The sequence below is a fragment of the Numida meleagris genome, chromosome 1, assembly GCF_002078875.1.
Source record: "Numida meleagris isolate 19003 breed g44 Domestic line chromosome 1, NumMel1.0, whole genome shotgun sequence".
Taxonomy (NCBI): Eukaryota; Metazoa; Chordata; class Aves; order Galliformes; family Numididae; genus Numida; species Numida meleagris.
This window is the reverse complement of record NC_034409.1, coordinates 25,083,688-25,217,438: the sequence shown is the minus strand read 5'-3', so window position 1 is coordinate 25,217,438 and position 133,751 is coordinate 25,083,688. Positions and strand designations below refer to the sequence as shown.

Below are 133,751 nucleotides of genomic sequence, written 5' to 3'. Positions count from 1 at the left end.
GCCTAGCCAGGGCTATAGTTCTTCAGCAGAACTTCTCTACATATGAACTCATGGCAAATGTAGATTTTATTCATGCTTACCAGAGGATAGACAAGCCAGGTAGCCTTTTTTCATCTCCCTTCAAGTGGATATCAATCACCTGTGCTTAAAATTGATTAGTTTTAATCTTTCAAGCATGACTATCTTGTGGCTCTATGGTAATCCTATCAATCATAGGCTTTTTGCCTTCTTAAAGAGTTTTTTTCCCCCAAGTAATTAATAAAGGATACATCACTCAGCAACCGAGATGTGCTTTCTGCCAAAAAATATGCTCTGCTACCTTGCTGGTCATCCTTCCTGCTACAGAAACTGATGACAGAGTGTTGAGGGAAATCCTTAGTGAAATGTTTCATTTACAGCGTTTGCAGGCTGTCTTTCCTAGACACCTGGTCAGAGGGACAAAGCTTTCACCAGGGGACGGCACCCTGCACTTCTTCCTAAATACTCTTTGTGCATTACCAGCATGCAGCAAATCTGCTTCAAAAAAGTCCTCTTAAGAATGAGAATTTCAAAGTCAAATAGCCTCAAGAATCATTAGCAGGATTCAGCATTCCAATAACTGTTGTATATTTTCCATCAGAAAGAGAGTTTCAGATACACCAAAATATTCTGCAGGAACTTTTTAATTTCATTGGAATTGTAAATTAAAAACCCAGCCACAAATTAATTTCTGCAGTGTTGAAACAAGTCAGTTATCATTTCAGATTTTCTGCTTCATATAACATGCATTTTCAAATGTTTTTCTATGATCCGTTGCCTAAAATTATGAAAATTCCTACAGAGCTGGAGTTCCCTTTCTCTGCCTGCCTTAGAGTTGGCTATACGATGTGTAATGTAGAGAAATATTTGCATGGATATCTCTCTCAAGAAGGCATTTTTCTGCAGAACTTTTGTAAGCAAAGGTAACAACTATTAGGCAGGCCTAGGACTGAAAAAAAAAAAAAAAAAAAAAAAACAGGATAAAAATATTTAGATTACAGAATAACAGAACCACAGAATGGCTGAGGTTGGAAAGGCCCTCTAGAGACCATGTGGTCCAATGCCTGCTCAAACAAGGCTACCAGAGCAGGTTGCCCAGGACTGTGATCATTTTAAGATCTCCAAAGTGAAGAATCCACAGCCCCTCTGGGCAACATGTGCTGCTGCTCCATCACCTGCACAGCACAGAAATGCTTTCTGGTGTTCAGAGAGAACCTCTCGTATTCCAATTTCTTCCTATTGCCTTTTGTCCTGGCACTGGGTACCACTGAAAAGAGCCTGGCTCCATCCTCCTTGCATCCTCTCTTCAGATAATTGTATACAACCCTCTCACATCCCAGTGCTAACCGCTTCTGGTCAACAACTGACCCATACAGATGCATCTGGCCCATTTTGAGAGTCATTAGAAATAGGTAATAACCTTCTTAATTAAGGCTGAGGAGAGAAGAAAATTCAAGCTTTACTGATAGGAAAGACTTATATCATGGGGAGGTGGGGAAGCAGTCAGAGCTGGGGTGTGTCATAAGAATTTAATTGCAAGAGCTCTGGCTATTAGTGTCAGAATTTTGAATGATTTTTCTATGGAAAAAAAAATGAATGTCATTGCTGTAGAATTAATGCTGTTTTAATTAGAAATAATACTTTCATTATTTCATTAAATTAAATCATTAAAAAATGATTAATTGCTCATTGTAAAAATGCCATCATTGTTAATACTCTAACAAAATATTTGTGCTTGGAAGTGAATAATACTACAGTCATAGTTGTTTGTTACAAGGTACCTTGTAGGTCTCAGTAGTGTGACCCACCATGAATAGGATGATCTTACAAAAGCACTTGAAAATGTTTATTAAACATTAATGAGTTCTGTCTACAGCCCTTGGGGGGGGGGGGGGGGGGCTGAAATGTGCTCTTTAACAATTTGCCTGTTGGATAAAGTAAGGCAGGTGATTTATGCAAATTATTAGAAGTCAACACAGAAAAATAGCACCTCTCGCATCTTAGGAATGCACTTGTCCTCAACAAACAGCTTCCACACCCTTTGCATTTGTACTTTATTTAATTGAAGTTACAAAGACTCTTCTTACACACTGCTGCCACAGCTGCAAGCAAGGCAGCATCTGGGAAAATATGCAATAATACCCTGATTAAATATGAATACACTCAAAAGGGCAGAATACAAGGCAGGCATCATGGTTCTGGAAGTCCATTTTCAGAACCATTGGAGGTTGGACATAGGTTATAAAGCGAAAAGAGGAATTAGCTGCTGCTAAGAGAAACTTCACATCTACCTTCTTATTTCATCCCATATTCCTCCTTTTGTTGTTCATATACAAAAAAAGAATGGAAAAGAATAGTCTGCCATCCAAGCTTAAATTGGAGCAGGTCAGTGACAATCTGCTGCGCAATCTCTTATATCCGGAATTTCTATATAAATCAGAACCACGGGTGGCTATCCCATTTTGTTGCTCTACAACAATGCGGGTAGAAAGGCTTTTCAGACTTATTTTTATAATAAACAGGAAGAGGCAGAGTGCCTGGATGCCTACATACGTGTCAAGCAAGAAGCGCTCCCTGAGGAGCAGCTCCTACTGACTGTGGGGGTTGCAGCAGTGCCGTGGCACAGGGCCCCCACGGGGCTGTTTGTGACGCCTGTGGCCCCATTGATTCCTCTGCCCACAGCCCGACAGCCTGGCAGATTGCTTTAAAGGCTCTTCTGACCTGTAAATGAAGTTATGCTTTTCATTTAGGTGGAGCTAACAGGCCTCGTTGCTACCAGGCAGTCTGCAAGGTGTTGAAGCGCTGCTTGACAGGCAGGAGTGGTGACATTGCTGAAAGACTGTCACAACATTATTTATTTAGTATTGTACAGAACTCAAAGAGGCTTCCCTGTACAGGGATAAGTTTCTCTCACAGATTCAGCATGCTAAGTACTGAATACCAACTGGATTATTAGCAGCTTGAAGTAAGAATTAATTTACATTATGTACACTACAATAGGAGTCTAGTAAGAAAACCTTGCTTATCTTTTGTTGAATATTCAGTTACGGATGCTAAGCCTAGAATATAAGCAGCAAGCAATTAAAAAGGTCAATGCTATTCAATTATAATCTCAGTAGTTATATTTTCTGGTTATTTTTAAATCTAGCTAAGCAGTAAAGATTCATGTCATGATTTTTAAAACACGGTCCAATTAAACATAATTTGATTAATTTTAATCTTCAAGAAGTTTTTAGCAATTGTTTGGAGACAATGAAATAAACATGAAAAATGCCCAGAGGTTTGCTGTCACTGCAACCCTTTGGACAGTAAAAATCAGCATTCTTGTCTATGTTGGGCAGAACAGACTAATAAAAGAGCGCTATCCAAAAGGTTCATCTGTTCTCCAAATTATGGCTGTACAGCAAATACATAGTTTTTTTTGTTATTCGGAAAATGCCATGCTCCATTTAGTAGATGGATACCTGCTTATTTTCTCATCCCAATATTTTACTGCAGAACCACCAAGGCACCTTCAGGGACATATAACTGCATCTGCTCGCAGCAATGCATCAGCAGCACGGCTGTCCAACAGGCTGCAAGTGCAGAATACATGCAGGATTCAGGAGAAAGCAAACCTGGCTTGTCCATGCAGATGGAAAAGATCTAGGTCTTTAAAGCAATTAGCATCTTTGAACGTGGGATTTGATCACATGTGTAGAGAGAGAAAAAGTGGGGACTAACACTGCAGTTCCTATGCTCATATTTCCAAGTAGGGATGCCAGTTTGCTTACCTTCCACCAGCCAATTCTAGCTCCTTAAATCAAAGGTAGATCTTACACGATGTAGTCATGTATAACAAAGGAAGCCAGACTGACTGTGTGATAGATAAACCAATGGGTTTACCTATCTGAAAAGCAATCAAAATGAATATTGTAAAGCAGCAGCCTCCTGAAATATCCTGAAGGCATGAGAGGGCTATTTTTCCTGGGCAGAATATAATTACACAATACCACTATGAGAAAGACAGTTCCTGTATTTAAATTATCCTGGCAGATGTAGATTTGCTACAGTAGCTTTATTAAGGCAATCAGAAACTAATACTCTAAGTCATCTTGAGAGCCCAATTCAGCAAGGGCTTTCATCCCGTTGACATCAAAGGAGTCAGTCAGTGAGTGTTGTCTGCTCCATCAGTCTCACAGGAGCAGGAGGGAGAGACAAAAAGCTTACGAGATATCATGGAAGGAATGATGGCTTGTTTTTAGGATAAACACAACTAACATGCTTAAACTCCATCAGTCAGTCCTTGGTTGACCTGAAACTTTGAAAATTTTACTCTTGGCTTCCACTAACCAAAGAACACTTCTGCTGCTGGGGTATTAGAAAGGAGGGGCAGAAAGAAGTGAGAGCAGGAAAGTTAGGACAGAATGAAATTTCTCCCCAGTTTTTCTCTTCTCAGCACTGTAAAACTCATCTTAAGTAGCTAATTCAAAAAAAGATGATGAGGAAAATCCTCAGAGTTTAACTCAGGCAAATTAGAGTCTTGTAATAAAGAGCCTGAATGCTGGGGAATGTCACGTTTGTGCAAACAGCAGCATAAGCAATCTGAAGAGCAGAGTGATCCTCGGAGAGGAAGGCAACTGTCAGTGCAACACCAGAATCTGTTGCTGCTAGCTGAAGGGTGGCTGAAGCAACACTGCAGGCTATGAGCTGAAAATAACAATATATTTCTTTTAACAAATTCTAATAGCATATCACACCAATGAGAACAAATGCAGAAAAACAGATGGTATTCAAGAGGTAGTCATGTCAAGTCCTGTAAAATTGTACCCAAGGAATTTTTTTTTTTAAAAAAAAAAACATTCCATGCAATATCTTTGGGTCCAAACACCTTGAAAAAATTGGTCTGAAATTGTCTGAAAGGAATTGTGGACAGTGTATGATGCTCAGTATTACTAAGCAGTAAAGTGGTTAACCTGCAGGTTCATTGCACAACAGAAGAGTCTGAGCACTCAAAAGCAGGCGGTCAGTTCATCTCTTCTAATTTCCATTGTGTTTGGCACTTTGTTTACATTTATTTCAAGTGCAGCCATTTATAATGTCGTAAGTCTTACAGACATTCTTCTGGTGCAACATGGACGAGCTCTCTGACAGAACTAGCATGGCTTCCTGAAAAGGAAAAGCAATTGTTGACATACAATCTCTTTTTATCACAGTTTTCTTACAGTCAAAATTAATTTCTTTTGTGTGAGAACTGGCCATTTACCAGACAAAATTTCATGTTTTTCAAAAAACATATTACCAGAAATCTAATTACTTTTTTTTTTCCTTCAACGTAGATTACCAGAAATCTAAATCATCTTTCTTTTTTTTTTTTTTTTCCCTTAAAACCCGAAACATCTCAGGATTGTCCCTGTGGTGGTTCATGAGAACTGTAGCTGTCTCCAGGCCCCTCTGTTTCCCAGGTTTCCTATCTGGGCAAGATATAATATAATGAGTCCCGCAGCAGGTCAGTAAAAGGGAAAAGCAGACCAAGGGAGGAGCGGCTTGCTTAAGAAGCCCACACAATTGAAGAGTTTGGAGCATGAGGCATGCGGACTACTGGTCTCATGAGACACTTGAGGTAACAAAACAAAACCATTTTCAATTGAAAACATGAGCTTCATTTTTCATCATAAGGCAGAATTTTCATTAAGAAAAATAATTTCCGAGCAGCTCCAATAACAACAGTCCAGTGGCAAACACAGTTCAATAGCTTATTAAAACTGAAGTGAGGAATTTGCATGTTATGAAATTGAGGCATGGCCAGGATGTTCTCGGAAGAAAAGAGCCTTTGCTAATCATTAACAGCCACAAATGCCAGTGATAACACTTTGGCCAAAACCTGTTACCTCCAAAGCACTGCACCTCCTAAGACACTGTGAAGTAGGAAATCAGGAAGGTTTCATGGAAAACTCAGCAACAAATCAACCTGAATTTTGCCAAAGCTGAATAAAACTCCTTTCCTTTGCCCAGAAGCAAATGGTTCAACATGCGTGCCTCGTTCTCCATCTGCATGATGATGGAGCAGTCCTTCCCATATTTAATTGCTGGTGTTATTAGTAAGTACTGAATCAACAGGCAAGGTGCATGTTAGCAAGAAAGGCATCAGACTTTTTCAGCACAAACTAAAGCAAATTCCCAAAGCACAGGTTTGAAAACCCAAATGCGTGAGGTGCAGCCATCTGAAGTACTTTAAGATTATTAAAGTGCCCTTATTCCTGAGCACTGGGCAGCTGTAGTTGTTTACTGCCATCAGTTTATTGGCAGCTGTGAACTTGTGAAAGCTGTCAGAAAATGGGCACTAGCTTACGGTCATGTTACAGCATCTTAGTGAAGGTTTTCCAGCAAAATATTTGCTACCCAATTGGTCTAACATTGAGAACCATTCTCTTCAGCACTCTTAGAGAGTCTGTGAGGGGTATGATGACAGGAAACAGCGCAGCCCTGAGCAGCGCTACCAGAAGGTGGGAGATAGTCGTAAGAGCAGCATGCAGATCTGGATCCAGCCCCTGCAGCTGGCACCCTGCCTGAGCACCGCTGTCTGCAGTGAGCTGTGGACAGATGCAGCAGGGACAGACAGGGAGCCACAAAGCAGCTGGGAGCATGTCTGTCATTGCTACCACAAGCCCAATCCTTCATCAGCCCCGGATGCGGAAGGCCCAGCTGAGGCCCTTAAGGAAGGGTCAGATAACAGAGAGAGTGGCTTGCCAGGAGAAGAAGCCCCATCCAGAGAAGAAAGCCTCTAATAGCCAGTCAAATATATATAATAGGTCTACAATCTGCAGAAAAAATACCTCATTAAAGGATTACTGTTGCAGAGCTGTCTGACAGGAACGTTTGAGCTGTACTACATTGCCATTCACTACAAACTTCCTACTACTTTTTCTAGGCCCTTTCAATCTTTCAAGGTAGATGTTTTCAACAAAAGCTCTACACTTCCAGAACAAACAAACAAAAAAAAAAAAAAACAAAAAAAAAACAAGAAACAAATGAGAGAAGGTATGAAAAAAGAGATTAGCCCCCCAAAAAGTTTCATTTCCAAGCTCCCTGTGTTTAACTGAGTTGCATTTTTATGCAGACTTCATAAAGAGAATAATATATTTATAGTTTATAGTGCTTAACTCTTATCTTTTTGTGTTCGTTCTGCCTTGGACCTTAGAAGATCTGTTACACTCAATCGCTTTCACAGGAGACCAGGCCTGCACGAGGGTGTGCGGCCTGTGCAGTGGGTCAGGCGCCAGGATAGTGATTCTTCACAGTGCACGGCACGTCACTCGGCCATGCTCGCACCTACTGCCTCAGGCAAGAGCAGGATTCTGGAAAATTCACTTTATTTGCAAATGTACATAGATCAGATTGACCAGGCACAACACAGAAAAGTATTACTTCAACACAGACCGTCACAGTTCCTTGTGTCTACCTGAGACAACAATAAAAAATACAACAGTTAGGTGAAATTTCTGACTCCTTTGTATCTTGGTTTTAAAATATAATACCAATATTGACTTCAGATCTTGCTCGATTGACTTTAATTTGAGCCAGGCCTCTACAGAAAGCTGTTGCCTGGGTAACAAATGCCGTGCACCATAATAAGGCAAAATGCTGTTGAAATAAATAATAATTATGGCCCAGGTTTCAAGAGTATTCTCTTTCCCTTTATTTTAAGCTTGCCCTGGGCAAGGCTGTGGACACTGGCTTTGCTGGGAGGGCAGAGCATGCCCTCCTCCCTCTGCTCCCATTGCACCCCTGGTCATGCACATATGGGGATTTTCAAAACTATATTTATTTCCTCAAGGGTACATCAATACCAAGTTCAAATACCAAGAGAAAGAGCTGCTCTTATTCGGGCTCGGTGTCTCTCGTCAGATGGCTCTCAGAGAAGCACTGGCAGCCACAGCTCACTGGGACCTCGAGTCCTTCTCCTGCACCCTGCAGAGCTCTGCCCTTGTGCACCAGCTCACAGCCCTGGGCACAGGGGCTGTTCAGCACACATGGCTTTCCATCTAACAGCTCAGTGATTCACAGACAAGTATGAGCTTGAAGGAGGGCAAGGGGTGACATGCTGTCATGCCTAGCATTCATTAATTTGCACTCAGAAAGTATTTGCACTGGAAAAGCAGATATTGAAGGGAATCTGGGTAGATGTTTTCACTTTTTCCCTTGTTCCCCAGTTTTTGTTGAGTATAGCCCTCTCATTATTTAATACAACCAGACACTATCTGTCTACACTGTGGTCGAAATATGAGTGGGACAGCACCGGCCACAGGAAGCATACCTTCACCCACAGCCCTGCCGCAGCCCCACATCCCATCTTGCTTTTCCGTCACCAGGGATCAGAGCAAGGAAGTCAACTGCCAAGCGTATGTATGAGGAGTAAGATGCCATGAGACTGCACAAGAGACAATGTCTCCTCGTCACAGGTGGTAACCATCAGCAAACACCTCCACTGGAAAGAAGCACACAGCCTCCTTGCTTGGACCTGGTACCCACATCGTGTAAGGACCATGCTCAGATTATCACTCTACATAGCTCCTCTACAGTCTACAAGGTTTTCTTCTGCAGAGAGTATGGCGCAGAGGACAGACCTATTGAGCTGTAAAAGGTATCTGTCCAGAAAGAGTGATGGCAAGTCCACCCCTAGATATTTTTGCTTGATTCTGTTGACATCAGTTCTACTGGTTTGTCATGAATTTTAAAAGCTAAGCTGCGGTCCTCTAAGGCTGGCAGCACTCTCAACTGATGACACTCTTTGAAGCATCCCTCAACTGAATGATATTCCTGTGATTTCCCTGGCATTTCCACCTCTGTCATATGTTTACTTTGTAGAGCTTACAGACATTCTGCCTGATAAACTACTATAGATCCCAAATTATTAACAGTGACAACAGTCAGAGAAGTGAGATGGTACAGAAAGAAACATTCAAAATGCCACTTTGCTCAAGAGGATGTTTTCTTTATGTTAGGAGCAGCTAAGTGAGGGTGGACTTGGCTTTGGGCAGAATGTTTAAGAAGCCTCTCGGCTTCTGCTCCAGCTTCGGTAGGAGCTGGGTCCATACGGAGACCCCTGCACAACTATGTCTTCACTTCATATTTTCCAACATGATTCAGATTTGGTTCAGACTCCTTTCAGATGGAGGCCAGGAGGATATTGTTTTCATCCTTACATGCCTGTTCCCAAAGAAAATTGAACACCTCTTCAGAAATTCGATGGGAGCTTTGAAAGCAGACTGAGCTGCTGCAGCAGTCACTGTGGTGTAAGCTCTGGGCCTATGCCCAGACAATGTGTGCTGCTCAGTCAGACTTTAAAAAGCCCAAGCTGGAAATAAAAGGATCAACTATGGAAAGTGAATTTTCACCTACTTTAGCTACTTTTTGAGACTACCAGAAATGCACAGAACATGGATTCACTGCCCCATTGAGAAGGAATGACATTTTCTATAGCTATCAGCCCAGCTTACTTAATGAGCCCTGAAACCGCTTAAAATGTGCGGGTGTGTGCATGCATGCATGTCCCGGAGGGCAGGGAGGCAGAGGGAACCAGAGACATCTTATCAGAAAACACAGTCTGTTTGGCACACACAATCTTATCTAATTATTCAGAACATTTAACATCACCTAACTCCAGATTAGAATCTCTTTCCTCCCCCACCACCCTCTCTTTGCTGAAACTTAATACACAGAGACTAACACAGCACAAAACCATCTCATTGAACTTGGAGATGCAAGACGACAACTCGTGACCTTTGCCATTGAGTGCCAGCCAAGTTACATATGTCTGGGAGTCTCAGCAGGCCAACATTTGTCACCACACGGACAGTGAAATATGGCTGAGCCCATTGTTTCACAGAAGTGCAGCAGCAGACTCAGCCCTGGCTGGTGGCAACAAGGGGCAGTTTGCAGGCTGTCGCACAGTGTTCCCTGGGAGACCCTGATGCGCTGTGCACCCTGGACAATCTGTTGAGTCTGGGAGAGGACACAGCCATCAGGATGATGGGAAAGCTCAGAACGTCTTTGGAAACCAGGACCTTCAGCATTGCCAGCCTTGAAAGGGTGAACAAATGTCATGCTTTGAGAAAGGCTATTACAGTTTGGAAAGAAAAAGTCCTCTCTCAGCAAAGCAGTGTATTTCTGCAGTAGGCTGCTACTTGTGAATCCTGTGTTCTCCAAGCTGGGGGTTGCTGACTCTCCTGTGCACATTTCATTTAGCCAAGGGAAAGAAACTCTGAATCAGACTGTTTACTTGGGTGTAGCTGCTCCTCCACTGTGATGGCCAAATTTGTCTTGTAGGCTTAGAAAAACAGCCGAAGGCCAAGCAGGCTGCCATATAGCTATTCTTCATCATTTGGTGGCCGCAACCAAATGGATAGAACTGCAAGGACATTTTGCACTGTGTGAAATAGGCATACACAAAGAACAAGCAGAAAGATGTTTAATCTAATTTGTGCTGTGTGGGAAAACTCTGCCTCCAATTACTATCTTCACAACAGGGACTGAATTTACCTGACTCGTGAATTAATATCCCTCAAACCATTTAATTTTGGAGATACATTTTAAAAAAAACCCTGCCTTTCCACATTTCTGCAGGTGAGCATACCAGAGCCACCTAAATTTTGGAAACATTTAACTGTTTGAGCACACATCTTTCACTTAAAGAGTGGTATTGCTCCATGCCTGGTACCAGAATATTGTGGTCCATGCCCATCATTGAGGACTGACTAGAAAATTGAAATTGCCACAGAAATCATGCTGTGATAAAGACACTGGAACACATCATTAATTGGGATGCCTTAATAATTTTCAGTTTAAATATCTATCTGCAGTTATTTGGGATGGCAACAGTCCTTTTATGTTAACTTAGGTAAAGCTGCAAGCCATATGCAATCAGATCAACACTCCGTTGCCACCAGCATTTTCCCAGGCGGTAACAATCTCTGTCCCAGCTACTCTAATAACTACATTGCTTGACCATCTAAAGAAGTGAGCTCTCTCACTTCTCCCCCATCTGAGGATACTTCAGACACAGTGAGTCCACAGGTTGCACCCTCACTCCCCTCCAAAAAAAGAGAAGGAAATCTCTCCATCTTGTTCATGAAAAATGAGATGGGGGGATCCCAGCTCTTGACATCACCCAGTTTCCAGGCTTTCAGTCACTGACTAGTACCATGAAGTTGTACCTTTCTTTCTTTTAGCATCCTAAACTGTCAGGTTTATCTCGCTTCTGATTCTGTACTTGAAAATGTACCAGCGGATACGCACTGATACAAGAATAAAAGCATTAATTCTAAGTGCAAATATTTGTATTTCTGCTTCTAAGGAAAGTAGTATTTGACACTGCTCAAATTAAAGACCCAAGTGTTCATCCAAGGCTCTTGCAGCACAGTATGAATACAGGCTTTCTTCATTTTCACAGCGACCTTAACAATTCTCTTTCTAGAAGCAAAATTTCTTATACGATTTTCTGATCGTAGGTGCCCCTATGATTTCTGGCTCACTGAATGAGTACTGCTGTGATAAATCTAGTAGGAACTCTCTTTTTATATGTAAAAGACTGACCATTCCTCTTTTTTGTGTCCAGCCATATGTCATTGTAGAGTAGAGGAAGAAAGGTGTTGTTTTCATTATTTGTTTTTTATTTTTTCTATCTTGGTCATCAGTCTTTAAAAAAAGTCTTTATGGTGGTTCATAATTATTAATCATGTTGAATTTTTTATTCATGTTTGTATTTCTAAACTCTAAAAATAGCTCAGTATATTAGTCTCCTTAAAAGAGGATTCAAATAATTTAACTGCAGAGTAGCATTCAGAATACAATACATACTTTCCTATGTAGATAGATGGGTCCACCCAGCCCAATATTCCATCTGACAACAGAGGCCGAGGAAAGGGTCTAAAATGAAGTCAGTGTGCAGAAATGCCCCCTCAGCCTCCAGCAATTTGACTTTGGTGGATTTTTCTTCATTGGGTGTTTCAGGAGGAAAAGTAATGCATAAGACTGGAAAATACACTGGGGAAATGAGACAAATATCAGAACCTTGCTAAAGTCAATAGATTTACATTTGAATAAAACTGGCAGAAGAAGAAAAATAAAGGTACATTTTAAAATAGACTGTGGATAAGCAGAAGAATTTGTCTTGACTGAAGCAACAAGAATACATCATGGTAATTTTTATCCATCTCTGAGCCAGAACTCTTATTACTCTATACATTTCCTACACACTGTTGAACAACTACACTATTCCATTTCATTTCACTTCAGTACATTTGGGACATGTTCTTTGTAGGTAGATGTTAGAGCAGGAAATTCAAACCATCTCAAAGAAGGAGGACAATTGGCTCCAACCTACCCTGTACAAGGAGATGCCCCAGTGGTGTATAACTCTCCTTGCCAGGCGGGCTGGCCACTCCTGAAGTGTGGATCTGATGGCTGTGATGTCGCCACCCATTTGGTAATGGATATCCATGAGAAACAGTGAGTGCGTACAGTGTGTAACATAGCCTTGAATGTTCTGCAGAAGTTCAGAGCGGATGGCATGAAGTCTGGGAGACAGGGATGGGACAACCTGGAAGGCAACGATGCAGGCTGGGCTTGATGGCTGGATCTCTACCAGCTCCTGTGGCAGGAGTCTCTGGAGGACCACCTATAATCTGCCTCTTTCTAATGATATAGTTGACTACTGTCTTGTCCTTTCTCTTGAGAATTATCCAAACAAGCAGAAATGTGCCAGCAAAAACAGAAGGTCTGTGTAAAAACAGAAAAAGGTTTACTTTTGGATGCAACACTGAAATATCTACTTTTACTATCACAGTGCAAAATCAGACTGTGCTGTCCTCCTAAAACTCGTTTTGTATGTGTGTGATCATGTTAAAATAATTAAACAATTCCTGAGAAGGGAGAATACACTAATTCTGAGTGTCTTGGGGATGTTATAAGCATCGGGTACATCTCCATTGTCCTCACTGGAAGTTGTTCTAGACTCAAGGGATGTTTCCTAGCTTGTTTTAACTTAATTATGCTGAATACTGACAACAGAGCTAAGGAGGATGAGCTATACCAAGTCAAAATCCTTCTGGTTCCTACTCATTTTAAAGTTCATGATGAAGCTTATTACAAGAACAGCAGTTCCTTACTGCTGAGAACACTGGTCATAGAGTTGTGTAAACATGAAAAGGTTCGGTCCTGGCTATAACCATCCATCAGCTGCTGCTTTCCAAAACTATTTCAGAAGCAAGAGCCCAGTTCCTAGGTAGTGTGTTCATACCACAGAACCAGTCACACCTTGTACGTTCTCACATCTCCCTTGAGCACTTCCAGATGGGACATCCCTTTGCTCTGAGGCATAGTTCTTCTTCCTGAGCACTGCAGGTCATCAGTGCAACAGTATTACACAGAATGTAATTATGTTCTTCAGAAAGAAAGAAAAATTCATACTTACAGTGACATTGCTTCAGGGAGTAAAATTTGAAAAAACCCTTCCTTGTTTCAAAGCTATAAATAACTCAAATCTCTAACCTTTTTAATGCTATGAATGCCTGGAAAAATGTGCTCCTCTCTTGCATTTCTCACAGTAACAAGAACAATGCTTCAGTGAAGACAGGATAACCAGCAGCAGACAAAATCTGATCTGTGAACATAGGTGCATCCTTACAACTGAAATGTAGTCAGAACATTAGTTATACAAATAGGCAATAGGTAACAATTGCAGGATTTGATTGTGTACCTATATGGCAGCTTCTCTAATCTTCATACTCAAACAAGCCCAGATTGCATAAGCAGTGATCCAGTGAAATTCATTCCATCAGAGAAACAAATATATGTTTCTAGATTTGGAGATCTAAGCATAGAGATGATTTCAAATAAACGCTGGCGTGTAAACATACTGAAGGTGCTCCCTCTGGTCTCAAGCAATGTCTTACAACATCCTCTGTGAACCTTATTACAGAATACCTATGTGCAGTTCTCTTGTTGCTATTTCAAACAAAAAGAAAAAAAAAGTTCTTGTTAAACTGAGAAGACTTGCCTGTGGTAAACAAGCAAGATGTTGTAATCTTTTTCTAATCCACTTCCAAAAAGATTTTCAGGTCTGAGAGTTCTCCAAAATAGTGTTGTTTAAAGCCTAGTTATCTCCAACATAAAAAGAAAAATAGTTATCAAACCCTGCAACAAACTAGTTCTATGGTTGTCTAATCATACAAGCCCTTACTGTTTCATCAGAAGCATTGCATCTCTTCAAATAGTCAACTACAGTTTTAAGATTCAATTCTGATTTATTTCACTTGGTTCTGGCTTTCACTTTTGCCTGCAGACATGTATTTATTTTGTTGGTTTCTTTCTGTAATTTTACCCCATGCAGTTTTTTCTGGAATTTATGTTGTCAGCCTGCCTCCAAACAGACTTTTATAGTATCTTTCCGGGCCTGAAGTAGGATGGGTGTTTCTTCAGTTTATGTGGAAAACTGCATTCACCAGCTTGAGAAACAAGCTGTCTTGCAGTGTTGCGCACTGAGAGCCAATGTCTTGAGGCAAGGTCAGCTATGCAGAGCCCTCACAAAGCTCCAGCCTGCAGCACAGCCACACAGCTCCTGAGTAGTCTGGGCCCAGCCTGCTGGCTGACAGGTAAGGTGTGCCCCAGGGGAAGGTAAGGAAGGTAAAGAGCTGGAGCTTTATGGGGATGCTTCTCATAGCACCTCACCTCATCCTGCCTCTGTATTTAGTGCCTACACCGAGACATTCACATACTATGCCTCTGGGAAGTAAGTTCTGGTTCTGAAAAATGCCGAAAGTAGGCTGAAGCTGCAGGACAGTAAGAGCCAAGGACTACGTTTGATATCTGTTCTCTGAGAATCGCTGTTGACTGACCATTTTGATTTACATCTTTCTTGCTCTGACCTTTCTTAAGACTGAGTTATGACCATCCTTCCACTCCTTAACTGTGTAGATCAGCTCAGGAGCACAGTAAAGAGCTGACTCCAGATGACTTGAGAGGAATAATGTTACTGGCAAGGTTGTCTCAGGTTTTCCCTTAGGCTTCTCCTTTGTGGAAGTAGCCCTTTCCCTTTACAAGATTGTTTTCTATCTGAGTATTATTCCACAATAGCACTCAGGATGGGATTCAACTGGCAACAACTCTAACTTTCTAAAATGTCAACTCTACAGCTGTTGTATGGGCTGCTTAGGGCATGAGGAAAGTGAAATCTAAAACGGACCGAGTGGGTGCTCTCAAGATGGATCCATCCATCTCCCTTCACTGACTACAGATACGATTTCACTAGTTTACATTACATACCAGGCTTTCACACTCTTAAAATTAGGTGAGGTGAATCTCATTTTCAGCAATTACAGGAGCTTGAGTTTTATGTTTTGAATTCTGAGGTGATGAGCTCTATGAAAAACAGCTCATCAACAAAACTGGGGGTCTATGGCAGCTTAGCAGCGCTGGTGAGTGTCAACAGAAGGAAGACCCAAGCACTTGGTTTCTTCTGAGACCCTGGCTATGTATGGAGATGCTGACCAGCACTTTCTGTCTTTACTCCATATTTTATTCCAAGTGTTCTCTGGACAACCTGCTTACTGTTACTAATTTGAAAAATGCCAAGCACCAAGTACCAAGAGTAATAATTGCAGCATTTTCAAAAAGTTTGCAAAAATCTTCACCAAAATACTCTGTGAACACACAGCAAAATAAACCAAAGCTCTTACCCAGATGTTAGCTCTGCCATACATCCACACACACAAACAACAAAAAGTTTTTTACCCTGTTCTGGTGGTACTTTGAGAGTAAATAAATTATCCCACTGCAGGCTACAGTTAGACCCATATTTTCTTCACTCTTGTATTTTGCAGTGAAGGTGCTGACTAATTCAAGCAAAAGCTGGTAGTCTGCCAGCACTTTCCCATAATTTCCCTTGAGGGATAAACAGATTCTCCCCAAATTGACTGAGAAAGCACAGGGCAAGGAATTATGCAGCCAGATCCATGCAACAAATTGTAAAAACAATGAAGAAACAATTACGCACATGTGAGAGTGCAGTTCACACCCAGCATGCATTAATTTGTGTACTGAGACCTGAGAGACCAACTCTTTCTCTAAAACTGAAACAAAAACATCCTGTAAGGGTAACCTGTATGTCCTTGAAATCTGAGATATTGTATTATTGAGGAAAGCTCACTGGTTCTGAAAACACTTGTTTTCAAGGATATCTGGGACTGTCACTAAAACACGGTAGAATAGTTTTTGTAGAAGAGGTTTTGAATACAATGACAAGGATGATGCTCAAAAAAGAGACTAAATCAACTGGGATTTACCAGCCTAGAGAAAGGACAATGAGGACAAAATAGAAGCAGCACAAATAAGTGTAAGCATAAAAAAATACAAAGAGAGTTGTTCATTATTTCTCAGAATGAAGCAATGAGAAGAGATCAAATGAAGTAAAGAGGCAGAGGGATTAAAACAGGAGAATATGGACTTCTTTCACATAGATTCTAGTTAAACAGTAGAAGTCATTGACAGAGGACACTTTGATGGCAAGAAGTGTCAAAAATACAGAATAAGGTAAGAAAAAATCATGGAAGAAGCATTTATCAGGAACAAATGCCTAAGGAATCAACAGATGGTTTGGGAAATCTGGGCAGGAAAACTAGGGAAAACATCCCTGCTTGTTTGCCTTGTCCGTATGCTTCTTCCCCAGACATACGCTCTGGATGATTGTCAGATTTTGACAGGTTTTCTGGATTTTGTCCTGATCCAATAGAGTCTTTTTTTTACATATGTAGTCAGTGTGTCCCTTTGGACCTCTCTTTCATTGCTCTGCTTATAAATACTTTCTGAGGTTTTGCAGTGTAACCTTACCTTCAAAGTGCGTTTTTGCCAAGACTGGTTTTCTAATATTTCACGTGTCCATTTTTCTCAAGTTATCTGTTGGGTCTTTGTCTCCACAAATTCACTCACTTTGCCATATTGAGGACTCTGATCTACATTTCTTGATACAAGCTTTCAGATATAATGAGACTTCCTCTTCATGTGTGTTTTTTCTTAAACCTAATCAAAACAAAATGAATATTTTTTGTGAGCAAAATAGAAAAAAATATTTAGTGATATTCTTGCCAGTATTAAACAATCAAACTGCAGTAATGAGTAAGCACGTCATGAATACCAAGTAAGGCTACAGCAATGATTAAAACAAATAAACAGAAAACTCTTTTCAGCAATTTGAGGACCATATTTGATGCAATGCATTTTTTTAACTAGCCATCAGAAGTGTGAGTATGAGTAAGATGCAAAAGCTGAAAACAAAAACAATGAGCTAGTGTTCAGACTTACAGAAGAAGGAAGTATGAGCAACTTAAAAAGCAACAGAGAAATGGTAAATAGGCAAAATAATAAATGCAAATAAATCACAGCTGCAGAGGGAATTACGGAAAGTTAAATGTTTGATGATGTGAAATCTAAGTAGTTTAATTCTATGTGTTAATTATTTCAAGTGCCTTTTGCAGCATGCTGAGTCTAGTGAAACAGTATGAATCACTGTCTAGTCTTAAATATGAACCACAATGGTTTTATGCCAGTAATAGTGTCTGTTTTCCCATTTTAGTACTAAACCAGTCTTCAGGAATCGTTTATTTAGGGGCTTTAATGCCCTTCTCTTAGTTTCTGATCTATCTTTGTGCAGAACAACAGTTCTTTTTCCACAAATGCTTCCATATCTCATTTTGAAACATGCAGAAGGGCTATTTTTTCATTCTCCTAAAGAGGCAAACTGTCTTGGTACGAATACTGATAGCACTGTCTTGGTACAGCTGATCTCAGAATGGGCTCATGCTTCACATTGCATCGCATCAATGTTCTGTGAGAAGCACTGCTTCAAACACTGGCTCCCACAGGTACAAGATTTTGGCATCCTGGTGCAGTTCTCTGTGAACTCAAAACACAAGGAGAGCACTGAAATTGCAATAATATATTCTGTGGGTTTTCCTCCTTGTGCTATGATTTATTAGTTAATTACTGATGATGTGCTGATGGAATGGTTCAGATCCTTCAGAAAAAGAAGATTCCTTTGTTCTTTTTTCCTTTTTCTTAATTCACTTGCTCCGATACAATATTGAATTTCTTGGCCCATGTTATTTGTACACCAGTATACCAGAGGAGAAAAGACTTGAAAGATGCATATATCACAGCCTTGCTTAGAGGTGAGTTATGGAATTCGGTTTAAATTACAACATACAATAACATGTGGACAAGTTCTTTCCTCCTTATATTAACATCCTTCAATGTACTTCAAATTTATTCCCCAGTACAATTTACAAGGATCACTACGTCTCAGGATAGCATTAGCTTTCAGGAATGGTATAGTGGAACTGAGAGAGTAGCACATTTAGACTAATATCGCTTTTAAAGCACTGCTAACATGAATATGCCCCCTCATTCTCAAGCAGAATGTGTTAGGAGCTGAACTTATGCACGTGCTTACATAAATCATAGTAGGATTCCGATCTATATCGTTAGTTACCTGAATGTCTTGGTTTACAAAAATCTATATTTCCGTATGCTATATTTTCTGTGGGAAAGAAATTTGCCATCATTTGACCACGACGTGCCACACGCTTTAGTGCCAATACCCAAAGTATGACGGTAAGAGATGATGTCGATATTATCTCGGAATCCACCAGGTGGCAGTGTCATAGTTTTCTTATTACCGTGTCCTGAAACATTCATTTTCTTTTAAAACATCTAAATGTCATTGGGATATTTATCACCCCAATTTTGAAAAATCTGGAGAAGTTGTTGGGACATCTGCTTTATTTCCAAAAGCTGACAATGAAAAACGATTTTCTAAAGAAAAGGCAGAAGATATTGTGTAAAGACGAGGAGCCTGGCTTCTTGTGAGGCATCTGTCGTGTTCTTGAGCTCTCAGTGCTGGGTGCCTGCACAGGCTTGTGCAGGATGCTGAATTCAGGCATGATTGTATCCTGACCAGAAATCAGAACCTTGCACCCTGAAAACCCCTGAAGACAGTCCTCAAAACCCATTTTCATTTTCAATTCTAACAGAAATATATTTAAAAAAAAAAGGAATGGCAATTTCTCTCTGTTTCTGTTTTATTTAGAAAATCTTATCACTCCTTGGCTTTGTTATTTAGCAAACCTACCAAATGTCAGGTCTATGTTAATTTATATCAGACCTCTCTAACAAAAAAAGCATCTTATGGGGAAAGCAGGACACAAAATGAGACCATGAAAACATGTCTGCACTATATTTTTCAAAATGTTAAAAACGCAGAACTACTAATACGCAAAGAAAGACATAGCCTTGTCCTCTTCTAGTCTTCCCAGAGCAATGCAACATCCCTATTGCAAATTAGGAAAAGGTCATGAGGAATTCAGCAAGTGGTTTCACTTGAATCCCCTGGCTAGCATCGCCTTTGCACTCACAGTGTGAGCAATTGCTTTCAGTGCTGGCTGTGTGCCAAGGCGAAGCAGGATGGCCCATGAAGCTTCCATCGCATGGGAAAGGTTGATGCCATTGGGTAGGTCCCATCCATCAAGTCCTGTCTTTTCTCCTAGGAGGATGGTTAACTAATGCAATCTTATTCAAACACAATATATCAGCTCCAAATTTCTGTATAACCAGCGTGAGCTTTCATCCCTTATTCCAGCAAGCCCTGCAGTATCCACCAGGGATGTGAAGCCAGGAATACACAAATTGAGTTGTTCTCAGCAAATGCTGTGTTGCACTGCTGGCTGGCTCAACCATCAGCTCCTTTCCAAGTGACAAGCTAATAAGCTCCATGGTAGTTAGAGTCTAAGGACATCTCCTCCTGGAAAGTTTCAGATTGAAAAAATGGTGTTCTGCTTCATATAGAGTAAATGTTAATCAGATGCTGGAACTGCCAGAATATAAACAGCAAAGAGAAACAGGATAGCCATGAGCCAGGCGTCCTCTAGAAACTGTCTCCAACACCACAGTGGCAGAAGTAGATCAGTAGCCCAAAAGTATCTCATTAGCCCTGCCTTTAATGAAACCTTAATGAAGCGGTTAATTATCACAGCTAGTGACATTATCTGTACAATTTTTGCTGCACCTTTATTCTGAAGAAAGAGAGAAAACTCTACAGTGAGGGGTCTAATGTTACATTTCATAAAGGGAAAAAGCATCAGAAGACTCGAGACAAGAAATATAGGAGAAAATTAGGAGCTGCATAAGGGTTGGGGCTTTGTATTTTTATTTGTGGATTTTGTCTGCTTGCTTTCTTGGAACAAAAATGAACTACTTCAAAATCTCATGGACTAAGCCACTGATAAAAAATTAAGTAACAATATTTCCACTGAGACTTGATCCAGATTAACTGGTTTGAAATCTCCTTCTCTTGCATTTGCTAGGTGTTTCCTTTACAGTAATCAGGCAAAAAAACAAAAAAAAAAAGCAGGTTCTTCTTGTCTAAATGCTAGTATTCTGCTGAGAGATCCAGAGAAGAAGCATTTGTGTCATGTATCTCACATGCAATATACCAAGAAAAACTATTTTGTGTGTTAGATGAGCTGAATTACATTTTCAGATGTTTCCCTCTGTGCTGCCATTAACTACAAAAGGAGGCCAGGCTGAGAATTCCAGCTCAGGCTTTTCCAAACATACCTGAAGTGAAGTGAGCGGAGTCTTGCCCAGGTATAGGGAGTGGAGCAAACCCACACCTAGCACAGAGGCCACCCCATGCTGGGGCGAGGGTCTGGAGACCTTCCTTTCCTTCCTAAAAAGGAGCAGCCTTTCCTTTTTATCTCCAGCTACACCTCCGCCCTGGCCATTCCCCTGACATGTTTGTGTTGGGATTAGGCCTCTTCCCTGATTAATGCCGATAGGATGTGTGTGGTGAGACACTTTGCAGTCTTCTAAGATAAATAATGTTAACAGTTATTACATCATTACTGTCATTAAAGAGCACTAGCACATACCAGCAAAATGTTGGCAATACATTTTAGCTCTGAGAAAGGCACCAATAACTAATTTGAGATGTAAAAGTTCTGCCTATCCTTACACTTTCAGAAAATGGAAACACCCAACCTGTGAAGATCCTTTCTGGGGTGACCTGGGTGCCTCCATGTGTCCAGCTGAGCTCACAAGCCAACTTGTCTGAGGTGACCAAGATGACCTGCTACATTTGGTGACCAGGTGACCAGATGATCCAAATAACTCTCATTTCTTCCCTGAATCACAAGAAACACTTACAAGCAGCTATCTGACTGGCAAGCTATGCAAACAAGCTACTGACATATAGAGTAACAAAACAAAAGAAAAGAAAGGAAATATTTTCAGAATCGGCTGCGTAACCAAATGTCCTGATTTCTAAGTTGTCCTTTTAATGGTATTTTGACATCAGGCTTCTCTTCCTGACCCATTTAGGCAGCAAAAAGATGTTTCCTTTAGGATTGTTGGACCTTCAGAAAGAGAATTCTATGTAAGACCTACTTTCCTCTCCCTGCTTCTCTAGAGGTTGCCTACCTGTCTTGTTTTAGACAAAGCAGTGGTTTTCTCTGTTCTACACTCCCTCCTTGGTAAAGAGGAGATAACAGCGCTTCCTATTTCAGCAGTAGTTTTTGAGGTAGATTAAGACAGCAGGAATTTGAGATGTTCTTCAGTGTATTAACATGGGAGACAGATATTGGTGAAAGAGCTTATGTAACAAAGAAGAAGAGAGGGTAAAATCTCGTCTCTTACTTGGGAGTCAAACTTTGGGAGCTAACGTGGGAGTCAATCAGAGCTGGATTTGTCCTGATGGTAATTGCAGCTTTTATGGGATCATTTAAATTGTCTGTCAAATGAAAATATTTCTGTATAATGAGCATGCTATTAAAAACATCCCTGGCAGACCGAGGGCAGACACAGCCACCATACCTATGAGGGGCTGGCACAGGCACGCAGCTCCAACCAAGTCGTGTGGGACAGCTGTGTTCAGTGCCTGGGTCACTGCCACAGCCATGCTTGATCCTCCACAAGCATTTTTGGTTCTTATTAGAGGTAAAATGAAGCCTAAAGAAGTGACCAAATTCAGAATGCTTGCTCATTTTAACCTCAAAGTTTGCCTTGAGACCACCTGCTAGAAAGACTCCACGTCATCAAGTAGAGGAAAGCAGAACATAAAACTACATTGATGGAGTAATCTCTTTTGGTTTGGCTCAGTATCACCTAGAAACTATTGATTTGATTTGATCTGAAAACACTCCTAAGCACAAAGTGAAATTTTAAACTCACCTGAGTGCTTGCTGTTGTGTTAAACGTGCCTTCTCTCTGGATGTCACACAGCACTGCTAACAGCTCCCAGTGGAATACAGCAGGTAAAGTTTAACAGCAGCGCAGGGACACTCTGATTTTGTGTGTATACGAGAAGAAACATTCCCATCAGTACAGATGTATTGTTAAATGCGCAAATATTTCCTGGCTACACTAATATGGGTGTGCTCCTGCCTAATTTTAAATAATGGGATTTTAACATTGACTTCATTCCCCATAGTATTAAATTCATAATCAGCGCATGAGTATAATTACATTATGAAGTTATTGAAAGGAATAATCTCCTATCAAGATTCTCATGAGCTGGGCTCTATCCTAAACCAGCCTTATGAAATACAGCTCTTGGCAAATATCATATGCTTACATCATGACAGAATCAACAATGTTATGCTAAAGCTCACCTAAAAAAAAGCAGATTCTTTAATGATAATGAACAAAATCTAACCCTGACTTACAATTGGCTTTGTCACAGAATACTTCTCTTGAACTTCAAAAGGGTATTAAAATAGGTATGTAAAATGTAACACCTTCTTAGCCACATCTGAGAAATAGCTCATATTTAATGACATTAAGTAAAAAGCATTTTTATAACTATGCTCTTCATGGCCAGGAGACATTTTATACAATTTGATGCAGACGTGTGCATAAAGAGCCACATTTTACAAATCAATAAGTAATTCTGCATGTAAGACCCTAGGGATGCTGAAAAGATGCTGATAACATGGATACAGCTCCCCAAAAACCGGGCACGCCAGGCGAATTCCCACTAAACTAAATCAGTTGGAGGTTTTGCCAAAGATCTCCATTTTGGTCACTGTGGACAGCTAAGATGCAAGCTCCCAGGACTGTAAATATTTATGGATGAGATTACTTTCATTCCTAAATGTTGTCTAACACTTCTCCTTTTCACTTGAAGCCTGGTGAACACTGAGCCAAGGAAACATAAGTCAATACAGGATCTATTTTTTCTGTATTCCGTGGAATTTTATGGAACTTTTATAATGATAATTTCTGTTTTAAAAGTGTTTTCCTCTCTCTCACTTGTTGAAAGAGCATAAAGAGGAAAAATCTTCCAGTTATTCTGACAATAAGCAAAGTACTATAAATGCAAGAAGTAAGTAAGCAGAAAATAAAACTATTTTTTTTCTCAAACTTTTCTGGGTTTTACTCATCTGGGATACTGCTTACAGCAGCATTACCTGAGGCAGCGGTATCCCGAAATGCTTTCAGATAAAGGAGGTATCTGAAGGTATGGTTCTCTTTAAACTTGCAGGAGCTCACTGGAGGTGCTAGGGGTGCAAACAGCACCCTGCAGAGCTGTGTGGTGAGCTGTTAGGATTGGCACAAGCACAGAAACCAGCCTGCAGATGCCCATGGCACCATCAGACCTAGGTACGTGCCTCGCTTTAGGCGTATGTGAATCTCTAGTGAAGCTCACATCCTTCCTGAATTGGCTGAACGAGGCCAGTGTTAGTTCACGCGTGCTTACGTGTTAGTGCAGGCACAGCCTCCCCTTGCCCACCAGGTGCACACATTGCTGGAGGCAGATCTTGTCCCTCTGCTTTTAAACAGGCAGATTTTCTATTTCCAGCCTGGTCAATGATCTGTCTGCTATGACCTTTGTAAACACAAACAGCAAAGCGAAGGAAAAAAACGCTGTGCTGGAGTCACAGCAGACAGGCTGTAAAGAAGGCTTACGGAAACTTTCTAGCAGTTAACACGTAGAAAATCCTGCAAAGCTGGAAATGCCACAAGTAGTGATTTTACTACAAGTCCAACATCAAAATAAGGAAGGGTATTCATTAAAAATCCACTGAAAAGTATGTCCAGAAACAGTTATCATACCCTTTTAAGACAACTGAATGTATAATAACATGAAAATATGAATCTAATAGACAGCAAATTCCTCACTGTGTAAACGTCTTGCTTTTGACTATCATAGGGTTTGTTTCCAGTTAAATAAACAAATCAGCTCCCAGAGTTGTACATGTATGATATAGGTTTGGGATTTTTGTCACTGTGCTTTGTCTGAAGCAGTTCACATGCTAGAAAAGTCTTGAAAAAGGCTTGAAAGCCTTCTCTCCTGCTGTTTGAGCTCCCCAAATGCACCGAGGGCTACTGCAGCTGAATCCATTTCAGGGATGTGAGCATAAAATCATAAAGGATATAGCTTTTCATCCATTAAATGATTTCTTGGTTTTGTACACTCAGAGATCCTCATTCCGGGATTTAATGTATTTCAACACAGCTTGGAAAGGAGGCACAGCCGAAGTGGGAGTGGGGCTGCAATCCACACCATCTCCTCCCAGCTCCCTGCTGCTTTCCAGAGGGCGAGGAGCCACCACGCTTTAAATGCATATAAATCTTGGCTGCTGCAAGCCCACCCTCCTCCATGGTCCCTGACCCCGTCCTTCTGCAAGCACCAGCACTCATGTTACTGCATAGCAGATGCATGGAAGAAGCTGATCTGCCTGTAAAATAATCTTTGTTCTTTCAAGTGATTAATTTCTCCTGGATTCCTGAACTCTGTGTACCAGCTGCTCACGTGCTCACCGAGCCCTGGGGTTGGCACAGCGGTGGGCAGACCCCTGGCAATGCAGCCTTCATGTACAGCAACCACTGCCATAATTTCATCTGTTCTCAGACAATCCAGCTAGCTGATGCCTGCACCACTTGGGGTTGGGATTCACTCAGTTGTGGTGTTCAGCAGCAATGTTAAAACCAGAAGACAAACAAAGAGAATAAACATCACCACACACACACACACACACACACACACACACACACACAAAAAAAAAAAAAAAAAAAAGTTTCCCTTTGCTCCATCAATAAATGCAGAGAAGAAACCACAGGTGGAAATATGTTCAGCTAAGATCTTAATTTCAGGCTGGTGCTTCCATACCAATCAGACCTGCCCAGCGTAACTCAGTGGCCAGAGATGAGGGTTTCCACCTAGGGACATCTGCAGCCCTCAGCTGCAGGCTGAAATTCTCCTGGTGCTGTTGTTGACTCTTTGACAAACAAACATGCAGAGTTTATTAAGCTTTCATAATCCACAGGCTTAGTTAATAAATGCCTAAATAATAAATAAATAAACACGAAGTGCAGCGATGATCAAATCTTCAGAACCTACACTTCAAAGTGTCAGTTGTGATACTTTATTTGGTCGGTGTTGTTGTGCTGCTCTGAGCTGTGGTCGTGCTTCCCCCAGTGCCCAGCCCACGTGGGGGTTTTGAGCCCAGGAAGAACTGAAGCAAAGGACAGATAATATCAGAGTGAGTTGAATGGATAAAATAAACTGAGGAAAAGCTGCCTCATGTGCACCTCCTCCCCAGAGCTGCCCCAGTGCTGCACCAGGCTGCCTTGCTGTGGGCGAGGGGCTCCAGCTATGGCAGTCCCGCATCACCCCACAGGCTGCTGTGCTGGCACTCGGCCATCAGATCACTGCTCTGTAGGGTGGCTGGGATGAGTCTGGTCACCTAAGGCTCAATTTTGCACCTTGAGGGGTGCTGCTGCAGAAGGCTCTCTGATACCCACCCCTCAGCTCAGCTCTAGAGATCTTCTCCCACGTTCTTAAGCTTTAAATTGATTCATTCCCACTGTCGTGCTCCTGGTGAAATCATTTACCCATGAACAAGCCCTGCGTAGTCAGAAGTCTCTGGAGTCTCGCAATGACATTTGCATTTTATATTTGCTTCCAGAGGTATGAGTGATGGCAGCAGAGGGCAAAGATTGAACACACTGATGGTGCTGTATAGATGTGGTGCCATATAGCGTGGTGTGGTCCTACAGAAATGCATTTAATTTTTGATACTACAGGTTTGAAAAGGGGGATAACTCCAGATTCAGAGAAACAGTCAAATATCTTGTCCTTATGTAAATTAAATAGAAATCGAGTACCAAGGTGAGTCTGGGTGTTATACTCCATCTTACCACCTGCACATAAGATAATCAAATCTTAAGCCCTGAATAAGATATTCAGTCACAGTCAGACCTGCTGGACTGAATCTGTCCCCTCAGTAGGTTCCGGGTGTACTACTGCTAATGCGTTGAAATATAAATTGTACAGTTTTCTCCTTTCTCTTTGCATTTGAAAGATCAGCTTAAGCGTAGCCTTGCAATTCATGTCTCTAACTACTCACCCCTATTGCTGGACAAGTTGTTGTGCTCCTCGGCTCCCTATCTCTAACCACGTCAGGGCTACGTGTGCCCAGACTCCCACGGGTGTGCTCTGGCTCTCTGCTGAACACATCACGTCGGCAGACGCCCCTTTACACTTTTGAATTGCCTTTTTCCAGTGCTGTCAGCTTTCTGAAACGTGCCACAAGTGCTGTTTCTGCCAGTGTTCTTAGTAGTGTGCAGATGACCGACCTCCTTAGACAGGAGACAGGCATGAGGGAAAGTTGTGGTGAAAGCACAACAATGAATAGGGAGGTAGCAGAGTGGCTGCTTCACCTGAGCCTTGAAGGTGCCTCGAGCCTCCAAGAAGCTGCTCATACATACATACATGCATGTATGCTGTGCATACATATCACTGCAGGAACAGCACAGGGAGGAGTATCAGAGCCCTGCTGCAGCGTGGTTGTCTCATTCAGCTAACCTAAAATAACATGGCATAAGCATGGTCAGAATGGAAAGGAAACATCTGTTTCTCCTTTGTACGTGAGTGACAATCCATTTGTTAGCTGCAGAATAGCACAGACTGTCCCACTGATAAGGCCCGGGCGCTGGCTGCCCAGCCCAGGCAGGTGCATCAGGACTGGGAGCAGCGGGGCCATCGTCATGGGGTGGACACCGGGCTGAGATCTGTTTCTTTATCACTTTCTTTCAAAAGCAAGACGAGAGATTCATCCAAATCTGGTGTAACTGTATGGATGCACACTAATAACCCGATCAGGAATCGAAGGCCAGTGAGCAGTACAATACAGCCATGCATTTCGCTCCAGAGGCTGACATTCTGCTCCTCAGCCTTCCTTCGCTGACTACTGTTGAGTATTAATGGAAGAAAAGGTCACCAAAGTATGGACAGGTTCCCAGTGCCTCCAAACAACAGGATCGCATCCCTAGGAACGTTGCATCACTGGTTACTTGTTAGCAATTTTGGCTCTCAGGGCACCAAAGAGACGGGCTTTGTTTTTTTTTGGTGTAGCTTTTCTGTGTTGCTTATTCACCCTGGGCAAGGAGAAGGGAAGCACATCCCTCCTGTAGGCATTGCACCACTTTTATTGCCACGCGCTCTTTCTGCTATCTGTTGTCAGTAAAAGATATTGCGGAGTAAGGATTTCACAAGTTAAACGTGCACAAGGTTACGCGCTTTCTCGGTTACATGTTTGCCTTTGCAGAGAATTAGTTTAGAGCTACGTTCGTTGTCTTTATCACCGCTGCTAAAAGCTCATAGGAAAAGGAGACAGATAAACTGCGAGTGCTGCTGCAGCAGATTGGTGGCAGGGTGGCTAGCTGCTGCTAAAAGCACCATGCTGATGTACGGCTCTGTGCGCACACACGTCACACGGACAGCCCGAGCCTACAGCAAACACATGCAATGCTTTATTTGATTTTCCTTTCAAAACGTTTTGAAGGAAGGGCTGACATTTTTCCCATGGTTAATCATGGAACTGGGCACTGCTTCGTGCAGTTCCTCTCACTTTACTCATCCAAAACATTCAACGGTCCAAACGGTGCAATTAAGGGAAGCAGAAACGGGGCCAAAAAAGGAAACATGAGGAGGGAAAATAGATGTCTCCAATAACTTCTATCGGAACATGAAGCCCTTTGCTTAAAATCTGCTTTAAATCAGGAGCCGCTGAAACCCATCAGCCTGGAGGGAGATGGTTTTTGGGTGCGGGCCCAGGCACTGGCATCACGCCGTGCCTCAGTTTCCCAGCACCTGCGGGATAACCTCGTGGGCATGGAGGGATAGCTCCAGCGCCGGGCTGGAGCCTGGGGGAGGACGCGAGGAGGCAGCTCGGTGCCGTGTGCCTGTGCGCAGTGAGGCCGTTCACACCGAGTTGCAGCTCGACAGCCGCTCAGGCGTTGACGCCACGGCGCGGTCGGTGGGGCTCAATTCTTTTGCCACCGTACGGGGCCGGGACAGGCGTGCAGGTGCCTCGGCGCTCTCTCTTGGGTGCGATTTTGCCACCGCTCGGACGCAGCCTCTGCTCCTGCCGGACGAGGAACGACAAGCGCCATCCATCCCCTGACGCGCGAGGAGCCCTCTCCCTCCTTCCCCCCGCCGACAGCCGCGCTGCGCGCTGCGGTGAGTCACCGGCAGGTCAGCCCCGCGCCTAGGGGCGGAGAGACCGAGGGGACCGCCGCTGTACCGCTGGGAGCCGCCACCAGCGCGCCGGAGGCGCCGGAGGGAAGAGCCGCCCCGCAGCTCAGGTGCCGGCCGGGAGGCCCCCGCCCGCCGCGCCGCAGCCCAGGTAGGGACGGCGGCACGGGGAGTGGGGCTGGAGAGGGGGCTCGGACGAGAGCGGAGGGAGGGGGCCGTCCCGGGGGCGCGTAGGTGTGCCGGGCTGCGCCCCGCCCCGCCCCGCTCCGCCCCACCCGGCCGGGCTGGGCCGGGCCGAGCGCCGGAGCGGTCGTCCGCCCGCCGGCCGTAGCGCTCGCCCCTCCGGCGGCGGTGCCGCTCCGCTCCGCAGCGCTGCGCCGGCCGCCGCGGTAAGCACGGGGCGAGCCGGGGGGGACTGGGAGTGGGGTGAGGTGGGGGAGGACGGGAGCCCCGCCAGGCGACTCGGCGCCCGCTGCGCTCCCCGGGGTACGGAGCTCCGCGCCGGGCGGGGGCAGGTGAGCGGGGCCGGGGCGGCTCGGCCGGTGCCGCTTCCCAGCCCGGGGGCAGGGAGTGCCGGCGGCGGGGCTGGCGGAGCTCCGCGTGCGGCGGACGCGCCGGTGCGAGCCGCTGGGGATCCCCGAGTTGTGCCGTTGTACTTTGCGGTTCTCCGGCGTTTGAGGTCTTTCTTGAGGAAGAATTGCTGGTTTTACTTATTTATTTTGAAAAGCGGAATTTGCTGAAATGGGTCAATAATTCGCGGCGTATGATAGCGTTCTACCGCTGTTTCTGTATCGGCATTGAATGAGATGATCGCTGGCTTTAGAAGCGCCGCATGCACTCCTCGGGAACTGCAAGTTGCACGCATACATCCTAAACCTGGGATTGCTAACCGAGTAGCGGTGGTGTTTTACAAGCCGCGCGTCTGTAACCTGCAGGAGGCTCCTCAGGCTGCAGCGCGTGCTCTTCCCAAAGAACCTGTGCCACGTGTGGTGCTGCTTCTGCTTTCATCCCGACAGTGCTTTTCGCATTGTCCACCAGCGAGTTCCTAGTTTATTTTATTTTTTGAAACGTGAGCGGTTTGTGCTCGTAGCCAGGCAAGAGAAAGCGTCTCCCACGTCTCGCTCAGAGCCAGCTCGATGTTTACAGATCACAGGCTGCAGAGCAAAAAGCTCTGCCTTTGGCAGGGGCTGCGTGTGGAAAACAAAGTAACTTGGAGAGTGACTGTATCGCTTGTTCTTTGTGTGCCCTGCTCCCTTCGGTGCTGCGTGCTTCCTTCTCTACCGGTCTCCTAAAGCAAACTGAATCATTAGGAGAAAGAAATGCTTTGTAGAACACTCATCTCCCTATTTACAGCATATAAAATCAGCATCTTATCCTTTCTGCTGAGGAGGGAAGGGGATTGTCTCTGTTATCCTAAAGGGCTCTTTCTCCTTTCCATTTATCCTTTCCTCAGAGGATGAGCACTGCCCGGCAGCTCCTTACCTGTAAGCCAGGTTGCACGTGCTGGAGCTGGAGGGGGGGCTCCTGGGGCGGCTGGGGGGCAGCGGTGCTACCTGCGATGGATGGAGGGTGCTGATTCGGGGTGGGCAGCCAGAGCTCAAACTCAGCTGGGGCTCAGTGAGCAGCTCACAAACACAAAATCGAGCAGCCGATGCCATCCTGCGAGAAGTGCCTTTCCCATGCTGATTTTCCTGCACCTGTAGCTCTCTGGTACCTTAGCTGATGACCTGTAGCTTCCTCCCACTGGCCCAATGCAGTGAAGAGAGCAGCCCGCTTTCTATGATCTACAGGTGACTGCTCTGTACTTCCCAGCTCCGAGGGGAAATGCAAAGCCTCGTGCCTCCCAGAGCTGGCTTGCAGGACCCCAGCAAGCAGCTCACTCCACTGGCTGTGTGCGCAGCCACCAAAGGCGCTGTCTGCTGGCGACACACAGGGCTGGGCTGGGGGAGAGCCCAAACCTCCCATGGCCGTTTGTGCCCCAGTGGTGCCTCTGTTTATGCTCTGTGGTGCTGGTGCGTCCAAACTTCATTCCCTGTGGACAGAAAGCGAGGGGAGGGGCTGCACCTCTGTGTATGGTTGTACAGTGTGTAGCAGAGGGGAAATCCTGCTCGGGCTTTCCCTGCTCTGCAAAAGCACGCATCTTTTCATGAATGGGAGGGCAGCAATGTCCTCTGAAACACCCTGGGCAGGAAGGTGAAACCTAGAAGGGAGCTACAAGGATCTGCTTGGTGTGAGGGAGAGGGCTGCTGTGTGATGCTTCAAACAAACATTTCCGAGATTATGGTTTGCAACCACACCTCAGTGGATGGTTCCTGTGAAACCCTTGTGCCCAGGCTTCCCAACCCCACCTCCCCACCACTGCCTCTGAGCCGTGCTCCCAGCAGCGGAGCCATCAACCTGTGCATCTTGTCTGCTGTGGCCACAGCCCGTGATTGCCTCCCACGTGTAGATTTGCCGCCCATCGTTAAGTCCAGACAACTCACCATCAATGGTCACACCACGGCAACTCCAGTGCAGCCCCACGCGGCGTGCCACTGCTGTGAGCAGGACCACAGCCCTGCAGGAACACCACAAGTGATGTTTCCCTGCATGGTCTGCCTGACCCCAATGGAACCGCCACACCAGGATGGTTTCTGTTGTTCCCTCCTGTAAAAATGTGTTTTTCTTGGCAGTGGTTTTAACGAATCTGTATCTCCTACATGCTGAGTGATGCCAGCGTGTTACCAGAAGCCATTTTTAAATCAGTTTCCTTACCCAGGGGAAATGCAGTATAGACAGGGCCTTCAGGAAGCGAATAATTAGGTGACCTTTTCCCCCCCAGAATATCAGGTCTGTTTTATGTAGAGCTGTTTGAAGTCACACAAATTCTCATTACTCTCCAAATCTCTAACCTTGCCTTGTTTAAGGTACCTTTTAGGAAATCAAATCAGTGTTTCAATCTAATTTCTAAAGGCATTCAAACACATGGTATGTGTGCTAACTTGTTTCCTCCAGCGTTTAAAAATCTAGCAAACTGCCAAGCTATTTGCCTTCAGGAAAACTATGATGTTGTACAAGAAGACAAAGTATTTTTTTCTCCAATTTCAAACATTTAAAAAAAAAAAAAACAAAGGGAAGGCAAGTTATCAGACTACACTGGCCTGGGATAGATGTCCTTTGACGGCAACAGCACTACCAAGTAGCTGGACACCTGGAAATGGAAGCTTTTTGATCTGTTTCAGAACTTTTTAAATTGCTCTGTAATCCTTTTCCATCACTGGATGGTGACCCCTGGCTCAGTTGGACCTTCTTTGAGTGGTCTGTGATTGAGGGCGCCGAATATCAGAGTGGGAGATGGTAGCAGAGGGGGAGGCCAGGTGGGTTTGTAGCAGGGCTGATGGCAGCAGGGACAGAATGTGAAGGAGCAGCGGCTGTGTGCATGCATGTAACCTCAGGGCGTTTCATTTTTCAAGCAGGTGTCAACAGTAGGAAATTTTCTGTAATGCTGTGGAGTTTAATAAGCTCAGAATACTCAGCCAGATGCTTTTTTTGTGCATCCCACACTTCTGCGTTACCCTTCTGCTTGTCCCAAGAAAATTAACACGATGTCGCCCTTTTGTGTGGAAGCTGGTAGAAGGGTCTTGTTGGAATTCACGATCAATTCAGTTGCAAATGGATGAGAAAGGAAAATTGCCTAATGCTTTCAGAAGATTTTCATTTTGCTCAAGTGTTCACACCATGGCCATTGCCATGGTATTTGATAGCTATCCATTTTGTTGTGTGTGGTGCGGCTATAACCTCTGTTTGAGGGGTCACATCAGCCTATCTTTTTTCCTGTAGTCACAGAGAAATACCAATCCCTATGTAAGTTGCTTTCCTCTACTGTAGCCCCTTCAATTTGACGTTTATCCAACCAAACAGTATCTGAACCTTTTTGACAGGCACTGGTATGACTTCTGAGAAGGATCAGTGACCTAGCATGACAAATATAAAAAAAAATCGGAAATGTAACTAAATAGGTGACGTTTATTGAAATTCGTTCTTTGCCATGGAGCTACTTTCTTTCAAAATTGCAGCTGCAATTTGATTAAATCTACAGTTGTTTCCATTTGCCTTCTGCAAATTGATTCCCCCCACCTGCCTTCCAGCCCGACATGCTTATTGATTAACAGCCCTGCCTGCCCTGGCCCAACATGTGATGTTTGTGTGCTTGTACCTCCCATGCAAGTTGTGACAGGCTCCGAACCCTGTGAACTGACTATGCTCATGAGCTATTGGAATTGGAAGGTTACTTAGCAATTGTTTTAAGCTATATGATGACACATCTTTGAACCCCATTGTATGAAGGAAAAATACCTTCTGACTGGAGAGAGATTTCCTGTTTATGTGTGTGTTTGCTGGAATTAAGGCTTCCCATGTGTGTTGGCAGAGTATTTTTTGTAATCCAAAATGGCAACACAGCAAGTCACCTCCAGAGTTTATTTTTTGGACAGGATACAGGTCTTTTATTTTTCAAAATAGAGTAACGATGAAGCATAGGGGCCTCTCAATTACAATTCAACAAGCAGACTCAGTTAATTGAGGCTGCACAGCTATAAAGACAGATAGATTTAGGCAACAAGTAATTAACTTTTATTGACGTTTTTATACAATGTAAGTTGTTCGCTTCCCACATGGGAAGTTTTTGACTTTAGGCAGATGTTCTTTCAGCATAAGGATATGATATTAGCCAAATATATATTCTATGGAATGGTTAGAATCATAGCTTTGATTGTGACCAAAGGGAGTCCTTTAAGATCTTCTGGTTCTCTGTATGGAGCAAAAAGTGACCCAGTTGCTGGTGTGCAGGCACAAGCCAATCTGCAGGAGGGCTGCACGCAGTACTTCAGAGGCTTCCAGCTGCATGGACATGGGGCTGACCAGAAAACAAACCCTATGTGACACTCCTGTTCCAGGTTTGTGGCATTGCAGCAGGCCTCTGCACCTTGCATGCCAAAGTCAAACCTCCTTGAGACAGGAGAGCTGCTTCCACAAGACTCAAACCAGGCAGTTTGCTTCTAACCATAACAGGACCAGACCACCCTGAACTTAGGCAGTAAAGTTATCATTATTTATTAAATACTCTTTTAAGGTTTCTGGTTTGCTTCAACTGATGCTCATTTTAAACAACTGTCTGGGACTGGGAGAAACCCGGACTAATGTGCTGATTACGCTGAGTGTTTCTTAGGGCCTAGAGCCGTGCAGACCCTAGAGTGGGACATTCTGGGCCTAGCTGTGCTGTCTGTGCCCATACCTGGGAAAACACCTTCCCTGGCAGAATTCTATCCCTTCCACCACTGCCACAGGACCTCAAACCCACAACACACGCAGGTCTCCAGCGTCTTGCTTTTTATTCCTCCGTTTGGAGTGGTGCCAGTTGCATGGTGCTGTGAGCAAGGCCCCCAGGCTGTTGGTGTGTGCTGCACTACTGACTTGTGGGTTCCAGGCTTTGCTGCGCCTTGGGTGTGTTTGCACAGTATTTGCAAAGCGGATCTCCTCTCCTTCAATTTACGTACAAGATTGAGGTATCTTTCACCCTATGGAATTCCTTTAGTTAATATTTGCACAAATTGATAATTCCTGCAGGAACTATTCATTTTAGTCTAGATTTTCTGGAAATAGGAATCTTTTCTGAGCATGTCTAGTTGAGCAGGTGAGAATACTTGCTAGCTACACTTAGAATTCCAAACATAATTATTTCTCCTTTACTTTAGGACATATTTCTTTTTTTCTTTTTCTTGTAAATGTTTTAAGCATGTTTGAACTGTATGCTGAACTTCTGCCTTATTTTACATTGTTTTTCCACATTAGAAATATTTTAACTAGCATGATTTCAACCTTACTATAGATCTATAGTACCCTGTGAATGCCTAGATGCATACATGTTTTTTACTACTCTGTATTTATCTTTATCATGAATAAGAAAGCCTTTTGGTTTGCTTGGCCAAATTAAAAAAAACTAAATTTCATGACTTCTAGAGATATTTATTAAGAGATTAGGATTTGCTTCCCCTGCCACAACCACCCTTCTTGGATGACCTTACACAGATAAAGTTAGCAGGTTTCTGAGTGACCTCAGGCTTGGAAAAAATTCCCAGATCTGTGGGTTGTCCAACAATATATGATGAGAAGACAACGTGGTTTGCTCTGCAAAACTGAAGTAACTTCACAAGCTTAATTTGTTCTCTTCAGATACATGCTTGCATGACTACGGCTTGGATTTCTGTCTATCTTTAAGATTCTTACATAGTCAATATCATATTAGGGAATTGTATATCCTTTTATGTGTTACTATCTATCCCTATATCTGCAATGGTTTTATTACATCATTTTGTGTGTCTAGATGACGTGCCTTCTCATTGAAAAATACCGGTTTCTGTTAGCAAAAGAAAAAAAGGGAGGCAGTTTTGTTGAAGACAATGAATGGTGTTGGCAGTTGAATTCATGTCAAAAGTAGATTAATTCCTCTTTCCTAATGTCATTGAAAATGTTAAATGAATTACTGGAGTTATATTCAGTTTTCCTGTTTACTTCTAGAAAGTGGATACTAATTTTAAATATTATATATTACTGTCTTGCAAAACCTTTGGTTAAAGTCTTTAGGTTTATTGCTTTTGTTCTTTAGATTATAGACCAATATTTTTCTTGGGAAAAAATTGTTTCTTGTTAGTATTCAGTATTTGATACCATTCTTAGAAATTCCTGAAGTTTCAGTTAAAAAAAAAAAAATCACCATATTAATAATGCTTTAAAAAGTAGATAGAATGCAAACAGTATTGGACTCCAGTGAAGCAGTGAGCCAATGTGGAGCTCACTGTGCAATTAAGCTCATCTGCATCAGAGAATATAATTCAAATTCCACCCTAAGAGATGTGCTTAGCGCCCATTCAAATCAGTGGAAGATGTTGTTTGTTTGAGGCTGCAATTTAGCCCACAGTAGCTGATCAAAAATTTTATCTTAATTGTTGTTTAACCCCTGTGATGAAGGGGAGCTTTGGCACACATGTTGCTGTTGCCTTTCTGTATGTGTTCAAGGACAGTGTTGCATGATAAGAGTTTTAGCCTTGTTTGTGTTTGTAGGGCTTCCAAGTGGTGAATCAGGTTGTTCCCCTAGGTTCTTTGTTAAACTCGGGCTGTCAGGATACAAATAAATAGAAGCTACATGAGTGCTGAGAACAGGTTAGAGGACCCACACTTGTTCTTGGATTTCAGTTCTATGCATTGCTTTGTTTTCACCATTTCCTAGTATTTAGAGTTTATTAAGCATATGTGCTCAGATCTGAAATTCCCCAAAGTCTGGTTTTGCTGATATTACAAACGCTGTCCTTAAAAATTCACCAGAGAACGTGGCACAGCAGCAGTGTTTCACAGGGCTCTTTTGCCTTCTCAGAGCATTAAATAGCTCCTTGCCTGGGGATGCCCTCTTCTGTGACATTCTCCAGGTCCCGCCAAGTCTGCGTCTTGGCTCATCAGACAGATTTCCACAATGCAAAAATCCCACTCATCAATAGGAACCTTACTGCAAGTTTTTGATCCATCCTATAAAATTTAGTACTGATTCTGTTCTAGCTTTAGGATTGCAAGATGTTAAAAACCTATTACTCTTTGTTCTTTTAAAACCCATAGAATTCACCTACTCATTGATATGATATTCCTTTGGATTTTGTCTTTATTGTCTTGATCTTGTGCATACAACAGAGATGGATGGCAAGGTATGTCTGTTTGTGAGAAGGGGATGTTTCTCTCCATCTTCTGGTTAAATTCAGGAAGACCTGCCCAACCATAGCTATCGTTTTCCTGGGTAACTCTGGGAGCCGCTGTGACAGGAAGAGCTCTGAATGCAGAGCATGGTAACAGAAGTGGGGAGAGCTGAGAGACAGGCAAGAGGTATGTGAGGTCAGCACACTGCGTGAAGTCACAAAATTCATAGGTGACCTTCTACTTGCAGAACTGATTCCTGTTTTTCCTGAGGGCTATAAAGGGAGAACACAGTGCGTAGTCATTATCAGTCAGAAGGACTGTTTGCCATTTCCCTGGAGTTTTATTTCATTCCGAAAACACATTTACAAAAATAAGCACATGTTTGTTCTTCTATAGATGTAAGCTGCCATGATAAAAATCAGCTTTTGGATAGCTCAGAGATGTCTTTGCTGCTTCCTGAAAATTATTGCATGTTTTTTTCATTTGTTTTCACGTTGAGAGGTTTTCATACAACATGCTTTGAAATAACTCCTTTTATGCAAATAATATCGTATTTCTCTCATAAACCAACCACAATCTTGGCCGAACTCTGCCTGCAGATAAGCATGCGTGGCTTCTAAAGTTCCCCTGACTTCAGTAGGAGTGATTCTTGCTTATCTGAGAGTATTAGCCTAAAATCCCTTCAGGGCACAAAAAAAAAAAAGGTAACAAACAGTGAATTGTTTTCACAGTACAAAAAGGCTTTCAGGAAGCAGCGCTGAGCAGTAGGAGATGGTAGAAAATAAGACAGCACCCATTTCCCTGCTAGAGTATTGGTGTATCTTCTGTGGTCTTCGGAGGTGAATCTGAACATAGGTTATTTACTGAGACCTCCATTGCATGCTATTAATAGGGGTAAAAACCCACTGTTTGACTGGGCATTGTTTATTGGGATTTTAAGGACATGTGAAAAGATAATGCCCATGTCCATTAGCTAGTTACTTGGAAATGCAGTGTAGGTTAATTCAGTTTTTCTTCAAAGCGTAATGATTTTCTTCATTAACAATATATAAGATTTTTAAAGATTTATTCTTCTGCACCTATCACCCCTGTTAAGTTATGCCTTCTGCATCTCAGTGCTTATCCTGTGTCATCTATCGCTCATTTTAAATGAGGTAATATTGAGATTCTGTCATGTCAACAGATCTTCTGCCTTTCAGGCTCCTTTAAGCACCCTGTTTTCTAGTCCTTACTCAGCTAAACCATTACAGGAATCAATGAGAACATTGTTTGCATAAAGACTATGTGGAGTCCAGTCTTGGAAAAGGTGGCAGCTTCACAGTAAAGGAATGCAATATAGCCAGACAAACCTTAGGCCTGAAACGAGGCTTTCGTGCAAAAATCCAGGTGCATTACAGCTTAGATTTGCCCCACTGCCACCCCCAGCTGCGGTATCCTGTTCAAATTTCAACTGCTTGGGTGAGTAATTATTAATCATGAGTAGTCCGGTATTTACATGGTGCTAAATAAGCATTGTAGCATAATTTGAATATTTTAACAGGAACAGGGATGTAAAAGTAAGTTCTTGTTATGGCAATGGCCTCTGTTAAGTGCCTGAAGTATTGAACTCAGTGCGTCAACTATTTAAACAAACCTCATGCTCAGGAGTGATTGTTGTATTATAAAGCCCAAAATTAAAAACATACTTTAAATGACATTTCCAATTTTACCGCTGCCTTTTTATTTTCTTTTTGGATAAGCAGATCAAGCTTAAAATTATGGGAAAGATCCATGGAGGTTACTTTGGAATCTTAAATGGGGTGTAGAGTGAGTTCAGGGCACAAGTCCAAGGAAGGCATCCAGTAACCTAATGCTCTGTGGCTACAAAGCTCTCAGGTGCTTAGATTAGCTGGTGTCTGCACTTGGTTCTGAATGTTCCCTGGATCTCACCTGAGCTTAAGCTCCACAGGAGGAATAACCATGTGGAGCAGTCAAATGCCCTCGGCCCTGGGCAGGTCGCAGCTCCTGGCTGAGTTCGCATTAGGTTCTGAGACAGGATGGGGTGCAGACAGGTCCTGCTGCTGACAGCATCCAATGCCACACAGTAGTGACTCTTCCTGCCAGCCCGCTGTGCTATGAAGCTCAAGCACTGCTTTTAAACTGCGCCCTCTGCCAAGGAGGATTCACAGCCATGCTGTCCGCTGCCTATGTCTTCATTACAGGAGGAGGGGAGCAACAGTGGCTTCCCAGTCAGCACGGGGCACCAGCACTGCCTCTCCTGGCAGAAGAACAGGAGAGCAAAGGCAGCAGGGGGAAAGCCAGGGCCTGGTCAAGGTTTAGACCTTTGGCCAGCTTATTTGTGAAAGAATGAAGGTTGTGGCTTTAAGTCAGGCCTCGTGCAGCAGGCACTGTCCTGCAACTCAGCACTACTGCCAGCTCTGCCCCAGGCTCTGTGCTGTCATCCTGCCACCAAGTCCTTCATATTTTTGAGGCATTCTGCAGGAGTGAGCTCATTTATCCTTGTGTCTGCCTTGTGAGAAAGGTAAATACTCCCTAGAGTTTGGAAACAGGCTCTTTGCTTATCTCTCAAGCTGCTGGACTCTGATTCCTGCTTTCCAGAAGAGCCACTCTGGGGTCCAAACAAGACGCCTAAGCGAGTCTGAGACCTGTGAGCAGGCCCTGTGTAAATGAGAAGCCCTGACAGCAGTGCCTGCACATGTAAGCTCTCCAGCTGTCTCCCAGATGGGAGGGAGAAGCACCAGGAAAATTCATTTAGTAAAAAAAAAAAACAAACACAACAATAAAGGACCCCATTAGCATGAAAAAAAATCAACCATCCCAGAAAACAGTCTTCAAGCCACTGAGCTTTTCAGCATCTTCTGAAAGTCAACGCAATATTTCAGGCTGAAAGCTGGGGCAGAGAAACCGTCACTGAGGGAGACCTGCCAAAAAAGAAGCCGAGGCTGCTCCAGATCAGGCACTCTGCTGATTGCAGCTGTGACTCCATTGCCTCTGGTGAGAGCCAGGGTGTCAGATAGGCTGGTCCCAGGCCATTTTGGGATTTATGAATACCAATACAGCAAAGTCCTTGGAAGCAGATCATGAATCACAGGTTCACAGCAAGGCAGCAGTATAGCCAATGAGCCATCATTAACTCAGTTTCTAAACTGAGTGAAAGTAGGGCATCAGTTAAAGTGCATTGCAATAACATAATCTTACAGTGACGAGAGCAAGGTCAGCATTAAAAAGAAAAGGTCATAACCTCCTAACCAAACACAGATGTGAAGTGAACACTATCCTTGACATTGCTGTTTGATTATCAGAAAACTGCTATGAGGCTAGGTAGACCAAATTATTAACATGAATATCGGATAAAGGATGTATTCTGCTAAGATAATAATTCATTGTTTCCACTAGTTGTCTGCAGACACACAATTCAGCTTAGTCTATAGGGTTTGCACCACACTTTTTACGCGGGCAAAGAGTATCAAACTACTGTTGGATGAGGCAGTTTGTGTTTGGCAGGGCTAGTTATCTTTGATCAGTTGAACGATTGCGGTTAACTGTGGTGGAGGAGCCAGACTGGACATGGAAGGTGTGCAGTCTGCTTTCTAGCACTACACTAAATATGGCACATGTGGGCAAACCACAGTATCAGCACAATAGGCTGTGCCAGGCCTTTTTGGCTCTGCAGCCTCTCAAAAGCTCCAAGATGCAATGAGTGGGCTTGGGGGCAAACTGAAGCTCTCTGCAGTACTCTGGAAACCATGCCTTTTCTAGGTAACCATTACCTGAATAACCAAAGCCTTAGCAAAGGAGAGCTAAATGACCCATTTCAGCCCTTGGGTGAGCTCTCTGAACCTGGGGGCTCAGCTCATCCTGAAGATGTGCTGATCTCACAGGCACCCAGAACAAACTTTGACCACAGTACCTTAGCTCGATGAGATACATATCAAGCAGAGTCAGCAACCTATTGGAAATCCTTGACCCTAGGTATTTGTCACTAATTTGCCCTGTGGCCCTCGGAGGCACATTGACAGAGCAGGGTGAAGCCATGGCACCCAGCAACATGCTTTATGTGTGCTGCAGAGCAGAAAAGCTGCTGCCTGACACTACCCTGTCAGCTCTCTCTCAGGGAAGGAAAAAAAAAAAAAAAAAAAAAAAGAACAGAGCCAGCACAATTTCTTTTGCCTGCTATAGTAGATATTCATACCATACCTTGGAGGAATTCAGGGACCTGTTGGGGTTTTGCTGCTATTATTATTATACTTAAATGTTTACTGTGACATTAAAAGGGAACTCGATGACATGGTGCACTAGTGAATCTTTTGGTACAGATTTCATGTCACATACTTTATCATCCCTATCTATTGATGCAAATAATTTTTTTTTTTTAAAGATTAATTTTTCGCTATGGAAAGTTATTGTCTCGGGGACTCATTAGAACCATTAGCACCAAATAACAATTAAACTGCAGGAAATGCACTGCATCAAGATCATTTATAATTGCCATTGGAACATTTAGATCAAATCTGTATGCTGTCTTGGTTACTCAGTGCTATCTGCCTTTTAATCTTTCTCATTTTATGACCCATGCCATTCCTTTAATTATCACAGCATAGAAGGCTGTTAGTTTTTACTACAAGACAGGAAACGCTTCCAAAATTTGTTCTGCATTTCAAAACACGAATTCAGGTAGATAGATAACCATAAAACAGAAAATCTAAGTGCTGAGAGAGTAGTCAAGGGAATGGAGCTAAAGTGTGCTTACAGCCAGATTTGCCAACTTGGCTCTTTAAGAAAGAAGGAACTACATTCCAAGAAAATTACACTGTCCCCATTCTTTGCAGGCAACCACAAAACGCTTAGACTCCTGCAAAAAGTTGATCAACAGGATCAGCTCAGAAAAACTGCTTGCTCCTACTTGAAGGTGTTATGTTTTTATACTGACCGATAAAGTACTGGCATCTTTAACTGGGGGTGTATGGTACCCTCAGTCAACCAGGGCACGTCTGTATTTCTCGCAGCTGGCTAAAGTCAGTAGAGCAGTTGTTCTGCTTATGCAGTAAAAATACACTGAGATGCGTTAGCTTGTCCAAATAAAAGAAGAAGGGAGAGTGAAAGCCAAATATCTCCACATTCACTCAAATGAAACAGGCAACCACTCTACTATGGGTTATTGGTTGTGATATTTAAAATAACAAGTATGACATGTTATTCTGCCCACCTACAAATCTTCTACTTGGACTAAACGTTTGGACGAAGATGTTCACACAAGGGTTATTAGACTGAACTATTTGCCGCAGAGGCAGAGTTTAGGTCTGTGTTAGAACTGAATTTGTGTTACTGCTGATAACAGTGGTAAAGGGCCGCAATACCATCTCAGGTTTTTTGATAATGAAGATCTGCAATTTCTGACTTGCGTTTGGATGAATGGAGTGGGTCAATAATGCTATGCTGTTCAGAGTCTAATTTCTGTTTTCCTACTATTGCTAAACAATACAATTATTTCAAAATAGTCCTTCCATCTGTATGCTTCCAGATGTGGAAAACAGTCCTTCTGTATTTAAAGATCCAAATCCATCTTGAAATATGTGTGAACAAACAACAAAAGATCTATCTTATTATAGCTATTTCTGCCCTGTTCTTTAATTATTCTTTGTATATTTTGAACTCCTTTTTTTAGTTCCTGTTACTTGTGGGTTTGATTCCTCAGCCCTTAGAATGAGTATGACTTCGTCACTTGGGAAATTTCACTGAATTAAAGCAAATGCTGTATTCCGCCTTTTGAAATAGTTTTCCTGAACAAGGTATAGCCCTTGATCTGCTCCACTCACTTGTAATGCATCAGTGAGTGTTTGCTGAGGTTCATTGTGAAAGAACCTTAGTGTCATTGCAGTTCATCGCATCAAAAGCAATTAAATAAATCCAGTTGTGCTACACACCCAAGACATATGTTGGTGTTAGGATGTTAAGATCTGCTGCAAGTTTCAAAGAAAACACTCTGTACTTTATTGTACTGCAGGATACCTACAGGTAATTAATAGTAAGTGAGTATAAGAATAACAAATAAGAATAAGAAATAAATTTGTGGGTTTTTTTTATGTTTTAATGCTAGTTAAACCTTTCAGACAACAAAAATACTTCTGTTGTAAGCTGCTGTTAAATATAATGGTATATTGGACTCAGTAATGGATCACATATGTAAGAGTATATTTTATGCAGTGAGACTTTGGATTGCTCCTTTGTATCTGGATACTGTAAGAAAGAGCTTACAGATCAGTTGAATGTGCTAATGAAAGCTATTTCTTCTGACACACACCACCACACTGGAGTTGTAAAGGGTTTATTTAATGGTAGATCCTCCAGCAAAATTGCCTAGGCTGCGCCCTGCCCACCAGTTCTTCACTCAAATCCACTTTACATGCTTGCACATGCTATGGCTACCTCCTAGCATTCCATGGGAACCTCCTAGTTTAATTATGAGTAAGTTTGTGACATATATCACTAATACAAAGTACTTTGACTCTGCAGAGGGGAGCTGAATTACATTACTGTACATATCACCCTGCAGAAAAGTTACGTTGTCATCTCAGAGTGAGCAATTTAAATGAGGAAAATGGCATGAAAATAGGACTAGGAATATGGATTTGAATTCAAATGGTTAATCTGGGTTAAACTTTGGGATCACTTGTATGTTTGATGCTGAGTTGCTCAAATTTCCTTGTTCTCTCAGTTATTTTAACTCATGGTAGCCAATTCAGATTAACAATTCTGAATTAAGAACATTTTTAGTCTGTGGACATAGAAAAGAGAAAATCGGCTTTAGTCCTTTCTACCGTTGCAATTGGTTAATTGAAAAGTCTGTTGAGGACATGCCCACTGTGAACTTTCTCTGTTAAAGCTGGTGCTAGTGTTGTGACACATTTGCTATAACAGACTGAAGTTGGATGGATGGAGCTGTTATCATCTCCCTCTCTTATTTGTCCTGTCCTTTTAAACGATGCTGCTGTCTCCATGGCAGGCCATCTGATCTGTGGGGAATCAGGTCCTGAACTGACACAGTTTTCAGTCTAGGATAGCAAAGCAAACTGAACTCTCAGGAACAGTAATCAATATGGTTATCCTACATATATTTGCCGCCACAAATCTGTCAGAGCTCATAGTAACAAGACATACTATTCCACTGGGAAAAAAAAAAAAGAAATATACTACCAAATAATTCCTAAAAAAAAATAATGGGAAAAGGCTACAATTCGTTGTACATTTGCTAACTATAGGGTTTGTGAAGTAAGTATTAATATGTTTTTGCTGTACCTAACCTGGAATAACCTGAGGAGTCAGCGTATTCTTGTGAAAACATGCCATTGTACACTGTATGTAGGATAGATAGGGGCCTTTCTTTTTCTGCAATACGATAAGAAAGGATGAGGTGCGCTAAAGGAACCTGCCAAAGCCTTTCTTTCGCATCAGTGTGCTGTCTTAACTTGTGTAATTCTGTGGAGTGCTTTATGATCAGATTTAATGGGACTTGTGTTGTTGAAATGAGGGCGAGGAAGACACCTACAGCTGTCTTTTCTGGCTTCCTTGCATAGGATAGCTTGAACATTATTTAACGAGAAGTCCAAGCCTGACTTGTTGGTGCACTGGCCAACACCAGAATGAAGGAGAGACATGATGTTCAATGTTTACAAATCATCATCCAAGCTCAAATTAGGGAAACTTGTAGGAAAAAAAAGATTGCCATTGGGAAGCTATTAATGGGACACAAACACTCAAGATCAAGCCTGATGAGAATCATCAACCATAACACTTGAAGTTGCCAGGCACACTAACATGACTCATCACTGCTAGCCATGGTTGCAATGGTTGACCAAAATCTGTTAGCTCATCAGTTACACAAGCTAGTGTCTGCTGAGAGATGGAAAAATGAGCACATCGTGACATAGGCTTTGAAAATATTTCTTAGAAAAGGCATAATCCATCCACAGCTATTGCTTGCTGATAGTTATCACAGGCCAAAGCTTACAAGTCTTCTGTAGACACATGAAAGAGTCACTGATACAGAAGTCACAGAAAGGTCACAAAAGAATGAACAGCATCCATCATTCAAATCAAGAAGAGAAACAAAGAGATTACTTGTTTTCCTTTTGCAACTGATAGACAGCAAATAATTATTTGACCTGAATTCAAAAAGTATATCTTTTAGCATAAGTATTTTCATTCAGTTCAGCAAAATGCTAAGTGCTTAAGTTCAGCAGACATTGCATTTGAGTATGTGCTTAGGAAAACTGGGACTGTTGGGCATTTGAAATAGGTGGTACTAAATTCTTAATTCTCCGGAGTTTTCTTGCTTCTTTAGGATCCATTTAAGTAAAGTATGTTTGCAGTGACCTGATTTAGAGGTTACAAAAAGCAAGTCTGTGCTAGAGGCAATGGTTCTGGAACAGAGAAAGGCTCTGGGTCAAATTCAGATAAAAAGAGGCACTGAATGTCATGGGAGTCTCACTGAGTACCAGTAGAGTTTCTGTGATGTGAGGATTATGAAAAAAAAAAAAAAAACCAAATAAACACAGGCTTTGCGCAACGTACTCCTCACTCAACTCTTACGTCCTCCCTAAACTAGACGTGTGTTACAATAGCACCTATGCCTTCTGATTTCAGAAACCTCGAGGAAAGATTTTCCTTCTACTTGGAGCTGTGCATTGTGAGGAGCATTCTTCCCTACAGCCGTTCATATATAGAATCAGAATGGCTTGGGTTAGAGGGATATTGAAAATCATTTAGTTCCAACCTCCTGCCTTGGGCAGGGTTGCCACCCACTGGATCAGGATGCCCAGGACCCCATCCAACCTGGCAATGAACACCTCCAGGGATGGGCATCCACAGCTTCTCTGGACAGCCTGTGCCAGTGCCTCACCACCCTCCAAGTAAATAATTTCCTTCTAATATCTAATCTAATTCTCCCTTTTTAGTTTAAAATAATTCCCCCTTGTCCTATTGCCATCAGATTGTGTAAAATGTCGGTCTCCTTCCTCATAAGCTCCCTTTAAGTACTCAAAGGTCACAACGAAGTCTCTCCAGAGCTTTTTCTTCTACAGGCTGAACAAACCCAGCTCAGCCTCTCTTCATAGGATAGGTGCTCCAGCCCTCAGATCATCTTCATGGCCCTCTTCTGGACTTGCTTTAGCAGCTTCAAGTCTTCCTTGTGTTGGGCACAGGCCTGGACACAGTACTCCAGGTAGGGTCTCATGAAGGCAGAGTAGGGGGGGACAATCACATCCCTCACCCTGCTGACGCTCTTCTTTTTATGCAGTGCAGGATACATACAAAGCCTGGGATTCCCATAGGTGGGAATTCCTGTATTTCTGTCTAGGAGATTTTTTGAAGCAACTCAGAAACATACAAAGGAACACACAACAGTGGAGCTCAGATATGAGAGCAAAGATGACTTATTTATCACTCATATTTTCCTTCCCTTTGTGGTGAATTGCAGTACCTATTATTCCTGGTATCTGCTGCATAGTACTGAATCCCACCCTTGTTCTTGCTACTAAATGCTTTGTTTTGTATCTCATTTGCTGGAAGAGTCAGAGGAGGAATTTTTCTGTCTCCAGAGCACAGATTCTAACCAGTGCTCTTTCAACAATTGAATATAAGTTGAGGATATTGACCTCACACCCCAAGATGTGGTTTGAGGGAAAGAACATCGGTCTGTATTTATTGCTCTGAATCCCTCTGAAGTGCATACTGAAGTTTACTGTTGGGCAGCTAGGGATCCCCTTTCCAGAGACTGGGAGAACAGGTGAAGACTGAGGGATTGTATATGGCCATACTTGTTGGGAAATTTAGGAACATAATAAAACAAGAGCATAGCACTAAGTATACTGAAACAAAGTAGGTGCTTGGTTGACAAGTAACCCTGCGTCTTTATTCCTGTAATGGTGTTAAACCATCTTCATCCTCATCTAACTCTTGTCCCACTTATTGTTTTTCTTCCTCTTTCAGAGTTATCTCTGTCACTTGGGTTAAAACTTGTTGATGTGAAGAATATATCTGTCTCTGTGTTGTGTCAGAAACAGAGCACTTTTGGAATTTTCAGCTTAATCTATTATTTGTCAGAACATGTTGAGTTGTCAGAACTGAATGCAGGAATGTATGAGTTTTAGCACAGTTTCGCAGGGTGGAAGTGCTGGCCAAAAGGAGGTAGACAGTTGGACTGGATTCCCACTCCTCCCTACTCAGCAGTGATGGTGCAGGGACGTGAACATGGTTGTTCTTGGATTGCATGAAGCTTTTGGGTGTTTCACACAAGCTTCGAAAGCTCTTGGTTTCATCCCAGTACAGAGCAGGAAAAAGTCTGTAATATCAAGAAGTTTCATGGGATGAGAGAACAGTTTCCTGCCCTATAAAATATAAAGTCAGCATTATGTGTACTGTGGCTGTTTCCTAATTACAAATTCCTGTTCTTTTTAATTATTATTATTTTGAAACTTAAACCTGTGTTTGGTTGTTTTTCAGCATTCTGTTATCACTGATTAATATAAAAATAGTTGTTGATTTAAAGGAAGATCTTCATTTCTTAATACCAAAAGTGTGAATTGTTCCTTACCAGCTAGTACTTGCAAACAGCCTGTGTTTCTGATTTTTATCCCAGCTCTCTATTATGACTCTTATCAGATAACAGGGAGGAAGAACAAGTCCTTGTTTCCAAAACCTATTATTCTGTGTAATTAATGAGGTAAGACAGAGAAAGAATTCTGTAGATGCTGAAGTAAAATGTCACAAGGAATGCAGGAAAATTATTGATGCATGGTTTTAATCAATTGCATAAAAACACTGAATTTATATATAGCTGAAACAGTTCTCTTCCATAGTCATCTTTTCATTTTCCTTAAAGTCTGAATTAAATTATAATTAATACAGCAATCTTGATTTCTACTATTAGTTTGTAATTTTCAAGGTCATCTACTTTGAATCCTTTAAGCATTTCTGTGTTAGTAACAATTGCTTAACTATAGCCAAACTATAAGTATTTTCCCAAAGCATGTGATCATATTGCTGTTAGAATACATAACTGTTTTCTCCATGAAGGAGCTAAATTTGGCTTAACAACTATGTCATGGCATTAACAGAAAATGTCTGGTGTGACGGGGCATAGTGTGGACACTGCACCAAAAACTCATAACCACAGATCATTTAATTGATCTTCCAGGGGGGTGAAATATCACACTAGTCATCTGCCTTTGGTTTTCAAAGCCACATCAAACAATTGCATGGAAAAATAAAAAAAGAAAAGTGCTAGGTTTTTTGATTTCATCAGTTAATGGCTGTAGGTCACTTGATACCCCTTTGTTTACGATACAGTGATATGCCTGTATCTTCTAAAGGTTCACCAGAGTGACTTATTGCTGTGGTACAAGGCCTAAAATAAAACTTGCACATGCCAGGCACCACATGATGCATAAAATATTCTAACAATATATTACAAAACCTTGTCAACACTAGGGAAAATTACTATTCTAAGAAGTAGAGCTGGCTGAAAAAAACATTCTTCTTCCAAAATGGGCCCTTATGAAAGATCTCGAGGGAGAGAGGAAAGGGTTTTTTCCTTTGTTCTTATGGAGAAAATTCTCTTCCGTGGTTAATTGAAAATGCAACAGAATAAAAGAGAATCCCAATCCCAGCTCAGATCTGTGTATTATTTAATCTCTTCTATTTCTTATTTTTGAGCAGCTGTGCTAAGAACAATTCCAGCCCCTTAGGGTACTTGCTAAGTATCTTATATCCACACACTGAAGTTTTATAACAGCTTTGTGTGCATTGTGAATATCCTGAGCACATTTGCTTTCAGCTACCTATGCACCATCTTGTTCTAAATCCTATCAGTCAGCTGTTTTAATGCCAGTGGAGGAGTAGTCATCTCTCTTCTACTGTTGTACGATACACTAGAAGTTCTTGCGAAATCTATCATCATAGAATAATTTTATGAATTGTTCTGAAAGCAGTGAAATGAGTACCCACAGAGCCATTAAGGACACTAAGCAAGATTATGACACTTCTTAGACTGAAATAGTTCAGCTAACATTCACAGTCTAGATACAAATTTCTGTTGACTGATAAACTCATGTTTTACTCTATGAAACATAACCACTCTTCCTTTTAAATGTATTTTGACAGATTAAACCTCTGACAATGAAGCCTGTTACTGCCTATCCTTCTGGGATTATCCTGTTCCTGTTTGCGTTGCTGCAGAGAAGTCATGGACAATGCAAAGAAGCAGCTAAAAAATCAGAGATGAACTTGAGTGTAAAATATGATCTTCCTAACTTCATCACAGAGACGCCAATTCAGAATGTAGTTTTATACAAACACCATGTTTATATTGGAGCAGTCAACAAGATTTATGTACTAAATGAGACTCTTCAAAACATTTCTGTCTACAAAACTGGGCCTATTTTGGAGAGTCCTGACTGCACACCATGTGAAGACTGCAAAGATAAAGCTAATTTATCTAACAGCGTGTGGAAGGATAACGTCAACATGGCACTGCTCTTAGAAACCTATTACGATGATCAGCTCATCAGCTGTGGTAGCGTGTCTGGAGGTGTCTGTCACCGTCACATCATTCCCCCTGACAACCCTGCTGACATAGAAAGCGAGGTGCACTGCATGTATTCACCACAGGTAGATGGAGAGGCAGATAATTGTCCTGACTGTGTTGTAAGCACTTTAGGAACCAAAGTTTTGGTGACCGAAAAGGACAGGTTTGTCAACTTCTTTGTTGGAAACACTGTGACATCTGCATTTCAACCTCCCCATGTACTGCATTCAATATCAGTTAGAAGGTTGAAAGAAACACAGGATGGGTTTGAATTTCTAACGGATCAGTCTTATATAGATATCCTCCCTCAGTTCCGCGACTCGTATCCCATTAGATATGTCCATGCCTTTGAGCATGACCACTTTGTCTATTTTCTGACTGTCCAGAGAGAATCTCTTGACTCCCAGACTTTTCACACTAGAATTATCCGCTTCTGCACTTTAGATTCAGAGATGCGTTCTTACATGGAAATGCCTCTTGAGTGTATTTTTACTGAAAAGCGGAGGAAGAGGTCCATTAGAAAAGAGGTATTCAACATTTTGCAAGCTGCGTATGTAAGCAAACCTGGTGCAGCTCTAGCCCATGAAATGGGCCTTGGATTGAATGATGATATTCTCTATGGCGTTTTTGCACAAAGCAAACCAGATTCCTCAGAACCAACAAACAGATCTGCTGTCTGCGCTGTCTCTGTGCGAACAATCAATGAGTTCTTCAACAAGATCGTCGACAAGCAGAACATGAAATGTCTGCAGCACTTTTATGGGAAAGATAGCAAATACTGCTTGAACAGGGTAAGTGACAATTTTTTTACATTTCAGAACTCTTGGTCTCTCTTTGACTATGCCGTTGTTACGTAGCTGTCCTCTCATCTTCACAAAAACTAAGACCCTGATAACTTCAGATTACCTAGCTCTGCTGATGATTCATCCTTGTGAATGAGTTTCTGTAAACTGACTGAAAATCACTGAGGTCCTTATGGTGCTAAGTATTACTGGAACTGGGGGGAAAAAAACACTTTTTTTTTGTTCTTAAGTAACTGGTTATTCAGTGTTCTCAATGTCCACGCTGCAGATAAGTGGAGTGTTTAGGGAATTATTTCTTTCACTATCTTAAAGAAGTCTTCATTAACATTCGTATCCATGTGCACTGAAGAGTCTCTGAAAATATCGCTCATATTTTAGACTCTGTTAATGCTGAATCACTGCTCTATTTAGAAAAAAAATGAAAGTGCTGGTTTGGAACATGCCACAGAGAGCCAGATTGTAATACAATTACTCATGCTTAATACATAAACGGTCCCACTGAAATCAGTTTTCTTAATGAAAGAAGTATCTATTAAAAGTGCGTCTGAGTGAGGATGCCGGTAGTCTCGGATGGGAAAAGTGGCTGCTCTGTGCACCATGTGTTCAGGTGACTGCTGAGATACTGAGGTGAAAGAAGCACAGAAATTATTTATTCCTTTCTGGTCAGTGTCTGTGCCCGTAGCAGAACTTGGAAAGGAAATACAGAATCTGAAATAGGATACTTCTAAAATTTATTTCGAAACATAAAACATTCTCACTTTGAATTATGCAGCAGGGCCTTACATGTGCTCTCTGTGGGGCTTTCTTTTTGCAAATAAAAGGAAATTGGAGCTGTGAGGCAGCATGCTGCACTCTGCCCCAGGGCAGGGCCAGAGGGGCCGTGAGGAGGCTGCGCAGCCCCATGATCCAGGGCCAGGGCTGGGTCAGCATGGCAACAGCTCAGTCTGCCTTTGGGGAAGGCTTGCGCTGAGTGTGGGCACTGCAGGTTTCTGTTACTCCAGTGAGACCAGCTCAGCCTACTGCCCAGCCCAGGATATCCAGAGGCCAGCTCCATTAGGAGCTGGGAGCATCTGAAATGAGAAGGGAAAGTTAGGAGGGGGCATCTGTGGAGAAGGAGCTATCACAGAGATGCTGTGGCTTTTACCCAGTAGTGGGAATGTGCTCAGAGGTGGGGCCCAATCCAGTCAGAGCATCATCACAACAGCCTCTGCTTTCGGGACTGCCTGCTCGTTGCTGTCCCAGATACAGGCATTGCCAGTGGATGCTAATACTGCAGCTGCAACAGATGTAGCATCTTATTTCCTTTTTGAGGACAGGAGAGTCAATTTTCAGGAACTAAAAGCAAGAGAGCAAACGTGCAGTACAGTGACTGTCAATGCATTATTGCTGTCCTAATTTTTCATTTCAGGTATTAATATCGTTTTATTTTCACATTTCAGTTCATTTTTCACAATAAACATTGTTCTTCTCTGAAAGCGCTTTTTTTCCCCTTATTCCTGGGGTATTTTATTTATAAGTAACTGTCTTATGGCCTTTAACTTATCTCATTCTGTTCTTGCCTATAGACCCGTTTCATAAGGTGATTTTTCTTAGCGAAGTATACCATTAAAATATTGACAGAATAATTTGCCACTTTTTACATGCTGAGAAGTACTTTCTTGTTTCAAAAGCTTTTCCAGAGTCTGCTGCTGCTTTGCATATCAGAACTGAATGTCTTATACTGCAGACGGTTTATTATAGTTGCCCATTTTCAAGAAATGTCATCAGAACTCTGATTTCTGCTACATTAAATTGATAAAGGCAAAAATGTTGCTATGATTTCCCGTGGTTCCTTTAAATGGCACAAAGACAGTCAGAATTTTTTGTCCTGATTGTTTGCTTAACACTGAGATATCAGATTTGTCAATCTTTGCCATTCCATTTTCTATACTTTATTCCAGAAGAATCGCTAAAGCTCCAGCAGAAAGTATAGCTTGAGCTATTTTCAGGTTTCATTTGGCCAAAAAATAGGCAAGAACTTGCCAGGCATCCTTTATACACCTGTTTTTCTGAGGTATGCAAAACAGACCTGAAAGTTTGAAGAGCAGAGGAAGGGAAGGAACAGGCAAAAGAAGGAATGCTTGTGCTTGTCAGAGCTGAACTCCCTTGATTTTGCTGGAGATCAAAACAAAACAAAATCCCAAACCTTTCAACTTGTCTTATGTCCTTTTTTGCAGATTATTAAAATGCACTTTGTAAGTCACCTTCAACTTAAAATAAAGCTTCTATAAACTATGAGAGCTTGTCACAGTTTATTTTGGCAAAATTAAAACTTGCTTTTTGTAATGCTGCCAAGATGATCTTTCTTTTTAACGCTGACAGAATGAAACCGCAGACCAGTGAAGCAAGAAAAAGGCACAGACCACTATGAGAGTTAGTCATAGGACAGTGAAAAAAAGAATTACCACTAACTTCAAGATGAAAAAGAAAAAAGCATTTAGCAGTGTTTGCAAGAGACTGCTATGTTATCTGATCATTTACAGTTGCAGTCTGATTGATGAAGACCATTTCATGTTACCAAAAAAATTCCCAGTAGAAAATTATACATAATTTGGTTGGACTTTGAGGTAGTCCATCTTTCTAAGAGGCTATTCCTCAGTACTGTTGAGACTAAGATTGCTAAAGGATGCTAGGGCTGCAAAATAAACCAGAATAAAGCATCCAAAACATTTCCTCAACACTATCTTCTCAGATTTTGATCTTTTTTAAAAAACCTTATACTAATTTTGATGTGCTTAATAAAATTTGTTAGCTTTTAGCCTTGTTTTCTAAATCAGTGTTACGATATGACTGTCTTTCTGTTAGTTCTCCTAACAAACTCAACCCTAAGAAATTTTATAGATGTGAATTCAGATGTGACTCTAGAGACAGATCCAATATATCTGTGGCTGTGGAAACTGATGGAGTGCAAGGAGTCCCTTTATTAACAGCAGAGCTGTTAATAATTCCGCCGGGACCAGAGCAGGAATTGCTCACCCATGGGAAAAGTCTCTATCAGAGCTCAGTGGGAGAGAGTGTAGTCAACCAACCACAAGAGGTAAATCCAGGCACAACTGTGCTTCACTTATTCCAGTGCTCTTGGAAATCATTTTAAAATGAAAATGAAACATTTTCACGTGTGTTTAAGTGAATTACTTCAGAAGACAAAGCCTGGACTCACTGAAGCCAGAGTTAGGAAAAGTTAATCTGATGGTGCATCTGACTGATACCAGATGTACTTCAGTGGAGCTGTGACCAGTTAGCAATTCCTGAGAATTTCCTTCAGTGAAGAGCTGGCTGTCACTTCGGTGACAGAAAGGAGGAAATTGAACTGGCTTCAAATTAAAAGTAAAATATGGAGTTGTAGTAAAGGAGTTTTCTTGCCCAAGTCAGTACAAAGATATCTGAGAGGTAGCTGCTGTGGAAGGTTTTGAATCACTGTTCAAGAATCCCCTCACCCACGAGGAGGAAACTTGTTGTTGGCTTTTAGTCACTTTCAGCCCTGGTGTTGGAGTGGAGGTGAGGAGACAAATACTACTTGTTTCATCTGTGGACGTAGCCCAGTAGTCTCAACCTCTATCATGAATTGAATGGGATTCTCCATGTGAGGAAAATGGTTTGAGTTTAGCCTTGACAGTCTAAACTATATGTATCAACTGTCAGATCGGAATCTTATGGCCTTTGTTTAGCTTTTCTGTGTCTGTTATTTACTAAACTATTGTGAGCCCATTTCTCTGCTACCCAGTTTCAGTCCCTACTGTCTTTCATGGAAAAGCACCTCTGAAAATGAAATCAACTTTACAAAGTTCCTTCTGTAGGGACAGGTGAGAGGCTAACATACTCCATTTACTTTCTGGGAAAAGAGAAACCACACACAGGCTTTTACTACTACATTTCCTACAAGTGTCCTAAAGCTAGACAAGCTGGTCGCCATTCCTGTCAAATGAAAAGCACAAAGATAAAAATCATATTGGAAGAACATGAAATGAAAACAGAAAATCACCGAAACAAGAGATAAAATGACAGTAAAATGAACACATGCTGATGCTTCTTTATTACTATTACATATCATGATAGATGAGTAAAATTGGGTTATGCTTATATTGTAATGGAAGAAAATAATTGCTGCGTTCTATCAGGAAACCACAAAGGCACTTATTGATCTGTCATCCTTAGGGTATGTCTAGGAATATTTAATAAAATAAACAGAGACAAATAACTCTTTTGAAGCCCTGCAACTCTAATATCCCACACCATTTGGCTTACAAAAAATTAGCAGACTTAAAAATAGCACCACATCTCTCTGGTTAGGAAGGGTAGATGTGGCTTATTTGGATAATCTCACAGCATAGAGAAGTTTTTTTGTATTGTGAGTAGAATGTGCCTAGTTCCTTCCCCCAAAAGTCAGGCACCAGGATCCATCTGATTGGTTCAATCATTTATTCTTTTTTAAATGATTGGTTCAATCATTTATTCTTTTTTAAATGATTGGTTCAATCATTTATTCTTTTTTAAATGATTGGTTCAGTCATTTATTCTTTTTTAAATGCTACATCAAGTAGGACACAGAGCTCTGCCTGGGCGTGAAGCCTGCTCCCAGCCATACAGTTTCTGTGCATGCTTCTCTATGAGTTCTGACATCTCAGAAGGATAAATGAAGAGCATCTTGGTGATGAGGAACACGCACTGACACCCTTTAAAACAGGCTTAAATCATGCTGGTGAAATGATGGGCTGCATCCACGTTCCTGTTCTGCACTCACTGCCTGTCTGCTGGAAGGCCAGGAAATACCCAACCGGTGTCCCTTGAGTTCTGCATGGCACAAAGTGCAAGGCAAGGTGTGCTTACCACCCCAAGCCCCTCCAGCATTATGTACAGGGCCATCTACCCACTCAGTCTTGCAAGGCATGTCTGGGGTAAATGTGATGGCTGCAGCAACAGACTGAACTGTGTGAAAGAAGAAGCTAGGCACAGGTATGGCTATGGTTATCTCAGGCTGCACCAGGTTCATCAAAGGCATAAACCATTGACGTTCTGTCCCTGGGATTGCCCAGGGGCACTAACACAAGAGTGTTCCCAAGAAAAAGATAAGGCAAGGAAAAAAGGAGGTCAAGGACCTTCTTTGGAAAGTACCACGCTGCTCTGAGTTGTAGGCATCTGCAGACTCTTCCAATCCCCAGCATATACGGGGCTTGGGGGCTGACCTGTTAAACTAAGTGTTGAAAAACTACAGTTTTCCATCTCCAGATCTCCTGTTAAGGACCTGTCTCTGGCTCCCAGTGCTGCTGCTTGGTATTTTATCATCTTCTTGTTGAAAGCTGGATTTCTCTGTGAAAAAGTGGTATCGGTTAACCTACCATTTTCTGCAAAGGGCACTGCTTTATCATCCAGAGTTACTAATAATGTTCCATTTCCAGAGTTTTAAATCAAATTCTTCCACAGAAGGCAGGGTTCCCTGTTGGCTATTAGTGTGGGAGAGTGATAGTGCTGCATTTCTCTGGAATTTCACAGAAATCATTTCAAGCAGAAAATGTTTTTAATTTTTCACATAGATGTCTGGATATTCTGGTTGTATGTTTTTTATTCCTTGGAGTTTCTGAAACCCTTTAAATTCTGAAGACTACAGCTGGGCATAGAATAATTTTCTGATCCTGTGTAGCTGACAAAATGTGAAAAACTGTACAGTCCCACAAGAAGAGGGCTCCAAAATTTAGACTAGCAGGCATGCACATTAAGTACCCTCACTGGAGATGCCGTGTTCAGATTTAAGTCAATCTTCCTGTGTGCAAAGCAAATTCTAAGGTTCCTTTGCCCCACTTTAAGTTCCCGTCTAGTCTGCAGATGGATGGTTTGGTTTGCAGTGGGACTCTGCCAGCCCCTACTGAGAGAGCTGACTGGGTTTCTTTGTATACAAATCCATGTTCCAGAGAAAAAGAAGCTGATTCTACAGTGCACCACATGCATATCTACTAAGTCTTGGATTTATCCCACCTGGCTTTGGTAGTTAGCTTAGACATCTAAGTCAGGAATGAATTTCCCTCAGTCTGCTGCCAAATGATGAAGAAGCATATCCAGAGGGCATCCATCTCAGATACCACAGCATTGTAAGAGTCTAACAAGCTTTCAGCCTTCCATTTCTGCCCATCTATGAAAGACACTTTTTATCCTGTCTGCATTTAGAACAAAAACCCTGACAAAGCAGACATCTGCCTTTCAGCTCCCTCAGCACCACCCTTACCTCAGCAATTTCTCTGCTCACAGTTTGATCTGACTCAGGACTATGTATCACTATCACCTTCACTATTGCTCATTAAAGCAACAGTAGGCAATTAGTATCCAGGAGACTGTTGTGTCACTTGGACTTTCTAGGTTAAGAACTCAGACAGCTTCTCCATCAGAGTGGAATTACTCCTGATTTCCATAGTCACAAGTAAAATCGGAGTCAAATCCCATACTAAATAAAAAAATACTGCAAAGGAAGAAAAACCATTGAATAAATGGTTCAGAAAGCAAGAGCAGGTCACAAAGAAATATTAGTTCTATTGGATATGCAGTGAGTGAATACAATGAAATGTTAGGGGAAGAATGATCCTGGGGGAAGTGATAATGAGGGCTTCATTTTCTCAAGGCATACGCAACTCTTCTTTTATACAGTGACAAGAAATTAGGGCCAATTGTATGATTTTCTCCTACTTTCTGGATTTCTTTCTATCCCACACATCTCTTGTACTTCTATTTTGGCTGCAAGTGCAGTTTTTGAGCAATATTCTCTTGGAATAAGAGTCTCCACACTCAGCATTATTTTAGAATATCTGGTCTACATGAAATTCGCAGCTTTTCTGCATCGTCACATGTTCCACATAAATAAGGATTTATATGAAAAAATGTACCTAATATACTGTATAAATGTATATCTAAACTGTTTATAACAACAGCTCCTATACCTTATTTTATTTCTTCACTATCTGTAATTAGTCAACACCTCTCATTTGATAATCTGTATACAGAGTTAAATGTTAAATTAATATAAAGGAAATAAGCAAAATGCGAAGATTACTTAGGTCCATTTTATCTCCCGAATCAATAAGATTTACTTAGCGCTAATGCACTAACCGAATTATGAGAACTAATGCAGCACTGTTCAATGACAAAAGCAAATAACTCTTTGAATGATCTTGACAATAGAACATATAATCATCTTAATTTGTATTAACTAATTACATTTAACGTGGATGTCTTTTTACGTTATTACCTTAAGTGGAGCATCACTACAGTAACCTCCTTCCTCTCCTCATTTAACGGTGAAGTAGATCAAGGCAACAAGTATAGGAGTTAGTGGGTTGATGTTGTGTAAAATTTTACTTCAGTGGAGTTCTTTAAAGAATTTCTCTTCTTCTGGGAGTCATAAACATTTGCACAATCCTTCTTTGACTTAAGTGAGTTCCAGATCAAATCCTGGAAGCTCAAAGTGTACTTAAAGATCTTCCAGTAATTACCTCTAAATGTCTCCTTATTTTGCAACAAGTACCATTTTGAAGGGTTAGTTTCCTGTGTAACTGAGACCATGTCCAGGCAATAGTAACACACAGTATTAGCTACTGCATAATTACGGTTGCTTGACAGTTTCTATTTTGCTTTTTCTTCAAGTCTCTTACTTTGCAGTTGAGATTTGAAATTTTATTCTCAGAAAGGGAACATACTTCCCCTGTATTTTATTAAAAAAAAAATCCTTGAATTATATTCAAATACACGAGGAATAATAGGAAGAAGAGGAAGGAAGAGGGAAACAATTCTTTGTTTAAAACAAAAAGAGGAAAAAGCTCTTTTTCCATGCAAAGCTAAGTTTCAGTGCCCCAGCAGAAGTTCTTAGAAGAACCCAGTCCCCTGCCCCAGGTGTGATCAGTTCTCAGGAAACACTGGGCTGAGTTCTCATCATCTACACTCTCATGGCCTTTCACTAGTCATGAAGAAACTGGGAACGCAGTATATCTGCTTCTGTAGGAACTGTTTAGTGAGATGTGCGCCCAATGGCAAAACTGGCTCATTCCATTTTTTATTGTTTTTTCTCTTCCTTAGTATTGCAAGAACAATTGTGCTTTACAAAGCTCTGTTTTAAAAGTCACACCACATTTTGAATGATGTGCTTTAAAATACATTTTTGTGATGTGAATTCTAAATGATTTCTGCTCCTGTCCCCAAGAACATGGATATTAGGTAGATGCTTAACAGAAGATTCTAGGTAGGTGCTTGAAGAAGATGAGCTTACGTATCTAGTAAGCTATCTACTACCTATCATTGCCTCATTAAAATGGACATCAGATGTCTTCCTGGGCTGTGAGAGCAGCAGGTGGGCTGTGCACAGCAGATTGTTCCAGTCTGGTTTCCATTGGGTTCCTACTGCAAATAATAGCTGACTCATCCATTTGGAATACTTCTTTCCAAGGATAAACTGAGCCTACCAATATAAATATGTGCAGTAGTTCAATCTATAAGACCCAAGCTCACCACTGATAATATTTGATAAAGGAAATGAGAGAATATGAAGGTAATGTAATCTTGGTGCCAATGAAAAACACTGTTGTATATTTAGCCTGCTTTTAAAGAGTACATACAACTAATATAGTTATATGGACATCCCTGCTTAGTTAAACATCGCTACTTCTTCTTGGAAATGCAGCTGCAAATTTTGGGAATTCACACTGCTGTTGTGATGATCCAACAGGTGACAAGTCTGTCTATAGAACTGCAGTTGATTTTGTTGGCAAAAGACAAAATGCTGCATCCAAAGAACTTCTGTTTCTCATATTCCTCCATTCTGGCTGGCTTCACCGTACAGCACTGAAGTTTGTTCACAAGAGATTCTTTTCTGCTCAGTTACATACAAAAAATAAATGTCCATAATTTTTCCTGGTATGATCATTGATTGTGCTCATAATCGAACAATTGAGACAATTGTGTACAGTGAGAAAAACAAATGTGACCATTCCCTTTTAGAACTGCTAGTAGTGAAATTGGGTCAATTTCACAAATTTTTGTTCTTGCAAATTGCAGAGGAAAAAATACTCCTCCATGGGATCAGAGTAGAATGCTACTTACATATGTCTTATTTTCTCCCTTGTGTTTTATTCAGTCTGACCAACTATGGTGTGAAACTACATGGGAAAGGAGAAGGGAGATTGTCTCTTTGTCAAGGGAATTGACAGAAAAAAGGCATGGAGTGAACTGGGCCCATAAATGTGCCGGCGGCCAGGAAGGTTGTCCTGGTTATTTTTTTCCTCACCTCATTTTGTCAAGGAGTTGTAAGAGTAAGGATCTTAGTAGTCTTCCCTAACTGAGTTTAGAATTGAAGAGACTGGTATGTGACAGTTGAGAAGATTTATGAGGTTTATGAAATCCAAGGAGTAATTCCTTTCAAAGATAACAACAATAGACAGGCCAGGTTCATAATGTACCTCACATTTTTTTTATTTGGAGATGGAACAGAGATGGTACAAATTCTAAACCTAGCCTTCTAATAGGCCTCAAGCATGATGCTGATCAAGTCACTCATCCCTTTCAGGCAATATCTTGGCTTCACTGATGTTACTGGAGCCAGGATTTTACTTCTTGTCTTTCACATGGAAGGATGCAGTGATCAGATGCATTTCTCACCTGGAGAGAGAGATTGTACACTACCCAGAAAGTTTGTGTGCATTACAGAACAGGAAAACTTTGTTGGGTAGGAACACTCAAGAAAACTGAGAGAGGAAAATCTGATGAGGTTCTTTTCTCTTCCTCGCAGTTACTGTTGCTATTCAGTCCATTATGCGTGTACGTTCTTCATATTTATGTATTTGTATATAAGAGAGTACACTCCTGAAAACTGCAATTTATTCATCTTGATTCATTGACCTCCACAGGAGAAGAGATAAACTATTCTGCTGATTTCCTAAATGTCTTCATACACTGTTTCAATTTTAAATTGGCTTGGGAATCAATTTGTTATGTAGAATCATCTATTCATTTCCTTTATAGCAGTTATTCCTTGAAAACGGATTTTGTCATTTGTGGATATCAGGCTCCAGCTCATCTGGCAGTAGCTCCTTTCTCCATGATCCATGTTAGGCCATAGAAATGCTCAAGAGATAAATGCTGTAGGCACTTCTGAGTGCCCATTTCCCTTCCCGGAGACTCCCAGGACCTATAGCATAAAACTATAGCTGATATTAGTAATTTGATTCCTGAGAGCCAAGAAGTGAAAAGTCATATAAACTAACCAGTAGGAAATGAGACTCCCACCTATTTCCAATGTACTTGAATTCTCCTTCATAACTGTAGTATTTTACAACTGACACTAGTAAATCTCATTACTTTCAGTCCATTTCTCCAATTTGTCAAATTAAATTTAAATTTTAATGATGTCCTCCAAATTGCTTGCAAGACATTATGAGATATTCTGCAGTGATTAAGTCATTAATTTCTAGTTTATTCAAGACATTAAGCATCAGATCAAGACATAATATCACTATCTAATTGAGAACTGCACTTAAATAAGAAGAGGGGTTTTGGCCAGCTCTAGAAAGACCAGCCTGGAGAAATGCTTACTGAACTGTTTCTGCAAATAACATTGCTGAAAATGTCAGAAAACCTCACAAAAAGTCCCTGATTAAACTTCTGGGTACTTTTTGTCCCTGAGTCTAGCTATTTAGACTAGATACAAGACACTGACACTGACCTACCTGGGTACTTTTTTTTAGTTTTTCTTTAGTGGCTTTAGGATTTTCTCCATGCTTTACACTTTCAGTTGCACATGTGCAGTTCTGTGTTTGTCTTCCCTGGACTGAGACCAGGGTAAATCCTGAAACATCAAAACTTCCTCTATGAACAAGTAAGATAGCATGTGTTATCTCCTACCCTTCTGGATGAGGACAAAAGACAGGACTTGCCTGCACCCTGTTGCATTCCAGTGGCACACCTACAGTATCTTCACAAAGCCCTCACTGTGAATCATGTGCAATTGGCACCTTTCATCACACAAGAGAGGCAGTATAGCCCAACCCAAGCACTTACCCATGCTCTAATCGTCCATTTCAATATTTGTGTGATTTGTCACTGGAACTTGGCATAAAATCCCGAGTGCATCATCTGACATCAGTTATTTTTCCACATTGACAGCCAAGAGGATACTTATGTGTACACTGAGAAAAAGAGAGGGAGAGGGAGAGATTCAATCTTCAAAGAGTTAATTTAAAGCAGCTTCTTTGCTGAAGCTTTCTGTGTTATCAATCTTTCTATAATTTTCTAAGTAGCCTTTTAATCTCTTGATTTCTACTCAAGGATCAAAGAATATGTATTTTCTGAACAGCTAACCTTACATTGTGGTTGATCCATAAAGCGCCAGGTTTTTTAAGAGAGCCATATGTGGAACAGTCTGAAGGTCCTTGGGCAGATACCCAAAATTACAACATCTCTGAGGAAGGCTGAAATGACTTTGTGGCTGAACTGACTTCAGGGAGGCTAGGAAAGGTGTCAAAGCAAGTAGGAAAATCTAGCCACTTGTTAAAATGAGCTTGAACAGAGCTTCAGAAGGAGCGCCAGGATGTTCAAATCCTGTTGAGATGAGCAAACGGGAGGAAATACTTTTTTAAGGCTAGCACAGAAACATCGTCCCCAAAGTTGTTTTTTGCTCATGGAAGGAAAGGAATTACAGCAAAGAGCAGAGGTCCCAAGGTGGGGGAGGGCAAACTCAGAAACCTGCATTATTTCAAAAAGCATGAAAAGTGCACATCTTTCTGCACTTGAACTATTCATACTCATTGTATGAGTAATCTTTGCACAGATGTTTCAGAAATATTTTTCAACTGGATAGGATATGAGTGCAAAAGAACAAAGCTTTTAGCTTGTTTGGTGGCCAAAACAAAGAAAAGTTAAATTTGTCTGTTGTTGATGATTTAACCATGTCAAATACTGGGTTAAAAATATGTTTTCAGTGAATGTTCAGTGTGCTTAAATGCAAAGTATTAGCTGACATCCTAACATACATTGAAGTTAATATCAAAACTAGTAGAGAAAACACTCTAGCATGTGGATAACCAAACTGTGAAGTGACTGATATATTGGATCTAAGCTGGATGCTCTCTTTCTGTGTCATTAGATTGTGTATAGAGATTTCAGTTGCGCTTGGTCTTATTCAGGGTTTTACATAAATGATACAGTAAAATGGCAGGACACCTGGAGAAAAGCTGGCTCTGCTGCTGAAAGTAACTTCCAGGGATCACAGGAAACTTCACCTGCCACTGCTACTGCTGGCCACAGTTCAGAAATACAACAATTTAACAGCAAAGGACTGAGCCATTATGTTGAGCAGTTTGCTAGGAGCATTTTCAGTGCACTGTGTTGTTTTTTTTTCCAGAATTCACCAGTGTTTAGCCAACAAGAAATTCTGGGTTAATTGTTTTCTTTTTCATAATACTTTGATTATAAGTAGTAGAAGGAAAATCATCCAAATCAAGAAAACACAAAAATAAAATTTCACTCCTACTGATTCTTAAAGTATAAGATCCAAATCTATTGAGTTTAGTGGAAAGACTCTGTCTTTAAAAGGCTTAATTCAAGCTTTTAAAAGGATTTTAAAAATATGTTTGTAACTACAAATCAATACAAAATCAGGAAAAACCTAGCTCTGTATTGATTTTGACAGAGGGAATCATCATAAGATCCTTTATAATCTTCCTACATGTTTATTCATAAAGTATGCTACAGTGGGAACACACTAGATGACTTCCAAATTTAAACTGGTTAGAGATCCTTTAGGGGGTTCCTGGTTGTTATTTGTACAAATTCACCAAAACAGATGATGTAGTATCAATAGTAATTGAATTTTCAGTTAATAGATTACTATTGAATTATCAGAACAGCAGGTTATATTCTTCTCTAGAGATGCCTTAAAGTGTATTGTTCAAGAATTTTTCCAATGAAAATTAAAAACATGTTTTCTCTATTGCCAAACTGAAAGAGAAAATCCCACAAATACAGCGACTATTACAGTTCACTCAGGACATACAGAGATTGGACAAAATAATGCATAAGCAATAGATGATCAATATAACAGCCTAAGTAATTATAAAAATCTGGCTTCAACCTTAGTTTCATTAAAATGCACAATCAGAAACATATTTTTCCTGCTTTATCTCCTTCTTTTTTCTCCATCTTTTTCTTTTCTGCCTTATTACTGAAACAAATGTGGGGAAAAATAGAACAGAAAAAGAAAAATGTTGGAAAATCTTATTTTAATGCAGAAAAAGTGGGGGGAAAAAGAAAAGTTTTTAAGAGAATCATTTTCTAGGAATCATTGTTTTAGAAACAAGTGTGTTATTGGTCAAGCTCTGCAATCAAAGAATTCTGAGAGCCTTGGTGAAGAAGCATTATGGAACTCACTAAGAGGAAGGATGCTTTGATATGTCATCTGGTTAAATAAAGACCCTATGGTCTTCTTCCTAACAGACAGAATGAAAAAGTTAAAAGAAACATTCCCATAATGTTAAGAAGTCGTTGCCTTCCTCAAGGAACATCGTAACTGATGAAGCAATTAAGTTTGAAACATTTTAAAATACTTTTGGTCAAATGCATTTGTGCTAAATGACTTCACTCTGACAAAGATCTATTCTTACTCATAAAGACAGTACTCATCTGTACTTCATTTTCGAACAGGCTTTTTCAAGAAATGCTTCGTACTGCAGAGCACAAGATGATGAATACCGCTTAGAAGTTACGACTCCTTTGCAGAGGGTTGACTTGTTCATGGGCCAGTTCAACAACATCCTGTTAACTTCGATATCTGTCTTCACCAAAGGGAACCTTACCATTGCCAACCTGGGAACTTCAGAGGGCCGTTTCATGCAGGTAAATATTACCTTCACACTAAAAAACACTCTGGAGTTTTGCAGAACAGGGAAAAGTGAGGACCAGTATTATCCAGTTTAGCAGGGTGTTAGAAAATTCAAATTGCTGAACAAAATAGAGCCTCTGGAACATAAACAAAGCATCTAATGGAGCATTCAGCATTTTAAACATTCACATGGGATTTGTGGTTTGGAGCAATGGTTCTGGAGCAAATTCCACCACAATCTCCAATTAGTCCATCTGGTTAAGTTCAGAGATCTGTTTTGGTCCATACAAACTAGATTTCTTTCAAAGGCAAATAAACTACACTTTCTGTCCTGCATACATACCAAATATGCTCCAACCCCAGCTGGGGGTAGAAAGGTCTAAAAGAATGACTGATTCTTCAAACTGTTTCAGACATGTGCTTCATATGGTCATTTGATCTAGAAGATCAGATTAAACCTAACTTGAAGTAAAATGCCTAAACAGCTTATTGTGCAGAAACAGGAGCGTTAGTTGTTTCTAGATACTGATCCACTTTTATGGCACCAAATTACTTGCTATTGTACCCATATGAGATTATGACTCACAGCTGAAGAACTGAGATTAACTTCTTCCCCTGCATGCTTACAAATATCTCTGATTGCATCTTAGATTTTACAAGTCATTCTCTTCACACTGTTCTTTTGGACAGCATTTCTTCCTGCCCTAAAACAGGTTTTCCATAATAAGTGGTAAATTACGCTCCTGATGTCTGTCTCCCTCCACTGAGTGCATAACTGATCTAGGTAGGTAGACTAGTCTGCAAGCCTTCTTTGTAGGTGAGCAAAATAAGTCTAACCCATAAGGCCAGCAGTCTTTTTGAAGTTTGTCAGTCACACATAAGAAGAAAAAATCCTTTGAAAGCAATGAGGGCTGCCTCTATCTACCCATCTTACTTCAAGCACTGTCAGCCTGCAATGACCACCTTGGAGAGACTGGCTTCTAGAACTGCCAAGGGGTCCAGCCTGGGTGTGTGTCAGCCTGGATCCCTCTTGTACCCAACTATCTGTGTCCTTTTCACTCTGACAGTGGTATTTGTCCTGAACTGTTGGCAGTCTGACTATCCTTACTCTGTGGGCTGATGAGTCATCAAAGATAGGAGTGTTATCCATCAACCATTGTTAAACTACACCAAATAAGAAGGCCATCATGAGCTGCTGTGCCCTTTCAGCTTTCACATTCTGGCAACCTTCCGTTAGAAAACACTTGGGCACTGCACCTTCTTAACAATCTTTGTAGAATGTAAGTAAGTCATCAGATAAGTCTAAATAACATGCTTTCTCTTTCTTCTCTCCCTTCCCCTCATTCTCTGTCCTTATTACACCCAGTAGGCAGGTTTGCATACTGCCTCCAGTATTTGTTAACCCACAGTTGGTACATATTTTGGTCAAAGGGCAGCCAATACCCCGACTACTGCCTTCTGCACAGACTGGATGCAGAATCTGTCCCATACTGCACAGTCTGTAGGGCTCCTGCAAATAGGGAGGTCAAAGTAATTTTCCACAAAGAACAGGTGGAAAACAGGAGAAAATCAGAGCAAATTACATTTCTCCTTTCCCTCTAACAGATAGGAATTTAACAAAATGTTCAGTGACAACCTTGCCAGTTTTGCCTGAACTTTCTTTGACAGCCTCGTTATCTGTAAGGTGCAGGAAGTCTTAAGGCAGGAAAGGCAAATGCTAAGAGCTACGTGCTAAGCACAGGAGCAACATACGCTCTGCTCTTAAACATAGATTCTGCTTCACACAGCGAACATGAGCAATTTGTTTAATCTTTCTGAAGCCATTTCCCTATCTAAAAAATACAGTTAGTAACAACCGCTATCTTACTCACTGCATTTGTTTTTGGCTGTCACAAAGCTTTTAGGGAGCTTTGGTGGAAAGCACAAGCCAGCATTATTTTTATTTGCAAGATTCCTTAAATTATTCATTCAAGTCCTGAACCACACATTTCATTCAGACATTTACCCAGTTCACGGAACAATTAAAATATTTCCAGGATACATTTCCCATTCCAGGTTCAGCTACAGATCAAAAGAAAGGCTATTGTGTAAACTGCATATTGCCATTAGCAGAAATATTCTCATCATTGAATGGGATTGGCTTGAGTTACAGAGGGAAGATATCATTGGTCTTACATTGTAATAAGAAGGAGCTCTTTCTTTGAGAGTTTGGTGTGACCAGCAGGAGAATAAACATACTAAATAGCTTTAATGACACCATCTCCAAATAAAATGCTTAGTGTTTTTTTTGTTTGTTTGTTTTTCTCTTTAAATGGTCTTGGAAGGAATAGTAAGTCACTAGGATGCAGAATGTAATGTTCACTTCCATTAAATCTTTTATTTTTTTAACACTTATAGCTATCTAAGAAGTGCTTTCAAACATGCTCATCAGCAAATGTCCAACAAAAGCAGATTGTCAGTGTTTCTATGGAAATATAGCTATTAACTGCAATGAGAAGGAAATAATTAAATACTGAGATATTAAACTAACACTACCGAAGGATTAAAAAGTCAGGATAATCTAACAGTAACTTAATTCGTCAAAACAATATCTCCAGTCACTTCCCCATATTTTTTAGCAAAGAAATTTAACTGCTCTTTTTTGTTTCATTCACAAAGCTATTGTAATGTGTTGCAAGGAATCTTCTGTTTTTGCCCTTATTGCACACCCTTATTGCACACCTACCTTTTGCACAGTGCATCATTTGCACTATTATTTTTAGCTCTTTGTACAGGAAAATGTTGGATTTTCTTGTGCAATCTACTTGTGACTTGCTGCTATTCAGAGTTGACCATGCCTGTACAGAGAGAGATTTGCTTTCAGAGAAAATGAGTTGCATGGTTCTGTCTATCAGGGAACCTGTTTTATAACAGGTTATATTTGTATTAGTATCTTCATAATATATTTTCCTAGAAACTATCTAAAAGAGAAAGAAAAAATATATATTCAAATATGGATTTCCTCTAATGAATGCAGTTCATCTTGTATTTAGATCCTCTCTGAAGTACTAAATCTCAAGTCTATGTTTGGACAATTTAGTTTGTGGCATAGACTTCAGCACTAGCAGTTATCCATGAGATTAAAAGAAATAGTTGTACAGTAGCTCTCTCTCTGGCAACTGCACCCATAGGTGGAGAAGCAAGCTGCTGATACTCAATTCAAGAAAAAATTATTTGAAAAAGTTTCTCACATTCACCTGATCCTCCTTTCCTTTCTTTAATTTTTCTTGCTCTCTTTCTATCTTCTTTTGAGCTTTCTTCTGCTCATCACTTTTTGCCCTTCTACCAACACCTCATCTCTGAGTCTGTTTCCATCTCCATTCTTTTTCTGCTGTTTACCATGTACTTAAAGCACAGCATTTCTGCAAAAGTCAGGAGAAGGTTTAATATATAGTTTCTGAGAACACAGTTTTTCCTTCTGTTGATGATGGCTAGCTGATTCTAGGTTTTTGATGTATTTAGAGCCAGGTGACATTGAATCTTTAGAAGTGATTCCACTGAAGCTTATGGCTGTGCTAATGACCCAGCATTTATCAGAGAATAGCCTGTATTTTGCTTCTTTAAAAAAATCATCAGAGGAGCCAAAAATAATGGGATTGCAAAAGCAGCTATGCTTTACCCAGTCAGCAAATAGTCACCTGTTGTTTTCTGCTTGTGCTTTTATTTAGATTAAATAGAATTATGCTCTTTAACAGCTCTGGAAAGCACTAATACACTAATACTGGAAAGGAAATGCAGCTGCCTTTACTAAACTTATATTTTTTCAGCCAAAATCTAAAACTAAAATCAAATTGATCTAGATGGTCCAAACACAGAAGATTCATGAGTTCTTTTAAGGAAGATAATTGGGGCCGGAAGGCGAATTCCAAAGCTCTCCGGTGCATAATTGCAGCCCATTGACATACAGAGCATGTTTTGGCTGCATCAGAAATGTTAAATCTTTATTTGGCCATGAATAGATTGGAGTTTGTAGTTTAGTAAATATTGTGGAGTTTCTGCTACAACACAGAGCAGTAATAATTTTTCTAAGACAGCTGACACGCATGAGACGGGTAAGAAAAATGGTTTTACTTCCTTCCTAAGCTGGAGCCTGACAACAAGCTTTTTTTCTCCCTCCTTTTTTTTTCTGTTGAGAAGTTGCAGCTGTTTCGACCTTTCTTATTGTGCTTGTTTTCAGAGTGTGACTGGGAACAGAGGCTGAAAGTACAGCTGTTGGGTGCAAAGTGAATCAGGTATTTCACAGTGGTTATTTCATTAGAAAACAGCACACAGTCACACTACCATAGCTGTGGAATCATATTTGCAGCTGATGTAAACCAGTTTTACTCCCCTTGAGTTAAAGTAATTACTCTGAGGATACTTTCATAACTGGAAAAGACACATTTATTACCAGTCAGTATTTCGGGGAAATTAGTTTGTCACAAATAAATAAGTTAATAAAATCCATGCTATATTAAGATTAAACATCTTATCGTTTTGGTCAGCTCCAAGGTGAAGCTTTTTTTTTTTTTCCTGAAATGTTGTATTACTTCAGAGAGTGAGTTCTGAGTAATGAAGAAAAGTTCTTCAGGAAGGGGAAATCTCTCTGATAGCTCTGGGAGAGTGGGATATGGGGAAGTTTTAAAAGATCCTAAAAGCTCACATTCAGTTACACTGGCCTTAACAATGTACAAGAGGCTGATACCTCTGATGAATGCAGAAGCTGGTTTTCAGCATAACACTGTTGGGAAGCAGAGCACTGCATATGCTGCACACACCTGAAGCTGACATCACTGAGGTCAAACTCAAGCAAAAGCACTGCTTGTTGGTTCCCTGCTTCAGGAAGAGGGACAGGAAAGCTTTTGCTGTAAGCTTTACAACTACTATGAGTAACCACTCTCTTTAGGTACAGTTTTGGCAGGTAGCGTCATATCACCCAGGGATCTCCTGACTATAGAAGCTAAACTCAATGCAGAGACGTGCAGCACTGGGCTATGCATGGGGTGAGGATCTCCTGCAGGTGTCCTCTCATCTCTATGGGGCAATACGGTGTCCATCCTGTTGTTCCTGGAGGGAAGAGTGTCTTCCTGTGGGTATCCATACACCCTGAGATGCAGTCAGTCCCTCATTGGTTGCAGTCCTGTGCAGTTTGGCTGGATATGAGCCAGGGCTAGCTGAGAAGCCAAGCGTTGGCAAGGCATGGTCACACACTGTCACATCTGAGCAGCTTCTAGACTGAATATGGCTTGGGGCATGAGAACCAAAACATGCTAGCATAGATAGTCCTTGTTGGCATAGAGCACATCCCTCACTACAAGCCACTCACCCTCCTCGGGGCCTCTGCATTTGTTTGACATGAGACAATAACAAATAGGAAGCTTTTTTTCTAGGTACCCATTACATCTCAGTATTTTTAGCTGGATTTTTCAGCTAAGAAAGGAAGTACAGGGTTTGAATGAAGATTTCAGGACAGAATGGGGAGATGTATGAGGCAAGTAAGAGGACAGACCAATATTTCTCCCAGTACTCTCCTGTGTCTGGTACTCAGTGGCCCAGAGATTTCCTGAGCTGGAAATTGCACCCGTGCCTGGTGTTTAATAGTCCTTAATAGTCTTTTAATAGTCCATAAAGGAATTCTTTTCCATTAATTCTGCTTATTGGTTTTTGAATTTATATGTTGCTTTGCCCTCCATAGTATCCTGTGACAATGACATTATGCTTTGAATGATGAAGAGACTCCTGTGGGATTTCCTTCATCTGCTGCCTTATCTTTTCTTTTGGTGCACCCCATTCTGTATGATGAACAGGAACTCAGCTCATGCAGATCAATGGTTTGGGAAATTTTCATGTGCAGAGCAGAAGTCTGTTGGCTTTCATATATGAGTACAGAACACTTGACAGTCACATTCATTTCCCAGGAATACTTATGATTAAAAACAAACACCACCACCAAACTATAACACACACATCTCATTTCCCTGAAAAGAGAAAAATCAGTATGTGTCATAGCTGCTTTCATAGATTACATGCCAAGCAACACAATGCATGTTAAAGAAATGAGTATAGAAAAATTAATCACATCTGCTTTTTATTTGGAACTGCACTCAGCGCTTGGAAAATTGTGTCCCAGAATTCAGCAAGAGAGCCAGGCATCCAGCGTTGCTCTCCTCTTGTAAACAGTAAAATGACAAAGCCTCACTGCTTCAGGAATTGAGGCTCAAAGCCATGGTGCCTATTAGCAAAATGGCTGGATACAGAGCAAGGGAGTACAGCGCTTTGCATCTTTTAGTACAGTTATTCAGTTCATCTATACCACGGCACAGTGCAAGCCATTTTCACCTTTGGGCTGGTCAAACTTCTTTTGACCTAGTTCCTTTCCTATTAGATAAATATTATTTTAATAAAAAAACACCAGTGCAAGTGGCAAGCGTTGGTGGAAGCAAGTGCAAGGAGGTCACAAATACATAAGCATGAATTTTAAACCGGGCAAAGCCAGGAGGAAGAAAGAGAGATGGGATATGAGCAGTCATTGCATAAGCTGTCCTACTCAGTGCCCACTCCTGTCCTGCCTTTGCAGACCAGAAATTTACCTGGCTTTTCAATATTGACAGTCTGGAGTGTTCAAGCTAAATGCAAAATATGCATGCATGTATTTATAAGAATGTGAATTGCTGGAAACCTTCTCACTTCGTCATTTTTCAACCAGAAGAAATCTGTGGCAAAATCTATGTAGGTGATGCTTTCATACCTATATCTCAATTTTTAACAGTTCTTTCTGTGGTAAAGAGAGTATCTTGATGATCCCAGAAGAAAATACCAAACAGTACATAATGTAGAATCTGCACAGTCAAATTAACATTAACTCTTGCTGACAAACAACTGTTCAAGGAACACACCTGTTTTAATATTCCATTTGAATAGAGAAGCTTACACCCTTCAGGGATGATCCATTATACTCTCCATGGATTAGGATGATATACAGCATTTAGAGAGCTACATATGTGCCCTTTGCAAGGTTTTGCCACATATCCTGAGGCATTTGAGGCATTACAGTAAAGTTAACCCTGAGCCTATCTCTGCTGGGTAATGGCCTCCACCTGCCAGACATCTAGGGAAAGAATAACAATACGATAATTAGATGTGATTCCTTTAAGAAGGTTTCTCATTTTTGTAGAAGATATTCCACCATACACACAGTAACATTTGTAATTCAACCCTGCTGACCAGCAGAACTGAGCATCAGAATGATTTTGTTTTAAAGCCATTGCATGCTGTTTTTCCTGTTTTTCAACTTAAGTGATTACAGTCTAACTGATGGTAATGAAAAAATATTTAAATGAATTACTTTGATGTTCACAGACATAAGTGATCACTGGCTTCCAGTATAAAGGATATATTAAATAATATATTATTTAATTAATTAATTAACCATTGACCATTATCGTTGTGGAAGTACTTAGAGCTGCATGCAAAGATTACATACTTTTTTGTGTTTCTCTTAAAGAGAGAGACATAAATATTGTTTTTGCTTTAAGAAGGATGTCTAGGGTTGTAGCTACTAATTAGGAGTGTGCAGCTTGGGGTGTTTTTTATAAGAGCATCAGAAGAGCCACATGGGTTCAAACTAAGGGTCAGTCTAGCTCAGTGCTCTATCTCCAGCCACAGTAACAAAGGAACACCTAGGGAGCAGGGCATGGTGTCTAATACATTCTCCTTCAAACCTCCAGCTATGTTTGCTTCTTCAGTTCTGGGTATTTTCCGAGCTGAAAAATTGGGTTTTGTCTGTTTAGCTCTTTCCATGTCCAAGTGGAATTTCCCTTTAAGTGTGCATTCCTCTTGCATTTACATCCTTTGGCAAGGAGTCCCACAGGTTTGTCACATATTGATAGGAAGTCTTACTCTTCTGTTTATTTTGAACCTGATTCTCACTTTTGCCTCTTGATGGTATTTAGTTCTTCGTTTGGAAGAGATTAAATGGTCAATCTCTATCCACTATCTCCTTGCCACTCAGGATCCTGTATGTCTTTTTCATATCCCACCTACAAAGTCAGTGCTTCCATATTTAATCTACTCAGTCATTGTTTATTTCAGCCTTTTGATCACCTTTGTTACTTTTCTCTGAACCTTTTCCCCTTTTAATATATTATTTTTGTTATGAGGCAACCAGAACTGCACAGAGAGTTCAAGGATTGGACCAGTCATTAATTCATATGAAATAAGGATCTTTCCCAATTTGTTCTCTAATCCTTTTCTAATAATGTCTAAGTTTTGTTTTTTGACTTCTATTGAGCAGAGAGATTATATTTTCCTGGAACTATCTATCATGTATCGCTTTAAATTTATCTTCTTTGTTCTATTTCACCTGCCATTTTATTGCCTTGACATGCTGTCTTGTAAAATCCTTCTGCCATCCTTCATAGTCTGTCCTCATCCTTATCACCTTGAAGGCTTTCAGTTCTTCAGCAAACTTTGTCACTGGACTGCTCACACACTTCTTGAACTCATTTATGCATACATTAAACAGCACAGACTCTTGCAGAACACCCCTGGTGACTTCTGACTATTGCAGGAACTGACCATTTATATCTAGCGTCTCTTTGTTCTCTGTTTGTCAATTATTTATCTTCGCATGTCTTCCTTCTCTCTTAACTGCTTGAGTGCAGGTGCATAGGTATGCTTTCATTTCTTGTACGCTCTGAAGAAATGCTTGATATCTCATTAAAATGTTAGAAAATAAAAATGAAGGAAAAAAGAAAGAAAAAGAAAGAAAAGAGAGAAAGAGAAAGAAAGAAAGAGAGAGAGAAAGAAAGAAAGAAAGAAAAAGGCCAGCACTTGGGCAATCAGGTTTATAGCCTCTGCAAAGAGAAATCCTTCTGTAGTACTGAACGCTTTCCATTGTAGAAGTAGCCCATATGTGGTAGTGCGGCCGCATTAAGACAACGCCAAACAGTACACATACCAGCCCAGTCCCAAGCAATAAAAATCAGAGGTATCTGAGAGTAACACTAGAGTCCTAAGTAGCCTCTTCTTCATGCTGTAGAAACTGTCTTAAAATCCCCTTTCTCTTCAGGATTATGATGCATAAGAGTAAGATAGAATTTCAAGGACTGGACTGATGTGTGCAGAAGTGGCACAGTTATATAGGGCAGAAAGAGCTTTTCTGCATCCTGAGTCTGTTACTGCAAAGCTGTAGGCTGGCAAATTAGTTCTAGGAAAACAGCAAACTTTTATTCCACAGTCCCAAATGAGTTAGGAAGTGTAATTTGAGCTCCTTCTATGTCATGAGGTCAAAGTCTACTCACTTGGGCCTTGTGCAGGTGATTTGACTATCAGCCCCAGCACAACAAATATTTAATGTTTAATGTACCAAATAATTTTCCAAGATTGTAGAGATAAGGGATCCAAATTTTCACGTATCGTTATGAAGTTGCAACACGAATGTCTATAAAGGGTTAACACTGTGGCTCAATCAGAAAGAATGCTTGGCAATAAGAGGAAGCCTGGATTAATGATAGAAAAGAATTCTTAGCATTTTATAGCAGTGGGTATTCGAGATGAGACATGGCTAATGATCAACTAAAAAGGTATTTGCAGCTGTGGTGCTACCTCTCCCCATAATGCCAACATTAATCAAGCTTTTCCATGCAGCTTTGCAGTCTGTTCTATTTTTCATTGTCCTGAATATAAAAACAGAGCTTATGCCCTAATACACTGAGTCAGAGACCATACTTCTGTGTCACCGAAAATGATCAGACCGTATCGATTTCTAAAACCTGGACTTTCTGTACTGTGAAACAAACCTATAGCAAATTCTTCAACAATGCCAGTTTCATTTTAAGGGTAAAAAAAGCTTCTTGTAACCGCAAACTGTAAGTACCTCTGGGATGAGACGCATTTATCGCCATGAATTAACTGCTCATATATTTTATTTAAGTCTTGAATTACAACAAAACATCAGCTGTAATTACAGCATCTCTAAGTCAAGTTTTGGAGTCAGCCATCTTGTTGAAAGACCTTGGCAATGTGAGAAATGCCAGTGAAATTGTGTAAGTCAATGTCCTGGCTGTTCTGATTCTGCCTTAAGAGTTAGGAGAAAAGCTTCATTATAGAAAAAATGAAACGTTTGACATACAAGTTATTTTCAGAATAGCTTCGATCTTGTCAAATAATGATCTCTACTGAATATCAACTTCTCAACAAATGCTGATTATCTAAATTCCTTAAGTAAACTACACATGATGCAGCTTTTGAAATATGAACATGATCTTCCCTTATGTAAACAATCCTCTGCCTTTGTTGTCTGATGCTATCACACTGGGTGCACATCCTTCTGGATCACCGACCCAAGCCTATAAAGTCTTGCTATCAGATATCCACCCCAATCTGCAGATGCTTTATGCCTGTGCTTAACAACCATGACTCATCCCATTAAAGTCAATAAAGTTACAGTAGTAAAGTCAAGCATGTGTTTGTAGGAATAGGCCCAAATTCTCAGAAGTATTTAGGTAACTTAAGATGAAGAGAGATGACTAGTGGGGGAATTTCATACTGGTGTGACTAATCTCTTTAAGATCTCCTGAAATTGAGAGAGAGAGGGCTCTTAGAAAAGAGCTTCCGGACAACTAAATTAGGCTCCTGTTTTGGAACATCTTCTAGAGAAGCACTCCCTGCTGTTTTAGAGGTGCTGGAGATTGTTCTAGACACCCACCTCATACAGAAATCAGCAGGAGCTAGACCTCAAGGTGCCCAGCTTCATCTTGTCATGGGCCTGTCTGCAGCAGCAACCACCTCAGCAGCTCTGGGTATCGAGCTCCGTCTGCTTGTGGCTTTGTAGCACTGCTCATGGCCAGTCTGGTCCTGCCATAGCTTTGCACTCCAACAGCACCAAGGCCAGATAGTAATGACACATGGTGTGATTTACTTTTCAAGATGAAGGACAAAGGTGAAAATAAATGAAAATATATTTGACCTTCAATGGCCTGAAGTCTCCTTTAACTAGACATTGTAGCTACAGGTCTTTTTTTCTTGAATGTACTCCTAAATCTACAAGGCTAAGTGACCCATCTTCATCTTTTATGGTTGATTTTTAAATACTTGAAATTATAGGATCTGAAAGTATGCAGTGACTTCTTCATATTTTAATAAACACGACGCATTTTGAGGATCCCTCAACAACCATGATTTTGCTGTGTTAAATAAAGTGGATTTTATAGAGGCTTAATCAGATCATGATGAAACATTATGCAAAACATTATGCAATGTAATGCAAAGTAATTAATGCAAACAGAAAAGTGGCAGCGATGTGAGAAAGCCAAGCAGGATGCATTTGTGTCACATGTTGCCTGTTGATTTTCCAAATTTCTGTCTTTCTTAGATAGTGGTTTCCCGCTCCGAGCCCACAGCTCCACACGTCAGCTTTCAGCTGGACTCCCACCCCGTCTCTCCCCAGGTTGTTGTCGAGCAGTCGGCAGCAGCAGATGGCTATACCCTGGTAGTGACTGGAAAAAAGGTGGGTGGTTCATAATCTCATCATTCTGCATCCCGCGTAAACCTGTGCCCAGAGCAGCAACTTTTGGTAAGGGCAACTATTTACACTGTGGCTTTATGTTCTGCATCCTCCCAACCTTTCCATTCCCTTGGGAACACAGAAAAAGCAAGTTTCCTCCAAGAGTTTGTTTTCCCTACTAAACAAACCAACAGGCTAAGATTGAGAAATGTTTAACTAATGTAAGAACTGTGATATAAAGTAACAAAAACCAGGAAATGCAAATTTGAGGCTGAATGTCTGTCCTTAATTCAAGTGCTTGCAAAGAAAGCTACACAATGACTTAAGAAAAGAATGTATTCAGAATTTCCCGACTGTTGTTCATTTGTGTCATAACATTATAACTTTTTAAAAAGAGGTATGTGTCCAAGTCTTACGTGGGTGTGTTCAAAATTGGAGATGCTGCTCATGGTAAGGTCTGAGGAATATTTTCACAGGCAGATTACAAGGGGTTAACAAAACATGAAGAGTTATCATAAATATGCTGTTGTCATTAGTAGGATATGCATTGTAGAGTGAGTTTAGAACATCGTTGCATTAGCAGATAATATTGCAGATAATCCTAAACCTTAATCGTAAGCAATAATTTGACTCCTTGAGTTCTATAGGAATTTAAATAAATAAATCAGCCATTACTAAAGATGGTTATTAATCATTTACTAGAAATGTATTAGATATTTATAAGAGTAATTTTCAAAGAGAATGTCCCCAAAAAGTTTAAGAACGGTACTGAAGTATAAAGTATACTTATCTAATGATGCAAATATATGCTAGTATTTATATTCTGACCAAAGGTAACATATATTTAGAAGTACTGCTATCATACCTATTGTGATATTTTGAAAAATAACATCATTTTTAATTTATGTTTCAGATATAGGGTAAGTTTTCTGATAATAGGTGTTAAATACTGTATTTGGGCCATTGTGTGCCCAGTGTGTCACGGCTGCCAGTGCAGCCTCACCAGAGCCAAAACAGCTACCATGATTGGTTTTGCAAACATGTGAACTAAGACATACTGAGACACACTGCTTTTTCCAAGAATTGCTACAGAACTGGGAGGAGCACACTGCTGTTTCCATCAGCAAAAAAATGCTATCTTGCTGTAAACACCAGATGCCAGTAGTAACTGTATATAACATTAAGATGCCTTTAGGGTTTCTCCCAAGTGAATTTAAAATCATGTCAGTTAAATTACTTAAAAGATCCTATAATTATCGAGCTAAAGAGAAGTCGAACCACAACTTGCACAGCTGAAATCTGAGTAGCACTACAACACAGCGCATAAATTGAGACTCCTTGCCAGCTAGCGCAGACGTTTGAAGGCTCTGTATGCCATCTCTTTCCATCGACAGATAACCAAGGTGCCGTTGAACGGGCCGGGCTGCCACCACTTCCAGTCCTGCAGCCAGTGCCTGCTGGCGCCCACCTTCATGCGCTGTGGCTGGTGCGGCCAGCGGTGCTTGAGGGCTCCCGAATGCGACGGAGGGACCTGGACCCAGGAGACCTGCTTGCCAAGAGTTTATGAGGTAAAACCACCTGCTCCTGGTGTTTACATACCACAGGTAGTGCACAGGGGCTGCTGGCCAGCCCACAGAGTGAAGGGCAGCCTGCCCACTGTCCTTCAGAGTGTGTCATACCCAACAGTGCCCACACGATGACCATTTGCCATCACTACTTTAATGTTGCCTCATTAGCCTAAAGGATTGGATGTGTCTTTAGGGTAGGTATATAGGAAGAGGTGCCGCCAGATGCTCAGTCAGTGAATACAAGAAGCAAAGGAGAGGAGTTTCCATGCTCATTCCAGCAACTGGGCCCCAGGAGAGGGGACAGCCAGAGGCTGCTCTCTGTGGGCTGGGGCCTATGAGGAGTGTGCAGGGACAAGGCAGAGGAGCACAGCTCCACCGCTTGTCCCTGTTTCCAGTTAGCTGTGGTCAGCGTAAGATTTGCATGGGCTGACTGAACATTTAACCAAGCTGTTTTGAGTGAGGTCTGGCACAGCTGTGAAGGCTGAGGTTTTAGGATCATCAATGGACTAGTAAGCTGAAGGAAGAGCAAGCATAAAGCTCTCCACTAGCACTTGCACCCACTAACTTTTAACACATTTAAACTATATTTTCAGCTAAAAAATACATTTTCCTCTGGGAATACAGCTTTTAAATGGAGATGAAACTTTGACACTCTAAACTCCCAGGGAGAAAGGGAGCAAGTATTGCTTTCTTTCAACCAGGCAGATGATTTCATGGACAACAACATTTTAAAGAGTATCCAGGCAAAACTACTGTAGAATTTTATATTTGCTAGTAATCTGGAAATACATTCATACAGGTAGGAACTTTTTCACATTTCAGATACAAAATTTAGAGCTAAACCAGAAAAAAGCTCAGTGAACAGACAATGAAGCATTCTAGAAATCAAACCCAAAATGGATTGAAAGATGTGTGCATGTGTGCACACATGTAAGTGTGTTTGCCTTGCCTTCAATTACCGTCTACCTTTGGATAAAGGAGATGTAAAAAACTGCTAACTCCAAAGGTGAATCATTTTCTTTCACTTTACACAAGATCACAGACATCTCAAAAAAGCTGTGGTAGATGATCAAATAGTCCTTTCTGGCCCTCACTTTTAAGAGACTATGAGTCACCAATGCAAAGACATACACTGAGAATTAGTCCTGGCCTATTTTTATATACTTGCTCAGGACCAAACCATCTTTCATAGCTTGTTTTGTCTTTCCTAGAGCTCAAGCACAAGTAGTAACCCTTAACATTTTTTCTCAGCAAAACTTTCCAGCATAACAGTGTATTTCCATTCATCCAGAAAGATTTCTAAGGCTTGGAACTGTTTTATTTCTGAATTTCAGAGGTGCTGAGCTCCTACAGTCCTCTCTGATTTCAACCTACATGTGCTCAGCAAGTTTAAGAAGCAAGTGCCCATGCAGAGATACTTAGACCAAGAAGTGTATCCCCAAAGCCACCTCTGGGGTCCCTCTGGAGCTACTGGGAGGACTCATCCAATGGAGCGTGCCTTAGATGTGGGTAGCAGGCAGGCATGGCACCAGCCGTACGCTCCCCTTCTCCATGCACTGCTCTCAGCCCTACACGCTCAGCACAAGCCCAGTCTGCCCCTGTAATGGATATGGATCCATGGCAGTGTTGGATCTTGAAGGCAATCTCGAATTACAGTGTGCCAGCATTGGTGTTTCTTCTAGTTTCTTCTAGAAGGCCTGTAAGGAAAAAAAATACAGCTGAGTACTCAAATCCCTTTGGATTGCTAGCTGTTAAGACAGATTTCATGCTCTGCTGGACCATGACATTTAACATTATTACTGAAAAAAATATAAAACAGATTATTCATCATCTTCTGATCTGTCTTTAAACCCATATGCATAAAATATGAGAAACAAGCTTGTTTTGTTCCTAACAAACAGAGGATGACCTGCTTTGCATAGTATTTGAAATTCAGTCCTACCTCTCTAATATTTTGCAGATTTCTGAGAGGCATATTGCTTAGGATATGTCATATGAGCACTTTAACCTGAGGGGAACGCGGAGGGTCTGACCCAAAGAACATTAGATGAGTCTTCAAATAACTTTTCTCTCATTATTGCACAGAGCAATGTGCAGTAGGAAAGAAAAATATATATATATATGAGATTTTCATCTCAGAAAGAATGGTGGAGAGGAAGCACAAGGCTCTCCCATTGGGGTCCTGCTGACACTTTGGCTCTCTGCCCTGCTCTAAGCATTTTTCCTTGGAGCCATTGGGCTCTGCCCCACAGTAGCATAGTACTCCACAGATGTGCCTCCACCAACCACCCTGCCAGCACCAGAGTGTGTTTTGTCAGCCTGAGTGACAGCACTAGAAGAGCTCTGGGGGACTCAGAGGATTCTCACTTGGGATAACTCCATCATGAAACAAATTGCAGGCATCTGCATGCAGAGTTCAGGTCATTCTGAGAGGTGAACTGCGTGGAAGGAAAAATAAACTGGTCTCCCTCTGGATTCTTTGTTGTGGCTAAAAGCCTGGGATGGTGTGTTGTTGTTTTGAAAGTGAGTCATTTTAGTTAGCTTTTCTTGCAGAAGTATCAAGAATATCAGGCCTTCTGCTGCCTGCTTAGATTGGAGGTTTTGCTGGAAATTTCAGATGTGGCCTCTGCGTGTTCTTCACTCTTAATTAAAATGAATAGGCTGTTGAAACTTTAATAAATAGATGTTTTCTTCCAGTAGTGTATGTGAGTGGATTTTAGAAGAATGGCTGTTAACGTAAACAAAAGAAAAGCACAGTCTTTTACATTTTGGAAAAAGCTTTCTGCCCCACAGCCCAAAGCTGGGGAGCAGCATGGACATGCAGAACTGCAGCCTCACAGCAGGACGTGCTGAGGCTCTCAATGGTTTTCCTGGCTACAGAGAATTGCCAACAATTTTCAATTTCTGAATTTCATAGCATTTATTTGCACTTTGCTTATTTTCTGTTGCTACCTGCATCATGTATGCACCACAGAAGATGCCTATGAGTGCCTCAGTTCAAAGTCCAGGAGGTTCACTGCTCATTCCTGTCATCTCTCCCAAGAAAAAATCTGGGAAACCAGATTTGACTTTCATCGGCTTCATCATAAAGACCATCTGAAATAAAGGAATGAGTGAAAACATTGTAGGGGAATTTTTGTCAAGATTAAGTAAAAAAGTGTAAGTTTGGGGGTGTTTATTTGCTGTCTACTCTGAAGTCTCACCTCTTACAGAATGTAGTAAATACTTTCATTCTTCCTCAGTCAAGGCACGTGGGCTGATATCACAAGTCTCTTTTGGCAGGTAATATCACTCAAAAACAGCTAAGTGCCTTAGGTTTTAATTCTGTACGGCTTTGTGAAGCTTGATTTTAATGCCCTTATTCTGCTATCTTAATGGATTAATTTCAGATTCTTCAAATGCCAGAAGTCTATGTGTTACTGTGCAAAACATCTTGTATCCCCACAGAGCAATTTCAGTTCCTGCTAGGGTTTTGTTGCTCCTAAAAATAGATAGTGTGCTGAGATATAAAGTGGAGTGGAAAACTATGATCTGAAGTCAATCCAGATTTCGAAGGAAAAATGAAAAAAAAAGGAAAGAAGGGAAACTGAAACTTAGGAATGGCACAGGCTCCACGGGGTGCAGTACTGCTCCCCACATTAAGCTGCAGCATTGGGCAATGGAAGGCTGTGAGAGCATAGCTCCTTTTTAGGGGGTTTGTGCAGAAGCACGGCTCCTGCATAGGTTCCCTCTTCTGTGCTTGCTGAGAGCTGATCCAAAGCTCATTAAAGTGGGAAAGATTCCTCCTGACTTCAGTGCATTTCTCATCAGACTCTTTGTCTGCTTTCTAATGGTGGCAGTAAATTTCCCCATATAGAATATATGGTATAATTCTTTTGAAGTATTCTTCAGCTTCCTTTCTATCTACAGTAGTTCATTTGTGATAGTCTTGAAGAGAGTTGAAAAGAAATGTGTGTCTTACTGGATTTCCAGATGAAATAATAGCCAAGTATCTCTCAAACACTTGCCTTTCAGCTTGAAAATGAAGTCAAGTCCTTTGAAAGGCACAGCTGTATTGCATTTTAGGGGCAAAACTACTCTTTCTAAAGCATTAAGTTTAAGACATTCAGGCACTATGACCACAAGTATAAATTCAGTCTTCCATTCTCTGTTGTTTGTCCAGCAGCCCTGGTATGTTTGCAGAATTTTGCAGTATTGTTAAAAGTCACCATAAACCCCAAACCAATGTCTCTTTTATTTTTGTTGCTGGCAGTACTGACCAGCACTTTTACTGAGTCCTGCAAGACTTCTATAGTGTTTCTACCTTTTTCCCACCATTGTTATATTTTACAGGACAATTTACAATATACAGAAGGAAAAAAAAAAAGCATTTCCTTTGTAGATTGTCTCTGTGTTTCTGAGAGGTAGTTTATTTTTAACTCGGAATTAGAGGTGACCAAATGTAAAAGATTGAAGGAAAGAATAGCAGAAGTCATGTTAACTTTATCACAGCCAATCCAATTTCGGATTTAGGTGTCTTTGAAGCTACTTCACTATGAACCTGACTTTCATCAAGCTGACAAAAAATGGTCATTTGGGGGCTCTTTTGTGTTCAGCATTCAGCTTCTAACAAAATAAGTACATTGTATGTTTAACATGCCAGAAATAAGATGTGAAAGACAAGAACGGCGGGATTTAAAAGACTATTACAATGCACAGCTTGTTCAGTGCCCCTAAACACTATCCTTCAAAGCTTTCTAGTATAGGTTTTGTTATTTATTGCTACTGTCAGAGAAAGCTCATAATGTGACAAATGAAAGGTGAAGAGCAATTAAGATGAATGGTAGGACATAAGCCGCCAGAAGAAATGCTTTTCTAAAATTATTCCTTTGCACATTCTTTGACTCTATTTGAAGTTCAAGAAAACCTGATGCAAGTAACAAAATATTTTTTAACAGATTCTCCCAAGCAGCGCTCCTTTAGAAGGTGGGACAAAACTGACACTGTGTGGATGGGACTTCGGATTCAGCAAAAATAATAGGTTTGAATTAAGAAATACAGTAGTCCATATCGGAGGACAAATTTGTGCTCTGGAAGCAAAATCTAGCAACAAAAACAAGTAAGAAACCTAAAATACAAAATTTCTTGAATAGAGATGTTCTTTATGTGGAATGGATTTTCTAATGATACAAACATTCAGGCAATAAGTATTATCCTTCCATTCTGAATTTTCAAACAGAAGCTTTTGGTGTTAAACAATCCCCCATTTTGACAAGTTCCCCAGGAAAGCAGTGCTCCAGAGAGCCCATAAGGCTAGCTAATGCCAATAGCTCTTGCAACAGCTTTTTCTGGTTTGCCTACAAAATGCTGTTCTGCACCCATGGGAGCTGGCAAAAATGAAACTGTTCAAAGGTTTGAAAATGTGTCAGGTTCCTTTAGCCAGGGTCCTGCAGGGCTCCTGTCACCTTCATCTTCCTCATCTGTGAGGCTGCTGGAGAGGAATGTGAGAAGAGAAAGGTGTTTGGTCATCAGGTGGCCCTCTGCAGTACTTATACTTCTCAAAATTACGTATTTGAGACAGTGGGATAATGGCTTAAATTCAAGACAGAAGATATTCTGGTTGCTGTCGTGAAGAAATAATAAGCTCAATGAACATCCTCTCTCAGATCAGAGCATATGACTACTAACAAAGCAATGTGCAGAGCATGACACAGCTTCCCTATCCGCATTTGTAGTAGCAGAGGTCACCCTCCAGCAGTCTTGAGCTCGCGCCTTACTGCTGCTCTGAGCAGTCTTAATGCAAGCCAAATGATTTAAGGAGAACGGCTCATATATGAGACTCAGTAAATGTAATGTAGTTAATGGACACATCATGCCACAAAAGTTCAAGCTTAATTTTTGGTAATATTTAAATTTAAACAATGAATCTATATAGGACATCGTTTTTCTAATCTTACTGTCTGCCAAAATTTGACACTAGGGGAAAATTCCAAAAACCAAGTTAACCAATTGCATGGGAGGGATTTGTTTTCTTCAGTATGCTTGTTTTCTCAGAAATGTATTTGATTTATTAAAATTATTTTCTCTGTTTAGGTATAAACATTATGGCATTTGTATTTAGTATTAAAGAAGATCACAGTTCTTTCTGCTGTTTTTTTTTCTGAAATATGCCTGACACGCATAGGTTGATGACTTCTTCAATATGGGTTCAACATTGTTATGAGATGGTTGTGGCTTTATTTTAATACAAAATGATCAACCTAGGAAAATAAATGTAATCCATTTTTTTCTTTGCTTTCCAAAGGCTGGAATGCACAGTTCCTGCTGCAAAAAATGCAAGTTTTAATATATCCAGTAGTGTTTCTGTTGGACATGGAAAAACATTATTCAATACATTTTCATACGTGGTAAGCATTAAAATTTTAATGTTTAATTAGCTTCAGTGTGAACTGGAAGAAGACTTTTCATGAGTCCAATCCAGTACGATAATTCTATATCATTGTTTATTACTTAATGGAAGTAATAACAAGTGTATTAAGATTATTCCTCTTTTTGAAAATATGAAAACATAATTTAACAGTCCTCTTTGCTTATTTTTACTCCCCTCAGAATCCTATAATAACAAGTATCTCCCCCACCTACGGCCCCAAATCTGGAGGAACATTGCTAACAATAGCTGGCAAATACTTAAACAGTGGAAAATCCAGAAGGATTTTTGTTGGTGAGAAACCATGCAGCTTGAAGAGGTAATGTATTTACAAAAATGTGATGCCTTTAATATTGAAATGTCTTGGTTAAAATATCATGGAGTTAAAAATAAAAAAATAAAAAAAACATGCACTGCTCTTGATCTCACATATCAGGGAACAGAGACTGCAGTAAGCATTCATTTCTGAATTAGGTCCCGAGTGTAAGGTGTTTAGAAGCTTCCTAGAAAGGAGTACAGTTCCCTAGAAGTCTCATTGCGTGATGCATCACTGCATCATTTCAGCACTCTTCCTGATATGTATAAAATAGTTTTAAGAATTAAGCCACAATTTCTGCATGGCTCTTTACTGGATCCAGTGGGAACTCAGCCAAGAACATTTGACATGCTATGTGTGGAAATGCTTTGAATCTTATCTGAATATTAACATTAAATAATGAGTACAGATTCTCTGTAACAGGCATCCAAGCATTCTGAATTCAGCAGCCATTCTGCAATAGTGTAAATCTTGCTTGGTCCTCCTTTGGGTACAGCAGGTTGTCTCCCACTGGTGCGAACAGAATTGTCACCTGCATTAGCAAAAGCAGAATCAGGCCAACTGTGTTCCAGAAACAAGGCCTTCTGCAATTTGTATACATTTTAGGTCTCTCCCAAAGATTTTGGAAAGTTGTGGTGAAAAATCATACTTGCAGAGGATGCAAAGAAGCAATAGTCTATTAGTTAATGTCAGACTTGAAGTCAAGATTTATTTTATGTTCGTGATAAAATCAGTTAAGTCTCCTGACTAAATCAACAAAGGGATTTAGGTATTCAAATTTGATATTTAATCACCACCAAGATCTAGAGCTGCTACTTAATACTTTAGGGTAGGCTTTATTGATATCATCTCAGCTGGTCAGCTAATGGACAAACACATGGAACTTTTGGGAATAATTCATTTAATCCATTTGAGATTCCTGTTGTGGGGGTGAGATGACTGCCCTCTCAGAGGCAGATCTATGCCTTGGTAAGTGGGACCACTAGGTATTGAACCTTACTTTAGGCTTACCAAGTAGACACCCCCAGAACCCCCTTCTTACAAAGTTATCTAGATTCATATATGAGGGACTTAGCCAGTTTTTCAGGTTAGATATTTCTCAACCTAAAGTGTGATGTTCCCCCTTGGGAGTATTGCCCGATTCTGAGTATAGCTAGAATCAAGGATCAAGGGTGAATTTTGTTGTTTTTTTTTCCTTTGAAAGATGGTAAACATTTCTAGATACTTATGAATGAATCACTAATCCCTTACAGCACAGTGCAAACACCACCTTCCTGGAAAGCTTTAGAAGTGGTAGCAAATCCCTGTTTCGTCTGATTTGGAAACATCCTTTGAGAATGGCCTCACCTGGAGGTCTCTTAAATGTGGTTCAAATAATTGAAACCGTCTGCTAGAATTTTATTTTGCTTTTCCAATCAATTTTTACCCTTGCCTCTGTTGTGCCCTTGTGGTCACAATTCACGTGCTTCAACCTTCAGGATCCTTCATCTCACCCAATGAACTCAGCATAGGAGGAAGACTTTCAGGGCCAAGCATGAGAGAAAAAGGGAAAGGTGAATATCTCCAAGGCTGCTGCTGTGCTGGGTTTGGCCAGCTCTTTATGAATTTTCACACTCTCCTCCTTTCTCCTTGCCCTCTCCTGCCTATCCCTCTTTAGTACATGGAGCCAATAGATTCCCCCAGTGCAGGACACCTCTGAAAAGATGGTGCATATCTTGCCAGCCTTTTTTCTTGAGCTTTTTAACATAGGCCAAGTCCTATGGATTAGAAAGAGAAATATGTTATTGCCTGGTTACAGCAGAACAAGTCATTCTCCTTGAACTTGGTGTCATTTTCCAGGCTGGAAGCTGCCTTTGCACAGGGCAACATGTGCATTAACAGGGCTGTCACTGGCACTGAGGAAATGCTTTTCACCAGACAAGGTGCATGACAGTGAAATTAAGGTGAATCTGGAGCCTAAGAAGTGTTGTTACTCTTTCTACGTCGTGCTGTGCTTATTTTCTGCAATATGAACCTCTTCTGAGATAATCAATAACATCTCTTTTTCACACATGGATCTTTAGGCGGGGGTGGGGCTTACTAAAGGATAAGGTTTTAAACAGAGTATGTGCTTTATAATGCTAACAAGCAAGCCCCTCTCTGTGCTTCCAGCATATCGGAAAGCACTGTGGAGTGCTACACTCCAGCACAACGAATCCCCCAGGAATACCGCGTGAGGGTGGGCATCGACGAAGCTATCAGAGACGCAAAAGGTTATTTCACCTACAGAGAAGACCCCGTTGTTTTAAAAATTCATCCGGCCAAATCTTTTCTTAGGTGAGTAAAAGTTTCTCATAGAAATAAGAAAAGTAATGAATGAAAGAAGCGTGGCTGTGCCGTGCAGCAATCTATCAAAAGAAATTGCATTTTTATCTCTATCTGCCACGCCAATTGCTTGTATTATGGTGCAGTTGCAGAGGGCAGATCATTTCCTTTCAGAGGTGAAGGAGAGGGGGGAAGGGCACCTCTGTTCTTTATGTGATTTAACTCCTAACTGCTGCCGAGTGTACCTGTGATGTCCTGCTGAGATACCTACTGTACAGCTAAGTGGGTCTCCTATGCTGTGTCTGGACATTACACTGATTAGTGAGGAAAATCATTTAATGTGACAAGTCAGCAGTACTCAGGAGAGCAAATGGATTTTAAAATCGCCTAAATCCAGCAAATCATAAATATTATGAATGTATATGTATGGTAGTATGTGTGTATTTTTACGTGACATATTTATTGTATCAGTAGCTCTAATCCAAACCGTCTGCCTTTGCCAAAAAAATGTCAGCAGTAAAAAAGACACCTTTTTCAGCACCACTGAAAGCAGCAACTTAGAAAATGTTAAATATACTCTCCTTTAAAATTCACACATTTGTTTTATATCCTGGCACACTGCAATATTTAAAATTAATTTTCTTTTTTTGTGTATGGTTAGCTGTTATAACAAGTGTAAAATTTGTTTCCCAGAAAAAAAATCTCGCTGCTCAGAGCTATGTATTTGCATTCATCCTGTATATCCCTAATTCTGGTTTTATGTTGTCATTTAGTATAAAATATAATTTGTAATTAAGGTTATCATAGCAGATGCATCATTATCCTACTTATCTTTTTTTTTCTTCTTTTTTTTTTTAATTTTCCCTAGTGGTGGAAGTACAATTACAGCTCAGGGAATCAACTTGAACTCAGTGTGCTTTCCTCAGATGGTGATTACTGTACCTAAACTGGGAATGAACTTCACTGTGGTGAGTCTCTATTGACGAAGGCGATCTGCTATCTTACGTCTTCATGTGGTAAATGGCACAGAATTTTCAGTCAAAACACTTTGATTTTTGCCATAAAACTTCAGGGCTTTCACTGATGCTTTGATGCTTTCTTCTAAGAGGGTTTCAGTGGAAAAATAGCTTTGCACAGGCAAAACCTGTCAGCAATTGGAAATTAGAGGAGAAGAATAATTGTTTTCAAGAAAATTGTTGCAGAGAGATTAGACTTTCACAGTGTCCAATACAAGGTTTTTATATCACAATTTAGCAGTGCAAATTCAATGACTGAAGACAGAAAAACACAACACATGTATGCCAGATTTACCAGACATGCAAGTTGAAATCTGGTAAGTAGGAAATGTATTTCAGTGGTGACTGTGGATATAAGAAGAAAATGAAACAAACATCAAAGAAAGAGGAAAAGTATGTATGTAAAATCAAGAGTAAGTATTGTTTTAAAAAACTGCTAATTGCCAAATTACCTGTTTGGTAAGTGAGGAAACATTTACCCCAAGTTCAGTAACTAAGTATTAAGAAAGGTTTGGGCATCTGCAATTGGAAACCTCTTCATGAACATAAATTCAGAAGTTTCTTTTGTTACCAGAATGTGCAGTATCTTAATCTAAATATGATCACCAGATATGGTCATGTGATCGACTTTAATTTTTATAAGGCAAGATGACATTTATTGGCTACTGGGACTGGAACTGTTTCCTGTAACCTTTTGCCTACACATTTGTCTTACATCTCTGACATTTTCTCATCTTCCATGGTCTGTTTAGCCTAATTGAAGCTAAATTAACCTACACATTATAACATGCTACACTACTGCTCAAATTCTTACCTTGTTTCTAATGAACATCATATGCTATTTCCTGTATCGAATTCTAGCTATGTTGGCAAATTTTCAGTCTTTTATAGTTTCAGGGTCATAATATTCCTCCTGATCCTGATTCGTATAATATTTTGAGTGTTGGGACCTGAATTTCAGCTGGATGTAATAATGGCTTTTAATTTAGTGGGTACAAATTTTAATCTGGAAATCAGTGCCCCTGCAATGATGCAGTGTTCAGTGTTATCAAAAATGCACTTCACATGAGTTGTAAAATAAAATATTTTGGTGAAATCAACCAAGTTCAGAATTTCTTGGATTTTCAGCACTATGGGCACAACTATTTCTAAGTGCAAAAGATTTGCTGAAATCAGTTCTTTAGATTTTGCTTTGGGTAGATATGAGCTTGGATTCTTTTTCATTCACTTGCTTTTTCTATTTCCCTGAGAGAATATGCAAAAATTCCCCCTCTTCAGGGACTGATTCTGCATACCTTGTTTATCAGATTTCCAGTCAGTGAGCACAGGGAGTATTTGGAACTTGCTGGAGTTCAAAATCTGATTTAGAGTGAGAATTTCAACAATGCATGATGTAAAAATATCTCATAACATCTTGTTCTTCAAAATCCATGAAGACTGTGTTTGGATACTTCTTTGGGATTTGTACAGCTTTAAAAGGATCTGAAGTAAGAAAGTAAATCCATTCTGCAGAAGTGACTGGCAACTCCAGGCAATCAATACTAGAGTTTCCTCTCTTCCCCAAATACTGCGGAGCAAATAGTCCTTTGAGCAGTGATTTCTTCCTGTGCTGCCTTTTAACCTGCTATTTTAGAAAAGGCATGGGCATGAACAGCCATAATTAATCTCCCACATTCTTTTTCTTTCGTACCTTGCAGTGTGTATGATATTTGTCAACAGACAAGAGGAGTCAGGTCTGAGCCTCCTTGTCCATGAGGATATCTGTTCCCCACCACTGTCAATATCTTTACGAAGCTGTAGGAATATGAGCCAGCAGCTGGGCACATAGTCACATCCCCTTGCATGAAGAGCTGGGCTATAACCTCAAACAGATTATAATCAAGAGTGTATTATGCTTTGACACTGCCCAAGTAATATATGTTGCTCCATTGCAATTAAAGGCCTCTGGCACTCCATGGCTTCCCTCTGTGGCAGCTCAGCTCTGCTTACCGTTTGTTCTGCCACCAGTCTCTATCTCAAGTTTATTTCTCCAGGATGGATATTTGTTCTCAGGGAGAAGGCGAAGACTTAAAAGGGACAGAAAAAGGTTACACCATGATTGCTTGCAAAGGATGCCTATGGCTGCAACCTGTCTCATCCTGTGTGGGAGATTCTGGGCCCTATGCATGAGCAATATGCCAAAAAGCAAACTTTCATCTAGTCATTACAGAAATAAATAACGATGAGGAACTCTTTCCAGCAGCAATCCAGAGCAACGCAATGGACAACTATAATGTTAACAAAGGAGAAATAAGTTGTAGTCCTGAATAGAGCAAAGCCAGACAGACAATGCAATGCAAACCAACATAATCAAGTCCTGCAGCTGAGGCCATGTATCTTTTTGCTTCCATAGCTTGGGAGAGGAGAATGAACTGAGTCATTTTTTAATTGTCCTTTAAGCCCTTTTTCTTTTCAGTCTTCTCTCACCAGCCTCCAGGAAGCTGCTTTTGTCAGCATTCAGAAACTCTGGCTCTTGGGAAAACTGAAGCCAGCACTGAAATACATCCCAGAGCATCAAAGGAAAGTGCAGCTGGGAGGTACCACAAAGACCTCGCCTGGCCTGCTTCTTTGCAGCAGCAGCAAACATACACAGACCACTGCCTGACAGATATTTGTCTAGGCTGTTATTAAAGCTCCTTGAGAAGGAAATTTCACAATCTCACTTAAACAAGCTTTGGAGAGAGCTGCTCTACCTGCTTACCTCGTGGTTTGGAAGTAATTCTTTCTAACAATTAACCTGAATCCCAGCTGCTAATTAGTTGAACCCTCAGTGGACACAAGCAACAGATTACCAGCCCCTCCTGCTAATTTTACTTATTTGCACTATGTTATGATTCAGCCTTTCTCTTTGCCATTTGAAGCAAACCAAACCAAACCCTGACCTTACATAATAAATATTGTTTCTTAGAGCTCCATTCCCTCTTTCTTTTATCTCCCAGATGCTCTCCCATTTGCCTAAAACTGGTGGTGCCTGACTTAAAAGAGCTTTCTCCTTTTCCTGTCATCTGTCTGTCCCCAAGCCATTAATTCATTCTGCCAAGCTTAATTGTGGCCTGGAGCACCGATGTAGTCAGGGTGTGAGTGGAGGGTCACTTCAGCAAGCAGCAGGAGCTGCTGGGAGTGCTCAGCATCACAAAACCTCAGGAGACAGAATCAGCTTGTGCTTCTTGGGGCATCCGCTTCTTTCCAGATGAGCAGTAGAGCTGGTAAAATAATTTCTATGGAAAAATGCCCCGTAAGAATTGCAGTGTCATTGAAACTGAAAAGCTCTGGAAGCATATGCCAGCCTCCTGTAGAAGAAACATGGCAGCTGCACACGTTTGCAGTTCAGTATTCCTGAAAATTTCTCTTCTGTAACATAAAAATAAGTTGCTTCAATTTTATAATTTTATTTCCATATTTATTTAAATGTCATTGAAATTATTCAATACTGTGTTCATATTAATTGTGTTTATATTACATTCCACTAACACTGTCAATATGTCTTGCCTTCTTCAAATTCATTATTTCAACATGAGTGAAAAAAATGTTCTAGCTATTGAACCATATGTTTCAGTATTGGCAACGTGTTTCTTTTTAATTCTGTTTCATGAGTTCTTTTGACCATTTGTTCTTATTAAGGGCAAAAAATATGAATTTGAGGAGTGATGCGTAAATTCCTCTTCCCAAGAGCTCTAGCCAGTGCATAAGCATACTCCAGCCTCTCACTTCTGCTCACACGTTCAGTTCCTCTGTGAGGTGCACAAGGAGGGTAGCAGTTCATTCCTTCCTTTCACTTTGCATTGTTTCTGTATAAAGGCAGGGCTGGTTTTGGATGGTGTTTGATCAGGAGCCTGTCTACAAAATAAGTACCTTGTGACTTCTATAACTCCCGCTAGATGATTCTCCTGTACTTGAAGGTCTTGGAGGCCAATATTTTCTCTATGAAAGACTGTAATAGCAAATTCCCGATAGTGAGTTGCCATTTGGGGATCCTTTGCAATAACAAATTACATTTTAAAATCTTTATTCATAATACCCATCAAACTCCCTAGAATTCACCCGCAAGTGTCCATCATAGATTTATTAAAGAATAATAGAAGAAATTCTCTGGGAACTATGGATGGTGAGTGTGGGATTATTGAAGTTATTTCTGATTTTGTATCCAAAACCACGTGGGGTCAGATCTTCTAGCTATGTTCACTTTGTGGAACAACGCTGCTACAGAAGCTCAGCAAAGATCTTCCCTCATGAAGGGGAACCATGTCCTTTCTTTCTGTGCTGCATCTGCATCTCATGTACATTTCTCACAAAGAAAGGAATTAAGTGGTAGGTATCAGAGAAGAGCCCATGCCACAAACTCATCAGGGTCCCTGGGACTGCTATCAGGTACATTAACCATCCCAAGCCCAAGGACTCCCAGTCAGTATCAGTCATATTGTATGAAGAGCTGGCTCTCAGACGCAGGAGCAAGAAGGTTTACTCCATCTTCTGGCCAGTAATCTGGTAAACTGAAAGTATCATCTCCAGTGCTTTCGCCTAAGAGACAACTGAAATTAAAATGTTGCCAAACCATTAGAACCAACAGAAATGACAGCAAAAGCCCATGAGCTTTCTGAAAATCTTCAAGATACCCTGCTTGAGTGTCACTGCTGCATTTCTCACCTACACACAAAAGCATTCTGAACGGGCTTTCCTCAAGTTGGACATGAATTCTCATTTCTCTCTTCTGAGAAAACATTCTTGGCAGGTGGAGACTCTCCTGGTCTGCCCTTAAACTCATTCATCTTTCATTTCTCACTGGAACTCCAAAAGTTTAGACTTTTTATGAAAGGACAAATTGGTGTTTTTCTCCTTTCTGACTGCTAGAGATCCTGTAATACACATCCGACTGCCCCTCTCATATCTGGGTCGGCTGCTGGGAGACCTTTGGAGCTCCAAGATCCTCCCTCGTACTTTTCCTGTAGATGTGTCAGATGAAAAAAATTGAATTGGGCATCGAAGTTCAGATTCTGTAGGTCAGGTTTGAATTAATTGCCTCAAGGGTCATATTTTACAAATGAAGCAAGAATACATACCTTTAAGTGATGAGTCATATGCATTGTGCAATGGATTATTATTCCCTTTGGGGTATAGCATTTATTTATGCTTGTGAAATGCTTCATAATTTTTACATCTTTTCTTCCTTATTGTCTTCAGATGTAGATTATAGTCATAGGAAGAATACAGGTTTAGCTTTTAAAGTGAATTCACTCTAAAGCCTAATTAAATAAAAGTTAAAGGTGCTGGGTGATAGGCAGTATCTTAATTGAGTAGGCAATAGATTGAATTTGTTTTTTTCTTATAGATCCTCAATCCAATATTTCTTGAAAACTAAACCATCATATTCTTCAATTGCTAAAACCAATTTCAAGGTAAAAATGTCATGTCAAATCATGTACCAATAAGGGCATTGCAAATAAGATTTTTCTTGACCTTACCAATCAGTCACATTGCATCCCCTCCAAAGAGTATTATTAGATTTTTATCATTCTCTGAAAGCATTCTCTTCAGAGACCAGCCTGATAAAGTAAAGTATCTGATTCTAATAGATAGCCACAAACAAAGTTATGAATACCACCGCTATTCATTTAACAGACATCACTGCTCTACAGTAGATAAAAAGTCTAATGAATTTACATTAATCAAATAAATATAATGATTACCTAGGACCTAATTGGTTTTATAATTATATATATATATTTTAGTAATCTCTTTTTAGAATTGACACAATATGATATATAACTTTACGAATATTCATATAACAAGGAAAAATCCAGCTCGGTCATACATTATATTAATGATGCATCTTATTACAATACTGATTCAAATGAATTTCTAGATCCATGTGATATAACAAAGCATGAGATGTGGTAAATGGTCTATAGCAAGGCATTCAAAAGAGAAAGAACAGCAATTCTCTGTTACTGTAAGGAAACGGAGGGAAATTCTGCCTTGGCTTGTGTCCCACAGATCACCTTGTTATGGGGGTGCACAACTATTCGTGAATTAAGAGTCTAGGTGTGCTGTTAGTTGCATGGGTGCAAGTTCCCCTGGCGTTACTGAGAGCTACACTGAGTTATTGAACTGGGCACAAAAGTCACAGATATATAAACCTTGTAGTAGAGCTCCAAATGTCTAATGCTCAGTTTCAGAACCTTAAACACGTTTTTCTGGGCAGATTTGAGATTTCATAATATTATGCAAAGAAACAAAATTGCTATGGTGATAAGAAAAAGCACCGATTTGCAGATATCTAATTAAATCTTACTTTTCAAGCTAATATGAGTACATAATTGATATAGCTTGAAATGTTATGTCACTGATTGGAAACAAAGCAAAATTACATTGCATGAATTTAGCATATTAGAGAAAAATGTAAACCAATTTCACAGCTTCTTCAGACAGCATTTTATAATGAGAATCAATTTAATTTGCAAAGCAAAACAGAAAATATATATATTTTGGCCCTCCCTCGATGCACAAAACATCGATGCACAACAGCTCTGTTTGTTTTGCAGGGAAATATCATGTAGATCAAATGTAAGATTTATGATGACTAGTATATAAGCCTCATTGTTACTGGACCACATGTCAGCCACTCTATTTACAATAAAGAACAATGTAAAGTCTGCTTTCGGAGCACAGTGTACTGGGAACTACTTATACAAGGCTTATACAAACGTACTGTGGAGCTGAAGCAACTCTGTGCCAGAAGTCCTTCAACCGTATCCACTGCAGGCAGCATGAAGGGGAGGCACAGTGAAGGGAGAATACAACATAATCACAAAAGAGCCTCTCTGCAATGTGTGTGATGCTTCCCAGCACCCACCACACTTCCCATCAATGCTTGTAGATGTGCTGTTGATGATATAATCAAATTAGTTATCTAGAAACCCCTAAAGTCAAGAGAGAAAAGTTGATCCTTCAAGAGTACTGTTCATCTATTTAAAGTTGTCTAAAACAGATCAGATGAACCCCGCCTCTGCTGACTATTGAGGGTATTTAGACAACTAACTGCAGTCTGGGTGTCTAGACACAGGCTGGATGAATCCCACCTGCAGGGATTCACATTATCCCTGTAAACTGACCAGACTCAGCTTCAGATCAGGCTGCCTTGCTTGCAACACACAAATTCTTTTAGGAAGGACATTGATCCATCTTGTCTGTCTCAAGAAACCTGTGTCAAGGTGCTGCTGGATGGATGGAAGCACCCTGGCCACATATCTTAGTCTGATTCACAGCTCCAGGGCACAGTGTGCTCCCTAGCAGGCCTTCTGGAACACAGGTTGCATCCTTCACCTGGGAAGCATTGCTTGGTCCAGAGCACACCGTTAGTGGGAATAAGTGCAGAGTGAAGGGAAAATGCTGCTTCACACATGTTGTTGAGCAGCTTCCACATTGCACTGAGAAGCAAACCCTTCATCCTCACTCACCCAGGGATATACAGCGTGAAACACATCCTGCTGTCAACACTTCCCAGAGGGACTTAGTTGTGTTATACCTAACACCAAGTGCCACACTTCTGGGGTTCTACACATACCATTTTAGAAAGAAGATACATTTTGCTGAACTTTCATAGGCCAGTACCCACAGTGGTTTTGGCTTTAAAGCACTTTCTCAGAGTCCCTAACAACTGTCTAAAAAAACTGCAGCTCAGCTACGCCATGAATAAACAGTGCTTTGCTTTTATTTTCCACTGTTTCAGTCAGATGCGTTTGCCCTATTTTTAACTACTCTAGTCCCTTGCTATTGCTTTGGTGGTAAAAAAGGCAGAGAAATCCATGTTGTGTTCACTCTGACACAGACTGGATATTTGAGTTATGGCTGCTTTGTGTCCCCATACAGCCCAGTGAAAGGGTAGCCTCCTGATGATCTTTGGCATTGGAAATCATTTTCCACTAATTATCTTCAAAATATTTACTTTAAAAGTGCTGTGAACAATCAGGCCAGGAAGCTTGTTTACTTGAACATTTCCTCAACAAGATTGCAAACACCACTGAGTTTTTACACCCTTCTCCCCACTCTAAACAAACACTGAGTAGCCTTGATCAAGACTTTCCTTTGGTTAAAGAAGAACAAGACTTCTGGTGTTTATTTTTTCAATATATGTGTATTGTTAAACAACAGCGATGTTCATCAGTTACTTCCTATGCACGTACTTGCTCCAATTCTTCCTTTCTTTCCTATAGGCATGTAGCCACCGCTCCAGCTCAGAGATAATCTGCTGTACAACTCCTTCCCTGAAAGCCTTCAATCTTCAACCACCATTTGTAACCAAAGTATTCTTTATTTTTGATGGTGTCAGCTCTCTGTACTTTGATTTTGATTACGTAAATAATCCTGTATTTAAACATTTTGAAAAGCCAGTGTTCATCTCAAGGAGCAACCCAAACGTTCTGGAAATTAAGGTAAGAAATGCTGAAATAAGTTTTTAAATTATTCATTTTTCAATGGAAGTATTTATACCTGCACTGAAAGTTGTGAAGTGCACATCAGCGCTGTACTACAGAGCAGACCTGTTGATAAATTAAAGGAAGACCCAAGGAAACAAAGGCAGAGAGGAACTGAGCACAGTGTGTTTGGTAATGCTTTCATCCAGACCTCAAATTGTCACAACTTAAAAGATAAAAGAGGTGGCATTCCAGAGTGGTCCCTGACATCAGGTGGGGAGGAAGAGGGGATTTCCCCAACCTCTGAGCAGTGAGTGAGACAACTGTAGCAGAATCTGACTGCTACAGGCTGTGTCACCAGTCTAGGATTAAATATGGCCAGCAGCCCAGAACTTGAAGTGTGTGGTCTGTGTGTGTCCCAGCTCTTACTGTCATACAGTTTTGTGTTCTTCCTCATGGATGTTGTGGAGTTACCCTTAAGAAGTGTCCCAGCAGTTTTGGCTTTCTAGAGCTGAGGGAAATTCTGTTCTGTGCACAGTCACTCAAGATCGGCCACCAATGTAGCCTAAATATTTATGGATCCATGAAAAATGCAAAGTTAATACTGAGTGCTGGTTAAAAGAGCACTGAAAATAGCCTAGTGGGCACTGAGAACCATCTCTGAGGAATCTGTGGCCCTCACAGGCACAGTCTTCTTTGAACAAGAGTACTGCAAAGAATGTTAAATTAATTTGTGAATCTGATTTCCTGAAATTTAGTACTTTTCTGATTTAGAGCATCAAAAAGAAACAGGATAAAATTACAGGGAATTCTAATTTACAATGAATGTGTATGAAAATTTATTATGTACGTTTTATTTCCATAGAACATTTATAATATATATGGCACAATGAAACTTGTAGAGAAAAGAATCTCCCTTAATGGTGTACATGCTCCATCACTCTTTAAGCCAAAACCCTTTTCCCCTATACAGCCATAAAATCTGGGAGCCCTGAAGTTTTTGACTCCAAGGTGGCCCAATGAGCCAATTTCTAGGTTGCAGAAAAGCAGAAGGGCTTACCTCAGAGACTGTGTTTGTCATGCTGGGTCCCAGTCAAACTCTCTGATGTGTTATGATACCACAACGTGTTTTGGGCAAATTCCAAAGAATAATCAGTCTAGGGATTTTTGTTATTCTGTTTTCCTACTCGGAACTCCTTGTCATCCAATCACCCCTTCCTCACTGCAGAGTAAAAGTTTGCCTGTTCATGGAGACACACTAAAGAGAGTGCTGGTGTGCAGATTAACAGAGAGCTGGGAATACATATCTTCTGTATGGCTCAGTGCCTCTGTGCTGTGACAGCAGCAGTTTTCAGTTGTTTCCAGGTCACACATAACAACCAATTGGAAAGAAGACTAATTTAAGAAGAAACATAGAATAAATGAGATGGGAAGGAACCTCTGGAGGTCTTCGTAGTCTAACTCCCTTGATCAAAGCAGTGCTATGTTTGAAATTAGGTCAGGTTGCTTATGGCTTTGTCCAGATGAGTTTTGAAATTCTCCAAGGATGGAGATTTTACAGTTCAGAAAAAAAAAAAACAGTTCCCCTAGCCTCACTTTATGCATCCTGTGCTTCAGCCCCTTTTCTATCTCAGCAGCCCTCTGTGCTTCAGTTTGTCATTATTTCTGATTTAGTGTGTGGCCCAACACTCAACGCAGTTATTCAGGTGTGGCCTTGCAAGTGCAGAGCTGAGGAGAACAATCACCTCCTTCCATCTCATATACATATGCTGTTGCTAAAGTATGTGCTGAGCTGTCCTTTTGTCCAAGTTGTTGATTAAACAGTATTGGTCCCATCATCAGCCCTCAAAAAATGCCACTTGTTAGACTTGTAATCTTTGAGTTGACAGTACATTCATTTTTTTTAACCCAATCTATAGTCCACTCATACAGCCTGTATCAAGCAAATTTGTTTTCAATACTAGGAGAGATTGTGTTGCAAACCTCGCTGAAAGCAAGGTAAACATTTTCAAGTGTTCTCATTTCATCAACAGAGCCAATCACCTCCTCATAGCGGGCAATCAGGCCACTCAGGCAAAATCTACTCTTGGGAAGCCTGTTCTGGCTATTCCCAACTGCCTTTTGTCCTTCATCTGCTTGGAAATGCTTCCAGGATAAATTATTTCATAATCTCCCCAAGACTTAGGTTAAAAATCAGGTGGTTGTTTTTTTTTTAACTCTCTTCTTTTCCTCTTGGATCTTTTATTCTCCCTTAAGGAGAACTCCCTGGTTTATTGTCAGGAAGAAGCCACTGAGATGAGGAAGGCTGGCTGAGAACTGTCCCACTGAGAACTGACCAAAGTAAAAATTTTGTAGTATTGATGTCACCTTTAGTCAAGGCACACAAGGCAAATATCTACCTAAGCCTAATGCCCTGATTATTTCCTGGCAACCAACTGAAGAATAACATTGGCGAAAGCTGGTCTCTGCGACAAAGCATGAACAAGCCCCAATTTAACATCCTCCTCTAAATAGAATTAGTTATAGTGGGATGCTTCTATCAAAACAGTGAGGCAGCTTTCAGAAAATATATTAGGGAGCCAAAAGATCATTACAAGCCATATTGCCAACACTTTTCCCTCGCCCCATGCCCACATACAAAAATACACACATACAAGTTTACATGCCTCATGGTCATATTTTGTGCGGTAATTAAGCAAGCTCAGCATGAAATTAAATGGCAGCTTGCTTCAGTGAACAGGCTGTTCTACCAAACCAAAGTTCTTTTATCTTTTTCTTAATTAGTTTCAGAGAGGAGGAGGGATCTTTTATCACAAGTTTTTCAATCAGACTAATCTACTGTGACATATTAACTTCCATCAAATGACGGTGGCTCCCGATTGAAAGGTGCTGTTTGGTTTCCCCTGATGACCAAAAGATGTTTTTGTAAGAAAATGTTACATGCAAAAAAATATTAAGTCTTCTGTCTAAAATACAGTCAAGGCACTGTGCACCATAAATGCCAGCCTTTCTTGTGTTCAGTGCCAGCCCTTTTGTTTTCCACACTACCACATCTCTTAAGGACACACATCATCACTGTCTTCTTCTGCCAAGTATGTGACTCTTTGAAGTCTCTCAGTGCCCACCATGCCCCGGTCAGAGCGGTCACAGCAAAGCGGCTTGAGGCTCTTCACTGCTTCAACACCACAGAGACATTACTTTAGAAATGCTCCCATCTCCTGCCAGCACAGGAAGCTCATAGAGTAGGAAAAACCTGCTGTCAGGGAAAAGTAAAGAACAGAATCTGCTAAAGACTCCGTTGACAGCCTCCTGCAGGAGCCACTGATCTGGACCAGGAAGAAACTGACAGCTTTTCAGAGGACTAGGTCCTTCCCTCAGACAACTTTGTGCAGTTGGGAACTTCCGACGAAAGACATGGCAAAAGAACAGCCTGTCCTTAGATATTGGAAGCAATAACACACTGCAAAGATAGTATGACCCCTATCAGTATAATTTGGCAGCCCATATTTGCCAAGGGGAAACGTGCCCTAACTCTACCATGGACGTCGCTTTGGAGGCTCTTGAGAATGTTCTTCAACAGCCTCTTGATGTAGGAATGATTTTTGAAGTGCTGCAGCAGACCTGAGGTTTTGGGACTGTGTGCCAGGCCACTACCTTCCCTCTCTGAGGGCTGCAGCAGCTCTTCCAGAGCTTGCCTCTGCCTAAGCCTGAAGCAGTAGTGCAAGCAGAACAGGCACCGGTGGGGAAGGGGCCTTGCTTTACTCCTGTGTCAGTTCTTTTCCTTCTTCTGGCCATTCCCTGAGCTGCACACGACCTGCAGAGGCCTGGCCTGGTTGTGTGTTGTGCTGATGCACCAAGCCAGTGCCGGGACTCTGCGTGCTTCCATAAGAGGCCTAGGCCTAGATGACTGGTGTGTATTTATAAATACAAATATCTCACCAGAGAAATAAGTGGCACAATTTTCATGTTTCACATCACATTTGAGATCTTGGATGTTCTCTGCCACACCTGTCTTCATTGTAACTGACTAAGGACCATGCTGGGAAATGTCAGTATGATTATTTTCTTTGGCTAAACATCAGTTTTGGAGGAGGAAATTTTCTAAGATCTGGTGCAGAAGAAAAAGAGCGGCCACTCATCCACGTTCTCCGTGACAATACTTTTGTCCTGAACACGGAAGACCCGAGTTCAGGTCTTTTGAGGTAAATGACTCAAAGGAAAGATTTGAACTGAATGGCTCACAATCTGCAGTAAGTTTCCAGACTAATAAGCACTAAACCACTAGTCAATTCCTGGCCTATTGAATATTCAACACCGAACAGAATGGCTCCAAGTAGGTAGAAAAAAAAAGAGCAAAATGGACTTTTTTGGTCAGCAATTAAAAAGCACTCACCTGGGGTATGGCTTTGCCAGTCAAAATAGGTCATTAAACTGGCTCTCCTTTTACTTTTATTACAATTTCCCCAGGGCTCAGCCTCTTTCTGCAGCAGACCTAAAAAAAAAACATTTTCCAAAGTAACATTTATTTTGCTCTTCAGAATGGGATTCTTGTTTTCTTTTCAGTAAATGAGGCCTCACAGCAGTGTCAGGCATGACGCTTTCCTCCCGTCTCATGAAAAAATCCCAGTCCAGCCCACAGCAATAGACTGTATTACTGTTACTCCCTATCTTCCCTTCTCCCCTTTTACTCCCTCATAATATGCCCGTTCTTTCATCTTATCTTAAGCTAGACTATAAATGGGTCAGGGCAGAACTGTAGCTTCCTAAATACCAATGTAGTCCTACGCACAAAAGATCCTGACCTTGGTCTTTGGACACCACTATCACAATACCAGAAGGAATAATATTTCATCCAAGTCTAGGATGTGAAGGCAGGTTTTCTGTGCAGGGAGTGCGCTTTTCATGCTGTTGTCTTTAACAGAGTTTGTTCCTCTTTGGTCTGTGGCACGTGATTTTAACAGATTTCTGCATTTTTTATTATTATAATTCACTCACTCCTTTCTGAGAGCTTCACTCCCCTGGCCATAATCACTTGCAAAACAAAATATTTGAGATGCCTTTAGTTTGTGGATAATATAATGTTCGTTTTGTGTAAACAACAGGATCACATAATGCTTTCTTTCTTGTGAAAATTATGCAAAAATCTAAACAGGACCACCAGAAATTATTCCTCAAACATTTGCATTTTAAGAAGTCTTTATGGGCTGTGTGAGTAATAGCGACAGATTTCATCTTTAAACATTATTATCCCCCCTTCTCTGGCCTGTCTGTCAAACTCCCATTTACATGAATAAATCTGATATACACATATTGACTGGGCAATGTAAGCTTGTATTAGTCTGTTTTATTTTACGTGGTTTTTTTTCCATTAAAAACATTTTCTGAGGTAATAAAAGCCCTTCTCCTTAATGTTATGAGGATATTATGTAATATTAAATTGATTTTTTCTTTTTTTTTTTCAAGGGAAATTATATTGATTCAGAAGCTGTTAAAGGAGAGGTGCTAAAAGTTGGAAATAAAAGCTGTGAAAACCTCCTCTTGCAGTCAGAAACAATTTTGTGCACAGTTCCGAGCGATCTCCTGAAATCCAACAGTGAGCTAAATATAGAGGTGAGGCAGCTACAGTACACGTGTGATATTAGTGTCACCTATTATCAATCCCAGTGACACTATTGAATTTACAAACTTCAAATGTAAGCCTAATCCTGTGTTTTCAGAGATATCTCTATCACAATCTCTGTTTGTTTGGGATGGAAATTCAAGTAATATCAACTATTTTGAATGAAATATTATCATTGTTATTGCCATTACCTGTTTGTGCGGAGACTTTTTGGAGCCTTGGCCACAAAGCAGAACCTAAACTAAGAACCATGGAAATAAAATGCTAGTTCTTAATTCAAAGACAAGAGATGCCATGTGGGAAAGAACAAGAAACTGTAACGGAGTGGGTTTTCTTAGGAGTTCACAAGTCTTTTTTTCCAAAAAAAACCTCAATATAGTCAATAGGATCAGATCATTTCTGAAATATTTTTTCTCTTTTATATATATATAGTTTCATCAGTTTTTCAAGATGGAGATGCTGAGACCAAATGTTTGAGTTTCATCTTTGTTGTAAATGTGGTCTCACTATAGTCATTCAGAATTCTACTGCAGATTTAAATTGTAGGCTGTTTTGACCTACTGATTCATAGAATAGGACAAAAATCTTTCAAAATATCTGAAATTTTAAGAATATAAATATGTAAAATCACAGGGGAGGAGGAATTACATTTTAACAAAATAAATTTGCTGAGCATGGACTCCAATTCATTGGAAGCAGTGGAAACATTAATAGTCATCTAAGTTTGACCAGGATTAAAGTTTGTGTAAGCTCTTCAGAGCAGGGACCATCTTTTTGTTCTGTGCTTTTATGGCACTCATGTCAGTGAGTCTGTATCCTCTGAATGGTATATTTATGTGTTACTACAATCTAAGTAAATAGTAATCATTCATTTACTTTATTAGTACACTAAATGTTAACTTATTTTAATATAAATTTGCTTTGAAAAGTAAGAAATCAATATCTTGGGCATATCAAACCAACTGTAGAATGAGGCGCAGCTCTCTTCAGGCAAATCTGTTTCCCAGATTAGTAAATGCCTATTTTCATATAATATTTGCTCATATTTTACATTCTGTACCTACTTGTATTTTTACATACTCAATTTCATTCAATCCGTTCTACTACGTGACAGTAGGCCATAACCTCTAAGCAGCAGATATGTGTGACATGTATTCCATATGTAGAAAAGAGTACAACAACACAAAGGGGTTAAATAAGGTTTCTGCTTGTTTACTGGCAAGGAGCCTCAGAAATTGAAGTCTGCCCAGCGAACAAGAAAATTTGCTCTTTTGACGGGCAAATCCATCATTACAGTACCCAGAGGAATGAATTCCACAGGAGGAGGAGAAAGGATGGCCAAATGCATTCCAACTGACTGAGCTAGTGCCATGTGATCTGAAACAGTTTTTCCCTGTTAGATGCTTGGAGTTTTGTTCAGTTGTTGATTTGAGGGGTTGTTGTTTTGTTTTGTTTTGTTTCTTTAAACTGTCGACAAGCTAGAAGCTGGCAGGGGACAGGCTCACGTGACCTTGGGAACTAAAATGCAGGCACGCTGTCAACAGAAAGACAGCTTGATGTTATAGACTGGTTATGCCAGAAGGACACATATCAAAGACATTTGGGTGTTTTTTTTTTAAGTATACATCTCAGCTTATGTATCCATAGGCCCATACGCTTCCCTGCACGTTTGAGTAAATATATGAATTTGGTATTTTTAATTAACATTTGACAGCAGTGTAGCCCTTTTATGCAGTGTGTGTGTGTGCATGTGTGTGTGCTGTGTGTGTGGTGTGGCACACACTTAGCTGTGTCCCCACCAGAGCTCCTGAAAGCAAGGAATGTATCATAAACACACAGATCTGATTTCACAGACACCAGTAAAATCACTTCTGCACTGCCAATGTCTTATCTCAGTAGAGCATCATAAAATCAATATGTATTTCATATGATATATATCAGTTTATAGTTCAGTATTAATAATCGATTTCTTACTTGTGTTTTGAAATCATCACACTACCTTTTTTTTTTGTTTGTTTGTTTGTTTGTTTGTTTTCCAGTGGAAGCAAGAAGTTTTGTCAACAGTTATTGGGAAAGTGCTGATCCGGCAAGATCAGAATTTCACAGGACTGATTGCTGGAGTTGTTTCAACATCAATTTTAATTTTTATCTTTTTGGTATTTTTTCTCTGGAGAAGGAAGAAGAAACAGATTAAAGGTCTATCGTAGTAAACTCCAATCAATCATTCGGTTGTTATAACTTAGATTTTTTTAAAAACATTAATTTATCTCTGATTAAGTTCTGTGCAATGCCCCTCTGTAACCTGTCAGCTGAAGTTTCACAATCTAGTCCGATGTTTAGATTGCATTTCAACCATTGGCTGTTGCCTGAGCTGGGTGAAGGGCCGCGCTCTGCCTAAAGGAGGAAATTCTGAGCTATTAGGGAAACATGGTCACTTCTTTTCCCCAGTCAGCCTTAGAAGAGGGGACAAGTATATGGCACACCTGGAACCACATGTACTTCAGCTTCATCCAGTGTCCTTGTAAGTCCCTCACGCTGAGTCTAGGTTGTGCAAGACAGAGCACTGCAGTGTACCAGTCTCCTGTTCACTCAAATCAGGAACTAGGTCGAAGTTTGCCTCCTTTCTGGCCCCTGTGTCTGAGTTTCCTTCCAGCGGAAACTGCTGCACTATGCAAGTGGGAAGGAGGAGGGAGCTGCTATATAGCCAGATCTTGTTCTGATGTGGTATCACAGTCCAGTCATGAGGCTGTCCCAGAGGCTTCAGATCTCCCTTGAATCTTTCAGTATGGCCAAGAACAGGACATTAACATGTTACATCAATTCTTGTCCTACTCAAATAGTTGAAGTTCAGGTCCTGCCTATAGTTGCCTGAGATACAACCTGACCTTCCTTCCAGCAGAGAGGAACACATAAATTAAATGAATAACTAAATTAATGTTCACATGCAGTAAACATGAGGGTGTTATAATATTTCTTTCTCCTTCCCATTCAGATCTGGGAAGTGACCTGGTGCGCTATGATGGCAGAGTGCACACTCCTCACCTGGACAGGCTGGTGAGCGCGAGGAGTGTCAGTCCAACAACAGAAATGGTCTCCAGTGAATCTGTAGATTACAGATCGACGTTCCTAGAAGGTATGTCTTTACTATGAATCTGTACAGACGATGCCATTTTATGCATCTCGCTTTTCCTCTGTCCTCAGATTGCAGCTATTTGGGCTGTTTGACCGTGTCTCCTTTGTATGGGATTATCACGTGTTCACAGGTTTACTATTTGAACTGAGCTTCTCTGGTGCTTCCCAAGATTAAGGTGAAAAGGATTTTTACTTTTAGTCTATTTCAGTTTCAGGAATTTAATAAAATGCTATTAGTAGAAGCTCACTGTAAACATGTTCCACAATTAATTAGAAGCTAATGGTTATAATGATTTTGTATTATCATGATGTTTGTCACACTATGATCAAACCCAGACTAAAAAGATGATTTTAAGGATGGCAAGTGGTTTTAGTTTCAGTATGTATCAATGACTTCATACAGTCATTATAAAGCAGGTCTGTCAGCTCAAATGGGAAATGAAACTTTTGTAAACTGGTATTCTTTGGTCTGTTCATCGCCCTTCTATAAAATGGCAAGTTGTATCACCTAGAAATGTTCGGTTTAAAATTTAAGATAAAGGGCTGTGTAGAATGTGACAGTTCAAGTGGAGATCCATGTGTGCTAGGATGCCAGACTCAGAAAACACAGTGTTCCCTTGCAGGTCTAGGAATATGAAGGAAGATTAATCCTGTGCTAAATAAGTTTATGTACTATGTAACACCATTTTAGAGTAGACATTCTCCAGAAGAGAACTCTACTGTTCTTACCACACCACTTCAGAGTGAACATGTCCTTTAAGATGTATGAACATGTCCTCTGATTGCCATTAAACACACTTAACTATTAGGACCTACTATAGTAAGATATTCAAGATATTGCAGATTTTTGTTAGTAGTCAGGCCAGTTTCCAGCTTCCTTTCTGATTTTATATTTGCTGCTGACAGCTGGCACAGGAAGCTTCTTGACTGGAAGATTCCTGAAGGAAAAGGAAAGTCTGTGCCAGTGTTAGAGGGGAAGGTGGTACAAGAGACAAGACTGCAAAGATCCTTAGTAGAAGGTAAATCTGCAGTGATCCCAGGGCCACTGTGCACTGGCAAAGCACCACAGAGAATGCCCCAGAGAAGGAGGTTTGTTCACTGAATATTGCCATAAGGACATTCACTTCAATTACCATAAAAGAATAAAATGACAGGAACATTTTAAGACAAGCACACTTACATGTAGAAATTATAAAAATTAATTCACAACCATAGCTAATTTTACCATGTCTATTAAATAGGTACTTGCTTTTGGTGACATAATTGGGGCTTGTAAATGGAAGAGTTTTTGGTTTTGCTTCTAGGTAGAGCAATGGTGAGTTCTTCTCATTACCTAGTGTGGTAACAACACTATGTGAAAACCTCTCAGGTTTTATACATAAATGTATAAACCATGTCTGTGCAATAAAATGGCTGATAATTTCTGTTGTTAAATTTATTCCCTTTTTTTTCTTTTTTGACCTTGTGCTAAATTCTGTTCACAGATTCCACTGGAATCATTCCAAACTGAAATTAGTGTAAATTAAACTTATTTCCTCGATTCCGTTACACAGAATGCCAGGAAAAATCCCTTAAACAAAAGCAATTTAACATACTTGGACACAATGTTGACAAAAATAATTTTCTCAAATAAATACTTCTTGCTTGACTGAAACATTTTAATTTCTGCTATTTTAAATCAGCTGGCTCATGTTATTTTCATGAGTAGCACCAACTGTATTATCTTCAGGAGCTACAGGATATGAATCACCTCTAGGCATTTCCCTGGTTGAATATTTACCAATGGATAAATATAGCTAGTCACCAGCAGTTTGGAAACCTGCATGAAAAGTAGAGTTACCTACCAAATTAAAACATGACAATAGTAAAAGGTTTCATGTTTTTTTAAATTGTTCACTACTTCCCTCTCCCCCATCACTGCTATTTTTCCCATTTTACTCCTGTTACTAACAGTTACTAAAAATGCTGTAAACTACACTTGGCAAGAAGTGACAAGATCTTGTTCTGTCCCCTTATAAAAGTGGAATGTTTGTCCATTTACTCTCATAAAAGTAGAGCTGAGACAAGCGTAAGTTTCTAGTGACATGGTTTCCCTGGAGTCTGGCAGATTAGCAATGCTTATTTTCATTTTCCTTTGTGACAAAATCTTTTACAAAAGCAAGTTGCTTTCAAATGGTAAAGTCAAACCCTTGCTTATCAATGAAACAAAGCCTTTCATTTTCTAAGGAGAAGCCTGGGAGTACTATAATAGTTTATATTTGTCTTGCAGATCAGTTTCCAAGCATGTCTCAGAATGGATCATGCAGACCTGCCCAATATCCTCACTCTGACCTCTCCCCAATTCTGTCCAGTGGGGACTCAGATTTAGCCAGTCCTCTTCTTCAAACTAATGTCCACATCGATATCAATGCCCTAAATCCTGACCTGGTCAAAGAAGTCCAGCATGTTGTGATTGGTGCTGATAGCCTGATTGTACATTTCAGTGAAGTAATAGGAAGAGGTGGGTATGGTGATTGTTACCTTGCAAACTGTTGTTCTTTTTGCACATTCAGTCATCATAAGCCATTGCAGATTAGGTGTCTATATGGGAGTTTTTCAGGCTTTTTCCTCTTACAGCACAGCATCCCGTACACCAAATCAAGAAGAGAACCAAGGGGGCTCTCGTTTTCAAGTCATGTGCTTGATGAGCTGGAGAAGACAACAGAAAGGGAAAGGAGCCTGACATTTAATGAGGTTCCTTTAAACTCAAGAGACTCGCTGATAGCTCTCTGCTGCCTCTCTTTTGCCTTCTTCTGGGCCATCAAAAAGCTCAGTCTGAGCTATGAGGCTGCATAGAGGGAGTGAAGCTACAGCAGAATATTGTACAAGCCAAAGGCATGTGCCTAAATGGCAGGGGATGCCGAGGGGAAGGCATCAGTGAGTCTTAAACTCCTAGCCTGAGAGCTGGCAGGATTGCTAAATGACACTGAAATCCCCTCAGTCACTAAGTGTTTTCAGTAGAAGTCCCTACGGGCCAGGTGAATGCGCACACCTACTTGTCCTCTACAAGTTTCCCCTGGCTTTGAAGAGTTCACTGTTTCCTCTTACTGAAGTCTCTCTCATCCCCTCCACTCCTCTCATCCCAACAGCAGGTTGAGTAAGCCTCCCATTTTTCTAATTTTTTCCTATCTCCCTTATTCCTCTACATCTTCTTGAATGAGTTCTCTCTCACATTCATAGCCCAAGTCAGTATTTCTGTTAATGACATTTATTAAAATCTATGCTGTTGAGTACCCACAAATAAACCGAGTGGAAACTGGATTTTCAGTACTTCTACAGATCAAGCACAAGAGATCTGTTTTTGAGTATCAGAATCTTGATTTAAAAAAATAGCTATAAATGATATTCCTAATGTCTTTTCTGCAGGAAAATAGCCACAAATCAAACACACAGTGAGTGTGTTTCCCTTCCATGTATTACACTTCATCATCCCCAAAGCAAGGGTGGGCCTTTTGCTTTTCTTTCTTGTTTCAGAGGAGGCCAAGTAATTTCCCATTTTTTAATGCTGAAAAATATCAGGAATGACACCAACATAATTAACCTGTTTTAATTTTTCACCTCCGTAACTAGAAATGGGCCAAACCCAAAAATGTTTCAGACACACCCGATCCAAGCTTTAGGATTTGTGCCCAGGCTCCAAACAAGCTGTGGTCTGATGGGATTTGAGTTGCTTTTATAAAACAAACTTTATATTAATTTTACCCCAAGCCAAAATCAAAGCCAGTTGGGCTCTGACCAGCACTTATGCTTGGAACCTAGCAGAATTAATCTTGTTCTCTCTGAAAAACTTGTACAAAAAAAAAAAACAAAAAAAAAACCCTATTTTGTTTTCTGACTGCAAATATTCATGTTTTAAAAGTGCTCATTAAATAGTACATTTATGAAGGAAAGTCACCATTATATGAACATGATTTGATCTGGATTATTTAATGGATGTGCCTGAAGCTTGATGTTCTCTATGTTTCCCAAACAGGTCAAGCTAACTTCTCATAGTAGGTCTTTCCAGTCTGCAGATTATTCCATTTTCTTGACAGAGAACACAGGTTCGGGAAAGATTTATGTGTCTCTGCTAGCTAATTCCACTGCTTAGACTGTCAGCAAGAAGGCAAATTGTGCTCATCATTTTTAGTGATACTCTGCACTAGGAACAAGACCACAGCAGAAACAATAGACTGCCTCCTAGTGATGTGGTTTACCTGCGATCTGTAGAGTGACTCCCAAGCCTTTCACAGCCAACATACCACTTTTAACACTCAACATTTTCCATGAAATAACAAGATCAGAAAGATTATAAGCCCACACTGCCTCTTTATTCAAATTACCATTAAAGACACTTCAAAGCTTCGCAGGCTGGTAGACCAGTAAACATGGGCTTTCAGACCACTGGGAATGACTAATGCAGTGGCCGCATCAGTTCCTTCTAACTGCTGCTGCCTTGCACCTTCCAGTGCCCCCATTCAACATATACCCAGTAGGACAGTATGGTGGGAATGGGCTGACATGTTTTTTGTGTGTGTGGTTATTAACAAGAATATGAAGCAGTTGTGATGCCAGCCTTGTTATTATTTATATACTTCATCTAGGTCAAGAAATATCAATTATGTTGCAAACAGTGTTTTCATTTATGTAATGATGGCTTTTTGTAATGACTGTTTTATATGTTAGTTCCAGTTAACATTACAAGTGTTGGGAATTGGACAGAAATAAAGTGTGATCACTTTCTTAAGGCTTAATCGCTACCCAGTAGAAAATAACAGAAGGCTCATTTTACTAAGGCTAATCTTGCTCATTTTTTACACAGGACATTTTGGGTGTGTGTACCATGGAACACTGCTGGATAATGATGGCAGGAAAATTCACTGTGCTGTGAAGTCACTGAATAGTGAGTTACATATTTGATAGTGAGACGTTGCCATAATGCCAAAGACAACTGAGATGAACTAATCGATTACAGTGAAGTGTACCTTCACAAATAAAAATTCTTAGTTGCAGCTGGATTAAATTTATCTGTAGAGCAGCTCCAATGACTTTAGATTACAATTAGGCATTGGTACATATTTATTCATCTAATGAAATGTCCAAGTATTCCCTCTACAAAGAATAGGATAGAGAAAAATAAGGGAAAGACAGTGTCATTTTTTATTCTACTGACTCCTTAAGATTTGCTCTTGGACGTTAAATTGCTAAGCTGCAGGCAAAGATGCTGGATAATCAGGAAGAGACTATAAAAAAAATATTAAAAGCTTTACTGAAGTGTTGTTATTCGATTCATACTAAGAAAAGGAGAAATGTAATTAAAATTAATTAAAAATTTGAATTAAAACCAGTACATTTGGTCATTGTAAGAAAAACTATGCACATAGCATAGTTGCAATGTGGGAGGTGAGGAGCATATTTGTAGCTTCTCATTATCAGTTTCAGTTGTGCAATGACACGCTGTACAGAAATTAACTGTAGGTTTTTTTTAATTATTTCATTTTATTGCTGAATTTCCTAGGGATTACAGACCTGGAAGAGGTAGCTCAGTTTCTGAAAGAAGGAATAATCATGAAAGATTTCACTCATCCCAATGTTCTGTCACTTCTGGGAATCTGTTTACCCAGTGAAGGATCCCCCTTAGTGGTCCTTCCGTACATGAAACATGGAGACCTTCGAAACTTCATTAGGAATGAGACTCATGTAAGTACACAGTGATGTCAACGAAACAGTAATACAAGTCTAGCCACACCCTGCCCCAACACTACAGGTTGATAATTACATGACGTACGTAACTTGCTGCTGTTACTACACCTTAACCTTTGGCACTTGCCTTCGCTGGCAGTGAGCCCAACCACAGCACTGCCACTCCTTCCCTTCCCCCTCAAATTCCTTTCTACAGTGTTTCCCAGAAATTATCAGCAATAAGTATTTCTCATTTCCCATCCATAAGCCTCTTCATAAACAAATGTCTTTATAGATTTAAGTAAAGGGGCCCAACCATCTGCTGGTTTAAACTTGCATGTCTCCATTGACTTCAGTACAGCTGTGTCAGTTGTCACCATCTGCTCTTCCGGCTTCTAGGTAAGGGATCTTCACAGCCAGCTAGAGAATGTCACAGTCCTAATACCAACTTTTTTTCTTCTTATTTTAAGAGAGTAAACCAATAATTGTTATACAAACTGTGAGTACTCTCCTATCAGAGATTTTCTTAATTTTCATTGAAATTCTACAGTTTTCTCATACGGGCCTCACTGTCATGCCTCTGGTAATCTAAGCCCACTTTATACTGTAGTATTCACCCATTTCGCAATGCTTGGACAATATAAAGTGACTTCTGTGCCAATGGCACTTTGATGTTGATTCCTAGTAGCCAGGAATTTAAAAAAAAAAAAAAAAGGCATTTTGAAGAATTGTTGGAGGAGTTAAGCTTTACAGGGTACTTCTGTCCTTTTGAACTTATTTCATTCTATGAGCACCAGGGATCTCGTCTGTGAAAAGCTCTATGAGTCTTCCTGAAATGAATAGAATAATATCCACAGTTGAATAGGATTGTTGCCCAGAAGAAAATAGTACGGAACAATAATCTGTTGGATCTTACTATTACATAATGAGTTGTGCTGTTGGATAAAAGAATTACAGGTTTATTTTTATATTTATTTCTGTATTTGACATTTTCTGTACAGTCTCACCAGTGTGTTGTAGATGAGCAGTTTGCAGGAAATACTTCCCTGAAAGCTGCTAAGGTCTCATCCGCCTTTTCCTTAGCATCATACTGATGACAGCTTGCACTTATTTTGCCCCAGATAAGATTCTTCTTTTTTGGACATTTCCAGCTGACAAGCTCCAAGTTCACAGTTAGCATCTTCTACTGAGTTACACACTATTACTCTAAGTTCACAAATGTGAACTGATGCACATGTGTGAATTTTGCGTATCAGCTGTGATGTTGAGGTTTCAGCATATTGTTCTACTTCCCAACCCAAGTCATGCTACTTATGCTGCAAACTCTACTCTTTGGAGTCTGTCAGTTCTTTCCATTTCCTGAAGTGTGTTTCCTCACTGGATGCAAGAACCTGACCTAAACTTAGGCCACTTTATTACAGGCACCAACTTACCTTGCTCTTTCTGGTGGCAAGATATCTGGGTCAAAAACTGAAAGTCACAGCAAAAAAGTCTACTATTCAGGTTTCTGCATTCATTGTATTACAAATGTTTATATTTTACAGAATCCAACAGTTAAAGATTTAATTGGATTTGGTCTTCAAGTTGCAAAAGGGATGAAATACCTTGCAAGCAAAAAGTTTGTCCACAGAGACTTGGCAGCAAGAAACTGTATGTAAGTACAAGCATCTATTTCCAGCCACATTACCACACTCTTTTGTGTAAGGCAGACAGATGAGGTAAATAAAAGTTTCCAGGATTCTCCTTTTTTAGTCAAACTAGATTTTTTTCACTGTTCCACAATTATACTGATGTTTGTCTTGCATAATGATGAGCTACTCAGCTTGCTAAAGACTCACTTGTTACGCATAAGCTTTTTGAGTGTGGGAAATAAGAAAAGTTGAGGTGAAAGTGGAGTCTCTCAAAATCATTGGTTTGAGAATTTAAAAGGCATCACCTAAGGGAAGTTATACTGCTGTTGTCTCAACTTGCTGTGCTTCCACCCAACCTCTTCAGAAGCAGCACGTCTCTGCTGCCGCACCTAGCAGTAGGGAACTTTGTGAGAAAAACAGGAACACAGAGAAACAACAGCGAGACTTCTTGACAGTAATTTTTCATTATATGAGTATGAGCTTAATTTGGCTGAAATGTGCACACTAATTTAAATTTAAAATTGAGTATGCAAAGAATCTTACTAGTCACTGCGTAGCCAGACAGTTCAGTTCACACAGTTTCTAACTGATACAATAGTTGCCAATAGTATTTTGCTGATTCATCACCTACGCTGCAAACTAATGAGATACAGTATTAAATGTTAGAGTTCTTTTTTTATATATATGTGATTATTTGGAGCTCTGGCTGCAAAAAAGTTTTTTACCTATGATACCAGATTTATTGTGATTTTTTGAAGTCTGCATGCTTGTGCAGTTGAACGGCCTCTGGAAAAGAACATTTTCTTGCAGCTGCTTTTTTTTTTTAAAAGAGCAAAAAAGTATCAGTCAGCATCATTTTCAGCCTTTCTAAGAACAAAGGAGTGACGTTACTGGATGAAAGTCTTGGTTCGTATAATCCAAGTAAAAGGGTACCAACAGGACACTTCCCTCTGACCTACCATCTATTTCCTACGGGAGGAGGAAACAGCTCTCATATTGCCAATGTATCTCATATTGCCAACTGAATGGCTGCTTTTGTACTTCTATATGGCTCAGCACTTCAGAGCCTGGAGAGCTGCTACCACATGAGAGGAAGATGTAGGGCTGAAGACCCACACTCCCCAGCAGACTTGTGCAATTCAGCATTCATAAACAGAGCTCCTTCTACACTGGTGAAGTCCATCAGAAAGGATGTCAGGATGCAAATACAGTCCCCATGAATACTTGACTATTCTAGAAGAGATGCGGGAAACAGCTACGGCACAATCTACCCTCCTGCCAACCCATCAAACTTCCCTTCTACTCTCTTCATTGATATTAACTTAGTTATTACATCAGTAAATACAGCAGATTGTTTTGTGCTATTTAGAGAAACCTCAACAGACTAGAGAATTGGCCAGACAGAAATCTCATAAAGTTCAAGAGGGGGAAATGCTGCATGAAAAAGCTGAGACAGCTGGCATTGTTTAGCTCGGAGAAGACAAGGCTCAGCTGGTGATGGGGGTCATCCATACATACAAATATCTGACATGGTGAAGTAAAGAAGCTGGTGCCAGATTCTTCTCAGCAGTGCCCAGGGAGAGGCCAAGAGGCAAAAGGCCCAAACTGAATACATGACATTCCATTTAAACATAAGAAAGATTTTTATTTTTTTTTTCTGTAAGAGTGGTTGAAGACATGCACAGGTTGCCCAGAAAGATTTTGGAGTCTCCATCCTTGGAGTTATTCAAAAGTCAACTGAACACTGTCCTTGTCAAACTGCAGCAGCTGACCCTGGTTTGAGCATGGGGATTGGACTAGATGATCTTCAGAGGTCCCTTCCATCTTCACCCATTCTGTGACTGTAAAGAAACCCCCAAATAGGCATGTGCTGTAGCTAGGTCTACACATTTAATGAAGGATAGGTTTAAGCATGCCAACCCCTCTGCTCGATCTGTTTTCTGTCAATAATACTGCTTATCAGGACATACTCCAAACTTAGGAAGGCCAAAGCTAGGGAGATCTGGTGATATGACTGAGTTGCAACCCCAGCAGAACTCAGCTTATGCCACCGTTCTTTACCAGTACCCATCTCATTAGTCACCAAACACATTCTTAGTGACAGGATTGCATTATTAGATATGAGTAGTCACTGAGATAATGATCGGTCCTTCCTTATCCAAACTGAGTGAATAAGAAAGGAGATATTTTGATTTGGAAATAAAAATGAGAGGTTTCTAAGGTTACAGAAGAAGAAATAGCTGCGGAAGAAATGACGTAGCAGCCAGCCAGGATATATAGGCTATTAGCAAAGTTTTTTTCTACAAAGTAATTGTTTTAAAAGAACTGTAATTTGAATTCTATTATAAAAATAATATTAGTAATTTCCTGAATTCATTCACTGTTGCTAAATGGGTATCAAGTTTTGTTTCACTGTAATATTAGTTAATAGTTCCAAGATAAAATACTGCCTTCTAGACTCACAGTCTCAAAAATGCAAGTCACTCATTATAATCAACCATCACTGTAAATGCTGTCTGCTCAGATGAAGATAACACTTCTTGTCATTTCTTCAGGTTGGATGAAAAATTCACTGTCAAGGTGGCTGATTTTGGTCTTGCTAGAGATGTCTATGATAAAGAGTACTACAGTGTGCACAATAAAACAGGAGCTAAACTGCCAGTGAAATGGATGGCTTTAGAAAGTTTACAAACTCAGAAGTTCACAACAAAGTCAGATGTGGTAAAGTACAAATATATTTGTGTCATCAATTGATTTCTCTCCTGTCACCTTCTAGCATTTAATGAATGGACTGACGTCAAACCAAAACTTGTATTTGAATTTAACTTTAGTTCATGTAACAGTAAGAGACTGTTTTTATATCCAGAAAAGACATTTGTCCCAGTCACAAAGCAGCAAGATGTGCCTTGATTGTCTGTTACTATTCAGTAAAAACTTAGGACTCAGGAGAGAATTAGGAGTTTAATTCCACTTCAAGGTATACTAAGGAGCCAAGCTGGAGCTGATCCCTGCTGTAGGAGGGACTCTAGAAAGCTTGACCAAGCAGGTTAACTTTGATACTCTTAAAATGGAATAGGTCACAAAAAGACTTTATTTGCTTTATAAATGCTTACCAACTGCCTACAGCAATCTCAAGTACTACCTGGCCATTTACAAAGAACAAATTATAAGCTGAAGTCATTAGTTGGCTGGATCACCTTGTATTTTAGCGCTCTTTTCAATCCAGATCCAAATTAGCCTGTGATGCATAGAATTTTCACCACTCTCTCTTCAGTACATATTTACACAAAGTCAGTCAGATCATCAGATCATGTAAATTGGCAGCACTCCATTAACCTCAAAGGAGGTCTGCCAGTTTTTACCAGCTAAGTAGCAAGCCTATAGGCTTTTATTTTCTTTCATTTATTTACTTGAGTTTCTCTGGCTCTAGCTTAAGTGGCTCCTCAAGTCCCTACAGCATTTATTAGCTCACTTAAAATAAAGCTGAATGCAGTAAAATAACTTTTCAAAGGGAAAACTAATGCATTTGAATGCTTATATCAGTCAAACCATGTTCTAAAGCTGGAATGTAAAGCTCTCCAACCCTATCACTTGTTATTTATTTCTTTGTTTTCTTAGTGGTCCTTCGGTGTGTTGTTATGGGAACTTATGACAAGAGGGGCACCACCTTATCCTGATGTAAATTCTTTTGATATAACTGTTTACTTATTACAAGGAAGAAGGCTGCTACAACCTGAATACTGCCCTGACCCACTGTAAGTAAACAGTTTACAAAACCTTCTGCGACTGCTGATATTGCAGTAACTTCTGATATTCCAGTAAATGAGACTGTGGGGTAGAAGAGGTGGGTTTTTTCCTTTTTTTATAATTTCAAAATTGAATACTTCTTTCATTTGGATGGCAGGTACGAAGTCATGCTGAAATGTTGGCATCCGAAACCTGAGATGCGTCCAGCGTTTTCTGAACTTGTTTCAAAAATATCAACAATCTTCTCCACTTTTATTGGGGAACACTACGTTCATGTCAATGCTACTTACGTCAACGTGAAGTGCGTTGCTCCCTATCCTTCTCTTTTATCATCACAAGACAATACAGACATGGATGTAGACACATGACGAGTATGTCTAAAATAGAGGAAAATCCATTCTTAGTTGTATGAACAAAAACTGAAACGTTTTGTCCACTAGTTTTTACTGCCCAGTCTTTGTGAGAACACTGTTGCACACGTTTATGTTGTTGCCCAAGTTGCACTAGTACAAGGACATGATATCATTTTTTTAAGGCTGTGGGATTCTGTAAAACATCACAGTAATTTCCAAGTATTTGGACAACTGCATCAATTTACCAAAAGGAAGCATTGTGTTCTACCAACCGGAGCTACTTCTCACTAGTTTTCATTCATGCGTGCTGAGACCCAAGAACAAAGATTCATCATTAATGCCACGAAGGAGAATGTAGAATACCAATCAGAAAAGCTGGAAGGACTATTATTGTTGCATGTACTTTAGGGTAATGAGCAGTGCAGAATGGTTTTTACACAAAAGGCTAAGACAAACCATGAAATTTACAAGAGTTTAAAAATACGTTTTCCTCCCGCACAGTCCAAACTTGGGGTTTTTGCACTATATCAGTGAGGTTTCTCAGAAGACAGGCAGCCAGTAGCTCCAGCTTCATGGTAAAAGTCAACAGCAGAAGTCAACTTCACAGTAAAATAAGTGCACAGTAAAATAAGTATGTCAGCCTTGCCAGTCCTCTGGTGTAGTCAGACGGTACATAAAGTGAACAGAAAAGCATTCCTAGTGTTAACTTTATTCCAACATTCGAATACTTCTTTGAGTAACAGCCTAAATCCACAGATCTCTCACTGAAAAAAATGCAAAGCCTCCAACACTTTCACTAAAGAAGTAACTGCTCTCAGAAACGGAATACTCAAAGGCGCCCCTATTAAATGCCAGGCTAATCCCTGGGAGACAGTAACAGTGGGCTGCATTATCCTGGAGAGGAAGAGGAGACAGGCAGGCTGGCAACTATACAGAGCTGCTGTCTGATGAGTCAGGCGGTGAGCAGCTGAAGGTGTGCCACCTATCCTTGGGTGGAGCTGCTGCCAAAGGTGAGTAAAGAGCGGAGGTGTTGCAGCCAGCCCTGACCTAAGAGAATGCCATAGCAAGAATGTTGATCACTTTTCACAGCAGCCCTAAAGAGCTCAGAAGACTGATCAAAAGAAGAAACACCTTTACGGCCCCTAATCTTTTCTTGGATTACACGACCCAGTGAATTATGATAGCTATTTTTATTTCTAAGTTATGCCCAGAAAAAGAAATGAAAAGAGAGAATAAATAAACTTTCATTCATTAGAGAGAAGTACTATAGCTTTAGGGCAAGCATCACATGTCATTTCTGTTCCTGTGGAATTCTGTGCATACTACTGTATAGCTTGTTTAGAATAGAATAAAACTGGGTTTGCTGGTGTAAACACATAAAGTATTCTATTTTTATATTAAAAAAAGTTTATTTTTAATGACATTTACAAAGTTTGGTTAGGCCACAAAATACTGCACTGTGAACATTTCAGACAATGTATGTCAGCGTACATGATTCATAAATAGTAGCAACCTTACCAAGAATACTGTGTAAATACTAGAAAGGAAAAGAATTGACTGCAAACACACTCCACCCTACCCTAAGTGTAATATCTCCATTGCTGCAAGCCAACTATTTTACGGTCTTCAAAGAGAGGTGGTGCGGGAAAAGAACTGATATAAGAGAGATAATGTTGTTCTTGGGAGACAGCGTTATAAATGAAAGATTTATCATGAGGGCAGAGTGTGTAGGCAAACTATGAGCTGATTATTTTGTACTGTGTTTCATCACCACTTTCATTTCAGAAACAAACTTTCATGTCTGCTGAGAGCAATACTAATTGTAGATTGCTCAAGGACAAAAGGCTTTGCTGCAGGCAAAAAAATCATCTCTGTGATTGTTAAAACAGCTAAGGAAATTTAGATTTGGAGAAGATACTCCAAACTTGTACATACCTGCTTGAGGAACGCTGCAATGTGAAACAGATGACATTTTTACTATTTATGAACTTTTGCTTAATAAAGTTAATGTTGTGTCTGGGACACCTGTAAGAATATGTGATTCTGGTAAAATTTGATGTTAGTAAGTTCATATATCTGCAAAAGAGCTGAATGGTACTTATGTTTATAGTTGTTGTTATGACCTAATAAACATGTTATTAAAATGAACTATTGTAATACTTTCTGCCCTGAGTGCAGTTATTGCTGTTAACATTAGACTATTAAGCTGATAAAAGTCTGCATGTTTTTCCTAACTAAGGAGCAACCAATGGAACTGTGTGAAAGAGAGCTAAAGAGAGGAAAAATCAGAAACATGAAAACATGGAGAGTGCTCCAGTAAATCAAGCACACAGATCATCACTGCAGAACTATATGCTTCAAAGAAAAGTGTGAACATTCTGTAATGAACAATTTTGGCATAATCTGTTTAGTTGGAAAGCCTCTTCTCTATTCACATGCTGCACCCACGCGGCCTTAAAAACCTTCGTGTACTTCGTGTTGGGGATGACATTTGATGTTTGTCATGCAGGCACTGCACAGAATAGCTGTTGGCCCAAGGATGGATGAATGACCTTGTTCACATTCAGTGTCCAGGCTCCCTAATCAGCCATGAGCCACAAGAAACTTCAAGCAAAAAGCGCATCTGAACCTGTCATGGCCAGGATTGTGAGCACCCACAGCACTTCGTACCAAGCACCTCATTTCTGTGACACCTAAAGAGAGAAGGCACCCCAGTTCCCACGGGTCTTACTTCTTTTGGAGGAACAGGAGTACAGGAGTCAGCCCCACTCTTCTCCTCCACATTTCCTAGTGGGCAAATTAGACATCGCCCATTGAACTCATCGGTTTGCTTCTGAGAACTGAATTTTGAGTGGGTACCCAACAAACGCTGCAACATTCAGTGTCCTGCGCGACTCATGAACATGACAACACTGAAATCTGCTTCCTCCCACCACTTACCTGGCTGGCATTTTATACTTAATTTACTTGGAAATATCTTAACACACAAAGTCTAACTGATTAAAAACAGCATTTATATGCTCTTATAATTTCAACGTATCAAGGAAATTACTTTTTTTTTCCAGACTTATTTACTTCTTAACAGAAAATGTATATGTTTGGTTTCACCTCAAAATGTTGGAATATTTTTGGGAAAAAGACAACAAAAATATCAGCTCTTCTTTGTGTCACAAGCACAATGCAACTAAACGATCTGACATTTTTATTCTATTTATTTACATCTAATTTATTTTCCAACACATTTCCAAGGTTTCCCTGAAAAGTCACTAAAACATCTCCAAGTTTTTACTGCAGCCTGTTACTAACAGCAGGGTCGTCAGTGTAAAACAGAAAAATGATGATCTGAACTTAAATACCAGATTTGTAACACATTCCTCTGATTAATTCTCGTGACTTCAAGGGATGCCATATATTGCATTTGTGAAAGAGTCAACGGAATCACAAGCCTCCCCTGCTCAGTTTCTCATCCTGGTAACTTTGTGTATACCAGGTACACCCTGCATCAGATCCTCATCTGACTTAAACCAGCAGCAGTCCCCTGACATCAGTGTTAACAGTGGATATGGCCCATGGTCAAAAAGTTACATAAGAGATACCCTAAGCAAAAGCCAAGAGATTAAAAAAAGGGAGGGATATACTCACCACACAGAAAATATGCTGTTGATTTCACTCGAAAGTTTTAATGCATTACTAACTCAACAGTTTTAAGCAGTTCCCTATATTAAAGGAAGTTTTTAATACATTCAACCATACTAAAAGTTTCTTAAAAAAATAGTATAACTGGGTTGTTAACATTTCGTATATTATTAACATTTTGTATCTAGTGTTAATTTCAGTCATGATGAGCAGACTTAAATGCCTTTCGTAAAAAATGAAGAGAAAAGGTACATTACAATCTTTGTTACAGAAGCAGTATAGTGAGCAACTGTAAAGCAGCATCCAAATGGTCAGGAGCATAGAAATTAACCTCTCCCTTCAAAAATGTCATTTCTGGCATTAAGCTATAACATTATACCTCAAAAAGAGATAGAAGTTGATAAATGAAATACAAATCCTAATGAGTTTTTTACTCATTAAACCAAACATCTATTCCTAAGACATTCCAATTTCCATTATTTTAACAAATGGGTCATGAACTAAGTATTCCGAGCATCGAAGAAAGACACAGGAAATTTTCAGGTTTTGCCAGACCTGCTAATAAAAACATTTACAAGAAATCCTGATCTCATAAGCAGCAGGGAGAGCTCAGAGCAACTTGATTGATGCAGCTGACCCCAGCATGGCTGTGAGCAGCATCTGGCCCGGGAGCTGTGTGCTGGGACATTCACAGGGAACTTGCCTTTTGAAATCCCCCTTCGCTGCTAACGCTGACAGTGCAACCACCCTAACAGCACGCCAACAGGCTGTTCTCCCACCGAGGTCAGGCACTTGTTGCCATTCCATGACCTCCTGGGGGACAGAGTGGCCTGGGGAGACTCTCCCAGCCCAGAGGCCATTGGGGCAGGGCAGCAGTGAGGCTCGGATGTGCAGACCATGCCGGGCTTTTAGTTTCTCAGTTGTTAATTCATTTAGGAGTAGATGGAGGGTAAGAGGCACATTCTGATATTTTTCTTCCTTCTGTCGCTTCATCTCATCTCTCTCAGCTCTGAATTTAACACAGGGTAGCAGGTTGGCCTCCTGCCTCAGCAGCCTCACAGGATCCAGCAAAGGATCAGGGATGTATGTAGGAATTAAAGTAAATATAGCCAGAAACCATATGTTGGACTTGACATGATTTTGGTTATACAACCCAAGCTAGAATACCAAAGAAGGGTGATTTATCTAATCTGGTTTTCCTGTGTTTTTTTCTCTTGGTAGTAAGTGCTATGCCACAGCCTGCTGCCACTAGGAGGTTCATTACCATCTGACCTCACAGTCATTATGACAACTTAACAGAAAAGTTATCCTTGCTTAGGCCTCTGAGGCCCTGTGGGTCTCTACAAATACGCTATATTAATACTTGCCAGACTTCCAATTACCAAGCACATTGAGCTCCTCTCCAATTTAAATGACAGCTGAATATCCTCCTTTTGAATATAAAAAGTGTCGTTGCCAAAAACTTTAGGGTGCATGACCAAACATGGACACCCCAGCTGCCACGAGTCTGCGGCTCTCTGTGGCTGCTGGCATGCTTTGTAAATTTGACAAAACTGAAAATGAACACTAAAAATACAGACTGAACTTCAGTTAGCAAGGAGACAAGGACTTCAGACACGGGTGCTACACTCGGTCTTTTGTAAGGCTCAGGAAAAACGTAAAGGCAATTTAAGACAGCTGAGCTGTGGCCTGGTGAAACTCATGGGTATGGTGAGAAACTTGAGGCAAACACATGCAATGATGTGAAAATGTGTACACCTGAGTCAGCAAACAGGACACAGCAAGGAATGAGTCACAGTCAGCTCCAATCACATGCTGGTGTTTTTCTCAAACGTACAAGAGGTTACTGCTGGACAACCAGCTTTAGAAGTTACAAACACTCTGTAACTTTTGCATTTTGTCGAGAAATGTAATTATCCAAATAGCTTCTGTTCTGGAATCCTATCTATCAAAATTAGCTTTTGTGTCAAATTGCTAGCCACGCTGTGCACCACTCCTGCCACAACACTACTAGAAGCACTTCCCACTAAGATCAGCAGATCAATAACTGTTGGAATGCTCCAGCACTGCCTGTGTCCTCCACGCGCCTCCGAGGCACTGACCTGTTGCAGCTATTGCCAGAACCTTTGAACAGGCCCACACAGACCCTGGTAGCACTTAATCATGCCAGTGAAACAAAAACAAACTCACCTCACTGCAAGTGTAAGCCTCGGCTGTTGAATGGAATGCAGGTAAATAAAGGGCATCTGTACCAGCACTACTCCTGCTTCCTTCTGTGAAGATTAAGTTTACCCAGAAATATCCTGGAAAACGAATAGTATGTCTGCAACATACAAAATTGTAAAATGTATTTGCTAGGTATCCTGACATTAATTTATAGCAGTAGGGTTTTTCTAAGATCGTTAAAAAATTACTAAGTGAATTATTTTAAAATATGTTTAAGTCTATGCCATAAATCTAAGAGAATGAATATCTTCAAAACAAATCTGTCAGCTTACTTGGATAAATGAAGGGAAATCCCTTCTGTTAGCTGTTTCATGCGTCTTGAAATAGTTTGGTTTCTTCTTAAAATTGAAGTGGTTGGGAAAGAGTCCAAGTAAACTCATTTGAGGTTATCTGTCAGAAACTACAGAGTTCTCTGCAGTACTTGAGGGGTCTTTCACCCACCAGAACTGATCTACCAAGTACCTTGTCTTCTTTCTTGTCTTTAGTTCTTCATAATAACAGAAGGCATCTCGATGTGAAGGTTCTGTGTGCAAATGTCCATCCAATAATATGTTCTGTAGAAAATCCTGAATAGGAAGACAACATCTGAATTGTGGTGGTCAATATAAACAAACCCTTATCTCTGGGCTGAACAAACTGATATCAACACAGCATTTTTCCCATGCACTCTCTTCCAAAGTCTCTGTAGTACTTACCACCATTGCTTTAAAATTTATGTAGTCTTCTATTTTACTGCGTAAAACATGGAATGGTGTAACTTCATTGCAGGGAAATTGGTGGCCATGAAGGTTAACAGCCCATGCTGAAAGCCACTAACAAATGTCTTTCCTTAATGTAGTGCTTGTTTTATACTGTATTCTTCACACTGTGCTAACACACTTCTCTACCAAGCAGATATTATAAAAGAGACTCACACATTCATAAAGTACAACATACATGAGCTATGCACTGGTATCTTTCAGGCAGGATTCAGACTATCCAGTCCTCATTTCAGTAAAAACTGAAAAAATCCCTCCCTTTACCACCTGAATGAGAACACAGAAACTTTGTTCAACATCCATACACTCGGTTACAATCAGTAAATCAGAGACTGCAATGAGAACAAGAAATTTTACTGCTCAAAGTACTCAATGATATTTTCTACAAAAGTTTAAAATCACTCCTCCCCACCCCCTTGCTTCATTATACACTACCCCTAATAGCTAGGTCAGATTTTATGAGCAGCATTTCTGAAAGCTGGAAGAGCCTTCTCTGGAAGGAAGCCACCTGCTTGGAGCACTCAGCTCCTTTGAGATCTGAAACGCTTCCCAGTGTTTTTCACTTCCCAGATGTATTACAAATCCCAACTATTTAAGCATTAAGTGATAGACTGGTAGAGTCTCAAGGGAACTTCTGTTTAGTGGTAAAGCACGGCTGAGATGTGGGCTGTGTCAGTCAGATACAGAGAGCGCTGCTGCTTTGCTTTATCTGCGGTTTGCGATGCCAATGTTACATTTTTCGTGTACATGAAAGGTATCCAAAACTTCTGATGCTTATACTGTCAAGTGAGTTTTCTTTAGATACGGATGGAACACATTATGCATCCTCTCACAGATCAAAGCTACACTAGAGAATATGAACGATGTCCCTCACTCTACAATAATTTATATTTCAAGACAAGAGGAACTGATAAAAGGCAGCTTAAAGAGGCAAATCCATCCTACTGCTGTGATCAGCTGAGATAACGTTAGTACATTGTTCAACGTGGAGGTATTATCCAATAACAGGCACAAAAGCAAACAACTCAAAAATCAATCACTCTGAGAAGGACTGGTTGAGGAAATTAACACCAAAATCACCCATGATTATGAAACGCGGTAACACTGGGAGAACTCCCTAATAGAAATGTCATCATAAAAGCCTCCTTGTTCCCTCCCTTTGTTGATGCTTCTAATCAAACACTCCTTTGTTTAAATAGCTAGTGCTAATTTTCTCCTGCTATGATAAGGCCTAATGCCAAGAAAGCTGACCAGAGAATGAGCAGAAAGGACCAATTTTGGAGATAAGAGCTTTCCTTTGTAGCCACACTGGTAAGTATAATAAATAATACTACCAAGTTTGGAAATAGAATTCTCTTCATCAATACATTTCAGAGCACTCCAACGGAAACGTAGAACTGGAGGAAATGTCAGGAAATCACTTGGTCCATCCTACATCACTCAGATGAGATGAATGCACCTAAGCTGCTTTGGCAAATGTTTATCTAGCGTGTTTTCTTAAAAAATAACTGCCCAAGCTACAAGGATTTCAAGACTTCATTGTTTGTGTAGCGCTAACATTCTCCTGGACAGCTTTTCCAGATCTTCCCTGCTGCAGCATAAAGGGTCAGGGTTCCAGCTTCTGTTTTGCCCAAACTCTGCCTACATAGCAAACAAATAACTGTCACATTATTTGCAGAAAACTTTTACCAAAACATATCCCATCTTAATCTTTTCTAAGGTAAGAAGTTTTCTTCAACCCTCACTTATATACCATCTTTTTAGCTTTCTTCTTGCTGGTTCCTTCCTGTTTGCCCACATTTCTCAAGTGTGGTGCCAAGGATGAACTCAGTACTCCCCAGACTTCTCGTTGCCTCGTAGAGCCATGAGGTCAGCAGCTGTGGTGCTCATGGCTAAAGAAAACCACCAGTGAACAGAAAACAACCAAGTTGTCTGGAAAATCAAGGTACTCCAGAACACGACTTGTTTAGAAGTTTTGTCCACAAATACATACAGATCAAAAACTATTGCAATAGGTATTAGAAGGGCAAGTTAATAATTTGTTTGAGAATCTTTCAGGTTACACAAGTTAGATGGGTCTGTAATTCTCAGAGTCCTCTATTTTCTCTTATTAAACATATATCCTACATTTATCCTGGGACAACATCCCTTCACCAACTCATTCTTTTGTGCTTACCTCAGTTGAACCATAGCAGGCAGGAAAATTACCTCACTGGGAGGACAGTTTTCACCAAGGAGAGGGATGGCAAAGCCAAGGGCAGGGACTCAGTTGCATCCCCAGTCCATACGTGTATGTGTACTCTGTTGTTTCACACTTGTTTTGTCTCTACTTTAGTTAAATTTGAATAGCTTGCATAACTCATCCACCAGTTGCAGAGAACTAGAGGTCTCTGACTTCTATAGAGTGCTGCAAATCACAGAATTTCTTGAGCGCTCTTTCGTGAGATGGGTCAGACAAAGCCCGGGCCAAGGGCAAGGAGCACGGGAAAACTAGGAATACAAAAGAGACACTGACAGTGCTGTAGTAGGAAGCTGGAATATTTTGAAAGATGGAATCATCAGCTTTTGGCAGGAGGTGTGCTGAGACTCAGCGTTTGCAAGGTTACACGGGCACCGTTGCCAGTCTCTCCCACACATCAAACCTGACATGGGAGAAAATGTGCATGGGCCCCAGCAGGTGACTCTCAGACAAGTGCCACTCACACTGCCAGAGGCATCAGCTGTGACGGCGCTCAGCAGGTGGGGGATGCAGAAGCAGCTCTCTCAAAGTCGTGAAAGAAGAGGATCTTTCCTCTTTGGTGCCTACACAGCGATAAGGAGTCATACTGCAATAAAAACTCGAGCGTGCACTCACTGAACATCAGCTCCCTCTACTGTAAGTATATCTTTACATGCCGCTGTCCCATCCCACCACCTCCCAAAACAGCGGATTTTACAAAATACTCATTAGAAGCACTGCTCTGAAGCAGAGGAAAAAATGCATCCTGCAGAACAGACAGGCAGAAAGACAGCATGGATTTTTCTTTTCAGATCTTGCGGTTATAATAATTGGGTTTTCAATCTTTCTTTATGTTGCAAATATCTGTCTCTAGTTTGTCTCAAAACTAGAATAAATTTCATGACCTTAATCTAATATTTTACAAACTACTGTAGACTACAGTCTACAGATGGCTCTGCTACAATAACTGCAGCCTTGCCTTTATTAGTCGCAAGATTTATTTGTGACAGGAAATGTAATGGTGTGGACCCTAAACTCTGCTGATCATTATCCTACTTAGAATGCTTTGTCTTCCTGAAAAGGTTAAAAATCCGACAAGCCTCAGTAGCTGATGACCATGCCTATCTATATCGAGGGCTATTCTTGGTTCCAGCAGAAATTAGAGATGTGTGCAGCACAGCTCAGTAACAGTCCCATTAACTGATAAGATTTACTCAAAAGCATGACTTGAAAGGACAGAAATTGCTGTTCAGTCCACTCTGAATTTAATTAACAGTTTAAACCCAAAAAATGTGAAATGTTGGATTTTTTTCAGAGAATGTGAAATGCTTTTTTTTTGTATTAATTTGGCTTTTTTTTAATGTTAGACTAAACAAAAGTTTAATTTCAAATTAAATCATTGCTCATGGTTTCACTTGGCGTGAGATCCAATTAAATGATCAAAGTATCGAAAGTCAGCCAAGAGATGAAGGAAGATGAGGAGAGCAGAGAGGCCCTGAGACTTGCACAAGAACGGACAGCTGCAGCCTCTAGTGAAATCGTAATGTAATGGAAAGCACAGACACCAGATCAGAAAGAATCCTGGCAAATGGAGAAGTGATCAATAGCCTACCCATGAAAATGGCCCATTTATTGATTGTAAAAATAAAATAAAATAAGAGGAGCAGGAAGAAGATATTAAAGTAATAAGACAGGGATGGAGATCTGGGTGTTGGGACTCTAATTTGTTTGAATGTTGAAGAACAGAGAGAAGGCAAAAGATGAAAGGGAGAACGGATGAAAATATGATCAAGACGGGTCAGCTCTGAGACGAGGCATCAAGGGGTGGGCTGAAAGCGCTGGACGTGGAGGCAGAATACATCTCCAAGTAAGGAAGCTGAGAGGTGGTCAGAGCTACCCTACACAGGGGAAAGGGACAGCAGGCAGGACCCCAGCCTGGCAGGTGACCCACACATGTGGGCTAGAGGGATTTCAGCATCCTGTATCCCGTTGTACAGAGGGTCACTGTCTCAGCCGTAGGCCTTCTACAGTCCCTGAAGGCAGACAATGAGTGGAAAGGGATGAAAAGCAGAAAGTGAGTTTGATCAATTTAATGTCGACTTTGTACCGTGCCTTTGATAAGAACAGAATAGTCAAAGCAAATAAAGCTGCTTTGAAATAGGAATTGACAGGACAAAATATAGCAAGTACATGAGAAGAACTTTATCAGAATTATGCCACAACTCATTAATCTGTATCACAGTAATAATGTTGTTTTAAAGTTAACACCAGTATTTCAAAGCAGAAGGTCTTCTGGATCTCTAGCAGCTCACTGTAACCCCCTTACAGCTCATCAGGATCGTTGCTTCAAAAGAAATTAAACTGTCTCCACCCAGTAACTCTACTGGCATTTGATCTACAATTGGCTCGAAGTTAAAAATTAATTACCCTTCCAACATATTGATTACACGACTATAAACATAAAAGCAGCAGCCCAGAACAATGTACACTGACCCTCTGTTGAAACAGCATGTTTGTTTTCAAAGGGAAGCTAATTAAGACAAGTTCCCCGGAAGAGGGAGACAGCGGTAAAACTAAAACCAACAGTGCCATCTAGTGCACGGCTGTGCTCGTACACAGAGTAGTTCTTAATTCTCCTTGCAGCAGTTACTGGAAAGCTTAGGAAGTGTGATTTTTAACGTGCAGCATTCAGCTGTGTAAAGGCAGCTGGTCTGGGATTACACTGGCTTTTTAATACTTTTTAATAGACTCGCACATAAAATCTCGATATTTGTCTGCTTGTTCTATTTTTTTTCCTTCCCCTAGTAATTGTGTTCAAACTTCTGTACACTCCTTTGCATCTCAGATTTTTGCAGCTGCTGAAATTCTTTCTGCCTTATTTTATCCTGTCTGGGAAATTCAGATTTCTAGTTCTTCAGAGCAGGTTTCTCTTCTTCCAATCTGCTTATATTTGTCTTCACACTGGGAGACTTGCATATTCATGAAGACCTGTACAAATTGAATGGCAAATACCTACCAAACAAGAGCAGATTAGGGAAATAGTTTCAAATTAAAAGAGAGGGGAGATTTGGACTGGATATAAGAAAAAAGATGGTTTGTTTTTATGACAAGAGCAGTGAAGCACTGGAACAGGTTGCCCAGAGACATGAGCGATGCCCCATCCTTGGAGACACTCAAGGTGAACATGGAGGGGGCTCTGAGCACCCTGATCTAGTTGTGCATGTCCCTGTTCACTGCAGGGCAGTTGGACTAGATGACCTTTAAGGTCCCTTCCAACTCAAACGATTCTATGATTCTATAAGTGTATTTGATCAGTACTGTTGCTGTGAATTGAGAGAAATAAGGAAAAGTCCTATGTCAACAATAGTTCTCGGATTTCTAGACTGCTGGTGCTTCAAAGCAGTTACACTGGAACATTTATTGTTCTCTTTAGACGGTATCTTTATAATATGCTCTAAAATAGTTCGGATAAGAATCTCTGGCTTTTTGTTAGATGTATATATATGGATACCAAGGAGCAAAAATAGAAAGAAAATAAAAGAAAGAAAGCATTTATTTTCTGTAGTGTAGCATCTGCTTAGGATCTGCTAAATACAACCCTTGCTAGTGGATACAAATCCCTTTTATCAGAGAAATTTAAGCCTTTAACTCTTTTCTGACCATGTGCCATGGGCAAAGCATGAAGGGCTCACTTGTAATTGTCTGCCTCGAACAGCTGGTTGGTGTCCAGCCCATGAGGAGTCCTTGCAGAAGTAGCAGTTTCATAGGGTTGCTCAGATTTTGTTGTCACCCGATTTTCTGCTTCATGCTTCATTTAAGACGCGCCATCTCTCTGATTGATTCAATGTTTCCTATTAGTAGAAACTATTCCCTTTCAGGAACAGGGAACCTTGGCTGGGCTAGCTTTTCCCAAAATTCTGTAGAGTCTTCACAGTGCATCTGGCATTGTTGTTGGCACTCAGTGCTCACTCACTGTACGTTCATTGTCAGCTCTGAGCATAGATTGCCTTATACTACAGGAGAGAGCCTAAAATAGAGGCTGTATGTCTTGCAGCAGGAAGAGATTGAGGTCTCCATGCCAATTGCCTCAGACTCCTTTCTGCCCCAAGGACTCATGTTTCACTGTGGGTTACTGCATCCACAGCCTGGTGTCTCTAATCTTTAATCCACATGAAATAGAGCAAGGCACGTCCCAGATGACATTGGGCAAACAGAAAGCAACAGCACCAAAACCAGCAGTGTGTCCTTGGGATTCTGCAGTTTAGTCAAGACTGAAATTCCTCTCTGTCTTCATCAGTTCCTCTCCCGACATTAGGGGAATTATTCTACCCACACCCATTGCAACAACTTCACTATTTGTTTTGGTTTTCCTTTTGTTTTGCTTTGCTTGGCTCACGGAAATTCCCATACATGTTAATACATTACAAAGAACCCTCTGGGGCAGCCTTAGACTTGGCTCATTTCACCCTTTCCTTTCCACCTGACACCCAGGGCAGCAGCAGCCCCATGGCAATGACGTGCAGGGCTGGCCACCAGCTGGCACTCCACTAGCTCTTCCATTGCTCATGTTATAAAATCCCACCTTTGCCAAGCTAAGAGGACTGGAATAGATTTTTGTTTGCTAATAGCCCATTTGAAAAATCCTTCCCTGGAATACAGCCCATGATCAGAGACAAGCTGTATTGCCCAGAAACTGCAAGGGTCAGTAGGCTCAAAAGAAAGAAAACGGCATGAGATCTGTTGCCCCCTCCTCCCCAACCACCCTCTCATTTTCCCATTCCTTTCCTATTTCTTTTCTTCCTTTCTGGGCTGTAAAGAACATCCCCATAGTCGAGGCAGAGAAAAATGGTAGCAGCACCAATCTGGTGTGACTCAGAAAAGGCTGTAACTATAACTTAAGGCCAAACTCAGAAACAAATAAGCAGTGATGAAGACATAAAAACTGCCAGAAATGAACAAATACAGGTACAACCATCGTGAGCTACACGAGGTAACAGCCAAAACACAACAACCAGCACAGTGCTAGGATGCGAGAGGAAGTTGGACTCAGCTACATCAGGTCTGCAAATACACCCAGCTAGGCTGAGAAAGAGCTTTTCGTGTCATCATGTCGGCAAGCAATACACAAAACAGCACTCCATCTGTGGCTCACCACCTCCTGCCTGTTATCATTCCGTGGTTTTCATAGGTTATCAAAGTCTCACATCCTGCCACCAATCCATCAACATTACATTTTCACAAAAGCTTTTTGTCTTCTCCTGTGTGGCTATTTAAACACCTGTAAGGGCTCCTTGATGAACTCCTTTTTATTTTTTTCCCCTGAAAATGGCTTTTGATGTGAGGGCCACAAAAATTTGAAGAATAGTAGTCAGAATAGAGACTCCTTTCCAACATGCTGGATAATGTTATCTTGCAGCTTTGGATATCCTACTTCTCTTGGTATCTCTTTGTCATCCTGGTGACCACAACAGGGATAAGATTATTTTTTTGGCCATATATCTTGATCCAATATGAGAGACTAAAACAGAAGTTCAAAATCTGCTGCTGAGGAAAGAAGTAGTGCACTGTATTTGCATTAACTTTCCACAGACTGAAAAAAGCCTGAGCTTACGATCTGGAGAGAAAGTACAAGAGGCTTTCCTTCAGGCTAATGAGCTGTACCAGTCAGGGGTATCATCAGAACTGCAGCAATAGGTGTTAAAGTAGGTACAGAAATAACAAGTAACATCCTCTAAAAATTGGAAAATTGCTTAGAAGACATGTGGACTACAAGTTTGTACTATTTCCAGAATAAAAATCAGGTTTTTTTCTAGTCCACAATAGTTCATCTAGATATTGAAAATCTTTAGTGAGATATTAGATGCTACCAAACACATTTCTGGTTTTAATATTTTCCATTGCTGTAAGGGAACTGTTATGTCACAGCCAGAACTGAGCACCTGGTGAAGGGGGTGGCTGGCCCAGGGAGCACAGGTGCAAGCAATTCACTTGTGCTTCACACCTGACCGAAAAGTTCCACCCCTCCCTGGGCTCATTTAAGGGCTAGCCTCTAAAGGAAGGATGTCTCTTGGGTGAAGGTTGCTTCTGAAAAGGAGTGCTCTGTAGTTAGAGTCCCTGCCACTGTTTGGGTGAGTTAACTTTTTTCTTTATATGATTATTGATATTCCTAATGATGCTTTACCTGGTATCACAAAGAATTTATCAGAAACAAATTCGCTGCTTTCAAGGACCAACACTTGCCAATAAGCCCACAGAAAATGCCTTTTAATGAGCCAGAAAGAGGAAAATGGTGATGCTTTTTCAGTTACCGTGTCTTACTCCTGTATGTATATCCTGAGTAGGAAGAAGTGAAAACAGTGTCGTCTGACCTTCAATCTTTTTGTGTTACTCTTGTTCTGAGTTATCCTGCTTGACCAAGGGGTTATTTCCTGGGAGGTACTAATATGGGATGTGTTTCCTCTCATGTTGCATTAAGCTTCTGTCATTGGCTTTCATGCATGTAAGTCATATCTTGTTCTTCCTCTGACTTACCTATCCATATATCCCAATTTACTGCAACAAAAAAGCCATCATTTTTCTGTTTGTTACTTACTTTTCAGGAAGAGACAAAACTACTGCCAAAATCTGTTTGCTGTAGACATGATTGATAGTGGAAATGATTTGATGGATTTTTGTTCCATGTAAACTGTTGAATAAATAGACAACATAGACTTTATTCAACATGAAGCCTGTGAAGTCACCCCGGTGAAGTACAAAAACAAGCATGAAGCACAATGGCAGATAATTCCTGCATTTAGCTTTATGTCTGTGGTATTAATTACACTCTTGCAGTAGATATTGCACCATTATATAACTCAATTCTGTGTAAAACTGGCCTCAAAACAAGAAAATACTTCAAGTCAAACAAGATGTTAGTTCAAGACAACATACAGACGTGTAAAACTTGCATTTGTCTGCACACACACTGTCCAGTTGTAGCCTCCTCCCTTGATTTCTGATAATCTAGATTTAGCCAAAATTGTATATGACCATCATCGATTTCAGAATCCAAGTGCGTGAAATCCTTACTCTCCTACAGTCACATAGAGACCGCCTATTTTCCAGAGTCTCAGAAAACTGAGAACAATGTCATTATTATAGTACTTTAGGTAAAGGAAAGACAGTGTCCTTAGAATTGCTTTTATATATGAGGTGTTTTCCTGGCGTCACTGTATCATCCAATAAGAGATGATAGATGTCCCAAGTGAACAGATCTCGTGCTGTAAGGACACACGTAAGTTTTGCTCTATAGAGTTTACATGCCTACTATAGGCAACTTAAAGCACTTGGTCTTCCTTGCCTCAGTGGTTGATGAAACAGTGCAGAGAGAAAAATATTTTAATAGGTGCATGGGACTTTATCAATAGACAACATGGTAGCTGCTTTTAAGGAGTCTTTTTTTTTTTTATACTGACTGGGGTAACCTATGAGATGCTGTGAAGAGTTGCTTATATTCAAAGACAGTGGTTTTACTGTAACAGCATCGGAGAGCAAACCCTTTGAGCACTATGCACATCTCATTTTTTTTTTAAAACTTTTTTTTTGTATTGAGCTCTTCCAATAAACATATTTGTCACTAGATGACACGATCAAAAATTAAGGCCCCATACTGTTAGGAAGCAAGAAGTAGCATTGTTTTTGAGCTCCATAGGAACAGAAAATCTCAGCCATCATATTTGCTTGTATGGTTTATTTTAACTGAGATTTTATCATCTTAAAATTTCATTTTTATAGAGAGGAAAAGAAAAAGGAATTTGGACTCCTTCAGAATCTCAACTTGTATAATAAGTCAGCACATTTACCATTTCCTGTTGAAAAATAGAATTGCTAAACAATGTCCCATTATAAATAAATCCATTTAGAATATTACACTTTCTTTTTTCAGAAGGGAATAACTAAAATATAAACAGGAACCAGACTCAGTGAGAGGGAAGGAAAGGAATTTGTGTGGTTTCACATGGAGCTTTTCAAAACCTGTTGGCTGCTCTATGCCTGTAAGAAGTTAATGGCTGGGGGAGAGCGGTGCTCCAGCTCCTTTGCTTTCTCTTAGCACCACTGCTGCCTTCTCCTGGTCTTCCCTTCTCTTCCCAACCTATCTGAGCGCAGAGTGAAGGCAAACAAATGCTGTTCACCAAAGAAGAGTTAGACTGATTAATGTTTGGGAAGTCTCAGAGATGTTCTTAAGCATGCAATTAAAGGCCCTCTTCAACTCTTATTGAATGCTGTTTTGATTCTCCCACCTCCGTAATCCCAATCTCCTCTTGCTTTGCTAACCCTAATCCTGCTCTATCTCTGTATTACTCATAGCTAACAATAAAGCATCCCTGATGCTCAAGCAAGAGTTATTCTAAGGAGAGAACAGAAACTCTGTTACAAAGTTCTTCATGGATAAACATGGGATTTACCTCTTTGAGCATGAGTTCCCCAAGGAGCGTAGAATAATGGTGAATTAACTGTCATCTTTACTCCCTTTAATTAGCCTTGTAACTTCAGCCTTCTGTTTTGCTTTTTCCCTCAGCCCAAGTCCCCATTCCTTAGCCCATCACCCTCTTGCCCCTAGTCTTTTAAAACTGAAAGGAGATTCAGCTCTCATAACATAGGGCCCCCCATATTTAGACATTTGGATCTGAACTAGACACCTCATTAGAACCAATAATCTTATACTAAAGCAGGCATCTTAACTAGGTCAAATGAATCTCACCCCTGGCATGCTTATATCTCCCTGTTGATGTAATGGGAGCCCAGGGTCAACAGCTCAGACTCGGATGTTTACAGATGAAGCACTGGAAGAAAAACCCTCACATAATCTCATTTTAAATCTCTCACATTCACAGGCTTTCTATTTGACCCTGATCTCTAATCTGTTAACACTAATTTAAACTTCAGTAACTTCCCTGGTGCTTTTTCTTTACTCCCTTTTAGCAGCCAGATCCTCTTCCACTCAAGGTCGTTGTCCTTCAGCTCTCTATTCTTTGGTTCTCTCATGGAGCTACTTGAGTTTCTCTCCACCAGCTGCCAAGCGGGTGAATGACTAAAATGATTAACAGAATCATACCCTACAACATCATGAAGGGTTATTTCAGGATCTTCCTTGCTACCTTCTTCTGCAGCACGGGCCATAGACTTAATTCCTCACTGAACTGTAGAATTTTTCTTTTCTAAAAGCATTAAATACTTGCTCTGAGTTTGCTAGACCCAGTGCTGCTTTGGCTAAATTGTCCCAACAATCAACTACTCTGACAAGTAAAATTGACATTCATTTGTAGCTCGAAAGTGTCCTGTTTTAATTTCTGGTCATGTAATACTCTATCAAAACATCCTATTGGCAACTTTCTGATCACATAAAACTCATAAACGTTTATGCTTTCTGTTGATAAACTTACCACATTTAATTGCTCATGTTTTCCAGTCCCCAATTATTCTTTCTGAACTCTTTTGCAATTGATCAGTGTTCTTTAAACCCGCTAGCTGTATGTGTAACTGTATATGGCTAACTAACGTATCTTTGAAAAATAGCATGCTAACATATATA

The 133,751-nt window shown here is 40.5% G+C and overlaps 1 protein-coding gene and 1 long non-coding RNA gene across 4 annotated transcripts in view; both read left to right on the top strand.

Annotated features, from left to right (window-relative positions):
- On the top strand, positions 28,615-117,364 carry MET (MET proto-oncogene, receptor tyrosine kinase). 2 transcript variants are annotated; one of them, XM_021384871.1, is made up of 21 exons: positions 28,615-28,736; positions 48,464-49,678; positions 63,398-63,589; positions 74,968-75,102; positions 76,494-76,667; positions 81,605-81,765; positions 82,951-83,053; positions 83,256-83,392; positions 85,541-85,705; positions 86,562-86,661; positions 94,959-95,177; positions 100,623-100,769; positions 102,819-102,975; positions 103,772-103,912; positions 106,181-106,411; positions 108,752-108,832; positions 109,448-109,629; positions 111,156-111,265; positions 113,798-113,963; positions 114,861-114,997; positions 115,147-117,364. In XM_021384871.1, the coding sequence occupies exons 2-21, from the start codon at positions 48,479-48,481 to the stop codon at positions 115,355-115,357; spliced, it is 4,149 nt and encodes a 1,382-aa protein (XP_021240546.1). In that variant the 5' UTR covers positions 28,615-28,736; positions 48,464-48,478; the 3' UTR covers positions 115,358-117,364. The 2 variants fall into 2 exon arrangements, with proteins under 2 accessions (XP_021240546.1, XP_021240545.1); XM_021384870.1 differs by lacking the exon at positions 28,615-28,736 and adding an exon at positions 28,881-28,974.
- The window catches only part of LOC110392481, a 4,744-nt gene continuing 1,216 nt past the window's right edge, over positions 130,224-133,751 (top strand). The window contains exon 1 of one of the 2 annotated variants that reach the window (XR_002434420.1): positions 130,224-130,308. This is a non-coding gene — a long non-coding RNA (uncharacterized LOC110392481). The remainder of the gene's footprint in view (positions 130,309-133,751) is intronic. The other variant, XR_002434419.1, reaches the window with a different exon arrangement.

What these genes read in the sequence shown, in the direction of transcription:
- MET (XM_021384871.1), top strand. Translation starts at nt 48,479, where the DNA reads ATGAAGCCTGTTACTGCCTATCCTTCTGGGATTATCCTGTTCCTGTTT. An exon ending in GAAGAAGAAACAGATTAAAG is followed by an intron (nt 102,976 to 103,771) that starts GTCTATCGTAGT and finishes CTTCCCATTCAG; the next exon opens with ATCTGGGAAGTGACCTGGTG. An exon ending in CAGATCGACGTTCCTAGAAG is followed by an intron (nt 103,913 to 106,180) that starts GTATGTCTTTAC and finishes TTTGTCTTGCAG; the next exon opens with ATCAGTTTCCAAGCATGTCT.